This window comes from Hemicordylus capensis, chromosome 8 (genome assembly GCF_027244095.1).
Source record: "Hemicordylus capensis ecotype Gifberg chromosome 8, rHemCap1.1.pri, whole genome shotgun sequence".
NCBI lineage: Eukaryota > Metazoa > Chordata > Lepidosauria > Squamata > Cordylidae > Hemicordylus > Hemicordylus capensis.
In genome coordinates, this window is record NC_069664.1 from 11,466,579 (window position 1) to 11,610,757 (window position 144,179).

Below are 144,179 nucleotides of genomic sequence, written 5' to 3' on the forward strand. Positions count from 1 at the left end.
TATATTCAAATTGGCCATCAATAGAAAATCTGGAAGGATTAGTGAATAATGGCATGTGTTCCAATTTCTTTGTTGCAATCCCTTTACAATTTTGTATTTCCCCTGCCCTTATTTCTGAAGCTGGAGATTTATCTCTTCCCTATGGCACAAACCTAATGCCAGATGATTTCTATGTGTTGTGTGCACCGTACAGGAGGAAGAGCTTAAATACAAAGAATGTATTTTGCTTCTCTCCTATCCAGTGGGGAAGCAAAATCTCCAGACAGCTTTAAACTGAGGATAGCTGAATTAAATCATCTGCAAACTGTCTTAAAGGTCAATGACTACCTTGCAAACCTCACATTGGCTGTGAACATATTTTAGTCCTCCAGTGTCTAAAGCATCTTCAATATAGCCCCTTGGAAGCAATAGTGATAGAGGGGGAAATGACAGACACATCACCAGGTTATCTTAATAACATTATCAAGGTTATCTTGATAACCTTAATGGAACCATGGGAAAATCCTTTTAAAGATCTGGGATTTTGTGATTGTGAAATCTTAGATCCTGATGTCATAGGAGCAAGCTTTTTATTTTTTATTTTTTAAAAAAGGTTTTAATGTTTGATTCTCCAGAAAGGAAACTATGGTAATCCTCAACACGAATACATATACATCATCTCTAGTTGTCAAACGCATGCAGTTGGTTTACACACGCCTGTATATCACTTGGCCCAGTTGACTCTGTTGAAAAGCATTGTGCTTAAGGTAATATGGATGCTCTACTTGTGTCATTTGACCTGTGGTGGTCCACTCAACCATGAAAGCGATCACTTGATGGTGCAGTCATCAAGGGATGAATGTGCAAGTATCAACCAGTCTTGACTTCCATACAAGCAGAGGATTCACCATTCACTTTGGTGTTGGAAAATGTTCTTTGCACATAACCACATTCTTGGAGATGAACATTCCTCAATGGTTTAGCAAATTAAGAAATTTCCGCTTATACAAAGCTCAGTGCGCAAACTGAAGGCATTCAAAGTTTTGGATTGCCATTATGGTATGCTTGCTGGGTCACTGTATCTCTATGGACATATCACTCCTGTTTACTTAGACTTTTGATAATCCATTTTCAAGTAATCCGATTTAATGAGGGATCACTGTGTTTGATTCTTTGGGGAAAAAATTGTTTTGTATTAATGGAAAACACTCCCATTGACGTCAATAGCCAAGAAATCACTGACTTCATCTTTGTTGCATTTTAATAATCCCGAGCAAAGCAATTTAATTTACTCAACGTCAATTGAAATAAATCTCTGTAGATGTAGCTACATCATAAGCTTAAACTGGTTTAAAATGGTCATTCTCTTTCCTCCAGTTATCTATGAACTGTACAATTGGAGGAGAGCTGCAAAAAGGTATAAGGAGTATTTCTGCCAAACTATATTTCCCAGGGGAATGCATAGCAATTAACCTGGCAAAAAGCTAATATAGGCTGACATACATAGCAAGGATTCATTGGTGCAGTGAGAGAGGGGCCTAACAGAGAGGGCATGCCCTCAACTCCTGCCTGTAGGCTTCCAGCAGCATATGGTGGGTCACTGTGTGAAACAGGATGCTGGACTACATGGGCCTTGGGCCTGAGCCAGCAGGGCTGTTCTTATATTAACAGACCTTCCCAATTGATGCACCAATGCACTGGAGAAGGACAATTTTAGATGCCCTCCTCTTTCCCAGAAATCAATCTGTGCCACTCAAAAATGTGTCCCTGAGAGTTGTGTGCAGCCATCAGGGACATATTTTCAGGGGGCACAGAGGGCTTCATAGGGAAGGGGAGGGTTTCAAAAATTGCCCCTTTCCTGGTGCACCTGTGCAGTTAATTGGGAAGTTCTGTTAGGCTGCTCACTCACTGCACAGATGCATCCTGCTGGCAGGGTTGGAGAATCGCCCAGCCTGGGTATGAGTTATGAGAGGCTAGTGCACTCTTTGATTTTGAATCATGTGTTTGCAAATATTAAGGTAAGAGGCATGGAGAAGGATCATGTGGGAGGCAGCAGATTGGTAGGACAACTGTGCCCTATCCCGATTCCATCTGGAGGAGATTCCTGGAGGAGGAAAAGCTGTCCTACCCACCTAACACCTGACACACAACCCTTTTTTATTTTATGGAACACAGCCATATTTTATTAGGTCTTCATTTTCATATCCATCCCTGCCTCCTAAGTTATTTGCAGGAACACAGCCAGAAATTGGGATTGTGCCAGGCTCTCCTTTCCTGCCAGTGGTTGTGTAAGCAAGCCTTATGCTGCCATGTGAATGAGCCTATAGTCTGCTGAACTGGTTCCAGGATCGTCATAAGTGCGGCATCATCCATAAATCCTCACTGTATGGCGACTGCAAGAAGCAGTGTAAGAACAAACAACTAATCTATGAAGCTCTATGGTTTGCATTGAGAGGAGAGCTGGTCTTATGGTAGCAAGCATGGATTGTCCCCTTTGTTAAGCAGGGTCCACCCTAGTTTGCATTTGAATGGGAGACTACGTGTGAGCACTGCAAGATATTCTCCTTAGGGGATGAGGCTGCTTTGGGAAGAGCACCTGCATGCTTGCATGCAGAAGGTTCCAAGTTCCCTCCCTGACATCTCCAAGACAGGGCTGAGAAAGACTCCTGCCTGCCACCTTTGAGAAGCTGCCGCCAGTCTGTGTAGACAATACTGAGCTAGATGGACTAATGGCAGATGGACTCTATATGGCAGCTTCCTATGTTCCCATGTAAGTGCCTGTTCATTGTATCCAGTGGTGGCTGCAAAAATGAATGTAAATTCCAAAAAGGAGGGCGAGGAGATTGATGGCTTTGGTTTCTGTAGGGCATGGCTATTGAACACAAAGACTTTGGCTTATCAGGTTGTGATGGGGTCACCCTTTTAGCACTTACATTTATATACCGCTCTATAGCTGGAAGCTCTCTAAGCGGTTTACAATGATTTAGCATATTGCCCCCCAACATTCTGGGTACTCATTTTACCGACCTCGGAAGGATGGAAGGCTGAGTCAACCTTGAGCCCCTGGTCAGGATCGAACTTGTAACCTTCTGGTTACAGGGTGGCAGTTTTTACCACTGCGCCACCAGGGGCTCTCTGGCTTTTGGAAGGGAAGGGCACATGCGTACATCAAGTGGCTATGAAATGGCCCACAAACTCAAGAGGGTGGTTTCATGACATCGTTATTATTCCAAATATACATGATTTCGCCATGGCATATTTTGCATACACATTGCATCTTTAGAATAAAGGTACTGCAGGACAGACGACAAAGGGAAACACACAGTAGGTGAAGCCTCACAGTGACACATGACAATTCTCAGTGGTCAATGGTCCCTAGAAATACACTCAGAGAGGAGAGAATGGAGCTCCCTTCACAGGTACATCAAGCAATGTGGGAGGTGCTTTATCCATGCACTGTAGTATGTGAATATCATAACTGCAAGGTCAGGCCTGATTGGTGGATCACTCCCACTTGGCTCATATCCTGTAGGAAGGGAGGGTGCCGATTGGGTGTGAAAGACCCACATGCTAACATGTGCTGGTAATGCGCATGCACAGGCACATATTGTGACTGTATGGGGACATCACCATTGAGACGCCGCTCCCATTGGATCAGTGTGCATGTGATGGGGACATCCAATTCTGACCTTTTGGTGCCCACTTCTAGGAAGGCTGGCTGAGCTCAGAATCAGAGCTGGCGCCTAGTACTGTGTTCCTGATTGTACCCACTGAGTATTTATGGTGCTCACAGTTCCACAGGACTGAAATCATTCAATTAACAACAGAAGCATGTCAAGTGAAAAGGGCTTCAGATTTTGCCCAAATGTTTCTCATTTACCTCCTCCTGCTGCTTTGTCAAATCTGTTAATTACAAATACAGAATTACTATAACATAGGCTGAGAGCCATTGTAAAAGAACCTGTGCTGAAATCAACAATATATATCAATATTTATCTGTTGTAAGATATATTACAGAGCTGTTTCCCTCCCCTCTGTCAAACTTGAAGAATGGAACTGCTAAGCATTCCAAATGAAATCAGAAGAACCACAGGGTCTTTAAAAGAGCAGCATCATTTCAAGAAGTTCAGTCCTAAGTGGGAGACCACTTCCAGTTCTCAGGTCCCAATAGGATTTAAATCACCTTGGATCAAATTTTGCCAGTGACTTCCACTTCACAAGATTCGATTCCAGCTCCTGGGCCATCTGCCACTGCCCTCACTTCAGCATCCTTTCCCTGTTCACACCTCCCTTCTTTATTCCCCTGTTAAAAACGTTAACCTAGGTTGCAAGGACTGAAGTGTTATACAGTTCTGCCAGTCCCACCAAATGGATGGCTGGATCTAGACATCCTCCCCATTATCGCTGATGGAGATGGTGTGGATTTTGATGGTGGGTACTTTCTGGTCCTTCTGGATGGTGTTTCCTGATGGGTCCGCACAGCAGCATACCCTCAGGAAACCCTTGCTCTTCACTTTGGCGGTGGTGCAGCTGGACTTGTCTCTAGAGGCAGTACTCTTGGTGGACATGCTTTGCATGGCCGAGAAGAGCTTCCACTCACAGACACCATCCGACTTGGAGATCTTGTAGAAGGTTTCCCCGGACCCAACGGGAATGCGGACAACATCCTTTGGAGCCTCTGCAATGTGATTGCTTGGATGGTTGAGGTTGAAACTGCGGGAATATTTGTTGGTGGCATATCTCCGTGGGAGACACTGTGCTCGCAGGACATTTTGGAATGCCTTCTTAAACTCTTGGCTCGAACAAGGGTAGATGATGGGGTTGATGCAGCTGTTGAGGTATCCAAGCCAAAATGCAATTTTGAAAATGGTGTCTGAGGGCTTGCTAGAAGGAAAGAAGGAACCTGAAATGAAAATATCTGGAGCATTACTCAAACAATAAAAGCATAATTTCAAGTGATCAAATGTTAAGACAGAAGCAGGGAGGGGGACCATTTCCAAGGCTTTTGAATGCTGCATCATATCATAACTCAGTAACAGAGCCATTTCATGTTAACAAGATTATTTAAAAACAAGGATTGTCAGGGGTAATTAGGTCCAACCCTGCCTTCCCACCCCATCTGCCCTGCCACCAGGGATTTGATCGTGTGTACAGCCTTACTGATTAACGTAACTCTCCATGCCTCTAATGCAGGGGCGTAACTACCGTAGGGCAAGGGGAGACAGTTGTCTGGGGGCCCACTGCCTTGGGGGGCCCACAGAGGCAAGCCACATGACTGACTCCCCCAGCCGCACACCCGCCCGGGCTTCCTTCAGTTGTATTCATCCTCCGAAATTGATGTGAGCGTTAAGACCTGGAGCTACCAGAACAGCATGTCTTTCTCTAGTACCATTAAATGACTTGCATCATCCACAATTTACAAAACCTTTTACAATTTACAAAAATTTAGGATGAAAATTTTACTATGCCTTTTGTTACCACTATTCAGCCTCATTGACAATTTCTTTACTTCATGAGCTGAGCTTCAGTGAGGGGGGGCATTTTAAAATCTTGTCTCTGTGCCCACTCCAACCTTGCTATGTCCCTGCTCTAGTGGTCAAAAGAGGTTTCTGTGGTGTTAAGAGTCAATGCTGTAGAATTCTCACTTCTCACATGTACCACACAAAAATATGCCCTCAAGAGCTGTGCAAGCCTATTTTTGGGTGGTACAGCATGGATCCTCCCCCTTCCTGGGGGAGGATGTCAAAAATGGTCACTTCCCCACTGGACTGATACAGTTAGTTGGGAAGTTCTGTTAGGCTGCCCTCTTACTGCACCCATGCTTCCGTGCTCTGGATTTTAGCTTCTACCAGCATTCTCTCCCCTTTACTAATTTTTTTTAAATTTGGCATATTATATACTGCCAAAAACATGCATCTCATGGCAGATCACAAAAATTAAAGCAATAAAATCACCTTAGAACTATACAGTTAAAACAGTTTTAAAAATTCAGTTAACTACCAAATTTACCCAAATACAAGATGACTCAGTTTAAGATGAGCCCCTTATAAATTAGAGGTTAAACTAGCCGACCCCGCACAGAGCATCTGTGCGCACTTTGGGGCCGGCAGTTACCTCTCCTCCCCCCTTTCTGCCCCAGTCTCTGCTTCTGGGCCCAGCCACCTCTCTTCTCCACTGTCACTTCTGCCCCCACTTTCTTTCCCCCCTCCTGGGCCTTGCCTCTGCGGCCGGGCTGGGCCCGCCAGCTCTGGCCTTAATGGCCGGGCTGCGGTGACGGCAACCAATCCTCCTGGGTGTGCCTCAGCCAATCAGGCACGTCTGCCGCCCAGCCAATCAGCTGGGCTCTGGGATGCACATTCCAAGGCACACCCAGGAGAATTAATATAATAGATACAAATAATTACCCAAAATGCAGGGGAACCTTCACGGACCCCCCACCCCCCACGGCCTAGAAGAAGGGAATAAAACAAAAAACAAAAACAAAAAAACCTTCATGAACCCCCCCGGACCGAACAGAACCGGGGTAGGGGGTGGGTTCCTAAGTGGTGCCAGACCAAATTGGTCCAGTCAGGTTCGAGTCCGGTCCGGACTTGAACTGAACCGGGTCAGCTGGTTCTGTGCACATCCCTATTGAATTTTATCAGTTGCAATGTTTCCTGATGTTCTATTCCTCTCGTGTTTTGACTGTTTAATCTAATGCTGAGTTGATTATTGTTTTTTTCTTAATTGTGAGCTGCTCCAAGAATAAATATGGATGTGTTAAATGAATGATTAGGAGGAATTTTCTAAATGTAAGAGCTGTTTGACAGTTAAACAGTGGTTTGTTTGTTTGTTCTCCTTCACTGGAGGTTTCCAGACAGAGGATTTTTTGGCCACTTCTTAGCAGTTTTCTGCACAGAGAAGGGGGTTGGATCACAAGAACCTCTAAGATTCCTTTTAGCTCTAAAATTCTATGATTTTACTAATACATAAACACATTAGACTAGGATAGGGAGCTGGTTAAAAACCTCCCTCAAACATAAATTTCACTTGGCGACCTTTGACCAGTCATTTTAGTTTCTCTCAGTCTAACTCAGTTCACCAGAAGGTTCATGAGGATAAAATGGGGCAAAAAGAGGAGAACTTTGTACACCACCCTGAGATCCTTGGATGAAGGGTGGGGTAAAATAAGGAAGTGAACTGAGGGCTTCCTATTTCATAGCTCTATTCCTGAGCTATTATATGAGCGCTCATGCATTTCTCTTTTTTTGGGTGTGTGTGTTTAATTGTGCTTCCGCATCTTTCTCGTCAACAAACGAGACTATCACATGATAACTTCCCATGACATGTATAAACAAACAATTGTCCTTGGCCACATATGAAATGGACTTGTACTATCAGAGTACTAACAGAGCTAATCCAGTAGCTGTTTATCCCCAGGATCTCAACTATCTGAGCACTAGAGTAGAGACATTAGTGGTTGCCCATGTCTGGAGTTTTGCGTGGCTTCACCCACCCCACACCCACATGCCCACATGTCATTGGACTCCATGGAAGCCCCCTACTCACTGCTGGCTGCTCCGTGCCCACCCCCACTGGCCTCCACCACACACCTCCACTCAGCACGGCAGCTGACTGCCTCCCATTACACCCCTATGATGTGAAATAATGGCATCACTGTGCCAGCACCTGTTATCATTGGGATGGGCTTGAGCCAGGGTGGTAATGTCACTAGACCATGTTGTGTGGTGGAATAACAGGAGTGGCAGTGAGCAGAGGTGCACCTAAGTAATTTTGGAGCCTAGTCCTAAAGGCCTTCGGAGTTGTCCCCCCTCACCCTGCATGGCATGTTAAGCATAATCCCACCCCCCCCTCTCTCTCACACACACATACTGACACAAGCAGTATTCTTAACATGTAGCTTCTTGAGGGCACAAACATCAACTAAACTCACAAGAAGGAGTTTGTAAGAATAAGAATGTAAGAATATGCAACTGGCACTTTTATGCAAATATGCATTAGCAGAAACATTTCAATACGCAACTTAACATATCCCCATCCCACATATTTATTTCCCCACTTCCCCCACTGTCTCTACAGCAGAGGTCACCCTTGGCAACCTGGTGTAGGGATGTGCACAAAACCAGTTTGCCTGGTTTGGTCCAAGTCAAAACCAGACTAGATATGTTAGGTTTTGGCACCCCAAATGAGGGGCCCAGCTCGGTTCAAATCCAAACCAGTTTGGATCTAGTTTAGGGGTGACAGGGATATGCAAATGGCCCATGCGCATGCATGGCACCCTCCAAAATGGCCACCATGCACTCAGAGAGGCCTGAAACAGGCCCAAAACAGGCCAGGGGAGACCAGGGGGCTGGCCGGCATGGGGAGGAGGAATTGCTGGAGCCCCCCCCATGCAGACACCCCCCCCCAAGGCCGCAGAAGCCCTCAGAGGCAGTAGGTCCACCTTCTCCCCCCTAAATTTAATGTCCCTGTTGCCCCTGAACTGGGCCAGAACTGACCCGTTGATTGATTCAGCTCAATCTCAAGCTGAACTGAACCGGGCTCACTTCAGCTCAAGGTTGAGCCCTCGAGCCAGGCCTGGTTGATGTCGAACTGGCTCGAAGTTGAGCCACTTCGCACATCCCTAGCCCGGCACAGCACGGGGCAGTGGAACAGCACGTCGGCAACCACACCACCTGGGACAGACTAAAGAGGATTTGGGGGTGTGGAAGCCCTAGGGGTAAAAGCGCCTCTGGCGATGAGCAGGGGGCCACCACAGAGGTCAAAAGTGGGTGGGCAAGGGGCAGACAGCAGGGAGTAGGGAGCCAATGCTGTGGAGGCAAAGAATGGGCAAGCAAGGCAGCTTCTCCTTGGTGTCCAGTGTGCAGAGCACACAGTTGCTCGTTGCAGATCTACCACCCCTGTATCCAAGATCTTTCTAACCAGCAATTGGACCTTGTCCATGCAAAGCATGCATTTTCTCTCCCCCCCTAATTTATGACCACACCATTCTTTCTGCCATAGTATTGTCACCGTGCCTGGCTGACTCTGCAGTTAGCGCGCCGAGGCAGCTGATAACTTCAGCTGTGATTGAATTGCCAGGCGCTCTTCCCCCAAAAGCAATTAAAAGGCGAAGAGCAAAGTGGCTTCAAGCCAGAGCAGACTTCCAATTTCTGCAGCTACAGCCAGGCCCAGAAGAATCATGGAGGTAAATTAGCTTCAGTGCGAAAAGTGAAGTCAACTTGCATATAATAGATAGACAATCACATGTGAGCACTGTAAGACAAGATTCCCCTGAGGGGAAGGGGCCGCAGCTCTGTGGTTGAGCATCTGGGAGGCCCCTGGTGTACTCCCTGGCAGCATCTCCAGATAGGACTGGGAAAGAGCTGCTGCCAGTCAGTGCAGACAATACTGAGCTAGATGGACCAAGGGTCTCACTCAAGATAAGGCAGCTAAGGAACATAGGAACATAGGAAGCTGCCATATACTGAGTCAGACCACTGGTCTATCTAGCTCAGTATTGTCTTCCCAGACTGGCAGTGGCTTCTCCAAGGTTGCAGGCAGGAATCTCTCTCAGCCCTATCTTGGAGATGCTGCCAGCGAGGGAACTTGGAACCTTCTGCTCTTCCCAGAGAGGCCCCATCTCCTGAGGGGAATATCTTACAGTGCTCACACACAGGGACGGAGCCACCATTGAGCAGATTCAAAGATGATCTGGTTCAAAGATGATTCAAAGAACAGCTTCTACATTATCCCCACCACACCTTAAGGTCATTTGAGAAGGTCCATCTCCAGTTACCACCGGTTCATCTGGTGGCGACTCAGAGGTGTGCCTTCTCTGTAGCTGCTCCTGGGCTGTGGAATGCACTCCCAGCAGAAATCCGCAATCTGAATTCTTTATTGACCTTCAGGAGAGCCCTTAAAACCTCTGTTTGGTGTGGTCATTCCAGGGTTTTAAATTAGTTTTAATTGTTTTAATGCTATAACCTGCTTTTCAGGGTTTTTAATTGTTCTGATTGTTTAATTGTTTTTTTTATGAAGTTTTGATTGTTAATTGATGTTTTACATTGTTTATATTTCTGTTTTAAGTGTAAATCGCCCTGAGCCATTTTGGAAGGGTGGTATAAAATCGAACAAACAAACAAACAAACAAACAAACAAACAAACAAACAAACAAACAATAACCCAGGCTGCCACCAATCAGGGGCCGCAAATATGGCCCCCGATGCACCTCCCGCGTCTGATGTCAGATGCAGGGGACCATTATTTGGGTCCCAAATGGGGCTGCGTGGCCCTGTTTGGAACCGAAATCGGCCCACATTGCATTGGCAGCATGGCCAGAGTGACTCTCCCTGGATTAAAGGCAGGGAGAGCTGCTCCTGGCCTCGTTGCCAATGCAGCGGGGCCGATCAATCTCCTTTCCAAACGGGGCCACTTTAAAGGCAGGGAGAGCCATGCTGCATGGGCCAATCTCCCTTCCAAATGGGGCCGTGCAGCCCTGTTTGGGAGGGAGATCATGCCCCCGAGTCTAGCATCAGATGCGGAGGCGTGGCTAACCGTCCCCTGCGCCTGACGTCAGATGTGGGGGGCGGGGCCAGGAGGCCATGGCGGCAGCCACACACCGGCCGCCGCCAGCCTCCCTACGCTCCTGCTCACACGTCTAGTCTCCCTTTCATATGCAACCAGGGCAGACCCTGCTTAGCTAAGGGTACAATTCAACAACAAGAACAACAAATATTGTTGTTCAATTTATGTTTGCTACCACAAGACCAGCTCTCCTCTTCCTATGTTCCTATGGCAAGCAGAATGACCATTCTCTAATGCGGGATTGACAACGTCTTGGGAAGCTAAGTTAAATCCCATGGATGGATTATGTATCCCTTTTCCCTACTGAGCAGGACACACTAGAGCCTGAGGCAGCTCATTTAACACATATCCGAATAGCATTTCTGCTCATCAGCAGAATCTAGCTCGGAACTTGAAACCTGAGACAGTTCTCAGGTGCTGGGTCACCAGCTGCTACTGACCATCTTCAGTACAGCAACACCTCATGAGTCATGCGGTCTTATCGGGGTCATGCCAGTCCCACCCATTTGGAGACAATGCACGGGCAATCTTTAGGAACCAGAGGTGCCAATTTTGGAGCCGGTTCCTGTAACCAAACCCTCCCACTGCTGTTTGATCTGCACGGCGGCAATGAACAGGTGACAAGGTTTCGCTCCACGCTAAGAGAAACGTCAGCGACTGCCTTGTACATAGCAAAGCTCTGCTCAAGAAGCAGGAGCAGGCCAAGCTGCTTGCAGATGTGTGCCTTTTTCATATGGGCCACTTGCCAATCCAAAGGTCAGTGGTTCCTGTATCCCTGCTGACGTTTGCCTCCCGAAAATGGGCGTGCTGGTTTCATTCCTTTGCAAGCTGGCACAAGACTTACAGCAAGGGTCCTGGGATCACATTTTCTTATGGAATTGGGTTTCTGAACTACTTGCAAAACCTGTTACATCGTTTATCTTTCAGGCAGAAATCTCATTTGTGTGGTGCACGACTCTGCATCAGTGTTCCCTCTAACAGGAATTCCCAAATGTTGTTGACTACAACTCCCATAATCCCAAGCCAAAGACCACTGCAGCTGGGGATGTTGGGAGTTGTAGTCAATAGGCGTGTGCATAAAACCGGCTGGCCTGGTTCGGTTCGAGTCCAAACTGGACTCAAACTGGACCAGGCCAGTTTGGTTTTGCCCCCATCGAGACCTCCCCAATTTAGTTTTTTGATTTTTTAATTTACCCCCTCTGGGGGGCTTCTCTGAGGCCACAAAGTGGGGTCCCCAGAGGTTCCCCTCCCCTCCCCCTCCAGCCTCTGTTATGTGTTAAATCACCTGGTTTGACCCATTCTGGGCCTCACCCCTGTCGTGGTGGCCATTTTGGAGGCTGCCACATATGCTCAATGGGCTTCAGGTGAGCCTTCAAGCCTTCGAACTGAATGGAACATCGAACCTTCAAACTGAGCCAGTTCAAGATCAAACCGGTTAGCACATCCCTAGTAGTCAACAACATCCAAGTGGGAATTCCTGTTAGAGGGAATACTGCTCCACATAAGGAATATTTACAAAGATATTTGGGATTACTTTTGGCTGCCATTTTTAAAAGAAGTTCCAGGACAGGCAGATAACTTTTATGTGAATGATCTTTTAGTGGATTTGAATGATATGATATCTCTAAATGTCACTAAGTTCTACTTCATAGTGAGTAAAGTCCAGCAGAAGATCTGTGTTTTACTAGAATAGATACTGAATGAAACACAAGTGGGCTTTAATCTGTTGCAAATGTTGTTTTGTTTTCACTGTTGCTGGTTGATTGGTATTTGAGGATTCATTAGTACTTGCCTTTGTCTATGGTTTTGCTTCTGCTCAACATAGAAACAAATAGAATAGAATTAGAATTAGAAATAGAATTTTGTTTCAATAGAAACAAAAGATTCATTCATTCATTCACAGTGAATACTGTATCCCAAAATATCAAAACACCTATGGTGGTGCTGATTTGAATGTCTCCACTGAAGGGAAGGGCCTATTCAACAATTTTAAGGGGGTGTAAGAATCTTTGAAAGTTCTCTCTCTCTCTCTCTCTCTCTCCCTCCCTCCCTTCTTTCTCTTCCCTCCCTCCATCTTTTTTTTTTTTTTTTTGCTGTATCTTCCCAGAGTGGCTCCATCCCCTGAAGGGAATATCTTACAGGGCTCACACTCAGGGGCGGAGCCACAACTGGGCAAACAGGTTCAAAGAACCCGGGTTGCCACCAATCAGGGGCCACAAGTGCAGCCCCATCTCTATGAAAGCACTGGAGTTCTCTTTCACCCCTGTTGTTGCCTCTGCCCTCTAAAGAGGTGCGATATAAAAAGCAGAAAGGAAAGAAAGGACATCCACTGTCAGTCACCATTGAGTGGTAAGCAGAAGCATAACATTTGTTTCGCTTACAGCTCATGAGCATCTCCTTCTTCCACCACCAGGGATCAATGACTTGAACCACCCGCACCAGCTGCTGACCTGAAGACTCTTCTATCGGTTATATTACATTATTCTACAGTAGGCTCTCCTGCTGTTTTCTGAACCAGACATGGTAGTTAACTGCCCACAGCAGCTTCCTGTTTATCTATAGTTCGTACATTTTTGCTTTATTTGAAAAGTATGTTCTAGCCAGTGAAAGCTTCTGCCACAGCAAATCTGTTATATTTTCAGATGCAACAACACTCTAGGCTATTGGAATTCAGCACATCTCCAAAGGGCTGAATTTGGCCCTGAGGATCCATTCCCAATTCCAAGCTTAGGATAATTGATTCAAATGAGATTGCTTTCTAGCTGACAAAAAATGGCATAGAGTTTGGTTATGATGAGGTTCTGCTGATCTTTTGCTTCCAGCACTCCATTCTGGAAGCATCAAGTCCATCTGGAGCTCTATCGCTATAAGCCAACCTGCTCCGGCATATTTATTTATAAATGGAGGAGTTTTCAAAGAAGATGTATACGTTTCATCAAGTGTCCATGTTGTTCCAAGTAGAATGAAGTTGTAACATGCATGTTATCCTGATTTCTGAGAAAAAATGGTTTTGCTGTCAGCACTTCTCTTCAGCTGTGAGATATATTCACTGTGCTGATTCAAAACATGAAATCCTAAGGGAAGGGATATTCTGGCAGCTTTGTTTATGCAACAGCCGAGATTCAGAAGTAAACAGGCATTTCTTGGTATCATTCCATGCTATCATTCGCAAAGAGAGAGAGAGATGGATCTGAATTGCATCCAAAGATTTTAATATCCCACTGAATTCTGGGGGCAGCTGTTTGGGCTATAAATAGCTCCACCAGATCCCCATTCTGACTTCTTGCTGAGAATGGATTGTAGGGATGTGCACGAAATGTGATCCAAGCAGTGAATCGCAACACATCCCCGCACCTTCAACAGGGAGGAGGTTAGGTCCATACCTGCTTCTCCGCCGCCCGCTGCCACTGGAAGTTTAGTGGTGCTTCCTCCAGCCATCATTCTGCATCAGCGGGGTGTCTCCCAGCAGCCCTCATGCAATGCTGGCATGCACATGGCCACCGTGGTTGCAAGTGGTGGAAGAGCAGGTATGGACCTGCTCTCCTGCCCATTAAAGGTGTGGGCCACGCTTGTGGGGGATGTGCTGCGATTTGCTACTCAAATCGCATTTCATGCACATCCCTAATTACAATGGGCCACTGGGTGTATTCCAGATTTAAGACTTCTATTTAAGAAATAGGAGTCTAGAAAATCTTCTTCATGATGCAAGGCTACAACATCTGGGACGTTTTAGTTCAGAAAAAAGGCAACTGAGGAGAGACATGATAGAGGACTATAAAATTATGCATGGTGTGGAAGGTCTGGACAGAGAGAAATGTTTCCCTCTCTCACAACACTAGAACTAGGGGTCATCCCATCAAACTGATGACCAGGAAATTTGACAAAAAGAAGTACTATTTCACAAAGTGCATAATTCATTGATGGAATTCTCTGCCACAGGATGTGGTGATGGCCACTAGTTTGGATGGCTTTAAAAGGGGCCATCTTCTAAAATTCATAGAAGACAAGTCTATCAATGACTACTAGTCTTGATGGCAATAGGCCACCTTGATGCTCAGAGGCAGGATGCCTCTAAATACCAGTTGTAGGGGAGCAACCACGGGGGAGAGAGCATGCCCTCAGCTCTTGCCTCTGGGCTTCTCAGAGGCATCTGGTGAGCCACTGTGGGAAAAAGAATGCTGGACTAGATGGGTCTGATTCAGCAAGGCTGGCCTTACGATCTTATATTCATTTGGGGGCACAGTTAAACTCCCCTGCTTTGAGGGAGCCATAAACCAGGCGTTCCCAACCAATGGTACTCCAGATGTTGCTGAACTATAGCTTGCATCATCCCAGCCACAAATAAAATGTAGCCAGGGATGATGGGAGTTGTATTTTAGCAACCTCTGGAGTACAACCGGTTGGGAACTCCTGCCATAAACAAATGTCCCCCTTTCTCATTTTTCTGTTTTGGACTAAAGGGCACCATATTTCAGGTTTGAAGTTCATAGGGAAGCACTGGGAATAACAGAATTGTGTGTGTATGCATATATAGCCTGGGGGAATTTATGCAACAGCATTGGTACAGTTGGAGGATTAGGTATGTGGAAGTGTTCTTCTACAGTTGGAGGATTAGGTATGTGGAAGGATTCTGCAAGTTGGGCCTTCTAATGCAAACGTTTCTACAAGTTGTGCTATTGTGACTTTGGTACAATTATACATCTATTGCCTCAAAGTTGAAGGAGACGGGACTAAATAATAAAATGTGCTAAACTCTACTGTACCTGCAGTACATTCATGGAACAAGAGTAGATGATGTGAGCTGGTGCCCCTGGTGTCTTGCTTCCCCCACTCTATGTACAGGATATGTACAGGAGGTCCAGTCTAGACTGAAACGATGGTGGGAAGGCTTCAGCCAGCATTAACCAGTGGCCCTCCCAGCTAGCATTGATTATCCATGGAATTAGGTTGACTCAATGGCTTCATCTCTGTGTCATTGTGGAGTTGATTATAATACTGTATGCTTTCGAATCTGCATTGGGCACCATTTGGGGAGCCCTGAGTGGCAGAAAGGGACTTCATACACTGGCTGACATTCAGAGTAAGGAAACGCCAGTACAGTGAGAGGAGCAACTAATGGTGCTTCCAGATTAACTGCACCAGTGCACTGGGGAAGAGGCAATTCCTTTCCCAGGAAGCCTCCTGTGCCACCCCAAAATATGTCCCTGCGGGCTGGGCATAGAGAGCTACCCTGGGAAATGGAGGTGAGCAAAAATTGCCCCATCCCTACAGTGTTCCCTCTACCAGGGATTCCCAGATATTGTTGACTACAACTCCCATAATCTCCAAGCAAAAGCCACTACAGCTGGGGATTCTGGGAGTTGTAGTCAACAACATCTGGGAATCCCTGTTCGAGGGCAGTGCTTCCCTGGAGAAGTTAGTCTGGAAATACTTTTTGTCTGCTTCTCTCACTGCACCAGCACTTCCTTGCTTTGAATTTCAGCCATTATTACATAGGAACAAAGGAGCATAGGAAGCCGCCATATATTGAGTCAGCCCATTGGTCTATTTAGCTCAGTATTGTCTTCCCAGACTGGCAGCGGCTTCTCCAAGGCTGCAGGCAGGAGTCTCTCTCAGCCCTGTCTTGGAGATGCTGCCAGGGAGGGAACTTGGAACTTTCTGCTCTTCCCAGAGTGGCTCCATCCCCTGAGGATAGTGCTCACACATCTAGTCTTATTTATTTATTTATTATTAGTCTATCATCTTATTTGTTTGTTTGTTTGTTTGTTTGTTTTTCTGTGTAACCCGCCCTGAGCCATCTTTGGAAGGGCAGTAGAGAAATCAATCAAACAATCAATCAATCAATCAATCAAACAAACAAATAGGATCCCTTTCAAATGCAACCAGGGCAGACCCTGCTTAGCTAAGGGGACAAGTCATGCTTGCTACCACAAGACCAGCTCTCCTCTCCTGCATTATGACCCAGGTGACATTTTGGGAAATGTCTTATAGAGATTCATCTGGCAGAAATTTGTCAGGGGCATCTCTAGGAATTGATTGGGGAAGCTGCATATGTTCAATTTCTCCCTGGCTATATCTCTCCCCAGCCCAATGTACATTTGAAAGACCAAGGAAAAGCATGGGCACATGAAGCCTCATTTCTAAAGCCAGCATAATATTCACGACTGTACAAAGTTTTTACAGCTTACGTGGTGTTGAAGTTAAGTCAGGCAACCTAAACTTGCAATTCCCTTGCTTCTTAGAATACGAGTGAATATACAAAGCATTTTAACTCTCATCTTATGCCAAAGGTGTTTGGATGACTGAATAATAACCGTGTTTCAGGTATAAGACATAATTTAGTTGTAAAAAGGGACCCTTTACAAGTTACTGTTAAGTCCCTTAACACTTGTTGCTATATCACTTGTTGCTATAACACGTCTTGTAACAAGATATAGCAAATTTTGCCCAACAGTTCAAAGACACCACTTCTCCCACCTCATTTAAGGTCAGAAAGAAGTGCATCCCACAAATCTTGTTGAAAGCTTAGTTTCAATGACTACTCTGTCTTGAGTTCCTCCTTGCTTTCCTTCTTCACTCTTTTTACACAGAAGATTAACGAGAGCCCACTCAGGAAATCATCTATTACACTGCACATAGTTGTAGGTGGAAAAAAAGGGAAAAGCTCCCAGTAATTCAGTTTCGCGGAGACTTCTGGCAAACCTGAAGTGGAATCCTGATACACAGCCAAAGTCTGTTAAAAATAGCAATGGCATATCTCCCGCTCCTTGGGGTGCAGGGGAGGCAAGAAGATCCTCATGTTAACATTGGTAGAAGCTTTTGGGTTGCTCCGTGTCGAAATTTCCTGTTTTGGAGGAGCACATGCTCCATGAAAACAATCAGTTTTAAGAATAAACAAATGGGGACACCATTCCTTTTAAAAACTCATTTATTTCTCTTAGGCTTCAGATTTCTATTTTAATTATTTGATGACTAAGAATTAAACATGATAATTCTTAGTTTTTAGCTTTAAGGTGTTGTTAATTTGGAATTTTAAAAGCTAATTTTGATTGTGGTTTTAGCTTGGATTTTTAACTTGTTTAATTTGGTTAATTTTATTAGTCTGGTTTTATATTGTAACTGTTTTATAAATGTTGTGAGCTGTCTCGAGCAGTAATGTACTGGGGGTGGGGTCTAAATATTTTAAATACATACATACATACATACAGAAAGACTTTAACACATCATTAAAATATATGTAACAATGAGAAGTTTTCGGGGTAGTGGGGATGTTAGTAAAGTCTTCTTAGAAGTCTAGCGTGAGGATCCTTCCTGCCATCCTTCCTTCCTAAACAGCTTATTTGTTCTTATAGCTGGGAATACATGCTTAAAAGTAGATCTGCCACCCATTTAAAGGAACTGTAGGTGATTAAACATCTGAGTTTAAATTGATTTAATCAGTTAATTCTCAGGGTAATTTCCATGTCAAGCTGACAGGTCTGTAGTTTCCCAAATCCTCCTGTTTTCCTTTTTTTGAAGACAGGGACATTTGGTTGTCTCCAGTTTTCCAGTCTCACCCACTCTCCCTCCAAGATAACAGCCAGTAGCTCTGAGATCACATCTGGAATTCCTTCAGCATCCTGGGATATAATTCATCTGGTCCTGGAGACTTTAAATTCATGTAGGTAGGTGTTCTCTTACCACCTGCTTACCTATCGTGAGCTGCATTCCCCCTTCTTCATTCGTGCAACTGTTACTAGGTTTCCTGAATCTCCCATTCCTCTTGGGCTCTTTTTCTCAGTCAGAATCCTTAGTCATGAGAGCCTACTTAATTTTTCTCTGAGATCATTAAAAACAGATTTCCTGACATCACATCCAGCTATCCTCTATTTTCTTTCTCTTGATATCATGATAAACTTTCCCTCAAGGTTCCCACTACTTTCACTTCAATCAGTTTTTCCCTGTTAAAGAGATGCAAGTTTTGGGTGGTACTGAAATGTTTTAAATAAATAAAATAAATAAATAAAGTTGCGCCGTCGAGTCGGTGTCGACTCCTGATTAAATCCAGGATCGCTCACTCATTTGGTCCTTCTGATCAAGTTGTTAGCAAGGTGAGGCAAAACTTTATTGGACATCTCATTCTTAGAAGAGTTAGATTTCCAGCAGAGCGTGAGAAAGTTGATTTTTTTTATTGCTACAATGGCTTGCCTCTTTAAAAGTTTGGTAATCTGATTTATGGGAAACCTCCAATTTTAAATGGTCTCTGCAAAAATATATATGCTTAAATCTACAGGAGATTTAGTAAATTCTCATTATAGTTTTTTAGAGTTGTGCTTATAAAACTAAAAAAGGGGGGGAGATAAAGTTTAAAGTGTCCCTGAAGAAAAACCGTTGGACCTAATTGTCTATAATTTGGCATGCTTGATGCCATCATAAGGGGCTACAATCTCTGCAATTTACATCAGATTCTTTCAAGAAATGAAGTTAGAAGTGTTATTGTTATTCTCATTATAGTCCAAAGCATTTTCTCTGAACTGAAGCATATCTTCTGCATCTGACCAAAGAAAGTACTTTTTCACACAATGCATAATTAACCTCTGGAATTCCCTGCCACAAGATGGGTGACAGTCACCAACCTGGATGGCTTTAAGAGGGGTTTAGATAAATTCATGGAGGACAGGTCTATCCCTGGCTACTAGTCTGAGGGCTATATGTCACTTCAAGCCTCAGAGGCAGGATGCCTCTAAATACCAGTTCTGGGGGAGTAACCACTGTGCGAAACAGGATGCTGGACTAGATGGGCCTTGGGCCTGATCCAGCAGGACTATTTTTATGTTCAAGTCAAGTCAAATCACAATGTGTCGCAAAATCATTGAATCAAATCACACTTGCCTCTGAATCTCCATGGCAACAACCAAATTGAACCCTTGTTCTGTAAACAGCCCTAGGTATCACCTCCTGCTAGTTTCCCTGCTGTAGCTGCTTGAAAATTGTTGAGCACCTGTTCACCATCCTGCCTCTGTCTTATCCCCTGTTTCCTTGTTCCCAGTAAAGGTAAAGTGTGCCGTTGAGTTGGTGTTGACTCCTGGCAACCTCAGAGCCCTGTGGTTGTCTTTATACAGGAGAGGTTTACTGTTGCCTTCTCCCATGCAGTATGAGATGATGCCTTTCAGTATCTTCTTATATCACTGCTGCCCGATATAGGTGTTTCCCAGTACTTCCCAGGCTTCAAACCTGGCTCTGGGCATTTGTCTCATTTCCCATCAGGATTTAGTTTAAAGCCCTTTTGATGAGGTCTGCAAGGCTCCTGGCAGTTCTTGACCTAAAAAGGACACTTCTAGGTGACTTTGCTAATGATCCGCTTGCCAGTGGCAAATGCCCCCAGCCCCCTAGCAAGCAGGACACCCAACACCTCCTCACCAGAGGTCTCATTTCCACTGTCATATCTGAGAAGGAAGAACAGGAATCCTTTATAAGCAGTAGAAGAGGACTCCCACTGTTTCTTACTATCTCTGTATTCCAGTGCAAATGACAGAAGACCTGCTTCTCTCCTAAGCCCTCTGCCTGTACAGCAGAAAGGGATCTGAGGGAGGAGAGGGGATTGGTGGCAAACACAAATAATGGATATTGAGATGCTGTGATGTGTCTATACCTACAAAGATTAGAATCGTTGAGACAATGGCTTTCCCCATGATACTCTATGGATGCGAAAGCTGGACTTTGAAGAAGCAAGACAGAAAACATATTGACACTTTTGAACTTGGGTGCTGGAGAAGACTTTTGAGGATACCATGGACAGCCAGGAAAACAAACCAATGGATCATAGAACAAATCAGTCCAGAATACTCCCTCCCGCCCCATGGCCGTGTCTCTTATTCAGGCAATGAAATGTTGGCAACCCTACCTAGGGCATCTGTCTTTGGGCTCTGACTCAAAATTTGCCTACTGCTCAGCTTTGATATATGCTGTTGATGATGGGTATCTCCCCCAGCTTGCAAACAATGTCCTTTTGCCCTGAATACAATTATGCCTATGCTGTCAGTTTGTTATTCATGGGTCATTTATCTCGATGATCTTTAAAGATATCCTCAAAAGATACTGTTGGGCTCTAACTTGCAAGAAGTGACAAAGGGCACCATTAAATTCTTCCCTTTGAAAGGATTCATCCACATCTCTTTGTTTACCACCAAGTTAATTGCCGGTTTCTCATTTAAATGGGCTGCTACTACTTAACACACATGAGAGCCTCACAACAGAGTGTGATGGGCCTGACAGATGCAAAGTTGGGAAGGGGAGGAGAGAAAAGTGAACTTTAAAAATAGATGCTAGGAACATAAGAAGTTGCCTTATACTGAGCCAGACCACTGGTCCACTAGCTCAATATTAAAGGGATGCACACAACTGGGTGGGCAGGAAGGCAGAGACGGAGCTCCCTTCCTGCCAGACAATCTCTGAAATCCTCCAAGGCATGCCGCTGCACACCACATGATCCATGCTGCTCCATGCAGCATGGATCTCTGGAGGCTGGGACTTGTTTTCCTGGCCTCCAGGAATTCCACAATGCATCACGAGATGAATGTGGTGCATTGGGGGAATCCCCCCCAGGAGTTGGGTGCTCTAGGCTCTGGACTCTATGTATGCTAGGGCTATGTGAAGCCCAAGCATACACATGACCGGGGTGCTGGGGTTAAGGGCATGCTCACACGCTTAAACTCTGGCTGCAGGTTGGGGTGAAAACTTGGGTTAAACCTAGGTCCCAGTGGTAGACACGAGCAGCCATACCCAGGTAAAGGTAAAGTGTGCCGTTGAGTCGGTGTCAACTCCTGGCGACCACAGAGCCCTGTGGTTGTCTTTGGTAGAATACAGGAGGGTAGGGCTTGCCTAACCTGAGTAAGGCTGCGTGTGTGCACAGCCTCATTGCCGACACTGCCTGGCAATGGCTTCTCCAAGGTTTCAGGCAAGAGTCTGTCTCTGCCCTAGCTGGAGATATTGCCAGGGATTGAAGCTGGGACCTTCTGCATGCAGTCCAGATGCTCTGCCACTGAGCTACCATCCCACCCACAAAGGAAGCTGTCTTATACTGAGTGAGACCCTTGGTACCCTACCTTATTATTGTCTACAGTGACTGGCAATGGCTCTCCCAGGTTTCAGGAAGGAGTCTCTCCCCTCCCAGGCCTACCTGGAACTCCTGTCAGAGATTGAACCTGGGCCCTTTTCCCTGCAAGCAGATGCTTTCCCACTGAGCTATGGCCTCATCCCCTAAGAGGAAAACGTTACAGGACTCACATATAGTCACCCATCCAAATGAAAACCAAGAGCACCCTGCTTAGCAAAGGGGACAATTCATGCTCGCTACCATTAGGCCAGCTCTCTTCCCTGAAGAAGTGATGGAAGTCATGGAGTTCTACTGAACCTTTTGCAAAGAAAAGGGAAGATTAAGAACAGTGGCAACAGGAGAGTATTTTCCCCATGACTCATCTAGGTCCCCGAGGAACTGCCATAGTAAAAAAGCAAAAGGGAAGACAGAATCTAGCCCTTCAGTGAATGCATGTAGGAGGGAGAATTATTTCGTTTACTTGGCTGGTGATACACCGCACAACGCACTCGGAGTTGCAATGTTGCATTGCAATGTAACTTTTGCACATTTGTGCAAGAGCGCTGGTGTACTAAAAGCAAGAATTTTGCAGACACAACCGCAACATTCTTGCCTTTAGTTCAACAGTGCTGTCGCACAATTTCACAAATCTTACTGTGCAACAAGCATGTAATGTCGTAACATTCCACAGTCAGCCCTTATCTTTAAACAAATGTAGATTCTGTCATATAATTTCAAGCATTTGAGTAGCTTTGTACCTTACAAGAACTTGATTCTTTGAGTGAATTCTCCAGAAGTAGTAGAGCTGACTGTAAACATAGTGAGTATCATACAAGCCTGGCTTGACTTGTTATAACTTTATTTGAGATAAGATGCCTTTATATCAGTTTGAGTTATTAAGTACTATTATATTTAATATGTGGGGGATTTTTTTGCCAGGCTGGAATGTTGTAGTGGGCTGATTGTTGTTGTAATTTATTATTATTATTTATTCGATTCTATACCGCCATTCCAAAAATGGCTCAGGGCAGTTTACACAGAGAAATCACAAATAAATAAGATGGATCTCTGTCCCCAAAGGGCTCACAATCTAAAAAGAAACATAAGCTAGACACCAGCAACAGTCACTGGAGGTACTGTGCTGGGGGTGGAGAGGGCCAGTTACTCCCCCTGCTAAATAAAGAGAATCACCACTTTGAAAAGGTGCCTCTCTGCTCAGTTTGCTCCTTTTGTAATAGAAACAGTTTTACCCAATGTGAGCTTTGAACAACCTTTTTGCTTGATATTTTACAATCATATTGTTTGTTATAAGGTGCCCCTAGTGAGGGAATGTTTGGTAGGCACTCTCATTAAAACATGATTAAGAGCTATATAATAATTGAGTTTTATATTTCTCGGAAGATTGGACTTTGGAGCATGTGGATTAGTATTACTTTTTGAAGACCATTTTTCACTTGAGAAAGACCTACATTGAAACGGAGGTCACCGTCATAGATGTGTGGATGTATTTATTTTGTACTACATCACTTTCCACACTATGGACTTCATCATTGCACCCCCAGCCCCAACTCATTCATTCATTCGATTTCTATACCACTCTTCCAAAAATGGCTCGGGGAGGTTCACACAGAGAAATATAAATAAATAAGATGGCCAATGAAGACAGGACATGCTTAGTTGGAGTAAAATAGGGCCACTTTATTAATGTACAGCAGAATAAGAACTGCAACGAGGTACCTAACTAACCAGAGTGCGGGTACTCTCTGCCTCCGAAGGAGGGCCATCCCCACAACAGGGCGAAGGGCCGGGTACTGATTTGATTAGGCACCAGGTCCTGCCTTCCTCGCTTTCCCCCGCTGAGTGGGGGGGGGGAAGCAACACGACCCACCCCCAACTCAAGCTGCCAAGCTCTGAGCTGGTGAATCGATCCACCCCCTGAGCAGGGGCCATTCCCACCCCTCCGAGCTGCAAAAACCCTTAAGGGCTGTTCCTTGGCCTCCCCTCACCCCAAATGTCCCTCTAGCCGAACACCATTACTCAAACTACCTACCCAACACATTCACTCTCCTGCCAAGTGACCAGATCCTTCAGTGCCTACCTATGACCCAAACCCAAGGGACTCAGTAAGAAGTAGGTGAAAAAAGGCCATGCCTAGTGCCAATCTGGTGCAAACCCAAAATTCTTACTTGGCCCCTGCAGGCGACCAGCTATCCCTCACTGAATGCAGGGTGGGTGGGAGGGTGCAAAGCTGCAGAGTGAATGCTTGAAATGGAGGTGGCTTGGCCCAGTTGGCCTGCCTCCCTCCCTCATTGGCCAGCCCGTTACATGGAGAGGGAGGCAAGATGGCGTCCATGCCTGCCTCATGTAACAAGTGCACAACCCCGCCTTACTGCGCTGGTGCAGTGGCGGGGACTGGCATTCCTCCAGTGCTACATATTTGGCTTCATTTATATGCTTTCCAATCATTTATGTTTTGACTTAGCTGAGATTGTAAATATTTTCAATTATAGAACTGCACTGGATTAAGTGGTTTCTTACTTTTCATTACACAGTTAGTGTATAGTTTGGTGGGGATCTTGTTGTTTCTTGTTGCTTTGATCTTAGAGATTTCAATATGCACCATTTATAACTTGGAATTATATGATGTGGTATTCACTTTTTTAAAGATAAGGGCTTACTGTGCATTTGTGCAATAGCACAACATCACCGTTATGCTAAATACAAGAATTGTGCAGTAGAGTTTGCACAAATCTTGCATTTAGTATGCTTGAGCTCTTGCACGATTGTGCAAAAATTACATTGCAACATGCACATCGCATTGTGTAGTGTATTATCAACCAAGTAAATGAAAAAATTTCCCCCTCCAAGAAGATAAGAGTTCACAGTTCCAATTGTTAAGTTTCATCCCTGAATGTTATTTTTACTTTTATTGCTGTGGAAGATGTGCTTTTTTGAGAGAGGATTCCTTTTTATAGCTTTTGTTTGTTAATCTGAATCGATATATATTTCATTTGGGAGCTAGATCAGAGCAGCCAGTGTCTCCTGGCCGTGCTGTGAAAACAGTGCCAGCCATTTAGCTCCCGAATGGGGCCATACGGTCCCGTTCAGGTGCTAAACCTCGTCCCAGCCTCTGACATCAGACACGGGGGGCGGGGCATGTCAGGGCCACGAGGCACGGCCCCTGAGTGACAGTGGCCCGGGTTCTTCTAACTAGTAGGGGTGGATTCTGGCCCAAGGGCCGTAAAACCTGCCAAGGCTGTTCCTCGGCTTGCCTACTCGCCTGAAACGGTCCTCCATTCGAACACTGATTAATACATTTAAACTAAACCCAACTCATCGGCAAGTGACCAATCAAGAGGTGACAATCCTAAATCAATTTCCGTAAGAAGTAGGCAAAAAAAAAGGCCACACCACGGCCAATCAGCTGTGATCCCCAATATTCCTATTTGGCCCCAACATGGCGAATGGATTCCCCTCACTGAAATGGGTGGGAGGGAGGGCTGCTCAGTCTAGGAAAACTGAGAACGGGTGCGGGAACTGGCTTCTTAAAATGATGCTCCAGCTTCCTTATTGGCTGGTCCATATCACGTGACGGGTTTTAAACATGGCAGCCTCCGTGCTTGATTCAAGGGGCCAAAAGCACAACCCCGCCCCTCGTGATTGCATGAAGCAGTGGGGAACTGCATTGTCACAACATCCTTCCTTTCTGTTCTGCATCCTGACAGCTGTCTTTGATTAAGAGTCATTAATACCATTCAATCTCCTGTTATTCAAAAAATGAAATTAACCCAGTTTTGTTATTAGTACATGACTTCCCTAATTTCCTTCAAGGATTCAACATTGGCTGGAACGCAACCCACCTTCCGCAAAAGAGGAGGATTTTGTTTTTCACAGCTTAAGCTTTCTGTGTGTGTCTCTGTGTATTTGGCTGCTCCGAGCTGACAGCTGTAATATTTCCATCTGCCTCCTGCTGATTAAGTGCCAATTTGGTGACAGTGGCATTCCTTTATTCCTCTGTAAATATATTACACAAAAGCTGTGATTATGGCTTATTCAACAATCAGGACTTGCCCCACGTGGAGACAAGTTAAAATGACAGGGCAATGACATGTGAAATAGCAAACACTGCTGAGGATCCATTTAACAAAGTGGCAAGTTAACCCAGAACTTTGTGGACTTCAAGGAGCCATTTGGGAAACTAGAGGCCTATAGGGCCATTTCCTGCCATTTGAACCTCCCCATACAGCTTGGTCTTTAGGGAGAGTCCGATTCCATGTTTCACAACAGTGAGGTGTAGTTGCTGGATGGGAAGGCCAGAGTCTTTTCAGTGGTAGATTCCAGCCTATGGAAGTTCTTTCCCTGGGAGTTCCAGTTGACTTCCACCCAGTGGTTTTTTTTTTTGGTATCAAATAAAAACAATAATCTCTGGAGAAGGACTATAGCTCCTGCTTTCCATGAAGAAGATTCCAGTTGTGTATGTTTACAGCCATTGTTTCCAATCATTTTCACAGTTCTTGCATTCAAATGTAAATAACTTGTAGACTTGTGCACAATTGTAAAAGTTGGGATCAGGTCCGACCTGATCTGATACAAGCCTGCAAATGTCGGTTTGGGGTTCTTTGGACCCTTCCAAATGTCAAGGTCAGAATTGAGATTGGAGTTAGGATCAAGGTCGGGGTTGGGGTCAGGGTTGGACAAACCCCACTCCCCATGTTTAGGTAACTGCAAATATTCACTGTGAACCCAGAAGAAAAGCAGACGCGCCACTGCTTGGAGCTCTGGAAAGCTCCATTTTTTCCAAAAGGGAGTCAGAAAAGTCCAATCCAAATTTGGCTGTGCAAGATTGGGTTTTGACTCTCTCCTAACCACTCCAATTTCAGTAAAATTGGACCATGTCCAATGTTACTGATCCAAGTAGTAGCTAGGCCTAGGAGCTTGTGCATTTATTAGGACATACATTTCAGTAGGCTGCACAGAGTATTTGCTGATTTGTTCATTCTGTTCCTCTTTGTCTGGTCTCTGTTTTACCCTCTTCTTTTGGTAGTTGTTACTTGCCTTTTTGCTGTGACAGAAAAGCAGGGTTGAAACATTTAAACAAGAAGTTCTGGTAAGATCTAATCTGCCTACTTTCCTTTCACTATAATCTTAGTTGATAATAAGCATCTTCATAAGTTAGCCTACTTCCACCTCAAGTGTCCATGCATCCACCATCTTGAACTGGGGTGGATGACATCACAAACTACGCCATTGAGATGTCCCTATGTGTCACTAGAACTGTACAAAATGTGGTCAAAATTAGTTCCCACTTGTGCCCCAAATATTCACACTTCCACCATCTTGAATTGGGGGTGGATGACATCATCACATACTATGCTTTTGAGGTGTCCCTATGTGTCCCTACAGCTGTTCCAAATTTGATTCAAATTGGTTAGGCAGTTCACAAGTTAGCCCACTTGCACCTCAAACATTTGTGCATCTGCCATCTTGAACTGGGGTGGATGGCACAAACTACACCATTGAGGTGTCCCTATGTGTCCCTACTATTGTACCAAATTTGGTTCAAATTGGTGAAGTTGATAGTCACACACACAGAGAACTGGGTGATCTAATAAGCTTACTTTGCTTAAGGAAAGTGGTCTAAAATAATAGCTCCTCTGTGCTGCTGCCTAAGTCACTGGTCTTGTGGTAGCAAGCATGACTTGTCCCCTTAGCTAAGCAGGGTCCACCCTGGTTGCATATGAATGGGAGACTTGAAGTGTGAGCACTGTAAGATATTCCTCTTAGGCAATGGAGCTGCTCTGGGAAGAGCAGAAGGTTCCCAGTTCCCTCCCTGGCAGCATCTCCAAGATAGGGCTGAGAGAGATTCCTGCCTGCAACCTTGGAGAAGCCGCTACCAGTCTGTGAAGACAATACTGAGCTAGATGGACCAAGGGTCTGACTCAACAGAAGGCAGCTTTATATGTTCCTATCATGTTGCGCTATATTTTGGAATGATGCAATCCCTCATGCAGAGACACAATGAATAAATTCCTCTGAGAGTGGACCTTTCTGATGTGTCTGTGCATCTGGAATAACTGAATGCAGAAATGCAGCATATTCTATTCCAAGTAGAAAATGATTGGAAGGAGACAAGACCAGAGCAGACAATCATACAGAGAAGCAATGGATAGCCTCCTCTGCATGGGTATTTTGGGGCTCATAAGTGCCTTTCATTAACTGGTTGATTCATTTCTCACCACACACTAGTGTAAGCCCCAACACACAGTTTAGGGATTACATTTATTAAGTTGTGATTGGTTTAGTCTTGATGTTATATGTTTCCTTCATATGTTTTAACTATATTGTTGGCCACTTTGATTATGTATATTTTTGCTACCTCACCATAGTCTAACAGTGTAAAGCTTTTAGCCTTTATACTTACAGTCCCAGGCTTAGCCTTTTTTTAAAATGCTACTCTAATGTAATCTACTTTACTTTAAAAAAAGTAAAAGAGTGGCAAAAAGTTTAATCCGCTCCTGGTAGAAATAGGAAGTGTACTGCTGTAGCTGTGTTCTACATCAAGTGTGAATAACTGTACCTCTATGCAGGGGCGTAACTACAATAGGGCAAGGGGAGACAGTTGTCTGAGGGCCCACTGCCTTGGGGAGCCCCCAGAGGCAAGTCACATGACTTACTCCCCAAGCCGTGCACCTGCCCAGGCTTCCATCAGTTGTATTCACCCTCCAAAATTGATGTGAGCGTTAAGACCTGGAGCTACCAGAACAGCATGTCTTTCTCTAGGACCATGAAATGACTTGCATCGTCCACAATTTACAAAACTTAAAAAAAAAATTTAGGATGATGTTCTATTGTGGCACATAGGAGATATAGATATACTTCATGAGCTGAGCTTCGGGTGGCGGGGGGCCCATTTTAAAATCTTGTCTCTGGGCCCACTCCGACCTTGCTACACCCCTGCCTCTATGCTAAATTATATTTGTGCACGCTGTACACTCACACCTCCTCTGGGGTTAGGAGGCCTCAGCCTTGAAGACAGCACATGACACGTCCGCAGCAGCCAATCCTCGACTGCTGAACACTCCATCACAGACATGCTATAACTGTTCCTTCCGGTTCTGGCTCGTGGGCATTGGACCAGGTGGTGGTCAGGGGATAACCTGGTCACTGAGGCAGAAGCCTACCCCACCCTTTCCTCCATGCCTGCAGGTTTGGATATTTACCCAGCCTGCCAGCATTGAGAAAGACAGAAAGAGAAAGAAAGCAGAAAAGCAGGGGCAGAAGAAGACAATGGAAGGTTTAGTGGGAGAGAAAGCAAAAAAGCCAAGAAAAAAAGCAGGGAGAAAGGCAGAAAGCAAAGGCAAAGGACAAAAAGAGAGAGAGAGAAGGGAGAAAGCAGTGACTGCATCCCCCCTCCCACCAAACAAACAAGCTAGTAAAAGACCAGACTTACCAGCAGAGGCGCTCTTACGCCTGGACTTCCAGGCCAAAGTCCAGGGCCTCCACAGCCCCTGCCCCCCCCAATCCTTTATAGTCTGTCCTGAGTGGTGATGCTTTAATGATGCTTAATTTTCAGGGGAGGGGGGCCCCTCCAAAGACCTTTAGGTCCAGGCTCCAAAATTACCAGCAGCCAACGAATCCTCAGAAGCAGGGAGCTTCCTCCAGCCCCCTCCTCCCCTGCATGCAACTACCTCTTTTGCTCTTACTGGCTGGAACAGCTGCTATTCAAGCTGTTCCAGCCAATCTGATTCCTAGGGGGGTCCTCCTGGCACTGCCCCCAGGAAGAAGGGAAAAATGTCTTTAAAAATATACTCCTTGAAGCAAGCAGGAAGTGCATTTTTAACCTGTTATTTTAGTTCATCCTGGGGGCAGTGCCAGGAGGAGCCCCCTAGGAATCAGATTGGATGGAGCAGCTTGAGTAGCAGCTATTCTGGCCAGTAAGACCAAAACACAAAGTTACTGGCAGAGGAGGAGGGGCTGGAAGAAGCTCCCTGCTCTGAAGGTTTCCCTGGCTGTGGGTAAGTCTGAACCTTTATTAGCTTGTTTGCTTTTGTTTGGTGGCGGGCGTTGCTCCTTCTGCCCTTACTGACCAGTCACCATTGGTGGTTCCAGCTGCTGCTGTACCACCAGTCATTTAACATGAGCAACTGAAGAAGGTGGAAGCTGCAACCATAAATTTATACAAATCTCTTTGTTTAAAAGCATCTGTTTGGGATTTGGAAAATACTTGTATGTTCTGTTTGCAGCTTTAAAAATATCTCCCTCCCCCACCGTGTGTCTGTAAGTGTGTGTGTGTGTGTGTGTATGTATATATATATATATATATATATACAGAGAGAGAGAGAGAGAGAGAGAGAGAGAGAGAGAGAGAGAGAGAGAGAGAGAGAGAGAGAGATTTCTTAAGGCTGAAAACAAGCTCTAAAATCCCTGTGCTCATACATTTTGCTGTCATGTTTTATTTCCAAAATTTGCTCTGGCAATTCAGAGGCAGTGAATTAAAAAGTTCAGGCCCCTGGGGAAATGAAAAGTGGTGAATTAAGAATCTTTCATGTGCATGATGAGCACCTCTTAATGGCTTGTGTGATGCCTGCTCTTTGACAGGTGAAAGCCACAGAGAATATGGGCCCCTCCTTTAGGAAAAGCAAATGCAATGGCAATCAAGTCTCTAATCTGACACAAAGGTCTCACTGGTATTAACATAGAAATTTGCCCTACAGGAAGGTTATTCTCACAACCAGCCTGAGTACGATAGAGCTAGCCCAGGAAGGGCTGGTTGCGTGAAGTCCCAAGAGTGCTCCCAATCATTATTTTCCACAACTGCTCTTGCTCTCCAGCAGTCAGAGTGGTGCCCTGCCTCTGAACATGGAGGTTCTATTAAACCATCATAGCTAATCGCTAGGGATGTGCAAACAGGTTCAACACTGAATGTGTTCGATGTCGAACTGGTTTGGCTTGACCATTCAGGGTTGAACTGAACTGTCTCGTTTGGTCTGACTCTGGATCGAACATCTCCCGACTGTTTGGGGGGTTAGGGACATTTTTTAAAAATAATTTTAATTATTTTTTATTTTTTACTTACCCCCTTTGGGGGAGTTGTTGGAGGCGGCAGGGGGTGGTGGTGTCTGCAGAGGTTCCTCCTCTTTGAGAGAGGAGAGCTGGCCTTGTGGTAGCAAGCCTGATTTGTCCCCTTAGCTAAGCAGGGTCCACCTTGGTTGCATATGAATGGGAAATTTGATGTGTGAACACTGTAAAATCTTCCCCTTAGGGGATGAAGCCACTCTGGGAAGAGCAGAAGGTTCCAAGTTCCCTCCCTGGCATCTCCAAGATAGGGCTGAGAGAGATTCCTGCCTGCAACCTTGGAGAAACCACTGCCAGTCTGTGAAGACAATACTGAGCTAGATAGACCAATGGTCTGACTCAGTATATAACAGCTTCCTATGTTCCCCTCCCCTGCTGGCCTCCCTTCATGCCCATACTGACCATTTGGCCAGCTCTTCGGCCTGTTGGGGCCTTCCCCTCTAGTGTGGCAGCCATTTTGGAGGCCACTGTGCCTGTGCAATTGGCCTCTGCATGACCCAGGCCACACAGAGGCCAATTGCATAGGCATGGTGGCCTCCAAAATGGTCACCATGCCGGAGGGTGGGAGGCCCCAATGGACCGAAGAGCTGGCCGAATGGCCGGTATGGGCATGAAGGGAGGCTGGTGGGGGGAGGGGAAACCTCTGCAGACCTCCCCCGCCACCTCCAACAACTCCCCTGAAGGGGGTAAGTAATTAATTTTAAAAAATAGTTTGTGAACACCCCCCAGTCCGAACCAAACCAGAGGGGTTCGAAGGGGTGCCTGACCGAACTGGCCCGGTCCGAACCGGACCAGCCAGTTCCATGCACTTATCGCTACTGATAGACCTTTCCTCCTCTATAAATTTGTTTATTCACCTTTAAATCTCAGCTAGTAGCTGTTACCACATCTTGATACAATCAGAATTGTAGATTTGGAAGGGACCCTGGAGCTCTTCTAGTTTAACTCTCTGCTCAGTGCAGCCCCCGCTGGAGCATCCCCGAGAGATGGCCATCCAGCCCCTGAAGGAGGATAGGCTTGCTTCAAACTTATGCAAGTAAATGCCACACATAATTGTGGGAAGAAGTAATTGTTCATGTGTCTGGATTCCACTGCTAATCAGATAACCCCAAGTTCTCATATTAGGTCCACCTTCTGAATTCCTACCTGTTCAATGGCACATGAGCCCTGCCAGAAGAAAAAAGGTAGCAACTCTCAGAGAACAGAATTTCATCTTAAACCCACTTGCACTATTCATTCTGTCTATCGTCATCTGCACAAGGTTCTACCTGAATCCATTCAATTTCTGCCTGCATACAACTCTCAGAGGCACGTTGCATCATTGTCCTTTTTCAGTTTTTTTTTTTTTGCGTCACTGATTCAGTGCTTTAGGTGACAAATGCTATGTCTACATAATTTCACCATATCTCTGCACTTCTTATTTCTGGATATGTTGGGGTGTGAGTGAAGAGTTCTCTCTGCCTCCTGTTCATATGATTTTATCTGCCTGAAGAGAAAACAAGTGCTTTCCACTCTTACGATCAATTTAATCTCAAGGTCAGTTCTCATATTATCTTTCTGCAAACATGGGAGTTGCTCATCTCACTGCAGACACGGCGTGGCTATTTAGAAATATGCCATTCTGATTCCTCAATAAGCCTATGCCAAATAAGGTTGCCAGCTCTTGAACAATAGCCTGGGGCTATAGCTTTGTGGTTGAAGACCTGCTTTGGATGTAGAAGGCTCCTGGCTCAATCCTTGGCATCTCTAGATAGTGGTTTGCAAACAGGTTCAACATCAAACGTGTTCGATGTTGAACCGGTTTGGTTCGAACAGTCCGTGTTGAACCAAACCACTCCCTGTTCCGTCTGACTTCGGACTGAACCCCACCAGGGGTTCGCGATCTCCCCTCATTTTTTAATCACTTACCCCCTCCAGGGGACTTCCTCTAGGTGGTGGTAGGGGGTCCGTGGGGGTTCCCCTCCCGCCCTGGCCTCCTTTCCACCCTAACCAGCTGTTCGGCAGAGGCACATTATGCAGGGCCTCCAAAATGGCCACCTTGCTGAAGGTGGAAAGCCTGAATGGGTCTCCATAGTTTCTGCACATCCCTGAATTGACTCCATTGAAAGACATTGTGTGTTTTTGATCTGTGCTAGCTGATTCCACCCAAGTCATCACTCAGGGGCATAGCTAGGGGAAACGGGGCCCGTGTTCACACCTCTCCCCAGCAGGCCGTAGGTCTGATGGAGATAATGAAGAAAATATGAGCATGTGGAGTTGGGGAGCCCTCAGGAGCTGGGGGCCCCAGGTTCTTTGCAGCCATCTGCTCAATTATAGCTACACCCAAGTCATCGCTCAGTGCTATGGCCAGTGAACGAAATGCGTGAATTGTTCTTTTGATAAGCAGGGGCTACCCTGGTTTGCATTTGAATGGTGCTCCACATGTGAGGTCTACATGCGAGCACTTAAGATATTCTTTTTAGGGGATGGGCTACTCTGGGAAGAGCATCTGCATGCCTGCATGCAGAAGGTACCAAATTCCTGCCCTGGCATTTGTAAACAGGACAGAGAGTAACCTGCCAGTAACTTTGGAGAAGCCGCTAAGTTGAGCAGGCCTGCCAGTCTGCTGCCAGGCCTGCTCAACTTAGCCCCCCCACCCCCAGCTGGTTTTGGACTACAACTCCCATGATCTCCAGCCACAGTGGCCAATAGCCAGGGATTATGGGAGTTGTTGGCCAACATCTGCAGGAGGGCCGAGGTTGAGCAGACCTGGTGTAGACAATATTGAGCTATATGAACCAAGGGTCTGACTCACTATATGACAGCTTCCTATGTTCCTTTCTGAGGCACTCTTGAAAGAATGCACTTAGCATGCAGAAGGTTCCTTCCCTGGCATCTCCAGATCGAGCTGAGAAAAAAATCTCGCCTGAAGCTCTGGAGAGCCACTGCCAGTCAGAGCAGACAATACTGAGGCCAGATGGACCAAGGGTCTGACTCTACTGAGTCAGACCCTTGGTCCATCTGGCCTCAGTATTGTCAGTATTATTCAAGACGGCACCTTCCCACAGAGGCGTATCTAGGGAAAATAGCGCCTAGGGCAAGCACTGAAATTGCGCCCCCTGTCCAAACATCTGACACCCATCTTTCAGATAACTTTACCATAATATCAGCTCAAAAATACAAGTCAAGCTTGTTAATCTTTCCATATTTCAAAAACTATTTAGTAATGGATGTAGCCAGACCAAAAAATGCTGGTAAACTACAAATTTCAGTATGCTGGGGCTGATGAAATACCCAAATACTATGTGGAGGTGTACTTGGGAAACTAAACAGAAGTGCCTGTCTAATTCCCTACTATGCATTGTAGATTCACTGTTACATAAGTCTTAAAAATAAATGGAGAATTTGGCTTTCCCCAGACATTCTGAAAATAATTAAAAGATATTCAGAGTAAAACTGTGTCACTGCTTGGAATATATTCTAGTATTTCAGAAAGGCAGTTACTGTAAGATGAGAGAAAGAGAGCAAGAAACTCCCAGTGGGCCTTAATGCTAAGGATTTCACACTGATTCAAAGACAAACTCACCATTAATAGCCATATTATTAAGACATCACATTTAACTCACTTATCACAAGATGCAAAGTAAGAGCAAATGAATACAATCCTAGCTCATAAGCTTCAGCTCAGTATTCACAAGCCCTGATTCTCTGTACATAGTTCCAAACTAAATATGTGTACAGTGACTTATATTATATTATTTTTATTTTTACCTGTAGCCCCTTCGGGGTGCTTCCTAAAGGCTGGGGGGGGGGGGGTCCTGCAAAGATTCCCCCTCCCTGTGCTGGCCTCTAGGGCCATTTGAGCATGTGTCTTGGCCATTGTTTAAAATCTTCATTTTTTTTAATGACCGCTAAAAACAGAGACCATTTGAGCATGTGCAGTGGCCATTTTGTTTTCGGTGACCATTTTAATTTTTTTTTAATTTTATAGAATGGCGCCCCCCTTCAAGTGGCGCCCGGGGCATGTGCCCTGCCTGCCCTACCCTAGATACGCCCCTGCCTTCCCAAGTTCCTATTCTCTTTAATTCGTTTCAGTTTCATTTCAGTTTTATTTCTCATCTGAATTTCACTTCCACTCTGAAAAGCTCAGGAAGGCTCACATGTTCCAGCCTTCCCCAATAACATTCTGAGAGGTTGGTTATGCTGAGAAGCACCAGCCCAAGGTTACCCAGTGAACATCATAGGTGCACAGGGATTTGAACCCTTGTCTCCCTTATCTCAGCCTAATGCTCTAACCACTACATCACACTTGCTTGCAGCTGAAAGTAATCAAATTTGTGATTGAATGATGTACATTACCTCTGCTAAATGAGCAAAGAGGCAGCTTTTAAAAGTGGTTATTCTCTTTATTTAGCAGGGGGAGAGCAACTGGCCCTATCCATCCCCAGCACAACATCCCTCCAGTGGCTGTTGCTGGTGCCTATCTTATGTTTCTTTTTTAGATTGTGAGCCCTTTGAGGACAGGCAGCCTATTTACTTACTTACTTAACATGTTTTTATTCCACCCAAAACATATATCTCTGGGCGGCTTACAACAAAACAAACTAAACGACAACAGAAAATGTTAAAACACCACAACAATTTAAAACTTTAAAACAATGTTAAAACTATTAAAACAGTATTTAATTAAAAGCCTGGATGAACAGCTGCATCTTTAAAAACTGTTTAAAAGTTGTCAGAGATGGGGAGGCTCTTATTTCAGCAGGGAGTGCATTCCAAAGCATCAGGTCAGCAGTGGATTAAACATTTACACTATATGTAAACTGCTTTGGAAACTTTTGTTGAAAAGCAGTGTATAAATATTTGTCGTATCCATATTTGTATTTGTGAACATGTGCAACAGCCTCCATATAACCTCCGAGTCTACCTGCTCTATTAAGATCTGCCTCCAAGGATAATGTGCTGAAGGGCAAGATAAGAATAGCTTAAAAAGGAACAAATAAGCAGCAAATATTTTGTAGAAACTGAATGACAGCCATCCTTCAGGTATAAAAATAATAATAATAAAAACAATAATCCTTCTAGTTAAAAATAACAAAATAACAACAACAAAAAGCCCCAAAGAAAAAAGGCTAGGACTCTTCGTTTTAGACAAGCTTTTTTTTTTTTTTTTGCATTATGCATGCATGCTATTAATGTGAGAGAGAATCTGAAATTAAAACAACAACTGTACATCCAAGTCCATGGATGTTTTACGTTTGTTGTTGCTGCTGACTTACAGAGTGTTGATTTAAATGTAATGTAGGATGCTTTGATTCATTCTAATTTCAAAGTGGGACGAAGAAGGCTGATCAAATCTGATGATCCTACCATCTTCAGTGAGCAAACTTCAGGCTAGCAGAGTCTAGGGTGCACCCCCCCCCCCTTTCAAATCTCTTCCCCAAATTTCTTCTGGGTGGGACAGAAGAAAAGCACTGCAGTGTAATGCCATTTCATCTTCCTTCCTCTGCAGGCCATTGTTGGTAATTGCGGTGGGGTGGGGGTACTGGATGGGATGGGGTGCAGTGGTGACCTTAGAACTAGTCCATTGTCTGCCCAAATCATCCTGTTTCACCTTGCTTCCAAGCAGAACTGGCCCTGAAAATCTAGCCAGTGTGGTGTAGTGTCCTGGACTAGGACCTGAACTAGGACCAGGGAGACCTGAGTTCAAACCCCCATTCAGCCACGAAACATGCTAGGTGACTGTTGGCCAGTCATCTCTCTCTCAACCTGACCTACCTCACAGGGTTGTTGTGAGGATAAACATAACTATTAGCACTGCTTTGGGATCCTCAAAGGAAGAGTGGGAGACAAGTGCAAAAATAAATAAACACACCCACACCCACACACCAGTGTTCTCTCTAATTATTTTTCATCTGTGTGCGGAATGAGTTTTGTTATGGGCAGCAGTATCAAGGCAGTGTGTGTGCACGTGCATTCAGAGTGGGGTCTTCCTGATTCAACCTGAGCGGGATCTAAAATTAACTGAGCGGACATCAGAAAATGTGTGAGCGCGTGTACATGTGCACGCCTTACAGGGAACAGACAGACAGACAGACAGACAGACACACACACTCTGTTTTCTACTAGAAGCCTGAGATCTCTCACCTAGAGCCAGGTGCAAAACAGTAGTTCAGGAAGATGGACATAGAATTAATAAATTTAAAGTAGGGGGTGCCTGTGAGCAAAGCCCAGGAGCTTGTTTTTAGGACCAGAGTTGAGCTCTCACAGTCCTTTTGCACAAAAATCCACTCCTGGTTTCCCCTGAAGTTTTCTTTTTGTTTTGTTTTTTTTAAATTTCAGCAATCTATATTTTCAAAAGGCTTTTGATGTTGCCATTATTAAACTGGTAGTCGGAAACTCTTGCCAATCTACTGCAAATCACCCAGAGATCTAGCAGTAGATTCCAACAGACATTGATGTCATTCTCATGACCAGCCCTACCAGGTAGGGCATTACTAGCCCGGGTCGGGCTGGTTGTGAGAACTGCCAAGATCAGGACCCATTCCATTGCTCTTCCGCCGGGTAGCTTGGGTTTTAACTTGGGTTAAAAATAGCCACCTAATGGCGCAGGGGGGAAGTCACGTGCCTAGGGAGCAAGAGGTTGCTGGTTCGAATCCCCGCTGCTATGTTTCCTAGACTATGGGAAACACCTATATCGGGCAGCAGTGATATAGGAAGATGCTGAAAGGCATCATCTCATATACTGCACGGGAGATGGCCATGGTATTCTACCTCCTGTATTCTACCAAAGAAAACCACATGGCCTCGTGGTCGCCAGAAGTCGACACTGACTCGACGGCACAACTTTAGCTTTAGAAGTGAGGTAGGAAGGCACGCACATGCCCTCTTACCCCACTAACATGTGCCCTCTACCCTGCTAAGTGAACAAAGAGACACCTTGTAAGGTCATGATTCTCTTATGTTTAGCAGGGGGAGAACAACTGGCCCTATGCAATCCCAGCACAGCATCCCTCCACTGGTATCTGCTTTACGTTTCTTTGTAGATTGTGAGTGAGCCCTTTGGGGACAGGAGACCACCTTATTTATGTATTATTTATTTTTCTATGTAAACCGCTTTGTGAACTTTGGTGGAGGAGCGGTATATAAGTATTCGTAGCAGTAGCAGTAGTACCCCACCACCCGGTCATGTAGGCACATTGGCTGCCAGAAGTTCCATTCGGGCTGCCGGCAGCCATTACTATCATAGAGGCTGGGGGAAGAAGTGGCCCAGCCTCAGGAATTTCAGAAATGCATTGTGCTGCTTCCGCAGTGCATTGTGGGATTCCTGGAGGCTGGGCTTTGCTCCCCTGGCCCCTTGAGTGCAAGCTGCTTGCTGCAGTGTGGATTGTTTCTGGGTCCAAGTCAAGGTGCTGGTTTTGACCTTCAGGGTTTGGGCCTGGGATACCTGAGAGGCTGCCTGTTCCCAAGGGTTGCTGCCCGCCTGATGAGGTCATCTGAGGGGGCTCTGCTCCGGGTGTCAACATTGAGGGAGGCTCGGCTGTCGTGCACACGGGACAGGGCCTTCTCTGTTGCTGCCCACAGACTCTGGAATTCTCCTGGCTATTTGCTCCTCGTTCTCCATCATAGTTCCTAGAAAGCGTGTGAAATCTTGGCGTTTTACCCAGGCTTTTATATGATTGTCTCTGCTGCTGCTTCTTTATGTTTTGTATGGTTATCTTATGCTTGTTTTAAAAACTTTTTTGTCAGATCTATGTTTTTATATTTTAGCTTAATATTTTAATTGTGAAATTGGGATTGTTTTAATGAAAGGTGGTATACAAATTCAACAATCAATCAATCAATCAATCAATCAATCATAAAATAAAATAAAATAAAATAAAATGGTGTGAGTGGTGTGGCTAGCCAGGAATGGCATTCATGTAGGGGGAAGGTAGGTATGATCCTGCCCAAAGCCCAAGCGATCATGTGAACGACCCTTCTTCTGCTGCTGGAATAGATCTATGCTGGCTGGAAACATACTTTGTGGTCCTAGAATTTGGAACCACCATTAATTTAATGAGAAATTTGAGAGCTGAGCTGGTGATACTTAGGACCAGGGCCAGCTCAAGTGCTGGCCATGCCCATGTGCCACTAGCCACATCAGGGGGCCTGGCCAGCATTGAGGCACGGATATGTAGCCCGTTGGCAACACTTAGGTGATGAACACTTCACTAGCCAGCTGGGTGGCTTTGAGCGAGAGAGAAAGAAGCCATCCAGTTGGCTAGTGAAGTGGTAGCCAGCTGGGAGATGCCGATGGGCTGCCCATCCATGCCTTAGTGGACAGTCCTGCCCTGTGGTGAGAGCTTGCACCAAAGGGAGGCATCTTAATGTTTGTGACACGACTCCTATCATTTTTGTTTTCCAAATGAATACCATCATAAATCTTAATGGAAGCCCATGCAAGAATTATTGGCGTCCAGATGCATCCAAGCACGTAGGCAGATGTGGAGAATTCCAGAAACAGTATTACTAGGAGCAGACCAATAACAACATGGCTATACGACATACCAACATCTGTTCGTCATGGCTGCTTCCCAAGGAATCTTGGGAACTTTTATTCATCTTTATATAGATGAATAAAAATGTTATTCATCTTTATTTAGAAAATTTTATTCATCTTTATATAGAAAATAAAAATTTTATTCATCTCTATATAGGGTAGGAGAGGGGATTTCTCTGCATTTTTCAAACCCGTCTGGTTCTAGGAGCTCAGAAAGCAATCACTGATTAAAAGCGTGTGACATTTTAATTAGATGTGCTAACAGTTTTAAACCTCTGAAGAAGACAATCCGGTCTGATTTTTGTGTAAGAACAGAGGATTACCTCTACAACTCCCATAATCCCTAGCCAAAGGCCACTGCTCCTTGGGATTCTGGGAGTTGTAGTCAACAACATCTGGGAATCCCTCTTAGAGGGAACACTGATTACCTCTATCATTCTTTCCCACTAAGATATCAGGAAACAATGAGCTGGGGTTCCACATTGCATTGGAAGCGTGGAAGGTGGTGGTGGTGTGTAGTGGGAATAAGAAGAAAAATGAGGAGGACCCTGCTCTAAGTAACAGCTGCTGTACAATGGATTTTCCATAGTTGCCTGGCATGAAGGCAGCTGGGCAGTTATATGGTAGTGTAAAAACTATTGAAGGAAGAGCTGGCATAATAATGGATCACCACCCTTCCCAACTCTATCTGGGATTTGGTTGGTAGCCTTCTTTGTCTGGGTTCTGCCCATGGGCCACCAACTGCTGTCCCTACCCCCAAGACATAATACAAGACAGTTCATATGATAAACATTGGGGTAGGATAAGCCACATACCCTAAGTCAGGATCCAGGCACACTCCTGATTTGGGATCGTGTGTTAGATAGCAACAATATCAGAGGCAGGGAGCTTGATTGTCAGCCAAGCTCCAGCTGGGTAGGATGAATGCACCCTACCCAGATTCCATCCCCAGCTTCTGAAGAAGGTAGGCAGGAAAATCATCCTACCCAACTGGGGCTTGACTGATGGTCAAACCCACTATCTCTGACCTTGTTTTTAGCCAACACACCATTGAAAACCAGGAGTGTGCCTGGATCCTGGCTTAGGGTAAGGGGCTTGCGGTAGGAGCCTTAGGGTAGGATCTTGACTTAGGGTAGTAGGCTTTGGATAGGATCCTGACTTAGGGTTGGAGGCTTAGGGTAGGATCTCCTGACAGGGTAAGAGGCTTGGGTTGGTATCCTGACAGGGTAGGAGGCTTTGGGTAGGATCCTGATTTAAGGTAGGCAGCTTAGTGTGGGATACTGACAGGGTAGGAGACTTAGGGTAGGATCCTGAATTAGGGTAGGAGGCTTTGGGTAGGATTCTGAATTAGGGTAGGAAGCTTCTCCTACCTGAATGTCAACCATGTGAACTGCCCTTACAGAAATTTGCCTTGTGCATAGGCCATGGCTCCTGTACAAACCTTACATGTGGAAGGTCCCAGGTTCTATTCCTGACATCTCCCGTTCAAATGATCTCATGTAGCAGCTTTGCGAAAGGCTTCTGCTTGCGATCTGCTGCCAGTGAGGGGAGAAATTACTGCATTAAATGAGCCACATTCTAAGCTGTGTTGCCTATTGCCTATGAGGCAGGTGTAGCCTATGCCCATCCACAAGCATCTCTTTACTCCAGAATTGTCTAACAGAAAGGAAGGAAGAGAGATGGAAGGGAAATGTGAATGGGTTAAAAAGAAAGGGACAGACAGGGGAAGAGGGAAACTAAGGAGGGAGGGAGGGAAGGAAGGAAGGAGGGAGGGAAGGAGAGAGGGAGGGAGGGAGGGAGGGAGGTTAGGAAGGAAGGAAGGAAGGAGGGAGGGAGGGAAGGAAGGAAGGAAGGCGGGAAAGAAGGAGGGAGGGAGGGAAGAAGGGAAGGCAGGAGTGAGGGAGGGAAGGAAGGAAGGAGGGAAGGAAAGGGAGGGAGGGAAGGAAGGAGAGGGAGGGAGGGAGGGATTGAAGGAGGGAAAGAAGGACGGAGGGAAGGAAGGGAGGGAGAGAGGGAGGTAAGGAAGCAAGGAAGGAAATGAAAAAGACAGAAATTGTTCTTGGCCCTATCTGGGTAGGACAGGGCAAGCCCAGATAGGGCTGGTCATCTGCAGCCCTGGGATCACTCCTGAATCCCCTGCTTTTCCCCTGGGTAGCCCTGATTGGCAACCCAAGCTTAGTGAGGTAGGAGGACAAGTGCACACCTTCTACCTGCACTGCTGGCAGCTGCTCCTGGTCCTCTGACAGCCATTTTGATCATAGAGCTGGTGGGAAGGAGTGGCCAGGCAGTGCGGTGCATTGTGAAATACCTGGTGGTGGCCCCAGCTTTCTTCTCCCCCCTCCCAGTCGCTGCTGGGCTCGTGTGGTCGCACAGGCAGTGGAGCCCAATGGAGGCTCCAATGATGTGGGAGGGAGCAGATAGGTTCCTGCCTCCCCTCCAGCTGACACCCCCCTGCCGCTCCGGTTTGGTCATTATAACAACCTCAAAGACAGAGAGGAAGCAAGAAAAATGAAGGTGCCTTAGAAACAGCGCACGAGAGAAAGGGATGGCTCTAATATACTTTTTGTATAGGTTATGAAGATTGAAAGGAAACAATGGACGACATCCGAATGATGCGCTTGTGCACGGACATTGCAAGGCTGCCGCGCCAGCTATGTACCCTCAGGCTGGAGCTTGTGTTCCAGACGAACGTTGTGCTTGCACAAGTGTGCTTGTGCTTGCACAACCGATGGCATGTTTTGTATATTTTAAAGGGAAATTTTGAGCCATAGCACAAGAGCTCAATAGCACCATTCTGAAAAACACCGTTTTTAGCCCAGCAAGGAATGCTGGTTTTGTGGTCGCAAGCATGAATTGTCCCATTGCTAAGCAGATGTCTGCCCTGGTTAGAATTTGGAGGGGTGGCTGCATGAGAGTGCTGTCTGCGAGAAGATAATATTCCCCCTAGGGAATGGGGCCATTGCTCAGTGGTAAAGCAGTGATTTGCATGTATAAAGTCCTAGGCTCAGTCTCTGGAAACATCTTCAGATAGGGCTGGGAGAGACTCCTGCTTGAAACTTTGGAGAAGCCACTGCCAGTCAATGCAGTAGACAACACTGAGCTAGATGGACCAATGGTCTCACTCTGTATTAGGCAGCTTCCTACATTCCTATATTCCTAGTGTAACTTTGTTATGCAAACACACTGTTAATCAGGATGTTGACGAGTATTCACTTCTGTTTCCCCATTCTTCACTTTTTTATTCTCTATTGCTAGAAACAACCTACTTTCTTATTAAATTCTTTAGGCTCAACTGCACACCCACACCCACACACACGATTTTGCTGCACAGAGGGCTTATTGACTGATTGATTGATTGCACAGCATGAAATATGCCCAGCTGCATGATGGACCAACAGACTGGATTCAGTATAAGGCAGTTTCATATGTTGGTACGTTTTGCATCTTATTCATTCAAGGCCCATTCAGAAGAAATGCTGACCCTCTCAAGATGTTGGGTAAAAAGCATCTTGACCAGTGTTCCCTCTAACAGGGATTCCCAGCTGTTCTTGACTACAACTCCCAGAATCCCCAGCTGCAACGGCTTTTGCTTGGGGATTATGGGAGTTGTTAACAACATCTGGGAATCCCCTGTTAGAGGGAACACTGATTTCGACTAGGCTTTACCATGTCAAAAAGCAATGGAAATGTCTGGCCTCAGTCTTATGAAAGGACTAGCATTTGTTTAACTCCTAGGTTGCTATGCATACGGCAGCTATTTAAAAAATGCAGTGCCAGGACATTCTGGACCCTTTTCCAAATTCCATTTGACTCATTTCACAACAGGACTGCAAATATCAGCACAGTGGGGGAACAGTGTCATGATCCAGCCAAAGTGAAACATAAGGACATAGGATGCTGTTTTATGTCATGTCAGACCATTGGCCCATCTAGATCAGGGATTCTCAACGTTGGGCCCTCAGATGTTATTGGACTTCAGCTCCCATAATCCCCAGCCAAAGGTCACTGGGGCTGGGGATTATGGGAGTTGAAGTCCAGTAACATCTGGGGATCCAACGTTGAGAATCCCTGATCTAGATTAATATTGTCTACTGTCAGTTCAACAGAGCCCACCTGGTGCCTCAGTGTGAAGCTGACAGAAAGCACCTCTGGTCACTGCCTCAACCTGAGACACCAAGGAGAGGTTTGGATCCAGAGGCACTCCCAGACTGCATTCCTGTTCCTTCTGGGGAAGTGTGACTCCATCCAGAACCAGCAGATCAAAATAGTCTCTGGAGCTTCAACAAAGCACAAAAAGTACCTCCATCTTATTTGGATTGTCTGTTTGTTATCCCTCATCCAGCCCATCACCACCTCCAGGCAGGCATTTAAGGAGGTTATGCCTTCTCCTGATGATGCTGACATTGAGAAATAGATTTGGGTGTCATCAGCATACTGATAACACCCTGCACCAAATCTCATGATATCTGACAATCTCTCCCAGTGGTTATATGTGTGAATAAAGCTTGTAAGGTTTCATCTGAGATCTCAGCATGCAGACAGGTTGGTATAAATAAAGGTATCCTGGTCCCAAACTGCATAGGGCTTTAAAAATATGGAATAGGGAGCAAACTGTAGCATAATATCTCTAGTGGTCAGTAGGATTATTACAACCTAAGTGATTTTAGTTGCTGAATGACTGTCACTTTTATTTAATTAGAAGTATACAACTTCATAACAATGAGTACCATGCTGTGGTTAGCTTGTTGGTTGCTTCAACATGTACCCATGGTTTGTAATGAGGTAGATCAACATAATCAACTTGTGGAATTCTCTGCCACAAAATGTGATGACAGCCGACAACCTGGATGGCTTGAAGAGAGGTTTGGATAACTTCATGGAGGAGAGGTCTATCAACGGCTTCTAGTCGGAGGGCGATAGGCCACCTCCAGCCTCAGAGGAAGGATGACTCTGAGTGCCAGTTGCAGGGGAGTAACAGCAGGAGAGAGGGCATCCCCTCAACTCCTGCCTGTAGGCTTCCAGCGGCATCTGGTAGGCCACTGTGTGAAACAGGATGCTGGACTAGATGGGCCTTGGGCCTGATCCAGCAGGGCTGTTCTTATGTTCATAATGCAGATTTCACTGCATTTGCATGCCTGTTGAATTCAAATTCTTTACTAGGAAAGGGACAAAAACTGGCTCTGAAAGACTAATGATGTGATTCTAAAATAACACAGTAGTTGTGCAAATATGTGGATGCACACTGTGGGCAGCTGCCCTTATAAGGGATCAAAGATGTGAGGTCAGTTTCAAAATGGGGAAGATTTCTTAAATCTCAGCCCAACAACTCTACGACATCAGCTTTCAGACAATCTCCACATTTGCAGATGGGGGGGGAATTCTCTCTCTCTCTCTCTCTCTCTCTCTCTCTCTCTCTCTCTCTCTCTCTCTCTCTCATCCTTTTTGGGTATGTTTGTGACTTCTTGGCAACCAACATTCCAACATCATGACATCCATGGCATAAGGAGCTAGTTTTTCCAGGACTTTACCTTCGGTAGAGTATAACAAACGATGCCCTTAAGCCATTTATCAGGTCACTCTACAGAGAGAATGAAATGTGATTATGGAACATGGATTCAATAGCTAAATACTCCCCTTTGGAAACTTCCTGGCTCATTTAAATGAAAAACGAGAACTGAAAGTTAGCTTTCTTTCAGAAAAGTCTCTTTACAAACTGATTTACACCAATTACCAAACCTCCTTCTGGCTATATCACACACATAATTGTCAGCAGCCATCACATCAGTTTACTGGTGGTCAGTGAAAATAATTGGACACAATTCCAATTGGAATGTTTTATAGAACAACCCTTTGGATCATGTCCAAGTATGTGATATTTTTTTGTTAATGAATGCAGTTCTTTTGGTGATAAACCATTTTACACATGAACATTTTCAAATTTGATAAATGCAGAGGCGTAACTATGGGGGGGCAGGGGGGGCACGTGCCCCGGGCGCCATCTTTTCTGGTCACGTGGGGGGCGCTGCCATGACCAATTAAAAAAAATTTTTTTTAATTTTTTGTTAATACAAATGTTTCCTGCTCAGTGCAGCAGCGCTGCAGCAGTCAAGGGAGCATGTCAGTGCCCCCTTCCTCACGAGCGGTCCCTTCCACGCTGCCTGCGCCCCCCCCCATTGCTTTGCTGGTGCCTGGCGGCCAGTCAGTGGCCTGGCTTGGCGGCGGGCGCTTGTGAGGAAAAACCTAAGTATAATGTAGTATGTTGGGGTGGCGGGGGGGGCACGGTGGGGGGCGCCATTTCAGTGCTTGCCCCGGGCGCCGTTTTCCCTAGTTACGCCTCTGGATAAATGTAATGAAATTAGACTTTAGGAACAAACATTTGGATGCAGTGCTAAATAGGTAAATATTATTTTATCTTTTCCAGTATTTTTTCATGCTGACAAATGGATTAGCATTGGCTTGTATATTACTTCCTATCACTTTTTGATTGACTTCTGTTTTTTATTTGCCTTACATGTTTTTATTTGCCTTACATGAGCCCCTGGTGGCGCAGTGGTAAAAACTGCCGCCCTGTCACCAGAAGGTTACAAGTTCGATCCTGACCAGGGGCTCAAGGTTGACTCAGCCTTCCATCCTTCCGAGGTTGGTAAAATGAGTACCCAGAATGTTGGGGGCAATATGCTAAATCATTGTAAACCGCTTAGAGAGCTCCGGCTATAGAGCGGTATATAAATGTAAGTGCTATTGCTATTGCTAAGTGCTATGTTAAAGAAACAATCATTTTAAGAAAATTAATCCTGGGTCACGATTGTCAATGCAGAAGCAGCCCAGTTGATAATGAAGATCCTGTGTTACAAAAGAAATACAGTAATTCTTTATTTTATTCTACTGGATGTTCCTATAATTCATATTTGTGATTATAAAACTGCTGAAGAATTCAGTGGGTCTGATGTAAGTAATAGTTTTAAGATTAGCCTAATTGTGTCTTTGTATATAAGAATACAAAGATTTTGGAAGAACAGACAGTTGTATCTAGATGAGTTATACATTTTCAGAGGGGAGCTTAAAGATGAAGGAGAAGATGCAATGGACAGAAATGAACAGAAGAGCAACTGTAGAATAAATTTTCTGGAGGTGACAAACAACTGGATATTAATTACAAGTAACAAATAATTTGTAAAGTGCTTATGTGCCCTCTTAATTTAAAACGTACTGCTAAATTACTCACTGATGAAGTGTACCTAAGTGCTAAATTATGGCTATCATCATATTCAGCATAGTGGCATTGTACACAAAGAAGATGAGACACAGGTCAGTAAAAAAATCAACATCTTTGCCAAAAAACCCCCCACCAAACCCATTTAACATCTCTTTTAAATTAATTGAGTTTGACCACTTGAGAGCAGCCTTGTTAAATCCTTCTTTGCATTTATATAGCCCAAAATAACATCCCGACATTTCAAAGCTGTTTAATTCCCCCCACCCCACCCTCCATACCTAAAGGTTTAGTTTGCTGGCAATTCAAATCCTTAACTAGTTTGAACTAGAACTAATCTAATATCTGGGATTTGTAAATTACACTTCATTCATAATATTTCCTAAATAGAAAAAAACCCTACATACTACTTGCCCTAAAATTACTTTTATGGAGATCATATTTGGTATGTTAACTGACATACTAAAATGCAAGACATAGTTATTCATCCAATCCTTTAACTAGATCTGCAGAACTCTGGATTTGTTTTAAACTGTCTTAATGTTTTAATTCCTGTTTTATTTTGTGTTATACTTGTAACCCGACTAGAGACAAAATACAAATATACTAAATGAATAAATATACTAAATTTAGGCAGTATACAAATATACTAAATGAATAAATAAACCTCTTTTTTTAAAAAAAAGAAAAGAAAAAGGAATAGCCTTTGTTCGGTTTGTTTATAAAAATTTCTACTGATTTTATTTTACTGATTATACTAATGGGAATAGTAAGTAAGTAAAACTTTATTTTGGTCATAGACCAGCAGCTAATGGGAATAGTCTGTGATGATTGCTCAACATACCTAAAGTGCTCCCATGTATTAAAACAAACTTAAGGTGCTTCCATGTACAACAGACTGGATTTATCTTACTTGCCTTACCGATTTCTCTTTTTAAAGCTATATACGAGATAACTCAAAGTCTATTTACCTCACAGAGTGTTCAGATACAAAGAGACATTGCTTTAAGCATTCATTTGAAAATCAAAATGATTTTCAAGAAAACAGCACCACTCGCTTGTATGGCTCTTTCAAATGATGCAATCATAGTTAGATTTTTTTTTCTTACATCCAAAGGAAAAGTAAAGTGATTGCCATTTCAAATAGCACCCTAGCTGTAAAGATATATACCCTGAAATAGTGAGGAGTGATCCATGTACTGAAACAGAAACAAAGAAATCTGTTCTACTCCAGCATTCCTGGCTGTAAACACAGCTTTAGCGCCAATCTATAGACAAATGAATGCAGGAGAAAATCTTATGTCAGGTCTGGGGATGAACTCAGTTGATATATTTTCTCCTGCCTCTGTCCAGGTGAACTCAGAAGAGGGGTACTTTCGCCACACACACACACACACAACTTTGCCAGTAATCTGCATCTACAAGTGAGACTCCTTTCACCGATCCCAACATCGGAGCCATTCACAGATATCAACATTGGAACCAGAAGGCAGCCAACTGAAAGCCCATACACACACACACACACACACACACACGTATGTATCATTTTACATCATCCAGTGAACCAGTTTTTATTTTATCAAAGCCTCAGGTTTAATATCACCTCATGTTTCATCCAAACTCATTGGAGTCCCTTCACACATTCAGCCACGAGCACGGAGTGTAAAGCAATCAACTTCTTAATGTATGACTGGCAGGTCTGAAAACTGAGTTACATCCACGTAATGTCTTTGGGGATCAGTAGCTGACATTCACATGTAACGTGGAACCGTGGGTCCAACAGAGCCACGGTTCCACTCCCCCTGCTCTCCTGTCCACATTTGCATGTAGCAGACAGGAGGCTCTCGGCAGTCAGGGAGACTGCAGAGAAGAGGGGGAACTGGCTGTGTGGGCTTCCTTCTTGACTGAAGGACAGCCCTGGCAGCCATAGTCAGAGTGAGGGAGGATCTTCCTCCTGCAACACCAGCTGCAGCAGAGTGGGACTGTGGTACAGCATTCGCACATAATGCTGACACCACCAAACCAAAGTCTGGGGTAGTGAAACCCACTACAAACTAAAGGTATAAATCAGAGTCTCGGGACAGAAACCACGAGTAGATTTTTGGTCCTAATTATGGTTACATGCATTCAGACAATCAAAAATTTCAACCGGAGGCCCCTTCAACTCCAATTTTGTGTTAATGAAGCCACCGACTAAATTACTCAATAATTTTATTGAATACTATAAAGCTAGGACTTAGGATTACCAAATTTCAATCAGACTTCCTCTAGTAAATTTAGTCCGTATGTCAGCCACAGTGTTTGATACATACCGACTGAAGGGTCACATATAAATATATGGTAGTTAACCATTTTGAGTGAAAGCTCAAACTCCCATAGCTTCCAACAACACGAACAGAAAACTGACAAGATTTCGTTTTAATGACTGATCCAGAAACTGCTGTTCTTCGGACCTGAAATTATCGAGAGAGTTCACTCCTCTGTAGGCACCAGAATAATGAAATCAATAAAGAAGTCTGAGAGCAATCAATGAAATGTACAGCGTAAATTTGTTTTTGAAATTTGTGTTCTGAATGCTCACTCAGACAGAAATCCTACGGTGTTCTTTGGGGTCTGCTTTCCATAAATATGCATAGAATCGTATCTTTTTTCCTGAGAGTCAAAAATGACATCATGATGCCAGCCAGCCATCTTCATTTAATGATGTGTCTGTGGCATTCATATATCAAGTAGGGCATGGGGCTGTAGCTCACTGGTAGAGCATCTACTTTGCATGCAGAAAACCCAGGTTCAGTCCCTGGCAGCTTCTCCAGGTAAGACTAGAAAAGGCCTTACCTGAAACCTTAAAAGCTGCTGCCAGTCAGTGTGGACAGTACTGAGCAAGATGGACCTATGGACTGACTCAGTATAAGGCAGCTTTATATGTTCTTATAGGGATGAGGACATCGTTCAGAGCATCTGCTTTGCATGCAGGAGGTCCCAGGTTCAATCCCTGGCATTTCCAGGTAGGGCTGGGAGAGACTCCTGCCTGGAACCTTGGAGAGCTTCTACCAGTCAGCATAGACAATACTGAGCTAATTGGACCCATGGTCTGACTCGGTATAAGGCAGTTTCCTATGTACCTATGAGTATGGTCTGATTTTAACAGCAGGAAGGGTGCACAGGGAAGTCAAGTTGGACCCTCCTCCTCCCACGCCATACCTCCCAGTGTTGGTTGCCCAAATCAATTTTTCATCTGGCCAGTTTGATCCTGACTGTCAGATAGAAAAGCATCCAGGATGACGGATTTCAAGCAAGGTAAAGTGGATGAGGGTTCAATTCCCCTTTCCTCCTTCCAAATCAGCCCCTGCATACCTCCGTGTATATATCACAGTCACTGTCATGTCTGGTTTGATCCTCAATTAGTTCCCTGCCTAGTACCTACAGTACATTACTAAAGAACACTGAGTGACCTCCCCTTTTACATCAGCTGAAGATCTGAACCAAATCCATTTTTCATCTGGTCAGTTCTGATACTGACTGTCAGACAGAAAAGTGTCCAGGGTGATGGATTTCAGGCAAGGTATGGTGGATGGGGGTTCAGTCTCCCTTTCCTATGGGCCCCTTCCAAATCAGCCCTTGCAAAGCTCACAGCTGTATACATCACAGTCACTGTCATGTCTGGTTTGATCCTCAGTTAGTTCCCTGCCTAGTACCTAAAACACATAACTAAAGAACATTGAATGACCTCTCCACTGACGTCAGCTGAAGATCTGATCCAGAATTTGGGCTATTTATGTAAACACCAGGATGGCACAAACCCATCCCATCCAAATGCATTTACTTTACTTACCAATAGGCATAATTAAAAAGAAAGGGAGCCAGCAGAGGATGAAGCATCCCACAACTATCCCAAGGCTCTTGGCTGCTTTCTTCTCCCTGGAGAACTTCAAGAGCCTCACGGAGAAATTGGATTTGTTCTTAGTGCTGGATGTAATTCCACTGTTTTCTGTGTTTTTGCAATGTATGCGAAGGGTCACTTCTTCCGAATGGGACTTCTCAGTCTTGAGACCACAGGAAAGTCCTTTACTTTCCCTTCGGGCCACTATGTATACTCGGCAGTACATCACTAATATGATGATCAAGGGGATGTAGAAGGAACCAAGTGCAGAGAACAACACGTAAGCACGGTCTGTGTTGATATTGCAAACCTTTTCATCCTCTGGAGGTGGGGGCCTCCAGCCAAAGAGGGGTCCAATGGATATAACAAGAGACAGTGCCCAGACACACAACAGAGTGAGGAGACCCCTCTTTTCTGTCACGATGGCTGGATACCGTAATGGGTAGCTCACCCCAATGTATCGGTCTATCGAGATGACACAAAGACTCATGATGGAAGCTGTGCAGCACAGAACGTCGACAGCTGCCCAGATGTTGCAGAAGATCCTCCCAAAAACCCAGTAGCCCAAAATCTCAAAGATAGCAGAGAAAGGGAGAACGGTGGAAGTCAAGAGGAGGTCAGCCACAGCCAAGTTGATAATATAGTAGTGGGTGACGCTCTGCAGGTGCTTGTGGCAGGCTACTGAAAGAATAACCAGAATGTTGCCCAGGACCCCAAAAACAATCAACCCCCCAAAGATCACCCCTAATAATATAGCCTTAGAAATATTCACTGTCTCCACAGGCTGGGTGCCATTTAACCAGTCAGAGATATTGCCAGAGCTCATTCCCATCATCGACGCTGGTTAATGTTCATCTAATGTCTTTCTGCTTCACTCTGCCCTTTCCTTGAAAGAGCGGAGCTCAAATATTTGATAGTGTTGCAAGAAACTTTAGTTCCACATTGTTGAAAAAACAAACTGGAAATCTGAACCTTGTTTTACAAATGCAGAGGCAGGGAAGCCTACACTGGGACGCATATTTGAAAAACTGCATGTCTTTCTTGGCATCTATTCCAATTAGATATATTCTTCATTTAATATACATTGCCATCTAGATTTTCAAGGCCATCTTCAGGACATTGTCATTGTCATTGTCTTTCTCCATACTTAGCTTGATGATGTTAGATGCTAGAATATTAAATAATCAGCCCAAGATTGATTTCCTGGTTTCTGTTGGATTTTCATAGAAACAGCCATCAAACCACAGAACGTTTTGGGCTGCTAAGTGAGGGGGGAGTTTGGATTCATAGAAAGGTCATTGACATCCAAAATTGTGTTTATTTAAATCTCTCTCACTGGGAAGTTGGGTCACAAATGCCATGAATACGTTCTTTGCACAAATGGATTCATTTGTGTCCTTTTCATTCCTGGCACTTTGGAGAGGTAGAATGACAAGAAGCTGTAAGGATGGTGCTTCAGTTCACTCTGTTATAGTCCTCAGCGACAGACTTCATGATCTTGAGATATATAGAGCAAAGTTGCTGAAGCCGTGAGAACCTCAGGGTCGTGCCAATTGGCCCTAGGATGTGAAATTATTAACAAATGTTGGTCACAGCCTTGAAAGAGGCCTGAGGAAGGTACTTCTGCATCTGTGCTCTTTGCTGGACAGATTTCCTAAAGAAGACAAAAAGAGAGCTATATTACTCGAGTTTGTAGTTTCCTGAAGGCAGAGGTTTTCTAAAACCCAGGAATCAGGGACATAGGTAGGGGAGAGGGGCCCCGCGTTTGCCCCTCTCCTAGGGTTGCCATATTCTGACTTTCCAAATCCGGGTGCCTAATTTGCATATTATGTAAATTGGCTTGAACATCATTTTTGAGCAGCTTAGTGACGGCACGTTTTGTTTCATTACTCTGCTACTACAAGAGCTAGAGCTTAGCTTTTTTAATTTTTTAATTTTATTTTAATTAAAGCTGAAATCTGGGCAAATCTGGGTGGGCTAAGCAATTTGGGTGAGATGCTTAAAATCCAGGTGAAACCCGGAATTCCAGAGGGGGGGGACATGGCAACTCGGAGGCCTGTCCCTGGCGACCTTTCGGAGTGAGGGAGACAATGAAGAAAATAGGGAGGGCTGGAGCTGGGGGTCACTCAGGAGCTGGGGGCCCCCCGGTTCTTGGAACCTATTTCCTCAATTATATTTACACCCCTGCCAGGAATCCATTTGACTAACCTTTTCTGATCATCTGCAGTATCCACTGCTGCTTATTAGAATAGTGTTTGTTTATTATAATAATCACTAGGGCTTTTCTCTGAACCAGGAATAGGGGAGGTGAAGCCACCTCATATGGGAGTCATGTGCTCTCCCCCAAATGGCCATCATGAGAACTCTACAAGCAAGGTAGGATGAGGGGAAAATACTCTCCTGTGAGCTGGAATGGAGGCAGGCAGCAACAGTGAGCCCAGAACTTGTACTCAACTCCAGAGTGATGGTGGAGAGAAAGAACTCCCCATTCCTCCAGATTATCATTTCCCCTTTCTCATATCTTGCTTGCAGAATGATGGCTCCCAAAGTAGGGCTGGGGGCTTCTCCTACCCCATTCCCAGTTGAGAGAACAAGCCCACCGTCTCTCTACTCCACGGAGCCAATGCCCACACTGCTTTTCAAATTGCAAAGCTCCCCAACCCCAGGCAATATAAAAGTGTTGCTGACTGTCTAATGATTTTGCCTTCCGCCTCAACACAAGGAGGACAGTGCTGCATTTCCCAGAAGGAGCCTTCTTTTTTATGCCTGTCTGATCCATCTGTTGAAGGCAGAAGAGCATGTGACTCTATCTTGTGAACAAATCTATGGGCATTTCCACACTGGGGGACCTAAAGTAGTTTGTAAGTCAAGAATGGCAATTTGAATGGCACATTTCCATCTTCCATTTCCTGTCCCACATGAAAAAGGAGCTCATATTCACATAAAGAGTTGGCAAGATACATTCAAAACGTGATTCAAGCCTCAGATACATATTTGATAGGTCTAGTATATGGGTATTTTGCATGAGGGAATTGAGGTTCAGTGTTCATTTGCGTGTGGGGTTTATTAATAAATGTGAATAATTTGTTCCTCAAATTGATTTATAAATATTAGTGTTGATTTATTTATTTCTTATATCTCTATACCACACCATACAAGAAAGTCCGTGGATGGTTCACAATCTAAAAATGTTGAACAACAACAAATATTTATATACTGCTTTTCAACAAAAGTTTCCAAAGCGGTTTACATAGAGAAATAAATAAATAAGATGGATCCCTGTCCCCAAAGGGCTCACGATCTAAAAAGAAATGTAAGACAGACACTGGGGGTGGATGGGGCCAGTTACTCCCCCCCTGCTAAATAAGAGCATCACCACATTAAAAAGGTGCCTCTTTGCCCAATTAGCAGTGCCAATTAACAGGAACAGATGCTCAGAGGCTCATGTTACTAAATTCTTCTTAAACATTGACATAACTTTAATGACCAGATTTTGCTTTTCCACCAGCCTACACAGGTAGTGCACTGGAGCTGTACCTTATTTCTACAACAGGCAGAAATTCAACAAATATTGTTTCCTCTTGTAAATCCTTTTTTATGGGAGGAAAGCGGGTCTTGTGGTAGCAAGCATGAATTGTCCCCTTTGCTAAGCAGGGTCTGTTCTGGTCTGCATTTGAATGGGAGACCACATGTGAGAACTGCAAGATATTACCCTTAGTGGATGGGGCCACTTTGGAAAGAGCATCTGTATACTTGCATACAGAAGGTCCCAAGTTCCCTCCCTGGCATCTCCAAGACAGGGCTGAGAGAGATTCCTTCCTGACTGTAATCTTGGAGAAGCCACTATGTAGACAATACAGAGCTAGATGGACCAATGGTCTGACTTGGTATAAGGCAGCTTCCTATGCTCCTATGACTTAGACAAATTGTGCTTCCATGGTTATCGTTTTGTAGGCCAGTACAATATCTCACTGGACATCAGATCTCATGCCCTCATGGCATGAACACCATGGGCCATCAAATTTCCTCATTTGTTGGAGCTCAGTTGGAGCTGCCACACCCATAACTATCTCTATTAACCAAAGGTGTTTCCCCACCCTTTTAACTGAATTGTCTTTACAGACCACAATTTGCATTTCTCCAAACAACTGGACTACATTTGTATGCCAGGAACCACCCCGTTTTCAGGACTAGGATATAGCCCCGCATCACATGAAGAGTGCCTTCAGCATGAGGATGCTTCCTTGGGATTGAGCAACCACAACCAGATTAGGATACCTGTGTTTAACATCTGGGAGTGTCTGAACCTCTGTACCACTCTTTCAATAAATTAAGCAATAGACATAACAGAAAACAGATAGCAAAAATGTTTTCAGACATTCTAAACAAGAAATGCGTGCTTTCCTCCCAAACATGTTGAGGACATCCAAAACCGAGCTTGTGCTTATCCCAAAAGGTGGAGATGTGTGTGGTAGTTCAAGTACAGAAACAGTGCATGCATTTTTACAAGGGTGGCGGGTATCTCTGCAGGCTCAGCTTTGGATGTTCCAAACAAGCAAACATAGAAAGAAGTTCAACTAACACCGTCTTCTCCCCACCTGCAGAGAGCATCAAAACTCACCATGGGCAAGACCATCTATCTAACTCTGCATTATCTATTCCAGCTGTCAGCATCTCTCCAGGATCTCAAAGTATTTCCTTCCACCTGCCCCAGCCTGCTACCTGAGAATTCTCTTTATGAAGTGGAGATGCCAGGGGCCAGGTACATACAAAGGATGTGCTCTGTAACTAAGCTCTGGCTGTTCCCTAGTCAAAAAGGCTTTAGTGGTGGTGGTGGGGAAATCACAGAGTTGGAAGAGATCTTGGAGGTCTTCGACTTCAAACTCCTGTTCATTGCAGGAGTTTGCAACAGCATCCTCTAGCAAAGGAGAGCCCATCACTGCACAAGGCAGACTGTTTCTCCGTCAAATACTGTAGCTCTTTCAGTTCGGAAATGCTTCCCAATGCCTAGTCTGAATTGGCTTCTCTATAATTTCAACCTGTTGGATCAAGTCCTGCTCTCTGAAGCAACAGAGAACAAGTCCGTTCTTTCTTCTATGTGACCATCCTTCAGATATTTGAAAACAGCTATCATAACTCCCCTTATCTTCTCTGAATGAAACATATCTAGTATCTAGTATAAGGGCAAAAACATATCCAAGTATAGGGACAAAGTGTGACTTCCATAATTAAGTACTGCAGAAAAAATACACCACTGAGTGGTTGGAAGCAATGCCTGTGTGTTTTATTATGGAAAACCAGAAATCTGGTGAAGGTTCTGTAGCTAAATATAATCTTGACAGTGATTGGGGAATGTTGCCTTCTATAACAAGTGATGGTCAGTTATTCCTATTCATGACACTGAAAGGTTAAGTGTGTGATCGAGTTGGTGTCCACTCCTGGCAACCACAGAGTCTTGTGGTTGTCTTTGGTAGAATACAGGAGGGTTTTACCATTGCCATCTCCCGCGCAGTATATGAGATGATGCCTTTCAGAATCTTCCTGTGTCGCTGCTGCCCAATATAGGTGTTTCCCATAGTCTGGGAAACATAGTCTGGGAAACATACCAGTGGGGATTTGAACCAGCAACCTCTGGCTTGCTAATCAAGTCATTTCCCCGCTGCACCATTAGGTTCATGACAATCACTCTTTAGAAGATATATCTCAAACCCAGCAGATTCTATTTTTTATGGCTTAATCAAGATGCAAGGTTTTCTTCCTAAAACAGTAGCATAACAAAGCTAGGAAGATTGTGTTGTCACAGTTACTGCTATTGTGAAAGGTCACTGGGCTTGCCTTGAATGTATTTGAGCTTTGCCATGAAATGTTACAGTCCGAATGACCCTCTTCCATTTCATGGCCTTTTGGCTCTCCGATTTCCTCCTCTGTGTGTGTGTGTGTGTGTGTGTGTGTGTGTGTGTGTGAGAGAGAGAGAGAGAGAGAGAGATCAACTGAAGATAAAACTTCATGCATCTCTAACTCGTGCAGATTCATGCTAATAAATCAAATCTGTTAGTCTTCAAGGTGTCACAAGATTATGGTGTGTCCCCTCACCAACAAGGATTAGTTTACAGCAGAAATCGCACTGATGTTTTCCCCATGATTGTGACTGTCTTGTGGTTATAGGACAGAAATCCCTCATCTTGATTAAGCCCTAAACCAATAGATTCTGCTCGGTTCAAGGAGTCGCTTCCTTTTCCAAGAAAGGAATTAAACTGCACGTCCCCAGGTGCTCAAGTCACAGGGGTGAAAATAGGCGAGAGGAAAAGGATGATAAAAAGGACACCTTTTGACTAGGACAAGATAATATTTCATGACATGTGGGAAAATGAGAGCATCAGGCATGCTTTTCCTGGGAGGAAAGCAAGAAGAAGTCCTAGGAAACACCAGTTTTAAGAAGCATATGCATGAAAACAAATTATGCACATCTCTAAAGATTTTCTGCTCACGGTTTCATATCCATTGGAGACCAGGGGGTTAATGTGAAATCAACACAGGCATGAAGAAAAGGACAGCCAAATATAACCAACAACTCCTATAAATATTTCCCAAAAAGTAGAGAGAGAAAAAGATGAAGCAGAATAAAGCTAGAAGAGAGAAATTGAGAGCAGAGAGCTTCTCCGGAGTGGCTTTCTCTCTTTCTGCCTTCACTTACCTACTTGGAGCTGGAAGGCTGCAGACCTCCTGTTGCAGAATCTCTATGAGCAGGCGAATCACAGCCAGTCATTTGTACAGCATAGTGGGACACTCTGCCTGCAAAACCGCCAAGCTGGCTCATCCTCCTCCTCTTCTTCTTTTTGGGTAGTATTTTGATGACTCACAGTTACACTAATTCCCGCTGTCCCAATGGCTGAGGGAGGCTGGATGCCAGTTTCGTGCCAGCAACCCCACTCCCAGCTGAATAATACTCTGTTTTCCACTGTCCAGGAGAAGCTGCAACTTCTCTGCTGAGCTGATGGGGCTGGCAGGAGCCGTTTGCGTTACCGTAATCTCCTGCCGTTACCGTATTGCAGCACAAGCGAGGACATCTGACAGTTGTGCGTATTCCTTTCCACTGACTCACTCGAGAGCTTTTGTTTGGGACCGTGCACGCTGAAAAAACATGTTCGCTGCAAAGGTCTGCCATGCAGTTGGGGTACTGAGAAGTACTGTATTTACCTGAATCCAGCCCCTCTCCCCCCCTCCCCACCCACCGCAATTCTTTGATGTTCGAATTTAGAGGGTCGTCTTAAATTCAAGGTCGTCTTCTACTTGGGTAAATACGGTACCTGGAAAATGAAGTGGCAAATGATGTTAAAGCCAGATTCTCGGGGAATCATTAGTGGTATGCTCACAGCAGTTTATTTCAATTTTTTAAACGTGGGAGAAATTGACAAGGATCGAAGAGCTCTTGTAAATAACTCTGTGTAAAGAACCGAGCAGATTTTTCTTTTCCTGACAAAACACATATTGTAACAAAAGAACGATGTACAGTAAGCCATACATGCTCATTTGGATGCAAGTCTCACTGATTTGACATCCAGACTAACGTTGCATTAGTACAGGAGTTCCAATCTTTTTAAACAATTGTACCCCGTTCTATCACAAACCTTCAGCTCAGGTACCCCATAAAGGTGTATGTGTGGGGGGGTGGGGCGGAGGGAGAGTACACACACACATGCGCACACACACACACACACACGCGTTACAGTTATGAAACAGGCTACTCCAGTCACTGGCTTACAACCAGACTAAGTTAATCATGATTAGTTTGTGGAAGAGGCTTCACAGCAGGAGGCACACCACAGATTATGCATCTTGCTGAGCAAGCTTTAATTTTAATTTTAATTGTATTCTAGTTTAAATGTTTTTTTTAAATGTTAATTATTTTATTAGAGTGTTCTTTTAATTTTTTAAAATGTAAACCACCTTGAGCCACTTTTGGAAGGGTGGTATCTAAATCTAAATCTATAAATTAAATAAATGCTCCCATTGAAATTAATGGGGCAAGTGAACTCGTCCCATTATTTATTTATTTATTTATTTATTTATTTATTTATTTAGCACATTTTTATACCGCCCTAACCCAAGGTCTCAGGGCGGTTTACAACAAACAACAATTTCCATAAGACTCCATATGAGTGATACAAATATGACAAATATTTATATACCGCATTTCAACAAAAGTTTCCCAAAGCAATTTACATAGAAATGAATAAGGTAAGTAAATAAATAAAGATGGTAAGATGGCAAACAGAGGTGCTCTTACCCCTGGACTTCGGGGCCAAAGTCCAGGGCCTCCACAGTCCCTGCCCCACCCCAATCCTCTTTAGTCTGTCCCAGATTGTGTAGTTACCCAGTGGAGTATGAGGATGCTTAATTTTCGGGGGGGGGGGGGCTCCAAAGGCCTTTAGGTCCAGGCTCCAAAATGACCTAGGTGCACCTCTGTTGGCAAATAAAGATGGTAAATTGAGTAGCTTAATCTGGATGTAAGCCAGTGACTGGGCTACCCATCTCAACAGTAACATTTAAATTGTGTGTCTGTGTCTGTGCGCGCACATTTACATAAAAACATGAAATTATATATTGCCGTTAGGGAGACAGCCTGCTCCAGTGACTCCTGTCACTGGCTCACAGCCACACTATGTTTACTCATAAGCAGTCTTACTGAAATTAATGGGACAAGTTTACTTCTCCTATTAATTTCAATGGGAGTAAAGGTAAAGTGTGCCATCGAGTTGGTGTCAGCTCCTGAGGACCACAGAGCCCTGTGGTTGTCTCTTTTATTCATGCATGCATGCATGCATTCATTCATTCAATTTCTATACCACCCTTCCCAAAATGGCTCCCTGTCCCCAAAGGGCTCACATCTTAAAAAAGAAACACAAGATAGACACCAGCAACAGCCGCTGGAGGTCCTGTGCTGGGGGTGGATAGGGCCAGTTACTCTCCCACTGCTAAATAAAGAGAACCACCACGTTAAAAGGTGCTTCTTTGCCATGTTAGCAGGGGTAGTTTTGGTATTTTTTGGTAGAATACAAGAGGATACCATTGCCTCCTCCCACTCTTCCTCCAAGGAGCCCAGAGTGGTGTACTACATACTTAAGTTTCTCCTCACAACAACCCTGTGAAGTAGGTTAGGCTGAGAGAGAAGTGACTGGCCCAGAGTCACCTAGTAAGTATCATGGCTGAATGGGGATTTGAACTCGGGTCTCCCTGGTCCTAGTCCAGCACTCTAACCGCTACACCACGCTGGTGTACACCACGACTTCTGAGGTGAACAAGTAGGGCAGCACAGGTCCTGGGAGTTTGTTCGGGATGGCCATTTGCTCTGTTGTGTGGTTCTCCGTGCCTCCTCCAATTCCTGTTGTTTCAGCTGTCCCCTTGAGAAGGGGTTCTGTGGGGATAACAGGCCAGGGCCTGGGTCTGCTTGAAGGTGGGCCACAGGTCATTCGGCCTGTTTGCATCCCCCTGGCTGGCAGTACGGTTGGCCTTTGAGGGGCAGCTTTGGGTTTCACCCTCCTCCCCCAGAGTAATATTCACGGGGCAGTGAAGGCTGTGGGTGATAACTGGGTTGGTCTGTTAATAATGCCTCCAAAGAAGGGTGTGCCCCGGGGAATGGGGAAAGGGGAAAGGGAAGGCACCAGCCCCATAATGGCCGCTGGAGCAGCAAGCACTCATGGGTAAGTTTGATATTAAATCAGCATTTCACTTGCTTCCAGTCCATCTTGCTGATTTTGAGTTGTTAGGTTTCCATTTTGACGACAAATTCTATATGGACCGGGCCTTGCTCATGGGTTGCTCAGTGTCTTGACCTGTGTTTAAGCAGATTAGCACCTTCCTTGAGTGGTGTGTCAGGTTTCACACTGGATAATCTAGTGCAGGGCATGCTTAGGTGGTTTTCTTTTTGCTGGCCCTGCTAATTCCCCGCTTTGTTACCATTTAGGGTTACTCCAGTCTGTGGCTTCCAGCGGCATCTGGTGGGCCACTGTGCGAAACAGGATGCTGGACTAGATGGGCCTTGGACCTGATCCAGCAGGGCTGTTCTTATGTTCTTATGTTGACGGCTGCTTTTGGCACCCTTGCAGGGGAAGTGAGGTTTCCCCTTACTCATGAGAAAACCGAGGGCCCTGCTGCTGTGCTTTCCTTTTTAGGTATGGAGCTGAACTCCTGGGAAGGGTTGTGTAGGCTGCCTTGATGGTGGCTGACTTGGTGGTTCACCTGCAATGTTTTCTGGTGGTCAAAAAAGCCATCTTGCGAGACTTCCAGTCTTTGATAGGCCATCTTAATTTTGCATGTAGAGTGATCTCTCCTGCTGACAGAACCTTTTTGAGGTGTTTATATGAAGCAATTTGGGAGCCCTGCTCCCCTCATCATCACATATGGGTGACACGGTGACAATTAATTAATTAATTAATTAATTAATTCTCTATGTAAACTGCTTTGGAAACTTGTTGAAAAATGGTATATAAATATTGGTAGTAGTGTAGTAGTAGCAGCAGCATGTGGATGGCCCTCCCCCATGGGTCTCCCCAATAGTTGTTTCCCCAAAACTTAAAACAACTGGGCAAAATCAGGATATGTGTGGACATGTGCCTCCCCCAGTGAGCCATCAAGTGAGAGAGACACATTACTCCCACTGCGGATGACATCATTGCTCATCTCAATGGAACCATTTCTTTTCTCCAAGCTTGATCTTACTGCTGGTTACCATCAGCTTGAATTCCCCCTTGATTCCAGTAACATCACCTCATTTTCAACTCATGTGAGTTGAAGCCTCTATAAACGCTTCATGAGCCGCTATAAATGCCTCAGTTTTAGCATTTCTTCTGTTGCGGAGATCTTTCAGAAGACAATTTGTGACATGCTAGCTGGACTCCCAGGTGTGCTTAATGTCAGTGATGATATTTTGGTGTTTGCCGCCACAGAAGAGGAGTATGATTCTCATCTTACTGCAGTCTTACGGCATTTGCAGGAGGAGAATCTACAAATGGAACTAGAGCAAATGGGAATTAAAACACCACCACCACCTTGGAGTGTTTGGACTATATCTTTTCCAAAGACAGTATCTTCGCTGACCCCCCCCCCCCCAAAGTAATGGCAATACACAATGCTGCTGTAACCACGACTTCCACTGAAGATTGCAACGTTTTGGACCTTGCAAATTATTGTGGCAGTTTCATCCCACAGCTTGCCACAATTTCCCAGCTTCTCAGGGATCTTACCAAAAAACAAAACAAAAAAATCAGCCATGGAAATGGTTGGCTGAACATCAAACTGCTTCAACAGAGCTCAGGAATCCTTTTGCAAGTGATATTGTCATGTCATACTTTGACCCCAACAAACAGACTGAACTTTTGGTGGATGCTAGCCCTGTTGGTGTCACTGTAAGTGGTGCAGTGGGGAAATTCTTGACTAACAAGCAGAAGGTTGCCAGTTCGAATCCCTGCTGGTACTATATCGGGCAGCAGCAATATAGGAAGATGCAGAAAGGCATCATCTTATACTGCATGGCATTGGTCAACCCCTCCTCTATTCTACCAAAGAAAACCACAGGGCTCTGTGGGCACCAGGAGTTGACACCGACTCGACGGCACACTTTACCTTTAGCCCTGTTGGCCTGCGTGCTGTCCCCGCACAAGTAGATTGTGGCCATATTTCTACCGTTAGCATGTGCTTTCACCCACTGAACGGTGGTATTTTCAAACAGAGTGGGAGAAACTCCGCCCAGAGATTTGCATATCAGGTGGTATAAAAATATGATAAATAAATAATAAATAAATTGCCTGGGCATGTTCTCATTTTCACTTCTACATTTATGGCTGCCCCTTCACAGTCATAAGTGGTCACAAGCCTCTGGAACCTATGTTCAACAATCCATCCTTTCAACCTCCAGTGTGTATTGGATGTGTAGACTGCTGGTATATGGCTACAGACTCAGGTAAAGATAATGCAGCTGATTACTTTTCCAGCTATCTTATCTCCAGCACAACTTCTGATCACATAACTACAACCAAGACAGAGGCAACTTTCTTCTCTCCCACACAGTTCCCAAAGCTCTCTCTTTCCAGGAAATAGAGATTGCTATGTGTGATGGTTGTCATTAAAATCATTTGCAGTGGTCAATGGAAAACACTTTTGAATGATTTAGCACATTTGACTTCTGAGGCACAAGTCACCATTCGATTCTTTGTCAATGTGCACAATGAACTTACTGTCAAAGACAATGATCTCCTCCTTTGGGAAAGGCACTTTTTAGCCTACTTCCCTTAAGGAAAGTAAGCTTATGAGATCACCCGGCATTCTGTGCCCGTGTGTGTGTGTGTGTGTGTGTGTGTCCCTCTTAACTTCTCAATGCTTGGACCAATATGAGCCAAATTGGGTACAGTTGTAGGGACACCTCAATGGCATAGTTTGAATCCACCCTGATTCAAGATGGTGGACATGTGAACATTTAAGGCTGAAGTGGGCTAACTTGATGGTAATTATCAATTAAAATTATGGTGAAAGGAAAGTAGACAAATTAGTTCTTACCAGAACAACCTGTTACTTACTCACTGTTTTTTTTTAAATCCCCCAGTCTTGCTCACTCTCCCAGGAGTTCACTTCCATTTATGTTTATGATGGGAACATTAATGTGAAGTACACAATTATTTTTCAATTCAGAAAGCTAACATGAGATAGAGAACCCCCCTGCAGAAATAAGCTTACCCTCTTACCTGCCCCCAATATATTTCTCCTGTGACCCCCACTGCATGAAAGCATTTAAACTGAAAATAACTGTTTTCATTCAGATTAAAGCCCGATGCTGTATGAATGTACAGGTGTCTGTACACTCATACATGTGTTTGTATGAATGACTGTACCTGTGTTCATTTTAAAACTGAACCTGGATACAGGCCCTTCAAATGTATGGTACAAATAGGAAGTGTACTTCTGTACCTGCGCTCAACATAACATGTGAATGACTGTACCTGTGTATTATTTATTTATAATATTTATAGCCCACCCATCTGGTGCATTACTGCTCAGGGCAGCTTACAACAATAAGGGAAATACAAGATACAATATAAGTAATAAAATTAACTAAATTAACTAAATTAAACAAAAAGGTTGTCAGATTAAAAACCACAATCATAATTAGGTTCAAATTAAAGGTTATTTTAAAAGCTAAAAACTTTAAAAGGTGTGTTTTAAGATTATTATTATTTTTAAAAACACTGAGATCTGTACTTGTGTATATTGAACACTCATTGTATGAGTGTTGAACATAATGCGTGAATGGGTCTTAAATGTTTCTGATGTGAACACTTCATACACAAATTATACAAATAGGAAAAATATACATAGATGGGGAAAAATTCACATAGGGCTTGATGAGAAGGTTATAGACTTTTTTAGGTTATGAGGAAATTTTTCAGTTTCTTTCTTTGAAGCCTCTTGTTGGGGTCTTCAACTCATCACACAAATTAAGCAAATACAATGTTACTAGGCTGACATACTGTTGTACACTCTGTCTATGCCAAGGTGTCAGGCAGAAGCCATGACATGGCAAATTCCTGGACCTCCTCACTTGCCTCCAAGCTGCGCTCCAGTACCGGCCTGAATGTTGCACCCATGGAGGTGGGTGGGTGACAAGTGAAGCCAGTGATATTCGGGGACCAGGGATACAGCCTCCAGGAGTGGATGTTCACCCCCTGTTGTGCAACCCTAGGGGCCATGGAGAGAAACTTCAACACAGTAGCATAAGGATTGTGGTTGACCAGGCATTTGGGAGGCTGAAGGCCCAGTGGTACACCCTCTACACCTTGCTGGATGTCAAGGTGGAGCTAGTGCTGAAAGTAATCTGGCCTGCTACATCCTGCATATGTGAGTCTAGGGGAAACATCCTGCTGGAGAAGCCCATGGACCCGCCCACACATCCAGAGGGTGAGAGCAGTGGCGGAGGGGCACCTGGTGGAGATGGGGATGCTATGCCAGCAGACCCCGAAGCCCCAGTCCTAAGGATTTCTGGCAACAGCAGGGAGGCACAGGCAGTGAGAGCAGCCTTCACAAGACATGCCTGGGAACATCTTCCTCCGGCCCATCGCCAAGGCAGACAGGTACATGGTGTTGGAAGGGCACACCACTCTTAAAACTGGTGATGGTAGCACGGGGTCATTGCCCAGAGTGGTGGCATCAGAGATTGAAAACACCTGTCCCCACTGTGCAAAATAAAAGGCTGCCAGTGTGTTTCTGTCAAACAAAGTTATAGAAGTCTTCAATAAACCCATGTGTTTCTTCCCAAATGCAAGTGCACAGTTTCCCCTGAAGACCTGGCCAGTGGCAGAGAAGGCGATGTGTGGTTTAGGTGGTTGGATGCAGCAGGGGAGGACATAGAATCCCTCACCCCTAAACTTTCTGTCCTTAGGTTCAGAATGTGGAGGGTGTGGAGGGAGGGAAAGTTTTGTTATCTGGCAACCATGGAGAAGAGAATGTCAAGTGGGCTTCCCTGAGCCCTTCACCACAGTGCTGCCACATCTAGTCAATTGCATAGGGGTTTAAAGCATAAAGCGCCCTTGCCTCGATAAGTGCCCCCTCAAACCCACTAATGTGTATGTGACCATCGGCAGCCCTGCCTATCAAAGAATTAGTGATGATATAATGATGATGAAATACACATTTTCCGCAGTTCACCAGCTTTTTTCAAGACCTCTTTAATGCTCAAATACATGTTAAAAACAGATGTTCAAAATAGCAGACGTTTCAATGTAAAACATTAACCATGGGTTCGTCAGCCTCCAGTTTTGTGTTATGTACAGATGCAGCCATTATGTCTGAATGTTGCCAGGGTTTCATTCATGCCATAGCACAGCCCATCAAGTACCTGTTTCTCATCACCTTAGCTAAAAGTGCTAGTGAGCATAATTTTCTGCCCACCATCACAAGAAATCCACTCAGGTTCTTCTGCCAACACCCATTCATTACTCTCGGAGTCTTGGGCAGGATTATATGCAATTCTTTCCTTCTCCAGGGCCATCTATAATGTGTACTGCCTCTTTAAGAGTCCAAGTTCAGGAGGCCTCAGGATGAGAAGATCTAAAACTATAGGCTTTGTTGGTTTGTTTGTTTTTGCAGCAGAAGTCTTGTGAAAGGTTAGGTTAGTATGGACTAGAATACAGAAACTAGAGACAGCTCTCATTTACATTGTGTTTACTGCTTGGATTTTTTCCGCCTTTTCTTTTTATGCTCTAGGCTTTTCCAGTGAGTTGTTAAGAATGAATAATTCTTAGAAGTAGTTTGTTTCCTGTTTTCACCTATGTAAAAGTGAAGGGTCTTCCAGGATGCTTTTTGACACAGTCTCCTTCTTCCCCAGGGGGGTCCCCTTGATAAGTGTTACTTGGGGTTTCGTTGTAGGGACTGCAAAGCTGGGGCCAGGGGAAGTGACCAAAAACCTTGCCACAGGCTGCCACCCATGTCACTACTTTTGTGCCAGGGACTGAACTTGGGACCTTCTACACACCTGTCAGACTCAACCCCAGAACCAGCTCCAAACCCTGGGAAGACCACTTGAGTGACATGGAAATGTTCTTTGATGAGGAGCCTCCATCTGAGCAACCAGCTGGCCATGAACTCCAGGGTGCTGAAGTAAAGCTGCCTGATTGATTGATGAAGTGCAGTCAAGTGGGTGTCGACTCTTAGAGACCACATGGATGGAGTCTCTCCAGGATGATCTGTCTTCAACTTGGCCTTTAAGGTCTCTCGGTGGTGCATTCATTGCTGTTGTAATCGAGTCCATCCACCTTGCTGCTGCTCATCCTCTTCTTCTCTTTCCTTCTACTTTTCCCAGCACGATGGACTTCTCAAGATAGCTGGGTTTTCACATAATGTGTCCAAAGTATGATTATTTGAGCCTGGTTATTTGTGCCTTGAGTGAAAATTCTGGATTGATTTGTTCTATGATCCATTTGTTTTCCTGTCTGTCCATGGTATCCTCAAAAGTCTTCTCCAGCACCACAGTTTTTGAACTTGGAGTATCAATACTTTTTCTGTCTTGCTTCTTCAGAGTCCAGCTTTTGTATCCATAGAGTGTCAACCATTGTCTGAAAAATTCTAATCTTTGTAGGTGTAGACATGTCATGGCATCTAAATATCCTTTCCTAGGCCTTCATTGCAACCCTACTAAGTGCTAGTCTGCAGTGTATTTCTTGACTGCTGGATCCTTGACTGTTGACAGTCAATCCTAAAAGGCAGAAGCTATCCACCACTTCAGTGTCTTCATTATCAATTCTGAGGCTGGTTGCTGTGCCCATTGTCATTAGTTTAGTCTTCTTTACATTCAGTCGTAGTCCCATTTTTTCACTGTGACTTTCATTACTAGAGCTTGCAGATCAGCTCCCTGCTCCAGCAAAATCTAGCATCCTAGCAAATGTTAGTAACATTCAGAGATCTAGAAAATGGTGTGGGAAAGGCATGGGGTATGGTGGACTGACACTTCCACTGGGGAGTTGTTTTCCTTTCTTCTTCCATGTCCTGGGACTTTAAGGAAAGCCTGTTGCTGGCTCTCTCATCGTTCTCTTACTCTCTCACTTCCCTGGAGGTAGGTAGGTAGGTAGGGGTTTTTTTTAAGCTTCCAAATAAAACATGGAGGCGATTCTCACTATCAGTGGAAAGCGGGCGAAGAGAGCTTAGCCCGCTTTCCATGGACCGTGGGAACCACCGAGCTCTCAGGAGAGCCCGGTTTCCCCAAAGGGGGTAACCCACTTAAATAACCCTCCCCTTAGTCCAGGTTAGTGGAGCGAGTGCTCTGCTAACCTGGGTTTTCTGCATGTGTATTGCTGCGCCGTGGCTCTGTGTCACGGCAACACATCAGGAGACCCCCATCGGGAGGAGACTCCCTGGCTTGGGGGGTCTTTCCAGCATGCCCTGCACACTCACATGGGGCATCCTGGAACCACATGGCCCCCGATCCCTGCAGCCCCCATCAGTTCTGTGATGGATCCGGCAGTCATGTGGACAGCCAATCTGGCTAAGCCCTCTTTTCCCGCAAACCCCCTTACGGCGGGTCTCACCAATTGTGAGACTTGCCTTATGGTATTTTAACTGAATTTACTAATTGGACAATTTCAAACCTATCATGTCTGAAATGTGTGTCTTTAATACAGAAATACTTGTTTTTAATTTTTAAGAATTCTGAGATTATTGCCTTCTATTTATGAGTAACCTAACAAGCACAGCTTGGTAAACCAGGCACGTTGAAAATAGTCAAGTAGCTGCACCTCTCTCTATAGTCCTTATATCAGTTTTTGTTTGCTGTTGGTTGTTTATTTTGGTTTTTAAAAAACCTTTTTTCAGTGTGTTGTAGTAGTATTGAAAGGAGAGATCTTCAGCATAAATTATTTGGTCAGGTCTGTTTTCTATATGACTTAATTTTCAAATCAGATCAGGTAAATGTTACATAGAATTGCAGCCAATTCTATAGAGTTGGCTGATGAACTCATGGGGGCTTACTCCCAAGTAACTGCATAGTAACTGCATAGGATTGCAGCTTAAGGACATATCCCAGAAATTTTGTGTGTGTATATATGTGTGTGTGTGTGAGAGAGAGAGAGAGCGGGGGCAAGGGGGCTTTTGCATTTAAAAAGGCTTTTGCATTAAATAAAAAGTATGCATGTGTGTATTTGTGCGAAGGAAACTAGCAGGTGGGGACAAATACCTTGTAGTATTTTCAAGCTATGTGAAACTTGAAAATACAGTACAACTGCAAATAGGTGCTCAAGAATCCAACCCCCTCCCCACATCAGGTGGTATTCTTAGCCAAGTCCTGCATGGGGAGGAGAGAGCTGAGACTGTGGGGTGGGGAGAGAAATGGAGGCAATGCTGATAGAAGGGATGGAGCTATGGAGGGGAAGAGGCGTGGGGACTTTAGAGAGAGACAGAGGACATAGCTACTTGCCACACTGACGCCCACCACAAACCATTCTAAGGGCAGGATTCCTTTACTCTCAGGCAACTAAGGGGTGGATTTAGCACTAAATAGCCAGCTGCCAAGTGGTGGTATGAATGATCGAGATTTTGATTGAGACAAGTAAACAACTGTAACCATGAGAAAACTGTGGACTGGCAATGGCCCTTCTACTTCTTTTTAATTTTTCTCAGGGTTGGAACTGCCTACTCTTGACCTGACCTGACCTGACCTGACCTGACCTGACCTCACCTCACCGCCCCGCATCCCCTCCCCCAGCCCCAACAAGCAGCAGCCACCACTGGGAGAGTCAGTGTACTGTTTTTAAAGGTTTGGGGAAGTGCCACACCCTTTCCTGTTTGCTGGCAGCAGTCCAGCCCTACTCTTGAGTAGTTTGGGGTTGGCTGCTTACAGTCAACTTCCATAACCCCATTGCTTGGCAGGTGTCGCTTTGCAAGGCAAGTGCTTCACGTTTGGCAGTTACCATGTCCCTAAACTTGCACCGCCTGCCTGACTAGTGACTTGGAGGGGCCTCATGGTATTTTAGGGGTTCTCAGGGCTGGGCCTGAGGTGCCTCAGCATTGGCAGCTTCTGGGGAACAGATGCTGAGTACCTCAGCCCCAGGGTCTACCTCTGGGATGTGGGGTGAGGTATGTGTTCTACTGGTCCTGGGATTTGGGGTGGACATCTGATGCAGAGTCTCCTTTTCCTCCTGGGTGGCTCCCTCAGTGGCTTTCATTTGGGTTTTTGTTGTACCTGGCCTGGAGTAGGGAGCTCTACTTTGGGATCCTGGAGTTCATGGCCAGCTGGTTGCTCAGGTGGAGTCTCCTTGTCAGAGGACATTTCCATGTCACCCAAGTGGCCCTCCTGGGGTCCAAAGCAGTGCTCCCTCTAACAGGGATTCCCAGATGTTGTTCTCTTCAACTCCCAGCATCCACAGCTGCAACAGCCTTTGGCTGGGGAGTCTGGGATTTGTAGTCAACATATGGGAACAACTGTTAGAGGGAGCACTGGTTCAAAGCTGGTTCTGGGGTGGACTCTGACAGGCATGTAGAAGGTCCTAAGTAGTGTAGGCATGTGGGTGGTGGGTAGTGGCTTGTGGCAAGATTTTTGGGTTACTCTCCTCTGCACTTGGCCGTCCTTCTCTCCCACTGCATTCTCCTGCCTGCCTGCCTGCCTCATTTTCTGGCAGTGGTAAAGAACCAGCACACGGGCTAATGATGTCACCACTCAGCAGTGATGTCATTAGCCTATGCACTGGCTCTTTGCTGCCCCCAGCAACATCGAGAGAGGTGTGTTGGCTTTTTGCCACTCGTGGCGACAGGAAGAGAGCAGGTTGGTTGGGCGATTGGGTGGACGTGCAGCTGCAGAGGCAGGCAGCGTGCAGCTTCCTCAGCCCCTCCCCCTTGGGCGGCCCATGTTCAAAGTCGCCCAATGGTAGATCCACCCCTGATCCCTGGTATTTCCAAGTCTGATGCAGCATAAGGCAGCTTCACATGATCAAGTAGCAAGAATCTCAACACACCTCATAGTGTAGTTGAATTATAGTCATACCCACCAATGTTTCCACTATGGATCGCAGTAAGAAAGACACTGATGTAGGTTCTTCCCCCTCCACTCTTTGTAGGAACAATGTTTGAGAGACACTAGCAAACCTGTCCTGAATACTGAGTATACTATATAAACAACAAAATCCAGACAAAGACGGACTAGTTGAAGGAAGATTTCTTTTTCTTTTTCTGCAGATGTTTTGTGCAATAATTTCCCATGAGGTTCAGCAGCCCAGCCAGGGTTTTCCTTTTGAAAGGTTTGAAACATAGAAAGTGATGATGTGCAAGTCAAAAAGAAGCAAGAAAAAGCCCTTGGTTTTATGTTCACAGTATGCCACCTGTAACAAATGCAAGGTATAAGTAGACAGAAAGCAGGACAAATGGTTGAGATAATCATCAGTCACCAATGGTCCCATTGCTGTCCATCTCCAGTCATGAACAAAGATTGCCACATGCTAATGGGAGAACCCCGAATGGTTGAATTTAAGTGCCTTGCTGTGTCATACCAAAGATCCAGTCATATCTAGCATTTTGTTTCTGATAGTGACCAACCAAATGCCCATCCTGCAGTCCTGAAGGCAATGGACCTTCATGGCTGTTGCCCCCCCAGCAACTCGCATTCAGAGATACATAGCCCCTGAAACATTGGGTCACATTGCCATCATGATGAACCATGAAACTCTGAAACGTGGTGCAAATAGCCATCATGGCACGACTAAATGGGTGTCTTAGCAAAGAACCTGCGTAACTGAAGAAACAGATACCCAGGATTCATAGCAATGTTTTGGCTGTTGTACTAGAACTGGTATATTGTTGTGGCAAAGTGCTGGTGCCAACACAGGACACATTCTCATGGCCCTAATCAGGGTACGAGAAGTGCCCAGACAGGGTAGGAGAGCTATGCTTGCTCCCGATTGTCCGAATTAAAAGAACAGGGTAGGAGGGGAAAACTGATTGTCTGGATTCAAAGATTGAGGTAGGAGGAGTGGAAACTGATTGTCCGAATTCAAAGATCGAGGGAGGAGGAGGGGAAACTGATTGTCCGAATTCAAAGATCGAGGGAGGAGGAGGGGAAACTGATTGTCTGAATTCAAAGATCGAGGGAGGAGGAGGGAAAACTGATTGTGCAGGAGCTGGGAGCTGGGTAGGACTGCTTTTCATCCACCCTTGATAAAATGCTGGGGACAGAATATGGGTTGGCCATACCCATCCTCAGTGGCGCTCTTACCCCTGGTCTTTGGGGCCAAAGTCCAGAGCTTGCACACCCTCTGCCCCCTCAATCCTCTTTAGTCTGTCCTGGGTAGTGTGGTCGCCGCTGGCCTGCACTGTGCCGGGCAGCCAAGTGTGACTATGACCTGTGCCAGGTGCTTTAGAGATTGCGGGGGTGGGGGGAGTGGGAAAGAAATATGTGGGATGGGAAGATGTTACGCTGCATGTGGAAATGTTCCTGCTAATGCATATTTGCATAAATAGACCTGTTTTATATTCTTACATCCTTGTGAGTTCAGTCGCTCTTTGTGCCCTCCACATTTTAAAAATACTGTGTTTGTCATGCTGTGTGTGTGTGTGTGGGGGGGAAATGATGCTTAACCTGCAGTTGGGGCTCTGCAGTGGAGGGGGGCTCCAAAGGCCTTTAGGTCCAGGCTCCAAAATTAACTAAGTGCACCTCTGCCCATCCTACCCAGCTCCTGCCTCCCACACAATCACTCTCCCTTCCACCTAGCTTGATCTTTGCAGACATGATCACCAGTGAGGAGCACCCTAGGTTCTTCTACCCTGATAGAGCCTTAAAACAATTTATATTGGATATTGGATATTGGCCCCTGTAAACCTGTAAGCAGACCCTGGGCTTTGGAATGCACTCCCTGTTGAACTGAGAGCCTCCCCATCTCTGGCAATTTCAAAAAGTCATTGAAGACACGTTTGTTCACCCAGGCTTTTAATTAGATTTATCGTTTTAATAGTTTTTAATAATGGGTTTTAAATGATAACTTCATGGAGGAGAGAGGTCTATCATTGGCTACTAGTTGTAGGGCTATAGGCCACCTTCAGCCTCAAAGGCAGGATGCCTTTTAATTATCTTTAATCTTGTTTAATTTGTATTGTTTTGTTGTACACTGCCCAGAAATACAGGTTTTGGGAGGTATAAAAATAAGTTAAATAAATATCTGCGTCCTAGTGAGATCTACAGCCACCTAATGGCACAGCGGGGAAATGACTTGACTAGCAAGCCAGAGGTTACTGGTTCGAATTCTCGCTGGTATGTTTCCCAGACTATGGGAAACACTTATATTGGGCAGCAGAGATATAGGAAGATGCTGAAAGGCATCATCTCATACTGTGTGGGAGGAGGCAATGGTAAACTCCTCCTGTATTCTACCAAAGACAACCACAGGCCTCTGTGGGTGCCAGGAGTCGACACCGACTCGACGGTACACTTTTACTCTACTTTAGTAGAGATGTGCATGAATGGTTCATGCTTGGGCTGGCGGAGTGGGGAGCAGTTCCCTCAAGGAGGCAGTAAGGAGTGCTCTACCTGCCCCTCCCTGCCCCGCCGCTTTTCTGGGCACAGTGCCTGGTCTCGAAATGGCCGCATGGGGCTGTGGTGCTGTTCCCTGCAGCTGATGCTGCACGGAGCCCCTTGAAGGAAGTGTGGGATAAAAACGGAATTAATGAAATTTTTTAAAAATGTGGGTATGGCAGCAAGAGCTTCCTCTGCGCAAGACTTGGGCCCAGCCCAGAAACCCAACATTTCCTAATAAAGGAGAAAGCATTTGTGTCATCCGTGAGTAACCACCACCAGCCCTGTGATTACTGGGCGTGGCTTCTCATGTATCTCCAGGCAGGCCTTCCAGTCCCACCATCTCTCTTTTGAAAGTTAATGAATGTGTAGGCAGGCTTCCTCCCCAATGTCCCTTTCTTCCTATGCGCAGCTGGAGACAGGAGAAAGGAAGCAGGACCCCTGCGGTGGGAAAGCCATGGGAGGAGGGCCTGCCTTTGTCTGCCTGCACAGCAGGTCTAGCCGATTGTCAAAGGGAGTGTGGGAAGCTGAGGGGGACGTTAAGATTTATGCCTCAGTGATCTCTCCTTAAATGGTATTGCTGAATTTTTTGAGCATTATCTGGCTCGGAGGATCTGCTGAGGGCCCTCTATTAAGTAATTACCCATTTCACGGAGATTAATGATACTTGTAAATGTTTCCCTGACAAAGGCAGGTATGGAAGGCAGCTCCGAGGATGGAGGTAATGAATTTGGTGATGGCACTTCAGAAACTGTTCGCTCAGGCATGTAGCAGCTTTGCTAGATGGGTGAGAATTTTTGTACAAGACTGTGCGCAGATCAAGAGGTATGAAACTTTTTATACTCTGAGATGCAAATATATGAAAATTCAGTTTTTTCCAGGGCAGCATTAGCATGGGCTACTGGCAGGGCCCGGGGGGGGGGGCACGGCTGAGGAGTTGCCACCATCCAGCTCCCATGTTCCAGCTGAGGTGGCCCCTGCCTCCCCCAACTGCCACTACAGAGCTTTCTAGGAACCATCTTGCACTGAGGGGAGGAGAGAAGAAAGAAGTAACAATGGCCAAAGGGCTCCGTATGTAAATATGTAAACATGTTGCTTGATATATGGCTCCCTATTGACACCTATTGACAATCCAGAATTTTCGCTTGAGGCACAAATGACTTTGGGCACATTATGTGAAGACCCAGTTCCTTTGAGAAGTCCATAATGCTGGGGAGAGTGGAAGAGAAGAAGAGGACACCAGCAGCAAGGTGGATGAACTCAGTTACGACAGCAATGAATGCACCACTGAGAGACCTGAAAGGCCAAGCTGAAGACAGATAATCCTGGAGAGAATCTATCTATGTGGTCGCTAAGAGTTGACATCGACTTGACGGCATTTAATCCATCAATCAATCGACACCTTTGCATAAACCACTTTGGGAGGTGAGATAAATGTTATAAACAAACAAACATACAAACAAATAAGGCAAATTGAAGCAGTTGCCTCAGTTGGCGGATTATTGGGGTTTCAATAGGGCAGCAAGTCTGTCTCCCTGCTGCCATCATTGCAGCTCTTTGGGACTGATATGACCCTTGCAAGCTTGGCCTCTCCTCACGCTCCTTGCAAAGCTGACAAGAAGGACAAGGAAAGAAGAGGAAGCTGCTGGCAACCCGTGTTGCATGCAGCAGGAATTTCCAGATGATGCCAACAACTACTCCCATCATCCTCAGCTGCAATGGCCTTTGACTGGGAATTATGGGAGTTGTAGTATCTGTAAGAGAGAGATATTATGGGAGTTGTAGTATCTGTAAGAGAGATCCAGGTAATCTTATGGGGAACACTGCTGCCCCCCTTCACTTTCATAGCTTCCAAGGATTGGCTTTGAAAGAGGACTAGTCCTCACGAGGGGTAGCATTTTGCATCTTGCCTCAGGGACCACAATACCTTGTGTCATCTCCAAGAGCAGCTGTTCCTAGTTTGGTCAGTGGGTGTGTGGAGGCGAATGGGCTGTATCTAGAAAATGGGCTGTATCTCTCTGTTCTAGTGCTGTTGCCTCGTGGTAGTTTGCAGAGCAGATTCTCATCAGAAGTGCCCCGTGGACACCACTAGCAACAGCTTTAATAGCACAATGTTACTGGGAGCTGGGAGGCATCATCCTTACAAAGATTGCCTTAGTGGGCCTCCCAGAGATGATTCTAGGGGACAGTAAGCACCCAAGAAGAGTCCAACTGGCTAAGATCAAAGTCCCATCTAGTCCAGGCCTGCACAACTTTGGCCCCCTTGCAGATGTTGGCCTAGAATCAGAGGTGCACCTAGATAATTTTGGAACCTGGACCTAAAGGCCATTGGTGGCCCCCCTCCCCATGCAAATTAAGCATTATCATGTTCGGCCAGTAACCACACCACCCGGGACAGACTAAAAAGGATTTGGGGGGCCCCCAGGGGCCATGGAGGCCCTGGACTTTGTCCCCAAAGTCCAAGGGTAAGAGCACCTCTGCCTACAACTCCCGTCACCCCTGACTATTGGCCGGTCCACCATGGAGTCCAAAAACACCTGGAGGACCAAAGTTGTGCAGCCCTGATCTAGTCCAACATCCTGTTTCCCAAACTGACCAACTCAATGCTTCCAGGAAGCTCACAGAAAGGGCATAAGTGCAATAGCCCCCCCTTCCTGCTTTTTGCCCAGCAGCTGGCATTCAGTCGCATACCTCTAAGAGTGTGCAACATTTTTTCTTTTCATTTTGTTATTCCTTCCATGTTTGTTATTAAAAACTTTCTTTTCTTATTCATGCATTAAAGCCACATTGGTTACAGCTGTTATTTAATTTTCATACCCGTCCAAAAATATTTCCCACTAACCCTTTTGCCATCCCACACATCTGATCGGAAAAGTAGCAAGGCTTCATAAATTAGAGCACTTTAAATGTCAAACAATCACAGTAGATTAACATCTGAGTTCTAGTTATACACGCTTAAAAGCTTGCAGGTAGTTTTAAATCAGGGGCGGGGGAAACCCAAGTTCTGGTAAGCACTAAACGGCCTACTTTCCTTTCATGACCATCTTAACTGATAATTACCCTCTTCACAGGTTAGCCCATTTCTGTCTCAAACATTCATGCATCTGCCGTCTTGAATTGGGGTGGATAACATCACCGCAAACTAGGCGGTGTCCCTATGTTTCACAACAAGTTTACCAAATTTGGTAAATTTGGTCCAAATCAGTTAGGCGGTTCACAAGTTAGCCACTTGCACCTCAAAAATCCATGCATCCGCCATCTTGAATTGGGGTGGAGGACATCATTACAAGCTATGCCATTGAAGTGTACCTATGTGTCCCTAGAACTGTACCAAATTTGGTCCAAATCCATTAGGCAGTTCACAAATTAGCCCACTTCTGGCTCAAACATTTACACATCTGCCAACTTATTTTATTTTATTTATATACCACCCAAGATCTCTCTCTCTAGGCAGTGTACACAATCCAAGTTACAATATAAAAATAAAATATATTATTATTATTATTATTATTATTATTATTATTATTATTATTTATTCGATTTCTATACCGCCCTTCCAAAAATGGCTCAGGGTGGTTTACACAGAGAAATAATAAATAAATAAGATGGATCCCTGTCCCCAAAGGGCTCACAATCTAAAAAGCAACATCAGATAGACACCAGCAACAGTCACTGGAGGTACTGTGCTGGGGGTGAATAGGGCCAGTTACTCTCCCCCGCTAATTAAAGAGAATCGCCGCATTAAAAGGTGCCTCTTTGCCAAGTTAGCAGGGTTTACCAAGTTAGCAGGGGTTAACTTGGGGTTAATTTTTTAAATAAACAATTAAATCAGTTTTACATAAAATAAAAACAGTTCACAGAATAAAACAATTAAAACAATTTCACAAAGTAAAACAATTAAACAGCTTAAAATTAGTTTTCATTAAAAACCTGAGAAAACAGGTGCGTCTCAAGGGTCTTTTTAAAAGCAATCAGAGATGGAGCAGCTTTTATTTTGACAGGAAATGCATTCCAAAGTCCTGGGGCAGCCACAGAGAAGGCCCGGCCCTGAGTCACCACCAGACGAGCCAGCAGAAACCATAACTGGTCCTCCTCAGATGACCATAATAAGCAGGAGGGTTCATCATGACAAAGAAGGCTGTCTCTTAAGTACCCTGGACCTAAGCCATTCAGAGTTTTATAGGTAGTGACCAGCACTTGGTATTTCGCTCGGAAACATATTAGCAGACAGAGCAAATTATTTCAGAATTGGTGTTATATGGTCCCTTCAGGTTGTCCCAGAAACCAACCTGGCTGCTGCATTCTGTACCAGCTGTAATTTCTGGACTATGTACTAAGGCAGCTCCACATAGAGTGCACTACAGTAGTCAAGCCTGGAGGTTACCAGCTTATGTACTCTTGTTTTAAGGTCATTTACCTCCAGAAATGGGCATAGGTGACATCAGCTGAAGCTGATAGAAAGCTCTCCTGGGCATTGTCGCAACCTGAGAAACCAAAGAGAATTTGAGATCCAGAATTTGAAGTTCTTCCAGGGGGAGTGTAGCCCCATCCAGAAAATATATATCTTAACCATCTCTTGGGTCTTGACACCCCCCACCCCTTAAAATCAGTATCTCTGTCTTATTTGGATTCAACTTCAGTTTGTTATCCCTCATCCAGCCCATGACTATCTCCAGGCAGGCATTTGGGGAAGTTATGCCATTTCCTGAATTGAGGTGGATGACATCATCACAAACTATGCCATTGAGGTGTCCCTATATGTCCCTAAAGGTAAAGCTAAATTGTGCCGTCAAGTCGATTTCAACCCCTGGCACCCACAGAGCCCTGTGGTCTTCTTTGGAAGAATAAAGGAAGGGTTTACCATTTCCGGTGTACCACATACAGGTGAAACTCGGAAAATTAGAATATCGTGCAAAAGTCCATTAATTTCAGTAATGCAAATTAAAAGGTGAAACTGATATATGAGACAGACGCATTACATGCAAAGCGAGATAAGTCAAGCCTTAATTTGTTATAATTGTGATGATCATGGCGTACAGCTCATGAGAGCCCCAAATCCACAATCTCAGAAAATTAGAATATTACATGGAACTAATAAGACAAGGATTGTAGAATAGAACAATATCGGACCTCTGAAAAGTGTAAGCATGCATATGTATTCAGTACTTGGTTTGGGCCCCTTTTGCAGCAATTACTGCCTCAATGCGGCGTGGCATGGATGCTATCAGCCTGTGGCACTGATGAGGTATTATGGAAGACCAGGATGCTTCATTAGCGGCCTTCAGCTGTTCTGCATTGTTTGGTCTCATGTCTCTCATCCTTCTCTCGGCAATGCCCCATAGATTCTCTATGGGGTCAGGTCAGGCGAGTTTGCTGGCCAATCAAGCACAGTACACTGTATACTTTTCAGAGGTCCGATATTGTTCTATTCTACAATCCTTGTCTTCTTGGTTCCATGTAATATTCTGATTTTCTGGGATTGTGGATTTGGGGTTTTCATGAGCTGTACGCCATGATAATCACAATTATAACAAATTAAGGCTTGACTTATCTCGCTTTGCATGTAATGCGTCTGTCTCATATATCAGTTTCACCTTTTAATTTGCATTACTGAAATTAATGGACTTTTGCATGATAGTCTAATTTTCCGAGTTTCACCTGTACTTAGGTTTCTCCTCACAACAACCCTGTGAAGTAGGTTAGGCTGAGAGAGAAATGACTGGCCCAGAGTCACCCAGCTAATATCATGGCTGAATGGGGATTTGAACTCGCGTCTCCCCGGTCCTAGTCTAGCACTCTAGCCACTACACCACACTGCATTTCCCCACTGCACCACTTAAGGTGACTACAGTTACTAAAGTTTTGGTTCAAATCGGTCCAGGCATGGACACTCTGCCCCCGGATGATCTCATTAAAAACGCCTTCATCCTTTTCTTCATATAAATAGGGATACACATAGAAACAAAGGACCATAGAAAGCTGCCTTACAGAGAGTCACGCAGACCATTGGTCAATCTAACTCAGTACTGACTGGCAGCAGCAGCAGCAGTCGTGGCTGCAGGGGCAGAGCCACCATTGGGTGGACAGGTTCAACGAACCCGGGGTGCCACCCCCAGGGGCCACGCCTTGCAGCCCCAGACACACCCCCATGTCTGATGCCAGATGCGGGGGGCAGGGGTAGGGGGCTGCGGTAGCAGCTGAAAATGGGCCGCCGCCAGCCTCCCTCTGCCACTGAGTGGCTGTCCAGGTTTTCAGACAGTGATTTTTCCCAGCCCTATCTGGAGAAGCCAGGGATTGAACCTGGGACCTTCTGCATTTAAGGCAGATGCTCTGCCCCTGTTCTCGCACTAAGAATCACGGTCTCCCACCCCTTTACACATTGCTTCTCTGACACTATTTTCAAAAAGTGTTGTTCTCATGGGTGTGCCCTGGGCCCCTTGAACATTAGCCTCCAGAGAGCCAGATGCCCTGGCTCTCTAGCACATTGCTGGTGCAGTTTTAGGGGATCTGAAATAAGAGCCACAGAGAACATGAGCCAGTTTCTCTGCAGCAGTTTAGCAGCTCATCTGATAACTTTAAAATGATTTTTTAGCAGCCCGTTATCTGAATTTCATAGTGTTTGCCAGAGCCAGCAGTTTGCATGTAAAAGCACTAAATGCAAAGCCTAAAATCAGAGTGTGACTGGAGGGTGGGTATGGAGGAGGTTTGAGTCAGGCTCTGTAGACCCAAGTCCTGGATCTTTTAAGTACCTTGCAATGCCCCTGGTAGTTTTCTTGGTTAAAGATATGCTAGAAAACACATTTGCCCTACAGTCTGTTACTAGTAGTTCCAAATGAGCTTCACCTGCTTATGAAATGACACTATGAGCTCTACATAGTGCCTTAATATTCATGTGGGTGAGTTTCTACAGACCTAAATCTATTCTATAGATTATAATTATATCTATTCTATAAATATAATTCTATCAACCTAATTCTATCGACCTAATAAGATATATAGTCCTAATAAGATATATCACATGGATATTAATATTCACTAGGGATGTGCATGAATGTTGCTTGAATCAATTCGAATTCAAATCTAACTCAAATTGATCCAAGTTCAAAACCATTGAATAGAGTGGAGATTCTCTCAAATTGATTCAAATTTGCCCACAAATTGGAATTGAATTCAGTCAAATTTTGAGCGAATTCAATTCGACTGTGGGCAAGTTGAGTCGATTCAAGTGAATCTGGACTCTGTTCAATGGTTTTGAACTCAAATCAATTCAAGTTAGATTCAACTTCAAATCTGTTTGAGCAAGATTCATACACATCCCTAATATTCATATGAGTGCGCTTCTATAGAAGCCTATAGGCTCCTATAGACCTTCAGGGCAAAACCTGAATGATGGGTGGTTCTCATCACCCATACTAAGAATATTTTAGGGACAAAACAGGGATTGTGATTTATGAGGGGCAGATACCAGAAAATAAGGGTTGTTCCTGGTTAAATTGGAACAACTGGAAGCATTTGAAAGCATTTTTGGATTTATTTTATTTCATGTTTGCATGCAGCTCATGGAGCATGAATGTTAATGATTTTCCAGGCATGAATGATTATCATGAAGATTTGGCAATGTTCAAAGGAGAGTTGTGTGCCACTGGCTAATGTCAGGAAGATGAATATAATTTCCCCCCCTGATTGCCGAAGCAAATGTGATAAGGAATAAAGCTTTGCCGCAGTTACACAGTTTCCTGTGTAACTTCCTTGTTTCTCTCTTGCATCTCATTCCAAATTTCACATCTTGCTCTATCTCTGCCCAGGAAAGAATCAATTTTGTGCCATTTAGCCGTGCTGTAACTTACATAATGCTTTTGGATGCTTTTGACGACTATCCTTGACCAATTTACTTTAGAGTAAGCCCCATTGCTCTCAGCAGAACTTACTTCGCAGTAAACATACATAAAATCAAGATGCACAGAAACAGCCAGCTTATATCAGACTTATTCGTCTGCTTATCTGTGCAAGAGGGATTTTGAATACATCTAAGCTGAAAGGTGTCACTTTCTGAAATATTTTTAGCTGCCAAAAATGCTCTCTTTTTCAGTGTGGGGGGCTCTGAATCATGGGCAAAAGTGCTTACTCCTTTGGAGTGGGCAGAAAACATTGTTCCCTTACTCTGAATTGGGTTTGCGATGCCATATAGCCCACTATAATTGTTTGGATTACAACATCCTGGCATTCTGATCTCAGCACATGGCTTAAATGATCCCCAGTTGGCAGGCTATTTAATTAGTTAATTAGTTAGTTAGTTAGTTAATGAATTAATATGCCACCTGGCTCCAAAGACTCTAGGTGGTTCACAAAGATGAATGCAATAAAAACAAAATGAAACAAACTGTTAAAACAATCATTTTAAAGCATTCAAAGATTACTAAAAGCCAGGCTACAAAAATGCATCGTAAGGGCTCTTTTAAAGGCTGATACAAAGCTGTTAAACCACAAATGTCTGTTATATAGCCAGGATGAAAAAGCCTGGATTAAACAAACAAACAAAAAGTTGTACAGCCCCCAGGGTCATATTTTCTGTAAGCCCAAAGCATTTCTGGGGGGGGGCAGAGTAGGTTGCTGGAAATTGCTCCCCACTGGGAGTGTAGCTAGGAGAGAGGAGGCCAGTGTTCTCCCCTCCCCCTGATGGCCCCTTGGAGTGAGGGAGATAATGAAGAAAATAGGGAGGGGTGGATCTGGGCCCCCATCTGCTCAATTATAGCTTCACCTCTGCTCCCCCACTGTGCAAGCACAGCAGCCGTGGGGAAGCTTCTGGCTGCATAAAGAGCAGCTCCCCACTGCAAGCCAGTAGGCCTGTTCACATGAGCATTTGGGGGTTGGGTTGGGGAGTTGGAAAACTCCTACCCCATTAGCAGCACATGACCAGGACCTCTGTTTGTGTCAGCAAACCCAAGAAGCACACCATTAAGCCAGCTGTGAGGTCCGTTGTTGACACTGGGAGCTGCAAGCCCTGCCCCACCATGGAAAGTCCTTCAAGCCCTTGCATGCCTCCCCAGTATGCTTTGTGCTGCCAGCAGACTGGAAAGGCCTCATGGGATCACTAGCTTTCCCCCATCACCCTGACATGAAGGAGCATGAAGAACACAGCCCTGTCAAAGCAGCTGCAGCTCCAGGATCATAGAGTATGCTTTGCAGAGTGGCGTGTCCATGTATGGCTGCCCCTGAAGCCCCAGCTCTCTATTGTTTCCATGTGAGGCAGGGCCTGCTGGGTCCCAGTAGCTGGGTAAAAGAGGGAAGTGGGTTCATATTTCATTCATTCATTCATTCATTCATTCATTCATTCATTCATTTGATTTATATACCGCCCTACCAAAAATGGCTCAGGGCAGTTTACGTCGAAATAAAAACAATTACAATCAATTAACAATTAAAATCCAAACTGATTCCATTAAACAATTACAATCATTTAAACGTTAACATCATTTAAATATTAAAGTCATTTAAAACCAACATTAAAATTTTTTAAACCATGAATCTAATTAAAAGCCTGGGTGAATAAATGTGTCTTCAGTGCCTTTTTAAAAGTTGCCAGAGATGGGGAGGCTCTTATTTCAACAGGGAGCACATTCCAAAGACCAAGGGGCAGTAACGGAGAAGGCCCGTTCCCAAGTAGCCACCAAACGGGTTGGTGGCAACCTCAGATGGACCTCTCTGGATGATCTTAACAGGCAGCAGGGCTCATGGTGAAGAAGACATTCTCTTAAATACCCCAGGGCCTAAGCTGCTTAGGGCTTTATAGGTAATAAACAGCACCCTGTATTTTGTCCGGAAATGTTATCAGCAGGGGCGTATCTAGGGTGGGGCAGGCAGGGCACATGCCCCGGGCGCCACTTGAAGGGGGCGCCATCAAAATGGCCACCGTGCATGCTCAAATGGCCTCTGTGAGGCCCTAGGCCATACCAGGCCTCACAGAGGCCATTTGAGCATTTGTGGTGGCCATTTTGTTTTCAGCTGCAATTTTTTGAAAAAAAAAATTATTTTAAAAAATGGCCACTGCACATGCTTAAATGGTCCCTGTGAGGCCCTAGAGGCCATCAGGGGGGAGGGGGAACCTTTGCATACCCCCCAGCCTTTAGAAAGCCCCCCGAAGGGGCTACAGGTATTTTTTTTTTACAAAAAATAATATAAGTCACTGTACACATATTCAGATATGTGACTTGTATGTGACCTTCAGACTTGTATTTTTCCACTGATATTATGGTAAAGTTATCTGAAAGATGGGTGTCAGATGTTTGGACAGGGGGTGCAATTTCAGTGCTTGCCGTAGGCGCTATTTTCCCTAGATACACCTCTGATCAGCAGCCAGTGTAGTTCTTTCAACACAGGAGTGATATGGTCTCTCCTAGATGACCCAGAGACCAACCTGGCTGCTGCATTCTGGACCAACTGTAGTTTCCGGACTACGTACAAAGGCCGCCCAGAGAACCACATGACCAGAGAATTATGGTAAGAGTAGGAAAGCTGGGTTACTCTTCCTTGAGCAACCTAGGCTGGAGGGATTTATATGAGTTCATATGATCATGCAGATGTGAGTTGACTGACTCAGGGGTGTAGGTATAATTGAATGGATGAGTTCAAAGAACCCACCTTCCCAGCTCCTGAGGGCCCCTCGGATCCACCCCTCCCTATTTTATTCGTTATCTTCCTCACTCTGAGGGGCCGCTGGGGAGTGGGGTGAACATGGGCCTCCTCTCCTCTAGCTTTGCCCCTGGCCTGCCTCCTACCCTGATTTTGATTATTGTGTGAGCCAGACCCGTATTTTTATTCTATCAGCCCAATAACTGACTAATTGTGTTAGAGACACACATGTGGAAACACATTTTTATGTGTGGGAAAGGGTTTTTTTTTTTTACCTTTGCCACAGACAAAAAAACTTTTACAAAAGTCTGTGCTTTCAGTTTGATATTTATACGTATCCTTTGGCCTCTCTGTGGCTGCAAAATTCATCATTCTGGAGTTGCAACTTGGTGGCTTTTCCATCCTGTATTTCTCTCACAGCACAATATATAGCAATTGTCTTGTCAACTCTTTTAAGATGTAGTGACTGTGAAGCAGCGGTGGCTGGCCTATTTTTCTCAATTCTTAAGAGCATGGCAAAAATGAGAGGGAGGGAGGGAGAGAGGGAAGGAGGAAGTGCACGAATTGATTTTTTGATCTGATTTGTACCCAGATCGAATCACCCCTGATTTGTTTTGGGTCCAAATCTGGCCAGCTAGCACGGGGGCAATTTGTTTTGTCCACAAATCTCCCCAAACAGGTAGATTCTGGGACAAATCATTTTGTACCCAAATCATTTCTCACAGACAGCAGGCACAGGCAGTAATTCTCTCAGCAGCAGGAAGGGGGTGAAAAAAATGATCTTCTCTTTTCCTTAATCAGGAAAGCAGGAACAAAAAGCAAAGAATCCACTCCAGGCAGCAGGCAGGCAAGGCAAAGCAAAGCTTCTTGGGCTCTCTCTCTTCTCCCATGAGACAGAATGGCAGAATGGTGGCTGGCTGCTTCCTTAAGTACATTTGAACATTTTTTATCTGCTGCTTATATGTGGAAGGTTTTTTAGTTTTTAGTTTTCAGCTTTTTATTAACATTTAATTTGCAATGTTTAAAATTTGTAATTTTAAATTGGATTTCAGCCTGGTCTTTTAATTTGTTTAATTTTATATATCTTTTAATTTACATATATCTTATTAATATTTTGAGCCTCCCTGAACAGTAGTGTACTGGAGGGGAGGGGTTTAACCATTTATAATAAATAAATAATAAATAAATAATTATTATTAATAATAACTAGCTGAACTCGCACCGAGCATCTGTATGGCAATACACTCACCCCACCTTCTGCCTACCCCCCCGCCCCTTCTGCCCCAGTCTCCTCTCCCCCACCCTTTCCACCCCAGTCTCCTTCCCCACCCCTCTTCTGCCCGAGTCTCATTCCCCCTGCCCCCTTCTGGCCCGGTCTCCTCTGCTTTCTCGCCGCTATTATTTATCTCGCCGCTATTATTTATCTGCTTTCTCGCCGCTATTATTTATCCACCCTCTCAGCAACCATTATTTGTCACCCCCACTGCTCCTCTCCCCCTGCCCCCTTCTGCCCCAGTCTGCTTGGGGCCCCCACCTTCTGGCCCATTCTCCTCTGCTTTCTCGCTGCTGCCGCTGCCATTATTTATCTTCCACCCGCGCTGCTCCCAAAGCGGCCATACTTCCCTTCGGGCAGCTTGAGGGCAAATGCCTGGTGTCTCACCGCCTTCGATTCCATTCCCTCCCAAGGCAAAGGGTCCAGTTTCCTCTTTTCTTCCTCCTTTCCCCCGACTCTGCCGATTCCCCTTCAGTTCTGCTTCTTCCTCCTCTCTCCCGCCTGCCTCCCTGGCTGCCGTTCCCTCCCAAGGCAATGGTTGGAACTCTCACAGGACCTCGCGAGAGTTCCAGCAGGCATCCAGACGCATCCCCACATCCCCATGCAGTTCCCTACGCAGTCAGCGGTAAGAGAGTTAAATATATAGATAACAAGTAATACGTAATGTACACAGATTGTATGTGTGCTAGACATAAGGTATGAATTGCAGCGGTGTTTAAACACCAAGATTGGCTGCTGGCTGTTCAATATCCTTCTGTTTCATATAACAAATTCAAAACACCAGTATAAATATTGCAAAGATGAAATGTATTCCAGATTCTTACAGTTTCAGGCAATTTTTGGCTTGACTGTTTTAATTTTTTGTTTAAGCTTGCTTTCTCCTTCCACTGATTTTCTGTAATTGGCTTTGCTTGGAGAGAACTCTCCCATTATTGATGGCAGACTCTTGGTTATCGGGGCTCACATCATGAATTTCTGCTGGCCCTTAAGCAAGCCATATTAGCATCCTCGTGGAGACATGAGATTTTTAGTGAACAATTTCACACTTTCCCCCTTTTTGGATACTTTTTCTAATCATGTCTAGGACCTATCCTTTCCCTTCTTTCCCTGTGCTGAGCTCTCTATAAAGACTACACTTTAATAATTGCACATTATTATTTCATGAAAAACAAAACAAAAAACCTACTTTCCAAGTGGAGCAGCATTTGAATTGAAATTCCAGCAGGGAGAGGAAATGCTCATTAAAGTCACAAAAGGAGTATAGTTTGATATGTAAAGAGCTTCAGTGTTACAGTGTGGAGTGTTTTTCTGTAGCATTTCGGAGCATTTCCCCCATGAGACTTGCAAAATGAAAATATTTTTTCTATTAGATCACACAAGTAATTGCACCATTTGATTTGGAAAAAGAATCAATGGCTGTAATCCAGGAGAGCACGGGGAGAGATTCATTTACTTAATGGAGCTATTCTTAAGAACAGTCACTAACCCCTTCCCAGGATGACAAGCTACTTTTTAATCCCCCCCCCAAGACTTTAATCCCTATTCATACTAGGGGTGTGATGGAACCGTCCGGTCTAGTTCGAATCTGAACTGGAGCTGGCCAGTTCAGCTGGGCACCCCTCGAACCCCTGGTCTGGTCCGGTCCGGTCTGGGGTGGGTGGGTTTTGCAAATATTTTTTTTAGTGTAAAGATTTTTACACTTACCCCCTCCGGAGGAGTTGCCCGAGGTGGCGGCAGAGAGTGTGTGTCTGTGGAGGTCCCCCCTCCCCCCGCTGGCCTCCCTTATTCCTCTTTGGCTATTTTTCAGTCTCCCCCCTTCAGTACGCCAGCCATTTTGGAGGCCTCCACACCTGTGCAATAGGCCTCTTCATGACCTGGCATGAACAGTCAAACCGAACCGGTTCGACGTCGAACCCATTTGCATGTCCCGAATGCACACTTACCTGGGAGTAAGTCTTATTAAATTAAGTCTTATTGAAGTCTCATGGCTCTTATAGCTCTTCACCCCAAATGGCTCCTATGTAAGTCTTATAAAATTAATTGGGGCTTACCAGAGAAGAGTGTTCTTGCTGGCGTGCTTTAATGCCTTGCCTTCTGCCATTCTGGATGGCAGATTTAAGAGAATACCGCTCAGGAACTCGCTATGTCCATGCAGTTCAGGCAATACTGAGTCCATCTCACATGTGCTTTTATACTGTTTATATTGTAGGGACTATCACATGGCCTGGACTGAACCACTTCTAAAAAGCTTGCCAGGTTGATCAGAAGAGTATTACACTTCCTTTCTTCTGGCAGACCAGTATACAGCTATCACAGCTGGCGTCGCAAGATTCTGTGCCGCAGCATGCAAACTGATTAATTGTAATTGAGACCTCCGTATATGTATATGTATATGTATATGTATATGTATATGTTCTGATCCTCTATCACCCAGTCCTTTTATTGATTTGATTTTACTCTAATTTTATTTTCCATTTTATTTTTGATTGCTGTTCACTGACTGTAATAATAAAATTCATTAGTTGGGACTTAATTCTGAGTAAAAGAAGGTTGGACTTCAAACAATGAAAACAACAACTACTAGGACTGTGCAAAACTGGATTTGGAGGGGTTTAGAGAGAGTCTGAATTCGAACTTGAAAAGGTCAAGTTGGATTGGATTTCTCTGACCCCTTTCCCCCAATACTGGAGCTTTCCAGAGCTCCAAATGGCAGTGAGAGTCTGGTTTGATGTGGTTGTGGTTGTTTTAGCAATCATAGCTGGGGAAACCCATCTTCTGCCTGCCTATGCATATCATTTTTATAAAAAAGATTTTTCAAGTTGTTTTTTTAGCCAATTCATTCACAAGCAGCCAATTTCTGGGATTCTCCTGTGATTCTCTAGCATTACATCATTTCCCTTGGAATCTGATGTCGCCTCATCCCTGTGACTCTCTGGTATATAAGTTAACTTTTCTTCCAGTTTCACAAGGATTACTTTTTAAAGGTTTGTCCAAAACCGACCGCTTTCTCAACCCAACCCCAATCCTGACTCCGTTCCTGACCCCAAAATTAAGAAGGGTCCAAAGGACCTCAAACTGACATTTTCAGGATTGGATTACATTGGGTCACACCCGATCCCGACTTTTGTGCCAATGCACAGGCCTAACTACTACTACTATTAGGATACTGCTCTTCAACCAAAGTTCTCAAAGCAGTTTATACAGAAAAATAAATAAGTAATAAATAAGATAGTTCCCTGTCCCCAAAGGACTCACAGTCTAAAAAGAAACACAAGCAAGACACCAGCAACAGCTCAAGGAATGCTTTGCTGCAGTTGGATAAGGCCATTTGCTCTCCCCTTGTTAAATATAAGAGAATCATCACTTTAAAAGGTGCCTCTTTTCTCAGTTAATAGTTAGCACATAAGCAAAGATCCACAAGGCCATATTATCTAGCGTCAGATTAATGAATATGTATTAAATATTTAGAACATGAACATAAGCATAAAATATAATACATTAAAAATGCATTTGTCATTCGTAAATTCCTTACTCACAGTAACTAATTATGGTTTTAGATAATATGAATGGGTTCTGCAACAAAATGCTGCAGTGTACCCCCAGCCCCCTTAAATGGAGAGTACTGTTCAGTTGGGATGTGCAAATTAATTCAAATTTGAATCAATCCGATTTGAATATGGGTGATTTGAGTGATTCAAATTCAAAATGAATCACCCCTTAAAGGGCAATTTGATTCGAATATGAATTCAATTTTCAAAATTCTATTTGAATTCAATTCAAGGGTCATTTGGCACCTTTTAAAACCCATTCAGGCCCACTGATTGGTTAAAAAGGCGGCAAAAAAAGGCCGAATTGACTTTGATATGAACTTGAATCAAATTTTCAGACCAGATTCGAATTTGATTTGAATTCACAATGAATTTTCAGTCTTTGATTCAAATTCAAAACAAATTTAAAAATTGGTTTCATCCACATCTGCACTGTTCAGACAACTTCATAGTGTTTTTTCACTCCTGAAACTGCTCTATATAGTGCAGGAAGGAGATTTTGTTTAAGCTTAACAGCATGCATTCCCCACAAACCTCACTCACTCCAGGATACTTACTGTAAGTTGTTAGAGGCTTGAGCAAGCCAATTCACTCTCCCCCCACCCACAACCTTTATTTCCCTGTCTTTCAGCCATAGACCCAATTTATCACGCAGCATGCCCTGGTTTCTTTAGATCAGAAAGAAATGGTCTAAAAACCAAGGCTGACATACAGAGTAAGGATGTACTGGTGCAGTAAGAGAGCAGCCTAGCAGAATTTCCCAACTAACTGCCTTGGTGCAGCAGAGAAGCAACAATATTTGACACCCCCCTCCTCCTCAGAAAGTCCTCTATGCCACTTGAAAATATGTCCCCGAGGATAGTGAAGCCCTTGGGTACATATTTTGGGGTGAAACAGAGAGCTTCCTGGGAAAGGGAGGGGCATCAAAATTGTCCCTTTCCTGGTGCACTGGTGTGGTTAGTAGAAGTTCTGTCAGACTGCCTTCCTGCTGCAATAATGCACCCTTGCTTTGTATGTCAACCCAAAATTTTAGCCTAGCTGTGATTGGGCAGTAACAACTTGTCCCCTCTCACCATTTGAGCAAAAGACAGCAGAAAAGATTGGAGTTCCAATCTCCAGACAATAAGATAAGTTTAGCATTTCCATATTTCTATATATTCTGAATATTTTGAAAGGACTCAAAAACTCACAGAAACCCAAAGAAACTTTTTAAAAAATCTCTCTTTCAATTTACTAACTAATCTACTCCTACACACTATGAGTTTGTAAAAGCCTCTTATTTGGGGGTGGTCCTGTTTTATTTATATATTTATATCTATGTAAACGGCTTTGGGAACTTTTGTCGAAAAGCAGTATATAAATATTTGCCATATTTGTCTTCATAACCTGACATTCCCTCCACTGAAGAGAATTCTAATTTGTCTGTGGTTAAACTTTATTGTAAAGGTGTCTTGAAATGGTCAGGACTCCTTTTTGTCACATTTTGAAGTAGCTCCCATTTGGAAAATAAAGTGTTTCAAAATAAAGTCAAGTGAAAAATGTTTGAGAAATTATGCATACAGCTACAGCTTTTTTAAATAAAAAAGATACCTTATACTAGGGCCATTCACATGACCTACCAGGTGGGCAGATGGGTGGGTGGGGGGAAGGCTCCCCAAACTTTGCCTTCCTCCCAGATGGTCAATGTTTACATGTTGGGAACATGGAACATGCTCCCACATGATCCCTGCTGCTCCAGGCATTGCAGAGCAGTGCAGATTGCTCTGAGGCTGGGACTCATTGTCTCAACCTCCGAGAATCCCAAAGTGCACTGGATTACCCCAGGGGACAGTTGCTGTAGGCAGAGGCATATCTAGGGGAAATAGCACCTAGGGCAAGCACTGAAATTGCACCCCCATCCAAACATCTGACACCCATAATATCAGCTGAAAAATACAAGTCAAGCTCGTTAATTTTTTAATATTTCAAAAACTATTTAGCAGTGGACATAGCCAGACCAAAAAAATGCTGGAAAACTACAAATTTCCATACGCTGGGGCTCATGAAATACCCAATACTATGTGGAGTTGTACTTGGAAAACTAAACAGAAGTGCCTGTCTAATTCTCTACTATGCATTGTAGCATCATTATTACATAAATTTTAAAAATAAATGGAGAATTTGACTTTTCCCAGATACTCTGGAAATAATTAAAGGATATGCAGAGTAAACTGTGTCACTGCTTGGAATATATTCTAGTCTTTCAGAAAGACAGTTAAAATGAGAGAAAGAGAGCAAGAAACTCCCAGTGGGCCTTAATACTAAGGATTTCACACTGATTCAAAGACAAGCTCACCATTCAGCTCAGTATTAACAAGCCCTGATTCTCTGTACATAGTGCCAAACTGAATATGTGTACAGTGACTTATATTATATCAAACTAAAAAAAATTACCTGTAGCCCCTTTGGGGGGCTTCCTAAGGGCCATGGGGGGAGGTCTGCAAAGGTTCCCTCTCCCCCTGCCAGCCTCTTAATTCACTCCTGCAGCCCGTCCCGGGCTGATGTTCGGGCCTGTTCGGGCCTGCAAAGATCGGTGTGGTGGCCATTTTGGAGGCCGCCACGCATGCTCAAATGGCCTTTGTGAGGCCTGGCATGGCCTAGGGCCTCGCAGAGGCCATTTGAGCATGTGTGGTGGCCATTTTGTTTTGGGCAGCCATTTTTTAAAAAAGATTTTAATTTTTAAAAGTGGCACCCCCCTTCAAGTGGCACCCGGGGCACGTGCCCTGCCTGCCCCCACCCTAGATACGCCCCTGGATGTAGGTGCCCATCTCTGTCAGCGTGAGCTGCAAGCAGCTTGCACTGACACATGATTACTGATGCATTTGTGCCCTTAACCTCAGCTAGCAGTTGGGCTGCAGCACTGGGTTTCCACCGCAGCACTTCTGGGATCTGCACAGATTCCGACAGTTCTCATGGACAGCCAAGCCCATGCTTGGCTGTCTAAACCAGGGGTTGGCTGCTCATGAGAACAGTCTCATTGATTCAGACCACAGGCTCTTATAGACAGCAGCTCTCCAGCGTCTCAGGCAGCTGTCTTTCTAAGCCCTTCTGGGAGATGCCAGGGATTGAACCTCAGAATTTATAAAAGTAATGCTCTACCACTGACCTACACCCCCATCTCTGATACTTAAGTATGGTTGCTATTACAAAGAACTAAACAGGGCACACACCCAGAAGTAAGAACAACAACTCTTCTGTTCCTGGAACTATCATCAATTGCTCAAACTTGATTTCAGATGTGATGGGAGTTTTCCAGAAGATGCCTGTAATCAACGGTTGCTAGCTATAAACCTGCCAGATCATGACTCTGCTCTGGATTAACTGTTGAAACATTTTTAAGTATCATAAAACAAACCCTTGAATGTAAATAGCTTTGGATATGATAGGAGTTCTTAAAGTAAATTCATTTCCAACTATGTGAAGTTTGGGTCACATATCTAGTTGCTTGGCAATACCAGTCCATTGTTGGAAAAGACGGACAAAGTTTTCAATGGCCTCATCTTAAGGGAATGACTCCACCATTATGTTCTGCCATGACCTTTGCAACTGACCTGGAACATTCTCTAATCACTGTAACTGAATGTGCGAGAGTGCAAGTATGTATCTTAGATTCGTGGGAGCTGGAAAGACCCAGCCCTCTTTTTATTGTGGAGCCTCTTGAAATAAACATTCACAACAGATTAGCCAAGTATCTGTTGTGTCATGCAACTGAGCCACAAATGAAGTCCACACAAGGTTTATTTTTATAAGGAAAACTTGTACAGCTTCTGCATCATTCAGCAATCTGTGCCAGGTCAAATTTCTTCCCTGTCACTTATTCTTTGCTGCAGTGTCAGATTATATCTCCCAGCAAGCAGTGCTCTATCTTTGTTGTTTATAGGTACTACTAATGGTGTTTTAATGTAAACTGCCCTGAGCCTTTTGGAAGGGTGGTATAAATTTTTAATAATAAATAACTAAGTAATAAATACTATAGCCAAGAACCTGGTAGTGTCTTAAAATAAAAGAAATGAATAAGATATACTGTACCAGAAACTGATCACTGTTTTTTTTAAATTGATTGATTGATTGATTGATTAAGTGCCGTCAAGTCAGTGTCGACTCTTAGCAACCACATAGATAGATTATCTCCAGGATGATCTGACTTCATCTTGTCCTTTCAGGTCTCTCAGTGGTGCATTCATTGCTGTCATAATTGAGTCCATCCACCTTGCTGTTGGTCATTGTCTTCTTCTCTTTCCTTCCACTTTCTCCAGCATTATGGACTTCTCAAGGGAGCTGGGTCTTCACATAATGTGTCCAAAGTATGATAGTTTGAGCCTGGTCATTTGTGCCTCAAGTGAAAATTCTGGATTGATTTGTTCTATGATCCATTGGTTTGTTTTCCTGGCTGTCCATGGTATCCTCAAAAGTCTTCTCCAGCACCAGTGAGTGAGAGAAGAGAAATAAAGGTTGTCAGGCAGCACTTGCTGCCTAAAATGGATGGGGGAGAGCTCACCCGGGGCTCTTTGGAGCATGAGCCACACCCCCGTGTGCATGACAACACATGCATGGGGTGTCAGAGGGGCCACCAGGCAGGGCCGGACACAGGCCACCCATGGACACGTTAGTTACTTCTGCTAATCTCAGTCTTTCCATTGTTACATTTTGTTAAAGATGCTTCACCACTTTCTGCATGCAGTTCATTGACTTTGCAATATATCTAGCCTCCACTGAATTAAAAGCCAAGAGAGCAATAGTTCTTTTGGTTGATGATATGCTAGAAAAAGCATCATTACGGTATAATATGTTAAGTGTTACCAATACAGCTGCAGTGTGCAAAATTAGGAATGTGCTAAAACCCCCTGAAGAGATTCACTGGCTGATATACTGAGCAAGGATCCAGCAGTGCAGTGAGAGAAGTGGCCATTTTTGATTCAATACTTTTTGAATCAAGGGGCCATTTTTGATTTCATACTAACAATACTTCCCAACTAACTGCAACAGTGCAGCAGAGAAGTGGCCGTTTTTGATTATTTATTTACTTATTTATTGAATTTATGTATAGAAATCTCTAGGCAGTGTACAGAATTAAAAAATATAAAACATTTAAAATTCATTTAAAGATAAAAATCATTATAGATAAAAACACACATTAAAATTTAAAATTTGATCTCAGTTGAAGGCCTGGGGAAATAAGTATGTCTTCAGGGTCCTCCTAAAAACAAACAGAAGGAGATGCTCTTATTTCAGCAGGGAGCGTGTCCAAAGCCCTGGGGCAGCCACGGAGAAGGCCCAGTCCTGAGTCACAGTTGAGTTGACAGCAACTGCAACCGGACTTCTCCAGATGGTCTTAACAGGTGACAAGGTTAACAACAGAGAAGGTGCTCTCTTAAGTACCTTGGACCTAAGCCAATTCTCTCCTCTTCCCCAGGCAGCTTTCTGAGCCACCCAAAATATGTCCCCAAGGACTGTGCAACCTTCTGTGATGTATTTTTAAGTGGCACCGAGGGTTTGCAGAGGGTGTCAAAAATGGTCCCTTCCCCAGTGCGCTGGTGCAGTCAGTTGGGAAGTGCAGCCAGAACTGGTACATCCTTGCTTTCTACTGATTTTCTCCACTGATCATGTAGAAAATCATTTGATATCTCTCGATAATTCTCCAGATCTTCTTGGAAGGACCCCTGAGATGTGCTTTTCTGGAATTCTGGTCCCAACCCCATGTGTAATGCAAGGCTACACATGGTTCTGTAGGGTTCTTCTTTATTTATGGTTAAATCTATATACCACCTTGCATTTTAAAAAAGCCCAACATACTAAAAACAAAAAAACTGCCAACAGAAAAGTAAAAAATATAGCACATAGAAGCAGCATAAACTGCAAAGAAGAGGAACAGCACTCGTAACATACAAAAGCCTGTGTGAACCACCAGATCTTTACATGTATTTTGAGGACAATGAAGGAAACTGAGGAGCAGGTGTCCATTGGGAAAGTATTCCAAAGCTCAGGAGCAATGACCAAGAAGGCCCAATCCAATGCACATTAATACAAGCATACATATGCATGTATGTATGCATTTGCACACGGATGACAGGATGCATTCGTGTCTCACTCCAAGACTAAACTTCTAGAGAAATTGGGGAAGGCCCTGAAGCCTGAAGAATTACAACCCTAACAAGTCACACTAACCAAATTGCAGCAAGGCATCTGAAAAGTGGCAAAAGTGGGGACAAAATTGGGACAGCGATTTCCAAGAATAGGTGCTAGAAAATAGCGAATGCTCCTGGAAGACAGTGGCTGATATGATGCACAGCATTACAGAGCCATAGCACTGCACTCCAGGGCTGGCTGCAGACTCAGATGGCAGTCCTGACACTGTCACAAATGGGGGGAAACTGTGCTAGCACTGCTTGAGCAACTGTCAATTTTAACAGCATTAGGGAGCCCTTTAGCCTCTGCAGCACCCCTGGATGCAGCGTTACAGCCCTGTAATCTGCACATCATGACAGGCAGTATCAGTAATAGAAGGGGTCTTTTTAAAAAAACTGATTGACCCACATTTCTGAGGGGATACATCATTAAAATGTGGCTAGTTTACCCCCCACATTATGTAGGACAGCAAAATTTCGTCTTAACCACCTTCACATTGTGTAGATTATTAAGCAGTTTGATTTGGAATGCCTCTGCTAATGCGACAGGTTGTTTCTGAAAACAACACCATATTTCATGAAGGAAGAAGGAAGGAACATTCATCATATTCCAGCACCTTCACCACTATAGACAGTTTTATACGGATGAGTCCAAAGGCACGTTGACAGAGATATGCGGATTCATGTATTCCATCAATTTAAAAAATGGTTGATTTATTTATAATTGATATTGTTAGAAGGCTGTTAGCTTGTCCACTAATTTGGATAGATAGATAGATAGATAGATAGATAGATAGATAGATAGATAGATCCTGGGGTAGCAGTTGCTCTCAGACCCACCTGGAAACAGACACAAAAGCAAAATGTATCTACAGTAAAAGAATTAAATACAAATAGATCAATAGTCTAATCCAGGATTCCCAACCTTTAAAAAAAACCCCAAAACAAGTCTAGCCCTTCTATTGCAAACTTTTAGCTCAGGTACCCTGTAGAGATTGTGTGTGTGTGTGTGTGTGTGTGTGTGTGAGTATACATATATGTTTACACAAATTTAAATATTACATTTATGAGCAGTGCTTTTAAAAAAACAGAAGCTGGTACTTACTGCCATGTAGGGCCACACATAGGGGTGGGGCCATGCAAAAAGGGTAAGGCTGCACATGGGGCAGGGCCATGCATCAAAAAATGCCTGGGTGCCATACTCATAAACTGACTCCTTGCCAGGGATCACAGCAGCAAGGAGGGCTTTGCCTTCATCCCCTGCTAACTGAGCAGAGAGGCACCTTTTAAAAGTGACAATTCTCTTTATTGAGCAGCAGAAGAACAACTGGCCCTGTCTATCCCCAGCACAGCATCCCTCCAGTGGCTGTTGCTAGTGTCTGTCTTATGCTTCTTTTTTTGATTGTGAGCCCTTTGGGGACAGGGAGGCATCTTGTTTATTTATTTATATCGGTATAAACCACTTTGGGAACTTTTGTTGAAAAGTCGTATATAAATATCCACCTTATTCATATTTGTATTTGTATTCCCTGCCGCTGCGATCCTGGGCGGGGAGTCAGTTCCCAAGTGTGGCCATGGGTGATTTCAGAGCTTGGCCATGCCCACAAACTCTGAAAACACCTGAAACCATGCTCGGGAACCGATTCCCCACTTGGGATTGCAGTGAGACAGAGGGTTTCGCTTCCGTTCCCTGTAAGGGACTAAGGCAAAGCCTTCCCCTGGGCAAGGAGTGATTTTCCAAGCATGGTCTCAGGTGTTTTCTAGGGGTGTGCATGGAACTGGTTATAGGGCAGCTTCCTATGTTCCTACTTTCCCAGAAGCCAAGTGGCAGAATACTGGCAGCAAAGCCTTCTGGGACGTGATACAGACATGGGAGAACTCATCTGTCATTGTTGTCTCACCACTCCAACTTGATCGTAGTGGATAGAGTGGAATTGTGACTCACTGGGCAAACTTGTTTAGATGTAGCATCTTTGAAAGCTGCTTTATATCATGTTGAATCATTGGCTCAGCTGAAAATATTAAGCAGTCACCTAGCTTAGTATTGTCTACACCAATTGGCTACAACCTTCCAGGGTTTCAGAAAAGCACTCTTTCCCAACCTTACCAGGAGATGCCAGAGGTTGAACCCAAGACCATCTGCATACAAAACATGTGCTCTACCCTGAACTACAGGCAAACCCCATTACTCGTGAGGGTTCCATTACTACCACAAAACCACAAATAACAAGACATTATGCCTGTGGAAAATGGTGTGTGTGTGGGGGGGATAGATTCCACAATGGAGAAAAAGATGACCCACGCCAAACCACAAAAAAAGGCAGGAAAAGGCAAAAATAATTAAAAATGTTACCATGCTCTGCAGGATCTACATGTGCCCAGGAATACCCCCCAAACCACAAAATGTCCCCAAACTGTGAAACATTGTGGAAAAAATGCCTTTTTTAAAAAGTAATGAGCCACAAATTAGCTCCTCCTGACAAAATGGGGGCCAGAAGTGACCTCCACAGTGACTTCCAGCCCTCTAGGAATAGTGGCTATGTGGGTTGTAAACCTTTTGTATCCGTGGATAATAAAACTGGGTGTCAATTAGACATCGGGTGTCAATAATGAGTACTGCCCTTCCCCTAACTTAGAGGCTATCTTAGGGTCAAACCAAACCCCAAATGCTGCTCCAAGTTTGAGGAGGATAGGTTCCATTGCCATCAATGGAAGTTTTCCTCTTGGGTTCCAGCTGGTGAGGGGAATGGGGTGTCATGAAGACTACAATGCAAAAGGAAAGTCCTCCCTCCTCATGGGATTCCTGATCACACTCCCCCATGACTGTTATTTTATTTAAGGAAAGAGCACATTTAGTTTCACATGCTCTGCTTTTTTAAAAGAATTGTAACTATCATATGGTTGTAATCCCAGCTCTCCAGGTCATGGGCAAAAAATTTGAGCCCTGTAAGACCCATTTACTGGCAGCACCAGTGATCAAAATAAGGGCTTTAATGAGTGTGAAGCATGTTCTTCTCTGCTGAACTCTGCCCTACGTCCCCACTCTGTGACTGACAATATGGTCTGGACCAAAGATTTTAAGTTGAACCAAGACAACAATCGTTGTGGTTTGGATTCAGATCTGAGAAAGAATTTGCTACATGGGTCATGGCTCCAATCTGGCAAATCTTTTGTGTATGCTCTCCCGCAAAGCAATGAACAAAGGCCAGTTTTAATTAAATTGAAACAATTGTCAGATTCAGAGAAATTTGCCTATATTTGGGATGAGGGTACAAAACAGCATTTAAACTTTGTGAGCGGTACCTCTTGGTATGGCCATTCTGGAACTGAAGTGTGTGGCCATTCAGCGCCATCTCAGACATCAGATTTTCCCATCCTGTGATATATTGTCATATTTCCAAGGGACATGTTCACATGCTGTTTTCCACAATGGCCACAGAGCATTTTTTAGGAGCCACAATCACAAGAACTGCTTTCCTATAACTGTGGCTGTTTCCGTGGTGACTCTGTTCACATGTTTTGGCAGCAAGTAGCAGCTGAGGCAAAATGTCGGTGGTACATAAACTTTGCACATATAAAGCCTGTTCACATGGCCACATAGGGGTGGGTTGGATTGCTCCTGCCACCTAATGGCACAGTGGGGAAGTAACCTGCTTAGAGAGCAGGAGGCTGTTGGTTCAAATCCCCACTAGTGTGTTTCCTAGAATATGGGATATTCCTATATCGGGCAGCAGCAATTAGGGATGTGCACGGTCCGGAGAAGTCCGGACCGGCACCGAAGGGGGGCCTTGTTTTTAGGGCGGGGAGGGCTTGCTTAGCCCTCCCACCTCCTTGCCCCCGCCAGCGCCCGTATTGTACAGTATAGGGGCGCTGGAAACCAGCCGCCCCCCCCGCCGCGGCGGCGGTGAAATAACCCCTAAAACCAGCCAGCCCTCCCTCCCTCCCAGCTAGCTGCCCGCCCGCCCGCCCACCCACTCACCCAGTCGCTCACCCGGTCGCTGGATAAAAAGCGAGAGGAGCTCCGGCACAGAGCTCCTCTCGCTTGGAAGGCCTCCAGCAGAATGGTGGCTTGCGCGCGCGCGCATGCGCACGCCGCAAACAACGCCGTTCTCCGGAGGCCCGGTCTACCCGCCGGGAAAGGGCCGGGTAGACCGGGCCTCCGGCGATCGGAGGCCCGGTCTACCCAGCGATCGGAGGCCCGGTCTACCCGCTGGGAAAGGGCCGGGTAGACCGGGCCTCCGATCGCTGGGTAGATCGGGCCTCCGGCGATCGGAGGCCTGGTCTACCCAGCGATCGGAGGCCCGGTCTACCCGGCCCTTTCCCGGCGGGTAGACTGGGCCTCCGGAGAATGGCGTGGTTTGCGGCGCGCGCATGCGCGCGCGCGCGCAAGCCACCATTCTGCTGGAGGCCTTCCAAGCGAGAGGAGCTCTGTGCTGGAGCTCCTCTCGCTTTTTATCCAGCGACCGGGTGAGCGACTGGGTGAGTGGGTGGGCGGGCGGGCGGGCGGGCGGGCAGCTAGCTGGGAGGGAGGGAGGGCTGGCTGGTTTTAGGGGTTATTTCGCCGCGGCGGCGGCCGCGGCGGGGGGGGCGGCTGGTTTCCAGCGCCCCTATACTGTACAATATGGGCGCTGGCGGGGGCAAGGAGGCGGGAGGGCTAAGCAAGCCCTCCCCGCCCTTAAAGACATACCCCCCACCCGGACCCGAACCAGGCAGGGCCGGGCACACCACTAGCAGCAATTAGGAAGATGCTGCGTGGGAGATGGCAATGGTCAACCCCTCCTGTATTCTACCAAGAAAACCACATGGCTCTGTCTGTGGTCGCCAGGAGTTGACACCGACTCGACAGCACAACCTTTTGGAGAGCTTCTAACCCAGTAGACAGTACACAAGCAGAATCTCCATTTGGGTCAGGAAACCCAGGAAACACACAAGTAAACCAGGCCTGGCATCCATTTTTAAAAATCATTTATTTTTCAGAAACAAATATACAATTAAAGCAACATATTTTAAAAATCCATTATAAATAAGTTCACACAAAATCTGCACATGCTACAGAAACAATAAGATTATTCTATTTATTATGTAATTTTTCTTTATCCCATTAGAACAAGTACCCATTTGATCCATAGACAAAACCAGATTTTAAACTGTTATTACAAAATATAAATAGCATGAAGTTTTTCAGGTCTCTTATAATTGTTTTTCCGAAAAGAATACAAAGTGCTGATTATCCTCTCTAATAAAAGCCTTGGTGTCCGTCCGTGGACACCCAGGCGTGTGTCTGTGCCTCCCTCGGCCGTTCTGGGCATGCGCAGAGTGCATGCCCAGAACGCGCCGAGAGAGACACGACCGCCGGGACCAGGCGGCCATGATGGCCAGGAGGAGAAGCGGCGGCTGAGGAGAAGCGGCTGCCGTGAAGCCGGGCGGGGGGAAGAGGCGGCAGGGGAAGCTGGCCGAGGCGTGGCTGAGGCGGCGGCGGAGCCATGGCCAAAGCCTGGCCACGCCACCGAAGCCGGGCGGGGGGGAGACTTTGGGGCCCTTGCCCGGCCGGGGAGACCGGCCTCGGCATGGAGGCTGGCGGCAGGAGGGGGAATGGCAGCGGGGGGCCCAGAGCGCTTACTAGCGCCCGTTATTTAACAGGCTGAAAATAACTTGTTACCTATAAAGCCCTTAATGGCTTAGGTCCGGGGTACTTAAGAGAGCACCTTCTCTGTCATGAACCCTGCTGTCTATTAAGATCATCTGGAGAGGTCTGGTTACAGTTGCTGTCAACTCGTTTGGTGGCAACTCAGGACCGGGCCTTCTCTGTGGCTACCCCAGGGCTTTGGAACACGCTCCTTGCTGAAATAAGAGCATCTCCTTCTCTGTTTGTTTTCAGGAGGACCCTGAAGACGTACCTATTTTCCTAGACTTTTCCTAGGAAATCTATTTTTTAAAATTGTAATGTGTTTTTATCTATTGTGATTTTTATCTGTTTTATGAATTTTAAATGTTTTATATTTTATATTCTGTTTTAATCTGTACACCGCCTAGAGATTTCTTTATTAGGCAGTATAGAAATTCAATACCAAACAAACAAAAATACAAACAATACTCCTGTCAATAAAATGTCAAAATGGTACCCATGTTACTAGAAATGTACCAATATGACTCAGATTTAAGGTTACCTTGATACGTCCTGACAATTTGTATTGCACTAAAAGATCCCCAATGTTGTCATACCAAGTTCTAATAGAAAGAGGGTTTTTGTTCTTCCCGTTCCTTTGCTTTAACAAGTTTTGCTGCTGTTACTAGTTATATAACCAAGCATTTTACACCGCAAATCAGTTTAAAATCATCTAAATAATGTGATTCCCCCCCTACATAAAGAATAATTATTAAACGTATGTTGACTCTTGTGTAATGCATGTTGTGCCATTTTTGTTTTGGCACAAATTGCACAAAGGCAACTTTATTACACTGATGTACTCTTGTGCAATATGTCAGCCACCATGTCTCCAACCCTGCTAATCTAAACATATTGTGATATCCAGACACATAGGTTCTGTCCACACATGCAAGTTCAGCACTTTATTGACTCCAATTCTAAATGGTGATCTGCACATGTGAAAGAACCATCACAGATCAAACAATGGAAAATATCCCCATTGTTAAAATAGGGAACTGATGGTCCTCTGAGGCCTCCGTGTCTTCCCAGCATGCTTTGTGCTGCTACTAGACTGGAAAGCCTCATTACATTGGCAGCTGCCCTCTGATTGGCCACGAAGGAGCAGGAGGTGGACTAAGCCCTGCTAAAGCGGCTGCAACTACAGGATCATAGAGTGTGCCTTGCAGAGTGGCACATCCATGGCCAGCAGTCCCTGTGGCCACAGGTCTCTATTGTTTACAAGCCTGCCTGGTCCTGGTGGCTGCACATGAAAAGTTCATCCACATGACCAGAAAAGCAAGGTAGGAGAGCTCTCCTCTCTTCCTACCTTAGTTAAGAGCAGGGTATAAAAACTATACTGCCCTGCTTTGAGCAAGCTGGGTTGGAGGGATTTTTGTGAGTTCACACAGTCATGCAAACTGGGGTAGAATGCCTCCTACCCTGATTTTGATGATTTGTGTGATCAGGCCTATAAACCGGTTTGAAACTGGCTTTGGTTCTCTCAGATGAACCCAAAGAAGTGTTGTATTACAAGAGTGCTGGATGTCTATGTGAAAACGTCTGTAACTCCTTCATAAAATGTCAGTTCTCACTTTCTTTGAGGGCAGAGACAGTTAAACATCCCTGAAATATGTTGTGTCGACATGCCTTAAATGGAGAAAAATCCGGAAGGCTTTCATTTAATTACTGCTGTATTCTTGTTTGACTTCTGGTTTGAACCCCTGTGTGTGGGAGAGAACATGTCCATGTTTTCTTCCCATGAATTTAGCCCCAGTTTCTCAGAAAGCAAACATCGGCAACTGTTCTTTAAACCCAAGGATCTATTTTATAGAACCTTCCATTAATTAGTATTTCTACCCTCCCACCATGTACTAAATAAACACTTTCTAACTACTTTTAGCAAAGAAGAGGTGGAAGAATAATAATTTAGTGAGAGAAGCTTTATAATAATGTATTTTGTGCCAAACAAGCCAATAACTGTATCCTAATATGACTTTCCCAGGCTGTAACTCTGTGTGAAACTGAACTATAATAAATCAGGTACTAAGCCAAATAAAAGGAGAGATTGTACCATTTTTCTAGATCTGATAGCCTTCAAAGACAACATGAATGTATGTGTTAAGAAATCATAGAGCAGTTCCATATGATCACTGGCCAGGCTGTAAGTGGGGGAATTATTGATATTTTCAGAACTGAAAATATCTAGTTCTCCCAGCTAGCCTGATATCCCAAGCTGCCCAAGTTCAGATCACAGCACTCTCCACTGGAGATTCTGCCAATCTCACCTGATTTCTGTAACCAAGATTTGAAGTTGGGTGGAGAATCTCAGGAGACTGTTGGGTGGAGAACATGGGACCTGGACTTGGTTGGGTTAGGGCATTACACAAATGGACAGCATGCACTCTCCATTCCTAACACATCTCATTTTCCAACATTCCCCCCACTCACAGACTGGCAAGGGGTTGCCTGAAGCCATGTATCAAATAACAGAATTTTACAGTTGAAGGGAGCTTGGAGGTCTTCTTGTCCACGCCCATGTTCAGTGTAGGAAACCACACAGCATCCCTGATAGATGGCAGTCCAACCTCTGTTTGAAAACCTGCAGCGGAGGAGAATCCACTACTACACATGGCAGATTGTTCCACTGTCAAGCGGTTCTTTCAGTTAATAAATTTATATAAAGTTTTTGAAGTAGCTGGAAATGTTATGATCTTTATGGACACATAACTGAAGTTCCTGTGTGTGAATGGGAGGTACTTGGTGAATGGGAGGTACTTGGTGAATGGGAGATGGGTTGAGCCAAAAATGTGTCAGTTTTCAAAGAATCTGAAGAAAGAAAAACCTAAGGGGCCAAACACCCCCTAAACTGCCCCCATGTTAGTCAGTGGGATGGAATGTTTGTGGGCAGTGCAGTTAACAGACAAGCACTTGGAGGGAGGTAATGGAGCTCTATAGCAAAGCAGGGATGAAGGCTTGAACAAAAAGAGTGGAAACTTATCAATATGCAGAACACTCCTTCAAGACAGTCATAAGCCCCTTTGCTTATATGGAGGGAAAGTGTGTGAACTTCAGATCTCCACCTTAGCTTGCCTGATAATTCCATTCTACCCTGACTGCTCTGAATGAGGGACATTCCTCCCTTTTGTTACTGAATGAGGGCAATCACTGCCCCTTGCCCTCAGCCATCAAGGTATTGTCTTATTTTCTTTTTCACAATAGGTAACCAGCTCAAACCAGACCGACTTTTACACATGCAAGTTTAGACACATTAAGGAGGAGGGACATTAAGATTTGGGTAGAAACCTCAAGCCTTAATTGGCCTACGCCCAACATTTCATCAGATATACACAGCCTTTTTTCACTGGATCCCAGAATTATCTGTCACTGGAAGAGTGGGAAATAGGGATGTGCAAATTGGTTCAAATTTGAATCAATCTGACTCAAATCTGGGTGATTCAAGTGATTCGAATTTGAATCGAATTACCGCTTATTAGGGGCAATTCAATTCAAATCAAATTTTTGAAATTCTATTCAAGAGCCATTGGGCATCTTTGTAAAACCACTCAGCCCCCTCTGATTGGTTTAAAAAGGCACCCAAACAGGTGCAAATCAATTCATATTTGATTCAAATTGGATTTTCAAACAAGATTTGAATTCGATTCAAAATTGAAATGAATTTTCAGAATTTGATTTGAAATTGAAACTAATTGAAAAATCCATTTTGTGCACATCTGTAGTAGGAAAGCCTACCTGCTCTTTAATCACCATAAAATAATGTCCAAGAGCCCAGCCATTTTAGTCACTAGTGGCCAGTTTCCAGTCAACCAGGCATCATTATCTACTGGTGTCCAGAAAGGGAGATTAATCCTTTCTCTATAAGGGACCCACCTAATTGCTGAACTCTCGTAAAGCTAGTTTTAGTTAGTTGGGAAATGTTTTTGTATTTCCTTTTGAATTCCTGTGTACTCCCAATTTTTCCTCTTTCTCACAATTGCTTATTCTATGTGCAACCCTTATTTCTTAATAAATTTTACACAATTAAATGTGGCTTCAGTTCTGCACACAAGACCATATGGCCACTTTTAGGAGTGCCTTTAAAACCAGGCTGTTTTAAAAGGTTCTGGACTTGCAAAAGTCTTCCTCCTAAGGCCATGTGCTGCTGCTGATTTGTTTTTAGAGTAATATATGTTGTCTAGAGCAGGGTTGTGTGGACTCCGGTTGTACAGTACCAGTTAAGTTCCAAACCAAACAGCTCTAAGGTGTTAAAGCCATATCTGAGCCTGGTCAGTGGCTTTAGATTGGTTTTCAGCTGGTGGCAGCCTAACTCACAGGAGCGGTATGCTTAAATTGGGATCAGAGCAATCTTTTTCAACAGCAAGTTCACAGCTTTGTGTTTATGAGTGGGGAAGGGGTTGAAAAACAGCTGGGATTGAGCACCAGTGCACCCCCCACAAAAACACCCAGCTGGACGTCGGAGCTCCAACCTACTAAGCAGATGTACCCAACTCTTTAACAGGGTAGGAGGAAAAGTTCTCCTACTCAGGTGCCTCTTAGCAGACAAACACTCCCACCATCTTGTTTTCTTCTCACACATGGATCATATGCAGTTCCTGAGCTTAAGAACATAAGAACAGCCCTGCTGGATCAGGCCCAAGGCCCGTCTAGTCTAGCATCCTGTTTTGCACAGTGGCCCACCAGATGCCGCTGGAAGCCACAGGCAGGAGTTGAGGGCATGCCCTCTCTCCTGCTGTTACTCCCCTGCAACTGGTACTCAGAGGCATCCTGCCTTTGAGGCTGGAAGTGGCCTGTATTAGCCCTTCAACTAGTAGCCATTGATACACCTCTCCTCCATGAAGTTATCCAAACCCCTCTTCAAGCCATCCAGGTTGTTGGCTGCCACCACAACTTGTGGCAGAGAATTCCACAAGTGGATTATGCGTTGTGTGAAAAAATACTTCTATTTGTTGGTCCTAAATTTCCCAGCAATCAATTTCATGGGATGACCCCTGGTTCTAGTGTTATGTGAGAGGGAGAAGAATGTCTCTCTATTCACTTTCTCCACACCATGCGTGATTTTATAGACCTCTATCATGTCTCCCTGAAGTTGTCTTTTTTCTAAACTAAAAAGCCCTAGGTGTTGCAGTCTTGCCTCATAAGAAAGGTGTTATTTCTTGAGTAGGATGCATCTCCTACCGAAGTAACAATTATGTGAATTGCCCTTCTATATTTTTTGAAAGGCTTTGAAGACAATATGACAGTTTTGTTAGAGCTGCCAGGCAGGATCACACCAAGAGTATATTATCTATGTTGTGATTCTGAATTTGTGCATATTGTAGCAGATCATGGAAGGAAAGCTGGTCTTGTGGCAGCAATCACAAATCATCCCCTTTGCTAAGCAAGGTCCACCCTGATGTTCATATGAATGGGAGACAACATGTGAGCACTGTAAGGGGATGGGGATGCTCTGGGAAGAGCACCTGCAGGCTTGCATGCAGAAGGTTCCACGTTCCCTCAGTGGCATCTCCAGATAGGGCTGAGAGAGACTCTTGCCTGCAACCTTGGAGGAGCTGCTGCCAGTCTGTGTACACAATACTGAGCTAGATGGACGGAAGCTCAGTAGAAGGCAACTTCCTATGTTCTTATTGTGTGAATAATTGAGCCATCTGAGAATCCCATTTCCAATTTAAAAACAAAAATAAAACACCCCACAATGAAACCCTGGTTTCTAGCTCTGAACATATTGGCTGACATTCAGACTAACGCTGCACCAGTGCAACAACCAGAGTTGTGTCCCTCCAAGCAGATCGTGTAGCAGCATGGAGTTGCAAGGAATGCTCAAATGTGCACAATCTCTTGTGCTCTCATTCAGTGATCCCTGCAAGAGGGATTCCCATATATTCTGGACTACAATTTCCATAATCCCTAACCAAAGGCCATTGTAGCTGGGGAAACTGGGAGTTGTAGTCAACAACATTTGGGAATCCCTCTTACGGGGAACTCATTGTGCTTGTGCAAGAAAGGTAACGGAACCGGATGCAGGCGTGTCACAGCAGGAGGCGTGCCATAGTTTGCACACCTTGAGGCTGGTTTCATGACCAGCCTAACCCAGCTTAGAGCAGCCCAGCCTGAGTCAGGCTGGCCATGAGAAGCGGCGGGATCCCCGCAGATCCTAATGCTTCCTGCCTGCCGCCTAACCCTCCTAAACAACCTGGCTGTTAGCCGAGGTTAGGGGTGCTCTCACAGCTTTAATGCAGCTCTTGTGTATCATGTGTCTCCTCGGGCTCAGTTGATCCCATGGAGACACAGAGATGGACACATAGAGTTTCCCTCTGATGGGGGAATGCTGCACATTGCATTGTGGGATATCTGGAGGCTGGAACAACAGGTCCCAGGCCCGAATCCCTCCACCCTGCTCCGTGCTCCCACCTCTAAACCTTGGGTCATCTGCGGGGAAGGTAGACTCTTTGGAGCCTCCCTGCCGCCCACCTGCTCTTGGCGATAATGCGAATCACCCCCTTGTGTAACCCCAGCTTGTTGCATTAGTGCCACACGAGTCTGAATCGCAAGCTCCCAACTTAGCCGAACTAACTTTGGAAACGTCCTTGCACTAGTGCAGAATTAGTCTGGACTCCAGCACTATTATTGTTCTTATCTGGCATATTGTATATACTGCTTTTCAACCAAAGAGTTCTCAAAACGGTGCACAAAGCAAAAAGAGAAGGTGGTTCCCTGTCCCGAAGGGGCTCACAGTCGAAACAGAAACACAAGGAAGGTGCCAGCAACATGCACTGGAAAGATGCTATGCTGGGACATGACATAGTAACATAAGGACATCGGAAGCTGCCTTATACAGAGTCAGACCATTGGTCCATCTAGCTCACTGCACTGATTGGCTGTGGCTCTCCACATTTCAGGCAGGAGTATCTCCCAGTCCTACTCGAAGATGCCAGGGAGTGAACCTGGGAGGATCTTCTGCATGCAAGCATTCAGGGGTCCTATTCCCTATGGGAATAGCTTACTGTGCTCACATGTGGTCTCCCACCCAGATGCAAACCAAAGTGGATCATGCTTAGAAAAGGGTTCACTTCATGCTCACTACCACAAGAGCAACTCTCCTGCCAGTTGCTCTCCCTTGAGGAATATAAGAGAGCCATCAGCGTATTTGCCCAGGGGAAAGGGGTGAAAATGGCTTTACGGTGCCCGTTATAGTCAGAGGGAAGGCTGTGGTTTCTGTGCCTCCCATGACTAGAACACCAGAACAAATGATACATAATCGAAAATGCTGCAGAATAAATGAGGTGAAATCCAAGAACTGGTGCAAGGTAGCTCAGTGTGCATAATTCACACAGTTCTTGACACAGACCGATTGCTTGGGCACAGAGTTTTAATTACACAAGCCTTGATCAATCATCAAGCCTCTGGCTAAGGAATGTGCATGTGTGCATATTCTAACAATACAGCCTCCCTGCGGAAGCTAAGCAGGTCTTGATGTGCTGCTCAGTGCCCGGATGGGAGACTCAGGGATGCCACCTTTGAGCATGGGGCCATAGCTCAATGCTGCTTCTGCAAGGCTTTGCAGGCTGAAGGTCTCAGGTTCATTCTTCAGCAACTCCAGGTAGGGTTGGGAAAGACTCCTGCCTGAAACCCCGGAGAAGCTGCTGCCAGTCAGTGTAGATTAGGGGTTCTCAACAGGGAGTGTTAGTATCCCTAGCAGTTCTTGAGGGGCTCCCAGGGGGTTATGAGAGCTTCTGCTTCTTCAATAGCTGCAGTCACACTATTTGTTCCCCATCTGAGGATCGCCAGATTGAAACTGACACATCCTCAGCGATGTGTCCACTGAAGAAGCGGAGAGAGGAGGTTATGGAGACCCTCTCCCTCTATGCCTACTGCTGATTGGTTGGCTACTTGTTGAAGCTCAGAATATCCCTCCCCTTAGCCTGGTTGACTCAAGAAAATTAGCACTGAGTACTCCCATTGGAATTAATGGGGAGTAAACTGGACCCATTAATTTCAATGGGTGTACTTATGGGTAACTTCGTCTGGATGTAAGCCAGTGACTGGAGGAAAAGGTAAGGTAAAGGTGTGTCATCAAGTCGGTGTTGACTTCTGGCAACCACAGAGCCATGTGGTTTTCTTTGGTAGAATATAGGAGGCGTTTACCATTGCCTCCTCCCACGCAGTATGAGATGATGCCTTTCAGCATCTTCCTATATCGCTGCTGCCAGATATAGGTGTTTCCCATAATCTGGATTCGAACCAGCAACCTCTTACTCCCTAGGTAAGTTACTTCCCTGTTGCGCCATTAGGTGGCTAGTGACCGGAGTAGCCTGTCTCAAAAGTGTAACATCTAAATTTGTGTATGTATACAGTCTCTATGAAGAAGCCACCTAATGGCGCAGCGGGGAAATGACTTGATTAGCAAGCCAGAGGTTGCCGGTTCGAATCCCCGCTGGTATGTTTCCCAGACTATGGGAAACACCTATATCGGGTAGCAGCGATCTAGGAAGATGCTGAAAGGCATAATCTCATAGTGCATGGGAGGAGGCCATGGTCAACCCCTCCTGTATTCTACAAAAGACAACCACAGGGCTCTCTGGTTGCCAGGAGTCAACACTGACTCGACGGCACACTTTACTTTACCGACTCTATGAGGTACCTGAGCTTCAGGTTTGCAACAGAAGGGGTACAGTTGTTTAAAATGATTGGGAACCCCTGGTGTAGATGACACTGAGCTAGATGGACCAATGGTCTGACTTGGTATAAGGCAGCTTCCTGTGTTCCTAGCAAGGGAAGAGGTTTTACGCTTACCAAATCCTATCAGGAATCCTGTCCTTGTGTCATTCATACAGCACAATTTTCCTGCTTTTCCTCACTTGCTTTTTGTAGGCAAGTCTATCCAGTGTGAACTGCTGAAGACTTGCAAGCTAATTCGAAGCAGATGGTCCTGAGTTTTAGATTCCTCTCTTTCTGCCAGCTCCTCCATGGTTCATGCCATTAACAAATTCAGACATCTTGGAAAATAGTTGCTTTCTTTATTTCTATACAAGGCAATCAAAGACACTCTTGGTTGAATCATATCCTTTATGTGATCAGCTTTACTGGAAGCTTCATTGCAACTAGGCTACCACCACAACTTTCATTTAAATCATGGATGGCTTCCTAGCATTTTCTTCTGCAGATATGAAGACATGTGTATATATTATGTATTTGTGCCACTCCTGAGCTGGCTGCTGCTGGGAAATTCAAGGTATCAATCTTTGAATTATGGGGGAAAGGAAGAGGGGGCTTAGCAGTGGTCAGGGCTGGCCTTTGAGCTTTTGGTAGGGATGTGCACGGAACCTTTATGGGCCTCTGAGCTGGTTCAAAAGACTGGCGGTTCAGCCGGTTTGAAGGTGGTGGGAGATAACTTGAAGGACTGGGGAGGGTGCTCTTATCTCCCTGCTGCGTTCCCCCCACCGGCGCTGTTCTCAAAAATGGTCCGGCCAGGGATGCAGCGTACCTCCTTGCTGCCCCGGTATGTCACGGACCGGAAGTGGCCGTTGCATGTGTTCGTGTTATGACGCGTGTGCACATGTTATGCTTGCTTGTGTGTACATTGCAACGTGCGCACGTGCAGCAGCCACATCCGGCCAGTGACGTACTGGGGTGGAAAGGAGGTATGGGACCATTTATTGTGGAGGAAACATGGCCAGGGTGGCTGGGGGGGGGGTACCCTCCCCAGTCCTTAAAGTTATCCCCCACACCTTTGAACCAGCCAAACTGCCGGTCTTTTGAACTGGTTCGGAGCCTCAAAACCGGTTCAATGTACATCCCTAGTTTTGGGTGCCTTAGGCAAAGTGTGACTTTGCTCTTCCCTGCCCCAGCCAAGAGGAGTGGAGCCCCAGGCTTAACCTGAGCTGTGCAGGCTTCTCATTTGCTGGATCACATGGCCATCTTGTGCAGAAGACCAGTGAATGACTAGCCTGTGGTTGTTTTGGGATACAGTGGGAGAATGTGTTGGAAAGTTAAAGGACTTTGCGCTGTCTCTTTGCCTCAGACAGTGGAGGACAGACTAGTAAGTTAGAGGACTAGAGGGTCAAGACATTTGTCATCCCTTCTCCACTGCTCTGATGCTATCCCTTTGAAATGTAGATTGCTAATCTCAGGGATTCAAACTTTCTTCCTCCTTCTCTCTCTCTTGCTACCTGCCCGCCTGCCTTGCAACATGGCAAGTTCATCTCCCTGCACCAAATGTGCAGAGAGGATGCAGAATCCATCTGCATCTAGAGAGATAGATAGATTAGAGATCCTAAATCCTCACTTTCCTATCTAGAATGGAGTTCCTTAATAAATGCCTTTTATATTGATTTGAAACTATGAATTGGCTCCAAGTTACTTTACTCTCAGCACACACGCATGCCTAACTAATCTACCGCTGTGTTGTGCCTCTGTGCACTCTGCTATAATGAGAAAGGGATTCTCTCACCACAGAGAATTTCCAACAGAATTAAAAGAGGAGAGGAGCCTGGAGCCCACCCAACACCCACCCTTCTTCAGCTGCCACCGCCTCCCTCCTCTCAGCAGTGCAGGCCCCACGATCCTCGGGACTAACTAAATGCTGTCTCCCTGAGAGGCAGCTTTTAATGGCACTGCGAGGAGCTTCCCTTTGCAACTAACCAGGCCTGACCACAACCAAGCCAATGTCATGCGTACCACTTCTTGTGTTCAAGGGGCCTGGACTAGGTACCATGTGTATCTGGTCCAGGCCCTTGAGAAACTAGGATGGAGGCTCCTGGCACAACAGCCACAACAGTAACAGAGCAGAGCAAGGCAGGGAGGAGGCAGGGACAGTGTACTGAGGAGGAAGAGGAGCAAAGCAACCCAGAGACCAGCTAGGTGATGGGCCTTGCCCTCTCGACTTCTGCCCAGGTTGCTGGGGTGCCCCCTCCCCAAGAACTGGCACCATAGACAATCATCCAGGTTTGCCAAGTGGACAGACCAGCTGCGGCTCAAGTCCTCTATCTACCGGAGGCACAGTACCAATGCTGCCCCTCTTAAACATATCCGACTCTACTTCTTCCTTTCCCTTTTTTCCTGAAGCACGAGGCAGGGGGGCATTTGGCTGCCTTGCTACCACCTCCATTAATCTGCTGCCTGAGGTAACTGTCTCACCTCGCCTCATGGAAAGGCTCCCTCCCTGACCTCTCTCAGTTTTAACCAAATTATCCATCACTGTTTCCTTTCTAAAAAGCTAAAGGGCCATCATAAAAGGAAGGGGCCAGCCTCTCCCCCCACCATTCAAGGAATGACAATATCATGTTCCACATCTCTCTCATTGACCACAGGGGCAGTCTTTAGTTCCCCTGCAAGCAGAGAGAGTCTTAGAGATATCGGGCGGTGGGGAGGGTTGTAATCTCTACAGATGTACAAATTCAGCATGAGTGAACAGGCACGCATTCAGATAGGAAGTGCTAATCTGCCAAGTGGCAAAGGTTTAGCCAACTGCTAAATCCAGACTTCTGCTCCCTTGGTCAGGGGTGTAGCTATAACTGAACATAGGAAGCTGCCATATACTGAGGTGGGAGAGGGGATTGGTGGGAGAGGGGTGTCGTCGCCCCTGGGGACCCAGGCAGGGATGCAATCTCCACACTGGTGGGCAGGCTGGCAGGGCGCAGGGTTCGACAGCAGATTGGTGGCAGTCGCTGAGACCAGGACAGAACTTGCCCAAGTGCCCGTCCACGCAGCTTTCTTGCATAGAGCATCCTCCCTCAGTCCCCTTAATCTGCCTTTCTTGTGAGAGAGTGGTCTGCGGGATAATGGGACACTTGCAGCTTTCAACGTGAGCACCATCGCATATTACGCAAGTACCATCTGGTATATTTTGCATTATTGTCCACAGATGGCTCTTCTCATATACTGCCATATACTAGTGGCTAAGCCCACTCTCCCTGACGATGATCAAGAAGCCCTGCCAGGGCAGCCAGATCGGCTGCCCACATGACTGCCGGCTCCGTGACAGAGTCAGTGGGGGCTGGGGAGTTTGGGGGCCGCATGGCCCCGGAAGCTCCAGCATGCCCTGTGTGAGCACTCAGGGCATGCTGGAGAGACCCCTGAGCCGGGAGGCTGCTTTTGAGCCGCCCAGCCGGGGGGTCTACTTGTGAGGAGCTGTGGCACCGCAACTCACAAGCAAAAAAACCAGGTTTATGGAGCAAACCCGGTTTAAGGGGAGGGTTACTTGAGTGGGTTACCCGCTCAGGAACCACCGGGCTCGCAGGGTGGGCTAGGCTCCCTTAGCCCGATTTTTGCAGACCGTGTGAATAACCTCACTGAGTCACACTATAGGTCTATCCAGTTCAGTTTTTTCTACACAGACTGGCAGCAGCTTCTCCAAGGTTGCTGGCAGGAATCCCTCTCATTCTTATCTTGGAGATACTGCCAGGGAGGGAACTTGGAACCTAGATGCTCTTCCCAGAGCAGCTCCATCCCCTAAGGGGAATATCTTACAGTGCTCACACTTCTAGGCTCCCTTTCATATGCAACCAGGGCAGACCCTGCTTTGCTTAGGGGACAAGTCGTGCTTGCTACCACAAGACCAGCTAGTAGCAACTAGCCATCAGAAACCATTAAAGAAACATATCAGGTTCCTAGCTTTGCAAAAGCAGAGAGATGACAATCTCTTCATTCGACATAACACAACAGCATTCCTATAGCAACAAGAACCCCCCACCCCTTTAGCATACCTTTCATTTGGAGCAGTAAGCATGGAAGAATTACAGTGCACTTATACAAATCTATTGACTTGTAACACTGGTTGAGTTAGTTATTACAGGACCAACAGCATCTCCCTGGACAGCTTTAATCTCCCAACAGCATCAATCAAGTTCCTTTTTAATCTAGTCAGAGAGCTGAGAGATGAACTATATGATTGTCTCTCCTGATGAATCAAGTGTGTTTTGGAGTTGGGGCAGATTTTGAAGTGCAAAAATGACACAAATGTGGGGTGCCCCACCCTCTCCTCTCCTCCATAGCGGCTCTGCTCTCCACTAGCCTCTTCCATCGCTGCTTTGCTTTCCACTAGGCTCACATCTAGTATCAGAGCCCACCTAGGGAATTGAGGGGAAATGTGTTGAAAGGAGACATATACATGTTTGGAATAAAATAAATTGTGGTGGGGGAGGAAAGAAGCAGCAGACAGGAAGTAGACAGATACAGTAGGTCCATGCCTGCCTGCTGCATTTGTGCTTTCAATCTGATTGAGGAGGAGGGCTGTTCTTGTGGTCGTTCCTCCAAGGATTCCAGAGCAGTGTACTACATACTTGAGTTTCTCTTTCACAACAACCCTGTGAAGTAGGTTAGGCTGAGAGAGAAGTGACTGGCCCAGAGTCACCCAGCACATATCGTGGCTGAATGGGGATTTGAACCCGGGTCTCCCCGGTCCTAGTCCAGCACTCTAACCACTACACCACGCTAGCATTTTTGCAATGCTTTTTTGCAATGCTTTGTTAATGCTCATGTGCACATCAGTGAGGCAGAGGGGAGAAAGACACAAATGAAGTGAAGGGACCCAAAGCTGTGTCAAATTGCATATGTACAGCCTTTAAAATAAAATTCACAAATCAATCAAGGTACAAAGAAGGCCTCCGGTTGTAACAGTTCCATTTCAGAAACAAGACAGGGTAATTTGGCATTCTAGGATCTGGGGAGAAATATTCATGATGGGAATTTAGGAAATATGCCTCTGGGCAGGATTACTATGAGGATAAACTGAGTTGCAGATATATTCTCATGTATCTTGATTTAAGAGCAGAAAAGAAATCTAAATAAACAGTTAAGGGAGTAGTAAAGTAAAGGTAAAGTGTGCTGTCGAGTTGGTGTCGACTTCTGGCGACCACAGAGCCCTGTGGTTGTCTTTGGTAGAATACAGGAGGGGTTGACCATGGCCTCCTCCCACGCAGTACGAGATGATATCTTTTAGCATCTTCCTACAGTGCTCATTGTCCAAAAGTCCACACATGTCTACAGCACTACTCCCAGAAGCCTGCATGTGGTGTCAGCATGCACATGGCCACCACATGCGTGCAGCCCTGCTGGATCAGGCCCAAGGCCCATCTAGTCCAGCATCCTGTTTCATACAGTAGCCCACCAGATGCTGCTGGAACCCTACAGGCAGGAGTTGGGGACATGCCCTCTCTCCTGCAGTTACTCCCTTGCAACTGCTACTCGGAGGCATCCTGCCTCTGAGGCTGGTGGTGGCCTATAGCCCTCTGACTAGTAGCCATTGATAGATTGTTGACAGAGGGATGCAGACACCCGAGCTGGTTCAGTGCTTCTCTAAGGAGGCACTGAACCGGTTTGGGCACAGCCCTAATTTTGATGCTCAGTATCATGTATCGTCTGCTTTATTGTCTCCTTGGCTTGGTCATATCTGAACAGCAGTAAAATATTTGATGATAAGCCATACATTAAGAGTTTTTCCTCCAGCTGAGAACACCAGGTTGATTGAAAAGTATCAAACAACTTCAGTGGAGCTATGCCAGATGGATGTAATTTTCGTTTCGGCCAAAAAGTAAAGATTGCATACCTAGTTAAGATATTTCATCACAGAATTTTCTATATGAAGCAAGTACTATATATTATGTATATATACAAGAGACCCTAGTTATCCATGGATTCACAGATTGCAGTTTCACATATTCACAGTTGGGTCTTAGAGACCCAGTTTCCTTATCCACAGGTAGTAAAATAGGCAATTTCCACCCATCTGTGGTTCCTGGTCCTATCTGGTGTCATTTCTGGTCTGGGGGTAGCATGGAGGCATTTTATCACTCTTAAAAAATAAATAAATCACTTTTTTTGTGTGAAAAAGGGAGGGTTGTGGGAGGGGGGCATTACTGGAGAGTTGGAGACTTGGAGAGCAAGGTACAGAGGTCTCTTATACCTCTTATTTCTGCCCCCGCTGGCCTTTGTGCAGGGTTCAGGAACCTAACCCCTGGATTCCCATAGGTTTATTTATTCATGGTAGTAGGTGATAATGGAACCCCTGTGAATAAAGAGGGTGTGTGTGTGTGTGTGTGTGTGTGTGTGTGTGTGTGTGTAGCAGAATCAATGCAAGGTATCAAGAGACATTTCCTAACTATAAGAACTGTGTTTGGCAATGGAACACATTTTCCTGCATAGTGGTAGGATCTCCTTTGCTGGAGATTTTCAGAGGCTGGCCAGCCACCTGTCATGGATACTATTCAATTACACACACACTTTTTTTAAAAAAAATTTTTTAGCTTTTCATAGGAATATAGGAAGCTGCCTTATATTGAGTCACACCACTGGTCCATCTAGCTCAGTCAGCACAGTCTACACTGACTGGTTGTGGCTCTCCAAAGCAGGAGTCTTTCCCAGCCCTACCGGGGAATGCCAGGAAATGAACCCGGGTCCTTCTTCCACTGAGCTATGGCCCCATCCCTTAAGGGTGCTATCTTACAGCACTCACCTGTGGTGTCTCATCCAAATGGAAACCAAGGTAGACTCTGCTTAGCAAAAGGGGCCATTCATGTTTGCGTTGCTCTCACAAGACCAGCTCTCCTCTCCATTTTTTCTGTGGTTTTTAAAAAATTGTTCTTTTTAAAAAACAAGACACAGATCATCAGTTCTCCCCAGAGGAGTACAAGTGGAGAAGATGGTAGTGTTGGTGGCAGCAGCGGAGGAGGATTACTACAGTGTGCTGGCACATGTCCCTAATCTATGGCTGACATGCTGAAAACTACAAATCCTACCAGAATTCAAGCAGGGCAAAGCACAATTGATATCGGAATGCTGGGACAGCAACAGAGCAGAAGTGAGAGAATCCATTTCATTATTGTGTCTCCCTGTTCACATGTACAGTGCAAGAACTAAGTAAATCAAAAGGAACATGTAGCTAACAGGGTTGAAGCCTCACACCCTTCTTTGCTCCTCCATCCACAAACTCCTCTATGGTGATTAATAGGATCAATTAAAGGAATCCCTCCTTAGCTGCTAAAAAGCAAATTAGATTACTCTCCTACCATAAGGCCCTTCTCCTGTTTTGAGCAGTAATTCCCAAACTCTGGGCTGGAAGGCACAGGTGTGTGTTCCATAAGAAGGAAGCTGACTGAACAACAAAAGGCCCTGTCAGCTGAAAGCATCCAGCTGCAAAGGAGGCTTCTTGCCACATCTCTGCATGATTTATTGCTCTGAGCTGTCCTTCTTCCAATCAGGCTCCGTTGGGGGTAATCCTGCCACATCTCTGCATAAGGTGTGTATTAGATTATTTACTCTCACCTGACACAGAAAGCAGAAGACTTAAGAACATAAGAACAGCCCTGCTAGATCAGGTCCAAGTCCTATCTAGTCCAGCCTGCTGTCTCACACAATGGCCCACCAGATGCCTGGTGATCAGGGGCCTAGAGCACCTTTCTTATGAGGCAAGGCTACAACACCTGGGGCTATTTAGTTTAGAAAAAATACGACAGTGGGGAGACATGATAGAGGTCTATACAATCATGCATGGTGCGGAGAAAGTGGATAGAGAGAAATTCTTCTCCATCTCACATCACACTAGAACCAGGGGTCATCCCATGAAATTGATTGCCAGGAAATTTAGGACCAGCAAATGGAGGTACTTTTTCACACAATGCATTATCAACTTGTGGAATTCTCTGCCACAAGATGTGGTGACAGCCAACAACCTGGATGGCTTTAAGAGGAGCTTGGATGACTTCATGGAGGAGAGGTGTATCAATCACTACTAGTTGGAGGGCTACAGGCCACCTCCAGCCTCAGAGGCAGGATGCCTCTGAGTACCAGTTGCAGGGGAGTAACAGCAGGAGAGAGGGCATGCCCTCAACTCCTGCCTGTAGGCTTCCAGCGGCATCTGGTGGGCTACTGTATGAAACAGGATGCTGGACTAGATGAGCCTTGGGCCTGATCCAGCAGGGCTGTTCTTATGTTCTTATGCCTCTGGGAAGCCCACAAACAAGTGGTGGGGACATGCCCTCTCTCCTGCTGTTGCTCTCTGCAACTGGTATTCAGAGGCATATTGGCTCTGAGGCTGGAGGTGGCCTATAGACACCAGACTAGTAGCCATTGCCAGACCTCTCCTCCAGCCCTTAACAGCCCTCAGAAGAAGCTGCCTGTTGTGACTCTGTGTGAGTCACTGCTCTGGGCTGTGCTCTATCCAGTCACATGGGTCGATTAGCACAGTGGCTTATGTATAAAGGCGGAAGATGAACTCGTCTTACAGAAGGTAATTCTTATTCTTGCATACCATCTCAAACTAAACATTTATGAATGCAAGAGTGCCATTAGGATGCCATTAGACAATTTCATGGAAGACTATCAGTGTCTAAATGGAACTTCCAGGGCCCTTCCCAGATGATGATTTCATTTTGCTTCGCCACAGGAAGGGTGGGTGAGACATCAAGTCAATGCGAGACATCAAGGTGCCCTCCAATCATAATTCAGATTTCCCCCTGCACACTGGAGCCTAGCCTGCCTTATTGCTGTAGTAAAAAGTTCCACTTTTTACTGCACTTTTTTTGAGGCTACTTCTATATATCCTGACATTTCTTCTGAGATGTATGGAGGGGTCATATTCATAGAGTGCCTTTTCTTAAAGGCTTGCTTCTCTTAATTTTTTTATTATTAAAAAAATAGATTTATTTGGTGATCTTGCAGAAGATTGACTGCCTGAAGGAGAATTCACCCACTTATCTCATCAATCTTCCATAAGATTGACAGCCTGAAGGGGGAGTGAAAAGAAAAAGGAAAAAAGCCCCAGATAAATCCTTCCAAACATAAAACCCAGCAGAAGAGTGTAGTGGCACAGGGATGGCATAGGCAGGCCATGGTTTATTATTATTATTATTATTATTGCGCAGAACTATGGGTTAGGGTCGATAGTGAACAAATTGTTAAAATATCTCCATGGAGTAATCTTTGGAGGACATTCCTGCCAATTTTCATTTCCATTCCCCTTTTAAATCTTTTAAAAGACCATTGCAAATATGGCCACTGCAGGCCCTACAGTCAGGACAATAAAAGCACGGCGACACACTGAAAGCTAAAAGTCTTGTAAAGCTTTCACCTGTTTTCTATCTTTAGAGGCATAGACATTGTCAGAAATCACAATGAACATTCATTTCCCCCAGTTGGTACCAAGCAGCCCAGCTGACTCATGTACTAAACACAGCTCTTCCTATGTTCCTCAGAATGAGAATCTGGTCTTATATTCTGTTTTTGTCCCTTAGGGGTGTGCTGAACCAGTTCAAATCTAGCCAGGTTTGATTCGAAACTATCCCAATTCAACTGGTTTGAACTTGGACTGGTCTGGCCTAAAAATTGGCAGCTGGTCTGAGTTGGAACTGGACTGGGCCTGGTCTGATACAGAGTGGTTCGACCCGGTTCGACCTGGTTCGAGGGGCTCTGCTTGTAAAGGGGAATCCAGTGAGGATTCGCATTTACAAGCAAAGGGAAATCCTGCCTCTAAAAGGGTTCTAAGGGCAGTTGGGTCGGCAGCGATAAGAGGACACCTTACCAGTTGCAGTGGTGGTGGTGTGGCAGCAGCAGTGGCATCAGCTCCTCTAAACCCCACTGGCACTTCCCCCCAGCAATGCAGGCTGCCGGCGGCCAGGTTCTAATCTTTGTGCATGCACTGGCTTGCACCATTGGGGGAGGAAAGCACTAGCAAGGTTTAAAAGAGCTGCTGCCACCATGCTGCTGGCACCACTGCTGTACCACCACCAAAGCCAGTAAGGTGCCCTCTCACCCTCCTACCCCGGCCACCCTTAGAACCCTTTCAGAGGCAGGATTCCCCTTTGCTTGAGGGGAATCCTCACTCAGTTCCTGGGAGGCTCTGACCACGGGCACGGTCGGGGATCCTCTCCCGCCAGGTCCTAGTAAGAAAGTGGGTTGGAAGAGGGATAGGTCAGGGGGAGTTCTAGAGAGTAAATGGAAGGTTCCGATCTATGTTTTTTGGTTAACCAGTTTGTATATCATGCATGCCATGTTCCTCCATCGCAATGGGGAAGTGAAAAGAGACTATGAAAACGGAGCGGGGAAGACGGTGCAATTGGCCTGGAAGAGGTTATATGGTTTTGTCCAAAAAGAACGGGGCTCCTTATCGAGGGCGGAATGGGAAAGACGCTGGAAATGGATGATCGATGTCCCTCCCCTGATTACGTGAGAGTCCAACGTGTTGTATTTCTTTGCTTGTAAGGGCTATTATGTATTTCTTGGGTTTTGCTTGATGTATCCTGTTCTATATTGCTAACCTGTGGATTTCTGATCTTGTGAATGTATCGTAAGGTAAAATTCTAGTAGTTTGTTTATTCAATAAAGAAAACCTCTCTCAGAAAACCTCACTCAGTTCCCCTTTACAAGCAGAGCCCCTCACATTGGGTTGAACCCGGTCAAAGCAGTTTGACCCATTTCGACCCAGTTTGACTGAATGGACCAGTCCACCGGCTGGTTTGACCATACTGGCTTTCAGACTGGGGTTTAGTTCAAATTTTATTCAAATTCAAACCAAACCGCCAAGACCAGTTCCATGTACACCCCTATTGTCCCCCCAAACACAATAAAGGGATATAATCTTTGCATGGCAAATCAGCATCAAGAAACCTACATGGTAAAACACTGGAAAGGACTTTAGTGGGGGGGGGGGGAATATGTAAACAAGCCATGCACATCACAGAAAACCACAGCCTTTAAGAAGTGAATTTGTCCTTTGCTGATATGTTCATTTCAAATACTCCCACAGTACTCGTTATTATACCAATCTATTTTTTTTAAAAAGTATGTTAACATTTTCACACTCCATTGACACACTAATCCTTTTTTAATGTAGTGAAGTCCTGTCTTATATCCTGTCTTATATATATCGACTGATTATGCTTAGGAAAATTTGCTTTTAATTTCTTTCCGTTTCCCGGACATGCCCGGCATTCACCGGATTTCACTGCAGCTTTCTTTCAGTTCCCAGAGTTCTGGGACAGCATCCATTCAATATACATCTGTTGTTGTGTCACTGCTTTCATCGCCCTAATTTTCTAACTTGTTCTAAGTTGTTCCGCTTGAAAAGAGCATCTCAGCTGAGGAATGCGCGTGCAGTCCTTGGCATGATGACCTCTGCCTGGCACAGTGAATATTAAAGCAAAACATGCATTCAAGGTATTCTCTCTCATCTGCCAGCTGCCCCTCACAAATGTATTTTCTGGTACTCTCTATAGCTCTGTCAGTTCACCTCCTTTCATTCTGAGGAGGAAAACCATCTGGAACAAATCAGGATCTCAGAAACAGTCATCCAACAAAAGGAAATAATTATGATAGGAGTCAGGGGTTCAGAAAAGTGAAAATGAGGAACAAACACTTCCCTCGAGATTTTAAATCCTGGCTGGAATTAAATGGGGGAATTGCTTTTTTATGTCTAAGGTAGTCTCACCCCACGTCTGACGTCTGCAGTTGTGCTAACAATCCCTTTATTTTTGCCAAAAAGAGGAATTGTGCTTTTCTTCAACATTTTTGCCCAATTTTCCAAACCTTTCTGAGTGACTGTTTTTGACATAGTAAAACTGTTCCCCACCCCCTACATGAAGCACAGGGCCTCTTCACAAACTATAAGATAAGAACATAAGAACATAAGAACCGCCCTGCTGGATCAGGCCCAAGGCCCATCTAGTACAGCATCCTGTTTCACACAGTGGCCTGCCAGATGCCACTGGGAGCCTACAGGCAGGAGTTGAGGGCATGCCCTCTCTCCTGCTCTTACTCCGCTGCAATTGGTACTCAGATGCATCCTGCCTTTGAGGCTGGAGGTGGCCCACAGCCCTCCGACTAGTAGCCATTGATAGTAGCTGTCAGTCACATGACCCAACTGGCTGCTGGGGAGGGCTGGGGTGGGGGTGAAGGCAGGAGCCTTCCTGCCTCCCCCTCACATGATCTGAGCATGTAGAGGGCTCCTCCGCTTATGTGACCACCATTCGCATGGTGGCAAATGGTGCAGCAATTGGGAGGTGGGGGAAAGACAGTTGCATTGCCAGATATCCCACAATGCACCATGTGAGAAGCGCAGTGCGCTAGGATATCTGCCGGGATCCTCGTTCCCCCAGTCTCTATGATAGGTATGGCTTCCCACAGGCCAAAAGGAGCCGCCAGCAGGCTGCTCGCCTACATGACTGGACAGTGAGGTAGGAGGTTGTGGGCACACTCTCTTACCTCACTTTCAGCCCTAGTTTCAAACCCAGGCTACCTGATGGAGGAGCACCAGGGTTGGGGGTGATCCTGGTGCTTCTCACGACCAGCCCTACCAGGACTAACACTGCCCTACCCAGGTAGGGCTGGTCATGAAAACGACTTCAATATTTGTTGACTGTATATAGGAAGTGTTTTAAGTTACACCTCAACATGTAAAATGTGAGGAGCCATTTAAAAAATTCTCCCACCTGTGAGGGTGTCTGCAGTAGGGATGTGCGAACTGGTTTGACCGCGAGCCGGTTCGACATCGAAATGGCCCAGCTCGAGGGCTCAGCATTGAACTGGCCTTGAGTTGGACTGACCCTGGTTCAGGGGGTCTCCGGCACTTCCCTCTCCCCCCACTGGCCTCCCCCAGTCTTGAAATGGCCCAGTTCAGGTGGTTTTCGGCCTGTTCTTGGCCTCTGTGTTGTGGCAGAGGCCATTTTGGATGCCGCTGTGCATGAGCAATGGACACTGCATGACCGGACACTTGCAGCGCTCACAGGAGGCAGTGAGTCCTTTAAGTTCAAGCCCCTGAACCAGCTCAAATTCGAGCCAAGCCAGGGCGTGTTTGGGGGTGTGCAAAACCAAACTTGTCCGGTTCTGTTTGAGTCTGGTTCGGACTCAAATTGAACTGGGCAAACCGGTTTTGTGCACATCCCTAGTCTGCAGGGTGCAACAGGCGAGCAATATTTGAAGCCCTCACCTTCCTCAGGGGAGGGCTGAGCAGCTCTCGAGGACATATTATTGGTGGCACAGAGGGCTTCCTGGGGAAGAGGAGGGCATCAAAAATTGTCACTTTCCTGCACAGTTAGTTGAGAAGTTCTGTTAGGCTGCTCTCTCACTGCACCAATATATCCTTGTTCTGCATGGATACACTTCATCCAGGCAGTGAATTTATTTTATTTTTATATTTCCATATATATCCAATCTTATCTCGAAGAGCCTAAAGGCAGCTGGATTTGTGAAGAGCACTAAGGAATCAAATGGGATATAGTCCTGTGGCATCTCAAGGGAAACACCAGAATGTGCTGCTAAATGCAGTTTTATGTTGAGTGGTAAATTATAGTCCAAGTATTTGTCCTCCCCATTCTCACAAGAGTTTAGTGTGAGAACATAATGGGGACTGTAATTTGCAGCAAGTACTGAAATTACAGTGAAGTTTTTTTTAAAAAAAATTGAGAAAAACCTATTTCATTATGTCTTTGAGACTTCAGAAAAGTAACTGAAACTTTGCAAGATTTTTCTTCTCTTCTGAAATGCCACAATTCAATACAAAATTATAGACTAGCAGAAATTCTACAAAATTATCCCACCTCTCCCATTTTTAACTTATTTCAACTTAGGAGGACTGGGCATGTTCCTGTTTAAAAGCAAGCACACATATACTGTATACATGTTATATACATATTCGATGGTCAAAAAACCTGCCGGTTTCAGGCCAGAATTAAAGCAATTTCATTTGGGCTCAAGTTCCACAAAGTCAGGGAATTGGAGGCTAAGGCTAATGTCTTAACAGACGTGCCATGTGAACTCTAATGATGCTGTGCAATTTCATCATTTGTGCTTGCTTCCAACTTGCCCTCCATGCACCCACACTATTTATTTATTTATTAACATATTTTTATACCGCCCAAAACTTAAGTCTCTGGGCAGTTTACAACAAAATAAAAACAGAGAGCAAAAACCCATTCAAAACTTTAATCTCAGCAAAAAGCCAATATTCCTGTGGCACTTTAAAGAGTAACTGCTTATTAGGGCATAATTGTTGTCCATCTGGTCTTGCAATTATTATTAAGTATAACTAAATTGATATTCTCAGGGGCGTTAACTGTATTTTTTGAATCCAGTCAGCTGTATGTAGATTTTACCTTCCTACTCAAAATGTTTTGGGAAATATGCAGCGGGCTCCTGATTCCCCATCTCAGTCTGCAACATATGCCAAACAGCATCCTCCACCAGACCAAATTGCCTGCCTATCATCCATCCATCCATCCAGCCAGCCAGCCAGTAGATCAGCTTGCTTAATGATTAAAGCAGTTTTACAGAGATGTGCATGAAATGAATTATTTTTATTCATTTCAAATTCAAATGCAATTCTAAATATTCATTTTGAATTGGAATCAAATTAAAATCTGGTCTGAAAATTCAAGTCAAATCTGAATCAATTCGACCCTATTTTGGCACCCTTTTTAACCAATTAGGTGGCCTGGATAATTTTTAAAAGGTACCAAATGGCTCTCAAGTCGAATTTAAATCAACTTTCAAAAATGTAATTTGTAATGTAAATGTAACAAAATGTAATCAAATCGAATCACCCTTTTAAAGGGTGATTCGGTTAGAATTTGAATCACTCAAATCACCCAGATTTAAGTCGAATCAATTCAAATTTGAATCAATTTGCACATCCCTACTGTTTTGCCATTTCCTATGACAGAACATGAGTACTTCCCATACTGGGAGTATCACAGTGATTTAAACTGGTGTAACACTCATCTTTCTGGAGGAGATATCAGATCGGGAGTGGTGATAGAAACACAACTGGTCAGAATTGGATCAAGATTTAAGAAGATCCTTGGCAAAGTGCCCATCATGGGCTCCCTCTTTCCTGGGTCACCCCTAAGGCTCACAGGATCCTGGCTTTTATGTTGCTGGTATGCTTTGAGGAGGAAATGACACCATTCCATCACCACACGTTTCAAGTGCCCTCCATCCACAAATGTAAGCTTCTTCTCAGAGGAAAAATTCTATTTGTGGATATGTGGAGCTGGTCTTGTGGTAGTAATCATTAATTATCCCCTTTGCTAGCAGGTTATGCCTTGATTTGATTTTGGATGGTGACTACACGTGAGCACTGTGAGATATTTCCATTGCAAGGCTTTGTGGCAGCATGTCCAAGTAGGGCTGGAAAGACCTGGAAGTATGGAGAGCCTCTGCAAGTTAGTGCAGACAAAACTGAGCTAGATGGACCAATGGTCTAGGCAGCTTCCTATATTCATATGCTGGGAGGTGGTGATGGAATGACTCTCTAGGAATGAGAGGGTCATTCTTCTGCTGTCACTGCAGCACTATGGGGCACAGGGTCAGAGAGGCATTTCAGCAATGGGATTTCAACAGCTGCCCAAGAATGCCAACTTTGGATACTAGCCATGCAACCAATTATATTCCTTTGGCATTGGGCTAATGCTTTGGAATAGAGCCAAAAGGCTAAGCACCCATTAAGAACTAGAGCCAAAAGGTTTTACTCTATTGTATTGGAATTTAAAGTGTTGACATCCTTCCTAAGTACAGGTTTAGAAACTTGTTTATTGAAAGGTGGGATTCCAATCTTGGCTTCCAGATTTTCTGACCCAGAGTCCTCTGATATCCTCTGTGGAACTCATTGTATGGAACCAGCTTAGAGGGTGCAATGGAAGTAATTACAATGTTATGTATTCTCTCATCCATCTTCCCATCAGATCAGCAGCACTGACAAGCTTGAGAAAAATATGTAAATGGGCACTTCTACTTCAGGTCACCCTGACTTGCTGTGTCAAAGAATCGTGAAAAAAGACCCTAAAAGTCCTCTTTATTTGAAGGTGTTTCCCCCCACAATTCTTTGACACTGCAGACACATGAGCCATAATTGTCCTAATAGGGAATTGTGGCACATGTAACAGAGTGGTGTTGCCCTGAGAGATGAAGTAGTGCACTGGATGGAAAAGGAATGACATTCTCTTTAGGAATTTCCCTAGATTGATTGCAGCTGGACATGATATACTATGATGCCCAAAGGGAAACAGAATTTAAGTAGGCAGCTAGAAAAGATTGCTCCCAGTCCTCAACTCCCCTGGCCTTGCCAGACCACCCTTCCCAGACAAGTGCAAAATGCGGAAGTGGTGAGCTCATTTACTCCGTAGTCATAATAATTCAGCCATCCAAAAGCCTTTGGTTTAAGATGAGAGTTACAATCAATGCGTTACATTTTTACTCATGCTTAAAAAGCAGGGAAATGGCAAGTGATGGTGCGCCCATCTTAAATCCTGCAACTTAGAAGTTGTAAAGATTTTGTGCAGAATTTGTGCAGTTGTAATTAGGGATGTGCAGGAATTTATGTATTTTACTTGATTTGTACCAAATCAAATCACCCCCCATTTGTTTTGGGTCCAAATCTGCCCCCCCCCAATCACCCCAGATTCGATTTGTACCCAAATTTTCTGAATCTGAAACCTAATCAATTTGGAACATAAAAGGGGTTCTGGGGACAAATGAGTGGGGTGGGTGGTAGTGCCCAATGGGTGGAAGCTACCACCCAAATTTCGAAGAAATTTGGCAAAGGGGTGATTTTTTATTTTTTTTAAAGTTGGCGCATCTTTAAGCTTTCCCCCATAGGAAACAATGGAGATTTTAGCAGCTCTATAGCTCCATGTGGTGGGCACCAGCGTGTCCCACAATGGGTTGTGGTGGCTGGTGCGCCCAATGGATGCAAGGAAGCTATCATCCAGATTTCAAAAAAATTGAGCAAAGGGGTGTTTTTAATTTTTCCTCTCTTTAAGTTGGCATATCTTTGTGGCAGATTTGGGGGCAGAAAAGGGGTTTCAGGGGCAGAAGAGTGGGTTAGGTGGTAGTGCCCCAATGGGTGCCTGCCACCACCCAGATTTCAAAGAAATTGGGCAAAGGGGTAATTTTTAATTTTTAGATCGTCTGCGGGGAGAGCGGGTTTAGCCTGCTCTCCTTGCAACCCCCCTCAGGGCCAGAGGCGTAATTAGGGAAAATAGTGCCTAGGGCAAGCACTGAAATTGCACCCCCTGTCCAAACATCTGACACCCATCTTTCAGATAACTTCACCATAATATCAGCTGAAAAATACAAGTAAAGCTCATTAATCTTTTAATATTTCAAAAACTATTTAGCAGTGGACGTAGCCAGAACAAAAAATGCTGGAAAACTACAAATTTCAGCATGCTGGGGCTCATGAAATACCCAAATACTGTGTGGAGGTGTACTTGGAAAACTAAACAGAAGTGCCTGTCTAATTCTCATTGTAGCATCACTATTACATAAGTTTTAAAAATAAATGGAGAATTTGACTTTTCCCAGATAGTCTGAAAATAATTAAAGGATATGCAGAATAAACTGTGTCACTGCTTGGAATATATTCTAGTCTTTCAGAAAGACAGTTAAAATGAGAGAAAGAGAGCAAGAAACTCCCAGTGGGCCTTAATATTAAGGATTTCACACTGATTCAAAGACAAACTCACCATTAATAGCCATATTATTAAGACATCACATTTAACTCACTTATCACAAAAAGCAAAGTAAGAGCAAATAAATACAATCCTAGCTCATAAACTTCAGCTCAGTATTCGCAAGCCCCGATTCTCTGTACATAGTGCCAAACTGAATATGTGTACAGTGACTGCCCCACCAAATGTGTACATGTGCCCTGCCTGCCCCACCATAGATATGCCCCTGCTCATGGCTCTTCTCACCGATTCTGAGAAGAGCCTGCTAGTATATCAGCCACTGGCCCTCTGTATCACTTGTGATCAGCAGTGCTGTTTTTCAGGTTTCTGTGATCATTAGCAGTCTGGTTTACATCACACATAAACTATTCCTAAGGTTTCCAAAATGGCTGCAGAGTTTGACCAAGCAACAAGCAACATGCCTTTATAGCATAATGCTCAGAATCTGGTTGGTCAATACCATGGGTCCTCTTCCTTGAGACATACTGTATTTACCCAGATTTATGGTTAGGTATTTTCCCCTGTTAAATATGTGGGGTGGGGAGGAGGGGGTTCCTCTTTCTTTTGGGTAAATACAGGTAAAATCTGTATTTAGTCTCTGAAGCTATTCACATGATTGTTCAAAAACCAGCTACAGGAGCCCAGCCTGGTTTTGAGCAGTCGTGAGAACCACCAGGCTTACGGGTGTGCCCGGTGGTTCTCTGGTGGCTAGCCCGCCTAAGAAACCCTACCCCTAAACAAGGTTAATGGAGCAAGCGCTCTGTTAACCTCATTATTTTGATCATGTGTCAGCCATGGCTCCCTGAAGCCATGGCTGACACACTCAGGGTGGTGGTGGGGAGGGGAGGGGAACCTCCGGAAGCCATTACACACTTACACGGTGCCTTCCTGGGGTTTGGGGGGGGGTGCGGGAGCCACGTAGCAGTGTTCCCCTTCCCCCGGAGCTCCAAATGGAGATCATCATGTGAAGTGCCTCTCTTCCCCCAGAGTTCATTGTGCAAAGCACCTCTCTGTCTTTTCAGGCATTGTCTTACATTCCGAGTCACCTTCTATTGAAGTAAATTCGGTAGTGGAGTCTTGGAAACGTAAGAATAGGCTTTCAGATGTCTCCTGAGCAGAGCTAGAAACTGAGCCCAGACCCAAGGCATTTGTATTGAAGAGTAAGAGTTGCTCAGTCTGGCAGAAGGGAGACCATTTCTGAGATACGTTTTGCAACACCAGGGAACTAATTTGAAAGAGGATGTGGTACAGTCATCTTCACCATGCCCTTCTGTGTTTCTTCATGCTAGATTTTATTAGAGGAGTGTCAGTTTTATTGGTTTAAAATTAAGAGCATGCACCAAAGCATAAAGCCAAAGCATAAAGCATGCACCAAAGCATAAATAAGAGGCTCCATGGCTAGAGGACTTTCACGGAAATGATGATGAAAGCTATCCTAATAAAAACAGCAGGGTTGAATCCATTTGTTTTTAACAACCAAAGTTTGTAACAATGTGCACTTTTAGCAATGGCAGTGAAAGGTTTTTCCATATAGCAAGGGAGGGGGGAAAGTCTGATAAGTTGAAAGGATCTGAGCTTGCAGCTGATGGATTGCAAGCTGTACTTACAGTTCTATTTAGCAGGCCTTGGAAGCAAATCATCCCTCCTCATAGTTACCCTCTGAGTGTATTTAGACATCATATGGAATCATGGTTTATTTTAGCTAAGGTTTATTTAATAAACCTAGATTGGCACCACAGACTGTCACTAAATCTTAGTTTGTTTAACCATACTGTAGTTTGCTTGGGTCCTACCCCTTCTCATTATTTCCCATGATTTTGGATATATGAGGCTGGGAGGGCAGAGCTTCAGAAATAAACCCAAGATCATGACATACCCAAGACCATGGCTAGGACAAAACCATGATCTTCTAGAGTATTCCTATGCAGCCGAACTCACTGCCACAACTTTGCCTATTACTACACAAGGCCATGTTAACATTTTTTCACGGACAGACATTATGACTGACATGCTCCTTTAATATGTTGCTTTATGAATGCTTTATTGTTGTCTTTCTGTTGTATTGCACTTGCTTTTATTATCATGGACAGAAAATCCAGGTGCCAATTCTGTGGACTAAATTCATAAAACATTGATCTTGAACCTTTTCTGAAAATATATTAGGACTGTAACACAGAGATTATGTTTTTGTTTGACATAAAACACACTGTCCATTCTCACAATCAGATAGCAGAGGGTAGGAGGCAGTAAAGGCAGCTACTGCTAATCATGAGAATCCATGGGAAGCGTGCCTACTCAGCCTGTTCAAACCCACAAAGCCCGACTTCTGTACCTTGATCTTAACCAAGGCTGGAGGGACAGAGAAGCCCTCATACCTCAGGTTGTGTGGGTGCATTTGCCATTTTAAACAACTCGAGGCTGCTGGTGACCATCTTTATCATAAAGTCCTGAGGCTAGAGGGGCCAGGCAGAGGAGATCTTCTGCTCTCCTGCACTCTAGCCTCAGAAATCTATGATAAAGATGGCCACCACCAGACCCAGTTTTGTTTGCTCTTCCTGGAGCACTAGGATATTCTGTCATCTGTGTGGTGAGTTATCAGAGACACATGGAGCCTCTACTCATGTGCTGGGAACTGGATGTGGGCTTTTCCCTCCCCCAAATCTGCCTCAAATGGTTATATGCCCTCACTTGCTTACTATACACAGCCTGTTGGTTGTTTAGGGATATTTCTCCAAGGTGTGTTCTCTCTCTCTCTCTCTCTCTCTCGTTGGTAAATAAGGACCAAAGGATGGTACTGAGAAGAGCATTCTTGATTCTTGCTTAACATGAAACAGTGCACGAAGTATACCAAGCTGCTGATACTAGAGTCAATAAATATTTGTAGTAAATATCTGACATTCAGTGCAAGGGAACACAAGTAGCTGGAGTCCATCTCCCACCCCTGTGCACATGTCAGTGTAACCCCCCCACCAAAAGTGCTGTAGTTGGTTCAGGCTGGTGAGTGTGTTCAAGGAGTAGAGGGCTCTGCCATGGGTGGAACAAGATGAGAGCCATGAAAGGAGGACCGTACCCTTCTGTTGCCACCAGACCTGCTCTTTTGCACTAGTTTTGATACCATTATGTCCCCTCTTATGAACTCCTCTGTGTGTGTGTGTGTGTGTGTGTGTGTGTGTGTGTGTGTGTATAAATTTGTAGGGTCATAGTGACACATAATGTACAGTTTGCAGCCCTCCCCTTCCCTCCATCTCCCATGGATAAGAGCATTATGGAAATTTTCATTTCAATACACATAGGCAAACTATATTTGAGATGAGGTGCCCTTCCTTGAGTCCTTCAAAGAAATGCAATGGGTTCACAGCAAGAAGGAGGTTTTCTATGCCTGCTCCTAACATTTGGCTCCCTGCCCCTTGATATATTTGTCAGCATTTTGATTGAATGCATCACACTTTGTGTGTCATCAGTGTATATTTGGCTCACAAGTCAAGAGGGATCATTGCCCTCGTGAAAATGTTCCCAAAGCAGTTTACATAGATAGATATAAATAAATTAAATTCATGGCTTCCTGTCCCCAAAGGGCTCACAGTCTAAAAAAGAAACATAAGATAGACACCAGCAACGGCCACTGGAGGGATGCTGTGCTGGAGGGATGGAGAGGGCCAGTTGCTCTTCCGCTGAGAAGAAGCAACACTTGAAAAAGGTGCCTCTTTGCTCAGTTAACAGGTTGTTGAGTCTCCAGGTCTCTGGATCACATCGATCTGAGGACATGCCTGGACAGAACCTTCTGCATCCTAATTCTGCATCTCATGCAGTGTTCCCTCTAACAGGGAATCCCAGATGTTGTTGACTACAACTCCCATGCTCCCCAAGCAAAAGCCATTGCGGCTGGGGAATCTGGGAGTTGTAGTTGTCAACTTCTGGGAATCCCTGTTAGAGGGAAGACTGATCCCATGCTGCATTTAGTGCTAGAAATCAGTGTTGTGCAAGTTGCAGGAGTGGTCATAAAAACAGCCCTGCTGCATCTGGCTCAAGGCCCATCTAGTCGAGCATCCTGTTCCCCACAGTGGCCCATGAGATGAGCCTGAGAAGCCCACAGGCAGGGGGTGAAGGCATGCCCTCTCTCCTACTTTTACTCCCCTGCTACTCGTATTTAGAGGCATCGTGCCTCCGAGGCTGGAGGTGACCTATAGCCCTCCATCTAGTAGCCTCCATGGCCTGTTCTTCCATGAGACAGGGTGAGGAGGCTGCTTCAGGTGCAGGTACAGAGAAGGGCACAGCAGGTGGCAAGTGCTGCCCCCCCACAGCACCACCCCACCACTCACTGCTGCCCCCCTTGCCTTGCTGGGATAATGCTATTCATATTTCCCCCTCCTTGCTCAGTTGTAGCAGATTCCTCCACTGCATTGCAGGTTGGACTAGATGACCTTTAATGTCACTTCCCATTTTAAAATACAATGATCCTATTGTCCGGTGTCGGCTCCCACTTGTCGAAATGGGGCTTGCACAGGATACCTTCCCGGTAGATTGAGATCAAGTTGCACCAGCACAGCAGCCGCTGTGCTTTCTGAATGCTTCTTCCCGGATATTTAACCTCAGGAGCAGAATAGCAAGAACACATTGCTGTGACGGAGAATGATTGTTAAGATTAAATGCATAAGCATAATATATGATGGCTTGATTAAAACACTCCCCATGCCCTGCAGGTCATTTTATCTCATATTTTGCTACTTCTGCTTCCTCAAGCGGATGTTGGAAAATATGACTCAGGGTAGAAAAGAGCATACAAGAATTGTGGTTTATTTGAAGGGGGAAAAGACACTGGTCTTTGCAAGGGATATTCATCTACTGCTATATACACAGATCTACCTACATAGCTACTTAACCTACTTACTACAAGATTTTACTTAAGCACACGTGAAGCTAAAATTAGTCACATTATTATTGTGACTAAGACTCAGTTTTGTGACTCTCTCAGTTTAGTCTATACCAGGACTGCATAGCTTCAGTCCTCCTGCAGATGTTGGACTATGGCTCCCATAATCTCTGACTATTGGCCACTATATCTGGGGATAATGGGAGTTGTATTCCAAAAACAGCTGGAGGGCTGGAGTTGTTCAGCCCTGGTCTACACTGATTGGGAGCAGTTGGCCAGGGTCTCAAACAAAACTCTTGCCCAACTCTAACAGGAGACACTAGAGATTGAAACCAGAACACGAGATGTGCATGAAAATTTTTTAAAATTCATTTTGAATTTGAATTGAATTCCAAAAATTCATTTTGAATTTGAATCAAATTCAAATTCGGTCTGAACATTCGATTCAGATTTGAATCAAGTTTGATTTGAATTTGAATCAAATCTGAATCAGTTCAGCCCTGTTCTGGTGCCCTTTTAAAACCTATCAGGGCCCTGAATGGTTTTTAAAAGGGGCCAAATGGCTCTCAAATTGAATTTGAATCGTATTTTTAAAAATGAATTTGAATCAGAATCAAATTGCCCTTTTTAGGGCTGATTCAATTCAAATCCGAATCACTCAAATCACCCAGATTCAAGTCGAATCAATTCAAATTCAAATTGATTTGCCCATCCCTATAGAGAACCGTCTGCATACGAAGCATGTGCTTTGCCACGGAGCTATAGTCCATCCCTCTGGGAGGGAAATTGTGGTCTCCCAGTACTCTTTCAGAAATAATTCATCTGCAGATGATTGGGAAGCCCTGCCGGGGTGGCAGGATCAGCTGCCCACACGACTGCTGGTTCTGTGATGGAGCCAGCGGGGGCTGGGGAGTTTGGGGGCCACGTGGCCCCCAGAAGCTCCAGCATGCCCCGCGCAAGCGTGCAGGGCATGCTGGAGAGACCCCTGAGCCAGGAGGCTGCTTTTGAGCCTCCTGGCTAGGGGGTCTACTCGAGAGTAGCCAGGGTGCGGAGCCTCACCGCAGCAACTCATGAGCTATTCACCGTGTGAATAGCCTCTACATGTATGAGCACTGTAAGCTATTCCCCTTAGTGAATGGGGCCACCCTGGGAGGAGTACCTGCATGTTTGCATGCATGCAGAAGGTCCCTCTCCAGTGTCTCCAAGATAGGGCTGAGAGAGACTGCAGCCTTGGAGAGGCCGCTCCTGCCTGCAACCTTGGAGAAGCCGCTGCCGGTCTGGGTAAACAATCCTGAGCTAGATGGATCAAGGGTCTGACTCAGTAGAAAGCAGCTTCCTACATTCCTAGGTGCAGCTCCTGCTAACCCCACTGCTAACTGAGCAGAGACATCTTTTAAGTGGTGATTCTCTCATATTTAATGGTGGGGGGAGCAATTGGCCCTATCCAACCCCATCACAGCATCCCTCCAGTGGCTGTTGCTGGCATCTGCCTTATGTTTCCTTTTAGATTGTGAGCCCGTCGGGGACAGGGGACCATCTTACTTATGCATTTATTTTTCCATGTAAACCACTTTGAGAACTTTGGTTGAAGAGCAGTAGATAAATATTTGTTGTAGTAGTAGTAGCTCTTAAATGTAAAGGTAAATTTGTGCCATCCAGTTGCTGTCGACTCCTGGAGGTTTTACAGACAGGGCTTTCCCCCCAAATCCGCTCCTGATTTGATTGTGCCAGTCCACATATTCACTGGGTTTAACTCGACCTCCCTGTGGGCTTTCAGGGAAAAGGACAGACAGGGCTTTGCTTTTCCCCAAAGGGAGGCTGCGAATTCTGGCTTAGCCTGAGTTATGTCCAGGGTTTAAAAAATCCTCTATTTCCAGCAGCTTTTGAAAAAAGCTCTGGGGCTTCTGCTTTCTCCAAAGGTGTTGACAGAGGTGCTGGTGGCGATGTGAATGGTCCATCTAATCCCTCGAATTAAAATGCCTCCAATCTGCTGCGAAGCAGATTCGCTCTTCTGATACCCCGAGGCATAGAGCCATGTGTGAAAAACTTCCAGGCGACCAAAGTGCCCTGTGGTTGTCTTTGGTAGAATACCGGAGGGGTTGACCATTGCCTTCTCCAGTGCCGGATGAGATGATGCCTTTCAGCATCTTCCTATATCACTGCTGCCTGATATAAGTGTTTCCTATAGTCTGGGAGACATACCAGCAGGGATTCGAACTATCAACCTCTGGTCAAGACATTTCCCTTCTGCGCCATTAGGTGGCTCTGGCTAGGCAACTAATAGGTGGCAAAGGCCTGGTTCAGGTGAGCAAAAGTCTCTCAGGGGTCAAAATACATGTACTCTGCTCCAGCATTCCCTCTAACATGGATTCCCAGGATGTTATTGACTACAACTCCCAGAATCCCCAACTACGATAGCTTTTGCCTGGGAATTATGGGAATTGTAGTCAACAACATCTGGGAATCCCTGTTAGAGGAAACACTGCTCTGCTCTAATCTCCAGTTTGAAGCCCAACCTCATTAGTTTCTGGTGCCAGTCAGAGTGTAACAGACAGGAACCTTGCTGTGCTTGGTAAGTATTGCATGGTTGCACTTTCTGATGCCTCTGCAAAGTGTCATATAGCTGCCCTCTAAACCTCCAGCTGGGTTGCTGCAGATTATGGCATGATGAAGCCACAGAGAGTACAGAGGCACAATCCACCCTCCTCCCGATTCTGCTGAGTTTGGGGCTGGCCTTATCCTTTGAGTTCAACAGCTACAGAATAAGTTGGCAGTTCACCTACCGTGAAATTATTACTATTATTTACATTGTACTCATTACCTGATTAGGAAGAAGCATGCTTGCAAACAGGTCTGCCTGCAGCAGAGAGAAACTACTGGAAATGAAAGCTCAGCAAAATGCCTTCATGATCAACTCTCTGGTCGACTTTATGCCATCCATACCAAATTTGGGCTGCTGGAAAGTTAGTGGCTTCCAGACTCACTTTGCTCCCTTAAACTAATTAAGCTGCTTAATTGAATTGCCTGCAGCACCTGATAAAAATATAGACTTCTTTTGTTGTTGTTTTTTGTAAAATAGCTGATACTTCACTCTGCTTTGTCTTGTAAGAAAAGCTGAAGGATGGATCTGCCAGTTCTCTCCTGACGATTCAGTGGTGTGGGCTATTAATAACATCTGTAAGACGTTTCAGAGGTTAAAAGCCTCATAATAAACAGGTAGGTATGGAATTCCTATTCCACCATTAGCTGATTTTGTGTAAACAATGCTATATCTAAGTCTTGATATTTTTGTTAGTGTGAATAAAAGATAAAAATTCTTTGCCATCTCTTCAGGGTGTTAGCAGATATAGGAATTGGTAGGACTTGACACAAAAAGAAATATCTCTTTCCACTTCTGAATCTTTCTTTTGGTACTTTTATTTAATGGATTTTTATACCGCTCCAAACCAAAGTCTCTGGGCAGTTTTGATAGGTTTTAATACTGGAGTGAGATTCTTGGAAATGAAGAGGGCACCAAAGATGATAGGGGGTCTGAAAATGAAAGTCCAATGATGCTGAAGGAGCTGCAGAAGAGGAGATAGGATTGCTGTTTGATGGAGGAGTAGACCAAGGTTGCATCATTCAATATGGGTGCATTGACTAGCCAAACCAGACTAGGGCAGCAGAAACATGATTGTGGACTTTAAACATCCATGCCAAAGAGTATAAAAATCGTCCTCTGCATCATACATGACACATGAATGGAGACCCAGCTCAGTGGCAGAGCATCTGCTAGGCATACAGAAGGCCTCAGGTTCAATCCCTGGCAGCATCTCCAGGTAGGACTGGGAAAGACTCCTGCCTGACACCTTGGAGAGATGCTGCCAGTCAGTATAGAGAACACTGAACTAGATGGACCAAGGTTTCAAGGGCATCTTTGGGGTGGGGGCAAGCACCCACCCCTCAACAAGTGGCTTCCCCCCCCCCAAATATAATACATACGACAGAGAAATCTAATACATGGGACACAGCTCACCCACCCATAAATCGACTTTGCCCCTTCTGTGCACCTGCTTAAATTTTGTTTTCCTGGTGCTGGCCAGTGCCACCACTGCTTGGCATAAGCAGCTTCCTACATTCCTATGACTCGGAGAACCAATAGATTGCCTTATGCCAGGCCTGCACAACTTTGCCCTCCCCCAGCTGTTTTTGGACTACAACTCCCAGAATCCCCAGCCATCGTGGCCAATAGCCAGGGATTATGGGAATTGTAGGCCAACATCTGCAGGAGAGTTGAAGTTGAGCAGGCCTGCCTTATGCCCTGCTTCTTAGCTTCTCTGTATGGCTACTTTTGGGAACGAGGTAGATTGGGATGGGTCCATAGTTCAGTGGTAGACACTGGCAGATTAACAGAGAGGCAGTAGAGGTGACTGCCTATGGCGGCAAAATTCCTCCAGCGGCAAATTTTATTCATTGAAAAGATTCCCCTCCCCTTAATGTTTAAAACTGTTGGCAGGCAGGAGCATGGCGGCGAGAACTCCCTTGCACACTCACCAGCCCACCTCCCAAATTATTACGTGACTTCGGGATTTTCTGTGCACGTGTGTGTGTATGTGCAAAAAAGCCCAAAGTCAGGTGACTGCAGTCATTTGGGAGGAAGGTGGGCTTGGGATACGAGGGGTATTGCCACTCTCTCAGTGCTGCACAGCCACAAATTTATCTTGCCCCAACCCACCGTCACCATAATTTGGGAGGCAGGCTGGTGGGTGCAAGGGAGCTCTCACCGCCATGCTCCTGTGTGACAGCAGTTTTAAAAACTAAAAAATTTGATTTGAGCTCCCCCCTCTGGACCCTTGCTACTGGGTGGCAAATCTTTGGCTGCCTATGGGCAGCAAAGAACTTAACCCACCCTGGTGGTGGAACAACACATAAGAACATAGGAAGCTGCCACTAACTGAATCAGACCATTGGTCTATCTAGCTCAGTATTGTCTTCACAGACTGGCAGCGGCTTCTCCAAGGTTGCAGGCAGGAATCTCTCTCAGTCCGATCTTGGAGATGCTGCCAGGGAGGGAACTTGGAACCTTCTGCTCTTCCCAGAGCGGCTCCATTCTCTGAGGGGAATATCTTACAATACTCACACTTCTAGTCTCCCATTCATATGCAACCAGGGCAGACCCTGCTTAGCTAAGGGGACAAGTCATGCTTGCTACCACAAGACCAGCTCTCCTCTGCTTTGCATGCAGAAGGTCCCAGGTTCAATCCCTGGCAGCATCTCCAAGTAGGGCTGGGAAAGACTCCTGCCTGAAACCTTGGAGAATTACAGTGTGGACAATGCCAAGCTAATAAAAAGAGAGCCAGCATGGTGTAGTGGTTAGAGTGCTGGACTAGGACCGGGGAGACCCGAGTTCAAATCCTCATTCAGCCATGAAACTAGCTGGGTGACTCTGGGCCAGTCACTTCTCTCTCAGCCTAACCTACTTCCCAGGGTTGTTGTGAAAGAGAAACTCAAGTATGTAGTACACTGCTCTGGTCTCCTTGGAGGAAGAGTGGGATATAAATGTAATAATAATACTAACAACAACAACAACAACAACAACAACCCCCAGTGAGGCACTACCTTGGCGTGGTTGTGGGGCTTGCGTGCTCTGAGGAAGGTGAGAGCTATGCCAGAGGTCCAACCATACTGGACAGGTCTCACCAGAGGAACCAGACAAAGAGTGCCTCTCCCATCAACAATATGGTGAGATGTAACTTTAATGAATCTATACTGGATTGGTCGTCACCCGGGTCAACAAGGACCGCGCCAGGTGCTGGAGTCCCTGGACATCTGGTGACAAGTGTGCAACAGGACGCAGGATCTTCAGTTGAGCAACCACGGCTGAAGACAGCAAAGTTACTGGAAGAAACGTCGCTTAACCGAAAAATATATAAAAAGAAATAGAAAAAATCACCAAATACAAAGATCTACAAATTGAAATTGAAAGGCTGTGGCAGAAAAAGACCAAAATAATCCCAGTGGTAATTGGCGCCCTGGGTGCAGTTCCAAAAGAGCACCTCAACACCATAGGGGCCACAGAAATCACCATCAGCCAATTACAAAAAGCAGCTTTACTGGGAACAGCTAATATTCTGCAACAATATCTATAACAATTGACAATAAAATTCTGGCATCCCAGGTCCTTGGGAAGGACTTGATGTCTGGATAAAACAAACCAGTCAATAACACCTGTCTGACTGTGTAAACAAGAAATAATAATAATAATACCAAGCTGATGGTATAAGGCAGCTTCCTATGATACGATGTGCTTTATATGTCTCAGCCTTGCCTTTGGTTTTTGCCTGGACTCGGCAGCTTTTTTGCTGTATCTAATACAGCAAGGGGGGGGGCACTCGTATATTTTGCTGCAGTTAACAGCGAGACACCTGTTCCTTTGATTTGCAGAAAGAGGTTTGGTGATGAGCAACATGGGAGCCACAACGATTTCGGAACAAAAGCCTTGACTGGCTGGCATTCTGTGCTTGCGAGTATATCGATCTCTCTAATATCTTGCTGTGAACAGCTGGCTGCCATAGATTAGCTGTGACCCCGCTGGCTGAGATTCTTATAAGTGAGAAGAGGCACAAGCGGAGCATCTCCACACCCTCCAAGTGGGTTTTTGGAGGCAGGGAAGGGCACAATTAGGATGGAGCGACCAAGGGGCTTCACTGGGAAGTGAAGAGGACATCTGTTGCACTCAGGATGTGAAGCAGATGAGACTCATTGTGTGGATGTCTCTTCCAACTATTCTATATTACCAATTATGTGGCTCATCAGAGGCTTCAGGTTTGATTTGTAAATTGTGGACCATGCAAGTCATTTAATGGTACTAGAGAAAGACATGCTGTTCTGGTAGCTCCAGGTCTTAACACTCACACCAATTTCGGAGGATGAATAAAACTGAAGGAAGCCCGGGCGGGTGTGTGGCTGGGGGAGTCAGTCATGTGACTTGCCTCTGGAGGGCCCCCCAAGGCAGTGGCCCCCAGACAACTGTCTCCCCTTGCCCTATGATAGTTACGCCCCTGTTGCACCACTTGTCCATTCTTCAGTCCCACAAATTTTGGTCATCCGTACCATTGCAAGGAACAAATGATCATTTTTGGCAATGTCTACCCAACCCCAGAGATGGAAAAATAGGTGGCAGCATTATAGCCCTTACAGCTTTCTCTAAGGTTGTTCGCTTGATCATACCTGCTGGGCCTGGGGAGGGTTGTGGGGAAGGCAGAATACTACCTACTTTCCCCCACATCACTGCCCATTGATTTCAAGCCACGTTGCTTTTGCACCCACATGATCAATTGCTGTGGCAAGCAGCGTGGCAATCTGGAGGTGGGGGGAGTGAAGCCCAGCTGCCAGGAATCCCACAATGCACCACACGCAGCATGGTGCATTGTGGAAATTCCTGTGGCTGGGTCGCTCCTTCCCCCAGCCTCTATCATTTTAATGGCTGCCAGCAGCCCAGTCATCCACATGACCAGTCATCTTGCGAGGTAGGACAGTCTCGGGGCTGGAACACCTCTGTTTGAGCACGTTGGTCGCCTCACCGCACCCTCTGTGGTCCCTTCCATTATCTCAGGTGTGTCTGGTGGATCGCTGGGGGTCTCTGTGTCGAGCTTGGTTGGATCTGGATCTCCTCCTTCTCTCCAGTTGTTCCAGTCTTGTCCACTGCTGATGCTGACACACAGATATCAGAGGAGGTGATGGAGGAGGAGGGGCTAGATCACTTGGGGGCTTGGTGTCAGAAGATGGTGTCTCATGGGATCCCATCCCTGGAGTTTCCAGTAGCTCAAGTGGGGTTGGTTCTGGTCCTGCCTCCTCAGGGTTCAACTCAAGGGATTTCCATTATCAGACAATGTACGGTACATTGTCTGGGTGATCCACGCACCCAGATGGTCCTCAGAGATCTTCTGCAGGGAGGATAGTCTTTTGCAGCCTTCCCCACCACCCGCCCGGTCATGAGAACGACCTCAAGCCCTTTTCACAGGCAGTTCCATATAGAGTACACGGGATGCTTAAGAAAGAGAAGGAGAGAGAGAAAGAATTTTTGGCTAGTGTGAAATCAGCAAGCAAGTTCAGTTGAACAGCTCTGAGTTAGAACAGCCGGGAAGCTGGCACCCAGTTCTAGACTGGCAATTTAGCGTACATGATGGTTTTTTCAGACTGCTTTTCAATCATAATTGGGAGCAAACAGAGAATGTCTTCAAATATATTATTCACATCCCAGCTTTTCAAGATGTATAAATTGCTGGCTTAAAACAATGCTGGACTTTTTTTACTTTTGGCAGGGAATAAGAAAAGAAGCCAGTTTCTTGTGTGGAAAATCCTGGAAATATCCAACCCAGTATTCAACACAAAAGAGGAATTGTAGACCCCGTGGGTCACCTTTTTGCTCTAGAATTCCTACATTTTTGAATTTATAAGAACAGCCCTGCTGGATCAGGCCCAAGGCCTATCTAGTCCAGCATCCTGTTTCCCACAGTGGCCCACCTGATGCCTCTGAGAAGCCCACAGGCAAGAGGTGAGGGCATGCCCTCTCTCCTGCTGCTACTCCCGTGCTGTTGCTTTATTAGTTTGTCTATTTCTATTAAAATTCTTATATGTTTGATAAAGTATTGAAATGAATTGCTGTCCAGAAAACTCATCATAAATGCATGGTTTAAGTGTTTTATATGTATGTATTGGGTTACATTTATAGTTGTTTGCAGTAATACAACAGATATCTTTCTACATGTTTGTTAATATTTTAGTTTTCGATTGCGATTCCATTTGGTGGTTTCCTTTTGAAATAGTATTCAGCAATATCATATCATGGGAAGGAGAATTTTGCAGCAAGTCAAGCAATGAAAGCAGACAATTCTTCATGTCATGATTTCATGATTAAGAATCACTCTTCAGCTGAGCATAGATAAGTATGTCTCTCCTGCTGATTTGGTGAAACTTGTTTTTATTTGCCTAGGGTGAGCAGCTTGAGAGATCTGTCAGCAGATCTGTCAGTAGAAAGACTGATGTTTGGACTACTGAACTTTAGACAGGGCCAACATCACTAAGTACTCCATGAAAATCAGTGGAGTTATATTGATTAAATGAAGAATATACCCTTTTCAGACATTATGTTGTATAGGAATACCTGAAACCAAGTGATTTTGGTGGAGTGATAGTCCAATGGTGCTAAGTATGAAGGTTGCATCCGTGGTTTTCTGTTTCCATGGTTGGGGAACTGACACCCAACCTCGGCATATGCGGCCAGCAGGGTGGGGGGGAGGGTTAAATTCATGTATCCATGGGTCAGGGATGGTGGCCAGAAATGATCTTGGAGGTCATTTCTGGCAGCCATTTTGAGCGTGGGAGCCATTTTGTGGCTTATTCAGTTAAAAGCACACCTGCTTCCCCATTAAACATTGTGGAATAATGGCAGAATTCAAACTTCTGGGTGGCACTGCTGAGGCCTGTGGAGCATGGTAGGGCAGTTTACTTTGCACTTTTTTTGTCCATTTTCTGCCATGTTGTTAGAAGATTTTTGGGCGTCCAGGAACCTAACTCTTACAATCCCATAGACCCGCATGATCCCATAGAAGAGAGCAGGGCAGAACAGGCCAGGGGAGGTCCAAGAAAAACATTGGAACTCCAACCCAATCAAACCTGACACTCCTGACCCAGCAACTGGGAGGCGTAATGTCAGCTTTCCTGACAGTCTGCATGTCAGGCCAGGTTGAGTTGGATTGGATCAGAACCCACCATTTGGGGCTATGCACGCGCCTAATCTATACTCTTGGATTATACTAGCAGAGGGGTTCCCAACCTGTGGGCCTTCAGATGTTGCTGAACTGCATTTTCCATCATGCCGAGCCACAATAAATTGTAGCTGGGGATGATGGGTGTTGCAGTTCAGCAACATCCGAAACAGCTCTAGGGATGTGCAAACCAGCTCGAAATTGAGCCAGTTTATACTCGAACTAGTTCCGTTCAAAAGCTCGAACTCAAACCATATCTGGTTTGGTTAGAGGTCAAACTGAATTGGGCTAGCTGGTTCAGAACCGGCTTGAAGACCTACTGACAAAGGGGAATTCAGTGAGGATTCTCCTTAACTGGTAAAAGGCCAGGGGTTGGGGGGACTTCCCTAACACTAGAATGGACTCAGGGGAGTGAATAGAAGTACTTAAAATGACTATGACCACCGACCCTGCCAGCCTACCCCTGAGTTTCCAGGGCTGGCAGTGGCCCAGTTTGGGCCTATTCCAGCCCATTTCAGGCCTCCGTGCAGGCATGGAAGCCATTTTAGGACCTCTGCGCATGCGCATGGGCCAATTGCATGGCTTCATGCCTGCACAGAAGCATGAAACAGCCTGAAGAAGGCCCGAGCTGTGCCTGAACTGGGCTGCCACTGGCCCAGGAGACTTGGGGGGCTGGGGGGGGGGGTTGGGGGGGCGGCACCACAGCCTCCGTGATTTGTAAGCACTTCTATTCACTCCCCCGAGTCCCTCTTTGGTTAGGGAAGCCCCTCACCAGCCCCTGCCCCCTGCCCCTTTACCAGTTAAAGGGAATCCTCACAGGATTCCTCTTTGCCAGTAGGGCTTTGAGTCAGTTCTGAACTGGTTTGAATTCAAACCAAACCAGGGATCTGCCTTGGAGGGGCCAATAAAACTGGTCCAGTCCAGTTCAAATCTGATTTGGATTTGAACCAAATTGGGAAAACCGGTCCTGTCCACACCCCTAAGCAGCACAGTTAGGGAACTCCTGCATTAGCACAATACGTGTCTGGATGATGCCCATATTTCTCAAGTGTTTAGCTCCTGGTGATGAGCCCCTGGTGGCGCAGTGGTAAAACTGCCGCCCTGTAACCAGAAGGTTACAAGTTCGATCCTGGCCAGGGGCTCAAGGTTGACTCAGCCTTCCATCCTTCCGAGGTCGGTAAAATGAGTACCCAGAATGTTGGGGGGCAATATGCTAAATCATTGTAAACCGCTTAGAGAGCTTCCAGCTATCGAGCGGTATATAAATGTAAGTGCTATTGCTATTGCTATTGCTAAGTGTTTACCATGATTTGCACAACTCCAAATCTCCTTTGAAGGGTATTTTTAAAAACACGGATAATTAATTAATTAGGTCCTTTCACTAGTTTTCGAAGAAGCTTGTGCTGATTATAGGACAATGCAGCCGTTTTTATTTTTTGTCAGATGAAAAGTTAAAGGCCCACACACATGATATGGGTGAACAAGATAGCCCACGTGTTTTAAGACACTAAGAGCCTGCAACCTTGGAGAAGCCGCTGCTGCCAATCTGTGAAGACAATATTGAGCTAGATAGATCAATGGTCTGACTCAGTATATGGCAGCTTCCTATGTTCCTATGAGTCTCCAATTCTACATTGTGCGGGGGAGAACTTTTAACCCTTCCCTGCCCCCTTTCTGTTTTGCTAAACACTTCTCTGCAAAACTGCTATTGCTTCATAGGCCAAAACATATTGGTACCAGTATGAGATGTGTATGTTTTGCTCCTCCGGGCAAATAGCAGCTTCAAGGGGAATTTTTCAGTTGGGAAATCAGCATGGGTAGGGCAACTCCGGTCATTTCGGCTACAAGTCTATTTTAGTTATACAAACATTGTGAAAGATGATGTGATTACTTTCCCTGTTCAACCTGTCCATGGAAAGGCTTTTTGTTGTAATAAGGGATGCTACATTATAGTCAGCAATCAATTCCTAACAGTGCTTATCTCCTAGATTATCACAAATGCAGTGCACTCTAAAACTCTGTACGTCTCCTGAAGCATCTCTTCAAGCCAACAGTACACATTACTTTAGAAGGAGGCAAAGGGTCAGCCTACAGGTGAAAAGCAGCCCCAGGAGGCTGAAATGAAGAGTAGGGAACCATCAGCAACTGCTTAATCCTGCTTGTCGGCTCAAAATCACTGTCTGCAAAGTTGCTTTTCTATCAGAGTATCCTGGGGAAAATAATTTTGAGCCTTCCCAGGCCTTCCCAGATGGGCCTTTAATGGGCCTTCCCAGAGCTTCTCAGACTTGGGTCCCCAGATATTGTTGGACTACAATTCCCATCATCCTCAGACACATTGGGCCCTGGGACAAGAAGTGAAGGTGAGCCCCTGGGACCCCTTCCTTCTTCTCCCCCCATGTCTTTGCCACAGAAGAATTATTCTGTATTTTTTGATCCGATTGTGTATGTTTTTTAAACTTTTATTTACCTGTGTATTTTTATATTCCAATTTAATATGTTTATTGTGTAACTGTTATGGTCTTATATTATTTTAAGGTTTTTTGTAAACCACTTTGGGATTGTTTTATTGAAAGGTGGGATAAAAATTTAACCATCGACAAACAAACAGATAATATGGACATGGTGAAAAATGAAAGATTCTTGGCATGCCCTTTCTTTTGCTTCTATGCTATGCAAAGGATATCACACATTCCCCACGCTCGGAGATCAGGAGCCAGCAGCATGCCAATGAGCCAGGGAGGCTGGAGGGGAGAGTGAAGAGGTCTGTTTTCCAGCCAGTGACCCCCTCCCTCAATTTCCAGCCCCCTGCCCCGGTTCAATTATAACTGTGTTTTCGGCCTTAAAAACCAAGCATACAAGTTCAAGGATCTAGGGTGAGGATTTGGAGGGCTGGAATTGGAGTGCAAGTTTGAATTGGCTTACACAAAAACAAGCCAAGCCATTTCTGTCCCACCCTTTAGGAAATGGCTTGGCTGGTTTCTGTTATACTAATGGTGTAATGGGGAAATGACTGGACTAGAAAGCCAGAGGTTGCCGGTTCGAATCCCTGCTGGCATGTTTCCCAGACTATGGGAAACACCTATATCGGGCAGCAGCGATATAGGAAGATGCTGAAAGGCGTCATCTCATAGCGGCGTGCACGGAACTGGCTGGTCCGGTTTGTTTGGGTTGGTTCTGGATCGGACCGAAACCAGACTGGGCCAGTTCGATCCGGCATCCCCTCGAAATTTTTTTTAACTTACCCCCTCTGGGGGAGTTGTTGGACATGGCAGGTGGGTGTGGGTGTCTGCGGAGGTTCCCCTCCCCCCCATTAGCCTCCCTTGATACCCATACCGGCCTGTTCGGGCCTTCCCCCTCTGGCATGGTGGCCATTCTAGAGGCCGATATGCCTGTGCAATTGTCCTCTGAGAGTCTGTTTGCACATCCCTATCATCTCATACTGTGCAGGAGATGGCAATGGTCAGCCCCTCCTTTATTCTACCAAAGACAACCACAGGGCTCTGTGGGC

General features: G+C 45.1%; 1 protein-coding gene across 5 annotated transcripts; it reads right to left on the reverse strand.

Moving 5' to 3' along the window:
* Positions 1–552: 552 nt before the first annotated feature.
* On the reverse strand, positions 553–57,278 carry ADRA1A (adrenoceptor alpha 1A). 5 transcript variants are annotated; one of them, XM_053270192.1, is made up of 3 exons: positions 57,007–57,278; positions 50,261–51,962; positions 553–4,882 (listed from the first exon to the last, which is right to left on the reverse strand). In XM_053270192.1, the coding sequence occupies exons 2-3, from the start codon at positions 51,141–51,143 to the stop codon at positions 4,362–4,364; spliced, it is 1,404 nt and encodes a 467-aa protein (XP_053126167.1). In that variant the 5' UTR covers positions 51,144–51,962; positions 57,007–57,278; the 3' UTR covers positions 553–4,361. The 5 variants fall into 5 exon arrangements, with proteins under 5 accessions (XP_053126167.1, XP_053126166.1, XP_053126168.1 ...); XM_053270191.1 differs by having other exon boundaries at positions 57,003–57,278; XM_053270193.1 differs by lacking the exon at positions 57,007–57,278 and adding an exon at positions 56,797–56,872.
* Positions 57,279–144,179: the final 86,901 nt, after the last annotated feature.

What these genes read in the sequence shown, in the direction of transcription:
- ADRA1A (XM_053270192.1), bottom strand. Translation starts at nt 51,143, where the DNA reads ATGATGGGAATGAGCTCTGGCAATATCTCTGACTGGTTAAATGGCACC. An exon ending in CTTTTTAATTATGCCTATTG is followed by an intron (nt 4,883 to 50,260) that starts GTAAGTAAAGTA and finishes TTTTCATTTCAG; the next exon opens with GTTCCTTCTTTCCTTCTAGC.